At 55.4% G+C, this 136,248-nt stretch overlaps 2 protein-coding genes across 2 annotated transcripts; both read left to right on the top strand.

Annotated features, from left to right (window-relative positions):
* Positions 1-14,696: 14,696 nt before the first annotated feature.
* On the top strand, positions 14,697-39,569 carry LAPTM5 (lysosomal protein transmembrane 5). Its single transcript, XM_028512644.2, has 8 exons — positions 14,697-14,852; positions 29,844-29,937; positions 30,627-30,703; positions 32,002-32,130; positions 32,466-32,588; positions 33,790-33,885; positions 36,807-36,899; positions 38,147-39,569. The coding sequence occupies exons 1-8, from the start codon at positions 14,769-14,771 to the stop codon at positions 38,234-38,236; spliced, it is 786 nt and encodes a 261-aa protein (XP_028368445.1). The 5' UTR covers positions 14,697-14,768; the 3' UTR covers positions 38,237-39,569.
* Positions 39,570-49,041: 9,472 nt separating this feature from the next.
* MATN1 (matrilin 1) lies at positions 49,042-58,790 on the top strand. Its single transcript, XM_036025653.1, has 8 exons — positions 49,042-49,211; positions 50,989-51,335; positions 54,095-54,317; positions 55,222-55,347; positions 55,794-56,210; positions 56,804-56,956; positions 57,540-57,618; positions 58,274-58,790. Exons 1-8 carry the CDS (start codon positions 49,118-49,120, stop codon positions 58,323-58,325), a joined length of 1,491 nt encoding a protein of 496 aa, XP_035881546.1. The 5' UTR covers positions 49,042-49,117; the 3' UTR covers positions 58,326-58,790.
* The last annotated feature ends 77,458 nt before the right edge of the window (positions 58,791-136,248 follow it).

The following is a 136,248-nucleotide window of genomic DNA, read 5'->3' as shown; positions in this document are numbered from 1 at the left end:
AAGTGCCTGTCTCCCCTCTCTCCTCCTTCCTGGGCACAGACAGCATCGGCCGGGTCCCCACGGCCCATCTCCTCTGTTAAGACTCCTTGACCTTCTGGGGGGCCCACATGCTACTCATTCATTCATCCCCCCGCCCCTCCCACCATTCACGCAGTTGCTCTCTTCACGGTTAGTTTGCACTGGGAATGCACGAGGACTGGACATGCCTCACTTCTCTATGGTTTTATTTTTCCTTCCCTGTCCTCAGTTTCCCCACATGTTCAGTGCTGGAAGGGGCGGCCTCCCGAGGGTCTGAGGAGTTGGCAGCCAGGTCATCCTTTTCTTGTCTTTTAAAGATTTTATTTATTTATTTTTTAGAGAGGGGAAGGGAGGGAGAAAGAGAGGGAGAGAAATATCCATGGGCGGTTGCCTCTTGTGTACCCCCTACTGGGGACCTGGCCTGCAAACCAGGCATGTGCCTTAGACTGGGAATCGAACCAGCGACCCTTTGATTCGCAGGCTGGCACTCAGTCCACTGAGCCACACCAGCCAGAGCCACCCTTTTCTTATCATGACCTCTGGCTGCACGGGGGAGCCCAGAGAGAGGGGGCTGGCTTCCCTGGGATTCTGGGACAGTCAGAGCCACAGCAATCAGGTGATCCTGGGTGGCCCATCTGGGGGCCTGGACCTTGCAGCCATGAAGAATTAATTTAAAATTTCCATGGAGGGATTGGCCCTAAGCCCTGGCCACGTGAGTTATTTTGGGACACTCTGGCCTGTGCTGTCTGCTCTCCACCAAATAAACTGATCCCAACCAGCGAGGCCTGGACACCTCCCACCCACTCTCCTTTACGACCCTGCTGCGCTCCGTGGCTGGTTTGCGGCCGGAATCCGGTGTGTGCCTTGGATCCCTTCAGCCCAGGCTAGGTGGAGCGGGGACACAGCACCCCTAGAATGTCCTGACCTATTAATGGCGCTGTGGTCTCTGAGCTGGGCAGGGGCCATCCTGGACCAAAGAGAATTAAAAATAAAAATAAAATAAATATAAACAATCCCAATGTCACCCCTTTGTGAGGCCTCCAGTGTGTGACGGGCATGCAATACAGCCCAGACCAGCAAGAAAACCGTTTTCCTGTCAGCTGATCACAAACACAGACGCAGCCGCGGGACGGGGAGAAACAGCGCTGTAATTTTTCCACTGAGTGCTTCCGCCCTTACAAAGCTGGCTACGGTTGAGTGGGCACCCAGGGGTCCCTGTGCCTCTTCATCACAAATTTTCCCCCCCAACCAGGGGCTTGGACCCTGCTGCTAGCCCAGAGACGGGTGTGCCCGGCTGGCCTGGGAGAGCAGAGCGGTCCCCCTGTCCTCCAAGGAGACCTGGGTCTTTGAAAGTCTTCCAGCTCAGCATCCTCAAGACTAGGCTTTGTTAGGGCCTGTGGTGGGGGAGGAGCCCTTCACAGAGGGCAGCTTTGATGACGCACAGGGCTCAGAGGTCCCCTCCACCCTGCGCAGGCGAGGCCAGGCCTCCTTGTCTTCCTGTTAGAGCAACAGCAGCGGCAGCAGCCGCCACTTACAGAACATCTACTATGTGCCAGGCCGGGTGCCAGGCTCTCTACACAATCTCACTTAATGCCTCTGACAACACTGGAGAGGGGGAGACTCTATTCGGGCGAGTGCTGGTAAATGGGCTCTCTGAAAAACGAAACAAAACAAACGACAGTTATTACTGGCTGGTAGTGCTCGCCAATTTCCATGGTGTAAATACTTCCAGGGTGACCTACTGGTAAGGTCACTGAACACAGTTAGGACACCTGTGCGCAGCTGGCCCTGCAAGCCAGTGGGGAGCCTGCTCCAAGCTTGCCGCTGGCCTGTTCTCACTCCTGGCTAACAGTGGCGAGCGGCAGTCACGATGTGCAAACTCGGGTGTGTGAGGGGAGCTGCTTGTTTTTACTCTCTGAACTGGCCTTACTTTCTGTTGGCTGCCTTCACCCCATCGTCGTCTGGTCATCGTTGATCCTCCGGCCCCTGCCCCGGGTTGTCTGAGGTCTTGGGGGTTAGGCCGTGCTGGGACACTGTGGGGACAGGCACGTTAGACCCTGATGTTGTCGTCCCCAGGCATCTCCCGAGCTGTTCCTGTTCCTGTCCAGTCCTTGCTGGGTCCTCCCTGGTTCCCGGCCACAGCGTCCCTTCAGAGCCGCCAGCCCCCTGGGGCCATGTTGGCGCCGTGGCCACGGGTGCAGGGGAGGCGTTCCGGCGCACCTGCCCCTCTGCGGGGAGAGCGCTCAGGGCACGCGGGGAAGGGCTCCGGCTGCTGCGTCCGCCCACAGGAAGGGCCGTGTCTGTGGCCCCTGTGCCAGGAGGGAACCCGGCTGTCCGCACACGCCGGGGCGTTCCTGTGTCCTGCGCCTCCAGAGCTGGCTAAGAACCCTCGCTCCGGCGGGGCCTCCGGATCCCAGCCTCCCAGCTCTCTCCGCTGCTCCTCAGCTCCCGTCCCTCCTCCCCGAAATCTTCCTGGTCTCCAGAGCCAGGACGACCTCTCTGGTTCACTGTGTGGCCCCCCACACTTCCTATGCCATGAAACCCAGAAGCGCTGCGTTTGGCTCCTCGGTCCCCTGCTCCCTGTGCTGTCCCTCAGGACAGCAGCACGCTCAGCCGTGGGGACAGAGGGCAGGGGTGCTGGGAGGATAGAAGGGGACGGAGGAAATTCTGGAGAAGGCGGCACTGGTGAGTATTTCCACATGTCGCCCTACCAAGTGCTGGCCAGGAAACCAAAGCAGAGAGGTCCCGGGACCTGCCCTGGGGGCCCTGTAGGTCAGAGGCCCCACTGGCTGGACCCACATCTTGGACTCCCACAGAAAGCCGACCGTGAGAACATCAGACACACTGAGCTCGTCGTCCCCTTGGACCGGGTGGCAGACAGAGGCATACAGATGGGGCGAGGCCTGCCTAAGGCAGTGCAGGCACCGGAGCTCTGGCCTCCCATCTCTGTGCTGGCCCCCTGGGACCAGCTGCTGCCTGGAATCCCTGAGAGGCCTGGGAAGGCGGGAGGGAGAGAGAAACATGAGAAGCGGCTGCCGCTGCCTGGCTGCCCCTCACTGAGTGGCCTCAGGCAGGGCCGTGCCCTCTCTGGGTGTCCTTTTCCTGTCTTCTTTGCTGGAGGTGCTTTGAAAGAAGAAGATGAGGGGGCAGGATGAGCCCCTTCAAGGCAGCCCGTGTCTCCTCCTGGCTCCTCCTGGGCATCTTGGCTGGGAACTTAGGGAAAGCAGGACTCTGCCTCGGACTCATCTCTACGACCTTCCTCAAGCACCACCCATGGTCCTCCTGTTGTCCCAGGGAGGTCCCTCCGGTCGTCTTCAGCCCAGAACAGATACTTTCTCATGGCCTCGCCTCTTCCTAACTTTCTCGGCTCTGACGCTGTGGAAGACGGCAGGCCGGCCGCGCTGGAGAGTGTGCTCCTTTGGCGTTTGTCCCCTCTGGTTGGTTTGCGTCGGGTGCCTTTGGCTGAGCTGTCGCAGGAGTGGTGCTGGGCTGTGCCTGCTTCCCACCACGCGGCCCTTGCTTTGGACTTACTGGTGAAGGTCACACGGTCCCTTCTCTGGGGTCTCGGCCTTCAGGCTTCTCTGCTGGAAGGCACTCTTCTCCCCTCGGTGCTGGCACAGCACGTGCTGGGGAGGGGCTTCGAGGTTCCTTATCGAACTTTTGATCCGTTTGCTCATTCACGCACGTCAGTGTGGGCTTAGCGTTTCCCGTTTTAGCCGACGGAGGGTGGTGTGCTGTTATCGCTTTTCATTCTGAGGCTCAAAGGGGGCTGGAGGGGCCCCTCCATGCTGGTGCTCATGTGGCCATTGTACCCTGAGTACTTCCCTAATTTCCAGCACAAAAAGATGTTCTGGGTGTGTCCTGTTCTGCCCCTGGCCTGACCCTGGAACTGGCCATTTCTTAAAGAAAGGCTCTAATTTCAAGTTCCCCATGTGGTTCCCGAATGAGGTAGGGCATACAGTTATTGCATTGTGTGTGTGTGTTATATGTGTGTGAAAAGAGTCTATTTATGAAATACAACGTCAAAAAATACCCCAGACGTTTTATAACTGTGTTTGGGCTGTTCGTGTTTTTAAACAACACACCAGCAGCGCTGGGAGCGGGGTGTGGGTGCCACGGGACCGTGCCCTGGGCGGCCGGCGGTGTGCGCCTCGCCCCCACGCCCGCGGGGCTCGTGGCCTCCACCTGGCGCCTCCTGCCGCAGCCGGCGCAGCTGCCGCCAGAGCAAACACCGCCCTGCACGTGGCCAAAGGAAACAGCCCCAGGTCAATATTAGCTCGTGCGGAACAGGCCCGAGGAATGTGTGGCCAGTCCCCTGCGGCCTCTGGGAGAGGGCGAGTGGCCTCCGGAGCTCGCAGAGCCCCTCGTGTCCTTGGTCCAACCTCCCTCAGTGTGTGTGGGTGGGGAAACTGAGGCCTGGAGGTGGCAGGGACTCGCCTTGGGTCACAGGGTGAGTGGCAGGGCCAGCCATGATTTGTGTTTTCCATTCTTTTCCTTCGGGTGTTTCTGCTTTTCCCCTCGTGGCGTCTGCAAGGCCGCAGAGGGTGGCCGGCGAGCCCTGGCCTGGGAGTCAGGACTCCGGGGTTTCCGTTCTGGTTCTGCCGGCTCTGCTGTGTGACTCTGGGGTCGTTACCGCTTCCTGTGTCTCAGAGGTCCCCCCTCCCTGCAAACTGTGAACCCTGACCTCCAGTGCAGGTGCTGCACTAATTCAGGTCCTCACACTCCAAAGTCGCCAGGGGCCACATAGAGACCGTGCACGGGCAACATGGCCCTGGGGAGATGGCAGGGAGAGGGGAGGCAGTGGAGAGAGGGAAGTGTGCCCCGCAGGACGGCATTCGCAGTAAAACAGCAATGAGACCCATGTGCCACGTGGCCACAGGAAGCGCTGAGAGCTCGCAGGCCCCGCTGGCCTGAGACAGAAAGGCAGGCCGCTCGCTCTTCCTGCTGGTCACACTGTCCCCACTGCAGAGAGGGGAGCCCGGCCGGGGCTGCAGCGCCCAGGCCCAGGGAATCACCCCACGGTGCCGCCAGCCTTGGCTCTGGGATGTGGCCCCGAGAAGCCTTTGTGCTGATCTGGCGAGATTTCATCCCAGTTCCAGCCGCCAGGACGTGCACATGGCCCGCCCACCTCCTGCCTTATCTGTGGCTGCTGGCTTCCTATCTCCCAACTCCAGTTGCTTCCCCCACCCACCCTGTTACCATGAGGGAGAGTCACTGACCACCAACTGCTGCCCACACCCTGACACAGCCTCCCCGACTCCCTTCAGCCATCACAGCAGCTGAGAACCAGCTTCACTCCCCCCAGGCCGGCATTTGAGTCCCAGCTCTGCGGCCAACTGGCTGTCGGATCCTGGGCAAGTCATTCAGCCTCTCCAAGCCTCAGCTGCCTCACCTGTGAAATGGGAGAGTGAGATGATTCCGTCTTAGGGGGTCCCTGGGTTGTCATGAAGGTAAGAGAAGGTGCTGCAAAGCGGGGGCTCAGCACGCACCACTCCTCTCACCTCGGGCTCCCAGCTCCTCCCAGCACGACGCCAGGCTTCCTGGATCTGCACCCTTTCCCCTTCTAGTGACCCAGGCGGCCCGGCCGTGGACAGAGATCTGCGGATTCCCGCTCTGTGCGCGCCCAGCCTCACTGCTGCCTGGCTGAGCCTCCACCCCACCCCCGGCACATGGGCGGCATGAAGAGATGGCATAACCGGGGCACACAGTTACTCAGGAGAGGGAATAGTCCAGCAACAGCAGCATTAAAGTGTTAGTAAAAAACACTGAGAAATATTTTTTAAAGATTTTGTTTCTTTATTTTCAGAGTGAGGGGAAGGGAGGGAGAAAGAGAGGGAGAAGGATCGATGTAAAAGAGAAACATCTATTGGTTGCCTCTCATACACCATACACACTCCGACCAGGGACCGAACCTGCAACCCAGGCCTGTGTCCCAACCAGGAACTGAAACGTTGACTTTTCACTTTGCAGGATGATGCCCAACTAACTGAGCCACACAAAATTGAGGAATATTTTTATAATTTGACATTTTAACAGATACTGTTAAATCTAGTATCTGTTTTAAATGGCAAAAAAACACAACAGCAAATCAAAAGGTAAACTATGTAAGAATACGTACCACTTTTATTACTGACAACAGATCCACTTCCTTAATATGTAAAAAGCACCATAAAATCAATAAGAACTAGATCACCAACCAACAGAAAATTGAGCAAAGGATCTGACTGTTTATAAAAAAGGAAATACAAATGGCTTCTAAACACATGAAAACACTCTTAACGTTGCTGATAAAACGACTTGAACTGCAATGCAAGCCACTTTTCATGTATCACACTGTTACAGATGAAAGAGTTTGATAACTCACTGTGTCAGTGAGGATGTGGGAAACAGGCACTGTGTTACAGGGCTGGTGGGAGTATATATGGGTACAACCTCTATGATGAACGATTTGTCAGTGCTGACTAAAATTGGCACACTTACATTCTCTAACCTAGTAATCCCACTGTTAAGAAATTTAACTTACACAGGTGCTTAAACATGTGGAAATATGCATATACAAAAACATCAATTGCTGTTGTATTTGTAATTGCAAAAGATTGTGGACAATCTAACATCCACGGGTTAAAGCTTAGTTAGTTAAGAGGCAGCCACTCAGAGGAATACTTTGCAGCTGTAATAACTGTGTCGTTAAATGGAACAAGATCCGAACACATTGTTCAGCGAAGAGCACATGGTACAGAAGATGTATGAGGTATGCTACCATTTTTGGTGATGATATGGGCTTGTTTATGCATGGACAACTCTGGAAGGAAATACCAGGAACCAGGTATTAGTGTTGCCCCAGGGGAGGGTGCTGGGGTAGCTGTAGGACAGGGGTGGAATGATACTGATTGCTTACTTTATACCCACACGCATTTGTTATCTATTCAAAAAGAATTGTGAGCCTGGCTGGCGTAGCTCAGTGGATTGAGCGCGGGCTGCGAACCAAAGTGTTGCAGGTTCGATTCCCAGTCAGGGCACATGCCTGGGTTGCAAGCCATGGCCTCCAGCAACCGCACATTGATGTTTCTCTATCTCCCTCCCTTCCCTCTCTAAAAATAAATAAATAAAATCTTAAAAAAAAAGAATTGTGAAATCTTGAATGGCAAGGGCACTACTCTGGCCACACAGAGAAGGGCTAAGGGGAGCATCCCAGGCATGGTTAGAGGATGGTGTGGAGAGAGCAGGGCAGGTCTGCCCCCCGTACACCCCTCTGTGTCCCGGTGCAGTCCGGAGCAGCACCAGCGGGTCCTGTGGTGTGGTGGAAAGTATGAAGGTTTCAAGCCTGAACCCCAACTCTGAGTGTACTCATGGCAAACCAATTTACCACCGGAACCCTCAGTTTCTTAGTCTGTAAAATGGACACAAGCGCAGCACCATCACTGAGTTAAACTGCGACAATGCTTGTGCAAGGCCAACCCTCTGTAGGTGCTCTGAAACCCCCGAGGGGCTCCCCGGGGATGATGGACGTCAGTGACGCCGCCGCTTCTGTTTCCCTGGACATCACCAGGCCCTTCGTCATTCCTGGGGCCCCCCGGGGGGTGGCAGGGCTCAGCCTCCCCTCCTCGAAGGAGCACGGGGCCTCGTTGCTTAACAGAGCCGCCGAGGGGCGGGATGGAAAATGTCAACATCAGATTAGCCTGATGGGAAATAGCACCCTTCTCCAACCACAAACACCCCCACGTTTCCCTACAGCACAAGGGGGTTGTGGGGTGATGGGGTAGGGCTGAGGCTGGTGATACCAGTGACAGCTTCAGGTCTGACACCCCCAAACCCTCTTGGCCAAGGTCTCCTTGCGGGGTGGAGGCCGCCCCTGCAGAGCCCCGGGCCTCTCGGATGCCCCACTCTGTGGGACCCGGAAGAGCCCTGCCTCCGAGAAGGTCGTGGCGTCCCCGGGCAACTGCAGACAGTGGCAGCGGCCCCTGATTAGTGGGGCTGAAGACTGGGTCCCGCAGGCCCCAGGGGACCTCTGAAAGTTCTCGTGCCAGACAGGGCTTCCTCAGAGTCGGCCTTTAAGAGACATGGTTGGCAGGGAGAAAGGTGATGAGTAGGAGGGGAGCAGGTGCCTCAGAGGCCACGTGTCCAGTGCAACATCCTCATTGTCTCCATCTTCACAAAGGCCGACCTATGGACGTGCCCACTTCAGAGATGAGAAAACCGAGAGAGGCAGTGAGACTGGCCCTCAGTCACACAGCTTGCCGGGGGCAAAGGTGAGGTGTGAATGCAGGTCTGTCCCCTGTCAGGGTCTCTGGATTTCCCCCACACCTGATACCCCTCTCACGGAGGGGCCGGCTATTTTTAGATCGCCGGTTTCACATCTATTATTCCTTTTACTAAGAGGTGGTATTGTTACCCCCGGTCCAGTGATGCTATTACTGGTAGTGTTTCTATTACTGGTGCCGGCCTTACCCGGTCGGGTGTTGGAGGGTCACTGGGGCCGCCACCTGTGGATCCAGCCTCACTCAGCCTCCAGGCCTCCCTGGCTGGGCAGGAGGCCCCCGCTCCAGCTGCTCTGAGTGGGGGCTGGGATCCAGCAGGCTCCCTGCTGGAATGGCAGCCCGTCACAGGCAGGGCCTCGGTCTTGCTCACGGCCCTAGCCCCAGTGCCTCACCCAGGGCCTGACACATAGTAGGCAGACAACAGCACTTGTTAAATAAGTAAAAGAATGATGCAGCCACCTGTCAGATGAGTGAGTCCGTCCTCTGCTCCCTGATGAGGACCCTGGGACAGACCCAGGTTCCCGTGAGCAGAAGGCCAGCGGTCGGCCTGGGCATGGGGTTAGTGGCAGCTGGGGTATCCAGAGCAGGGCTGGTGGCCCTGGAGCAGCAGCCTTGGTGGCTGCTGAGTACAGCCTGGCCTCATGGCCCCGGGCTGTGTGCAGGGCTGGCAGGGAGGGGACTTGGCCACAGTTGGGCTCTTCAGCCTGCAGCCGGCTGGGGACAGATCTTTCAGCAGTTGTTGGAGATTTATTGGCAGCCCTGAAAGGGTCGCAGTCAGGAGGCCCGGGCTGGCCGACGGGGCCTCCCCGCTGTTTACCCAGTGCTGAGGAATTTGAGGGCAGCAACACCCCTGGCAGGCTGGGGCGGGGCGCCAGGCACTGGGTATGGCTGCTCAGAATAAGTGACCTGCCGGGCCCCGGGGCTGGGTGGAGGGGGCTGGGGTTCAGAGAGGGTGGCCTTGGACCCCTCCCTGGTGTTATGGATGGAGAGGCAGAGCTCGAACTGGGGAAGAGAGTGTTCCCAAGTCCCACAGCGCGTCTGTTCTCCAGTCCAGCCCAGAAGCCGGGCTGGCGGAGGCCTTGGATCACAGGGACTGGCACTCGGCTCGCCGAAGTGCCCTTGTTTACGTGGGTCCATGTTTACTCTCTCCCCCTCCAGCCAGAGTGTTCAGCCCATGAGAACAGAGACTTGGTCTGTCTTGTCCACTGTTGTGTCCCAAGCGCCGGACACAAGCCTCTTGCTGCATGAATGGATGAAGTCAGAAGACCTTGGTTGGGTTTCTTTTTCTCACATTACATTATGTCCAGAGGAAAGTGGTCCAGAGGCTTCATGATGCCATCGATGCCCCCCCACCCCATGGGCTCTCTGCATGTCCCTGCTCCAGTATCCTTAGGCCGTGGCTTTTGTTCTCATGCCTCCTAAATGGCTGCTGCTGCTCCAGGCATTGTGCCTGCATTCCTGGCAGGAATAGGGAAGTTAGGACAAAGAGTAGAAGGCATACCCTTATTGAGTCTGTCCATTTTTAATCAGGGTAACAATAGATTTCCTATAAGTCCCTTAATAGGCCAAAATGATAAATATATAGTAGTGCTTTGCCTTTTTTTTTTAAAAAACTTCTTCCAGGGATATGGCCCTTAGCAGGGCCTATCACTTTTGTTGTTTGTGGTTGTTGTTGTTATTTTTATTTGATTAAGTAGAAATCCCCTCTCTGAGGGAAATGCCCTAATGAGGTCATTCTTGCTATGGTGTTAATGGCAGGTGTGCTACTACAGCCACCGGCTTGGCTTTTCAAGGACCTGGGTCTGTGAGGTTCTTTCCGAGGGTGGGGTTAACAGCGGGAAGATGGGAGGCTACACAGTAGGCCTGGACACAGTGTGACAGTCCCCACCCCGGAGCTTCTGAGGGGGCGGAGGCTGGGCGGAGGCTGGGACTGGGGGCCGGGGCCGGGAGGGGAGTGGGATCTCCACAGACAGGGCCCGGTCCGGCCGCGGTGCCGTCCCTCCGCAGCCTCCCACCGAGGCGCCTTCTCCCTTCAGAACCACGGCAGCACCGACGCACCAGTACTCGGTGGCACGACTGTGGCCCTGGCTGCGGCTGGCGAGAGGCAGCCTCCCTGATGCGGTGTCTCTGTCTTGGACAGACAGCCCCTGGGCCCCTCCCTGCCTGACCGTGGGACTGACTGCCGGGTGCTGGAGGGCCTGCTATCCCCACGCCCAGGCCCATGGGCGACCCTTGCCAGGCTGGCCCTCTGAGGGACAGGGGAGTAGGGGAGGGACCCGAGGTCTCGAGGTCTCGTGCTCAGGTCCCAGCCCCTGGTGAGCTTGTGGGGTGGGGGGCAGGGCAAAGGGGGGGAGTGCTGGAAGACTGCGTATATTTCCCTGCCACAGCTCTAAACATCAAAGGAAGAGGGAGGTGGTGCGGGCCGCTGGGAGAGAATTACAGGCCAGTGGCCTGCCTGGAAGCTAGACCTTCAGCCTGGGCAGGGGACAGAGGCCACCGAGGAACTCCCCGGGGAAGGAGAGCCCCGGAGCTACCCGTGGACCTGCCAGGCCCAGACCAGCACCTCCTTGCTGCCTCCCTGTCTGGGCCGGGCAGGGGAGGCCCAGGGGAGCTGTGAGCTGGGAAAGGGCTCGGCTCAGGGCAGAGATGATCACGGCAGTGATCGATCGTCACTGGCGTCGTTCCTGGCGTCCCGGCTCTGAGCCAGACCCTCTGTTCGCCGAAAGGACACCAGGCTCTCCCCCTCTTTGTTTAAACACGCAACTCGGCAGAGGCGGGGGTTTCATTTTTACCTCCAGGCATGTGGGTGAGCAGGAAAGCTCTCATGGTGTTCTTCTGGCTTAACACAACAAAACCAAAAAAACTCGTAAGTAACTCCTTGGAGGAAACAGAGATGTCTGCTGACATATTAATATACGACGGCAGCGGATCATTAAACAAGACAGCCAGCCAGAGTTACGGACTGCTTTGGGGTTAAAGGTGACTTTCTGGGATTCACGACTCACCCCTGAAGACAGGGTGTCCTGAAAGGCTCCTGTGTCAGCAGTGACATTGGGGAGGACAGTTTCACAGGCGATTCCGGCTCCGTCTGGCTGTGACTTCGGAGACACGGAGCACCTCCTCCTCCTTGTCTTGAGGAGTTCGGAAGGGCTGAAGTTTTCCAGGGTCCACCAGTTAAGAGAGAGAGTTTAAAAAGGGGTCTGGAGGAGCTTGAAACTTGTCTCTTGTAATGGGAAAGGGCAGAGAGGAGTAAGGGGCTTGTGTGGGGTTGCTTCCCAACCGAATCCCCACAGACCAGGAGATGGCATCATTCCCACCCTGCACAGGCAGGAGCAGAGGCTCAGAGAGGTCCCCAACATGCCCAGGGTCACACATGAGGGGGTCAAGGGCTGTGCTTGTGAGGATGGGGACTGGCTTCTGCAGGGTGTGTGTGGGCTCTGGTGTCAGAGAGACCTGGGTTGCGCTGTGAGCACCGCCGAGGAGATGGATGAGTTTACGGTTGCTGCTGTAACAAATAAGCCCCAAAGTCAGTGGCTGAAAACAGCACCATCACGTTCCCTGAAGCTGTGCGGGTCAGAAGCCCAGGAGGGGATTCGCTGGGCTCATATCGAGGCGCCCACAGGGCTGCGAGGCTTTCGGACGGGAAGATCTGTTCCCTCACCTTTTCCCACTTCTAGAGGCAGGCTGTCTTCCTTGGCCTTGGGGCCCTTTTTCCACCTTCGGAGTCGGTAGGTTAGCCTCTTCCGACCTTTGACTCTGACAGTCCCACCTCCCGCTCACGCTTGTGGGAACGCTTTGACTAGGCCGGGCCTGCCTGGGTAGTGCCAGGTCTCCCCGTCTCAAGTTCCTTCAGTGACTCACGCCTGTAAAATCCCAGGCCGGGTGAGGCAGCGTGCAGTCAGGGACTGGGACGTGGGCAACCCTGGGGGTTCTCTGTTCTGCCTACCACAGTGGTCTTGACCAGGGCCCGACCTTTGGGGTAACAGACACCCTTTCTCGGGAGGTTTGGAGGAGGTGCAAGTACGGAGGATCGGGCTTCCGCCCGCAGAAAGTGCCTGAGGTTGCCGTCCAGAGACAAGCTGTTCTGGAGGCTGGTGACGCAGCGAGGAACACGTGACCTATCAGAACTGTGCTCCTTGGAGGCAGGCAGTGCCTGGGAGATGCCACTTGCTCAGGAGGTGGCTGTCCCCATGGTCACTGGCCCCTCCTGAGGGCGTGACCTGGGACCCAGCATCACACAGCTCGGGGCTTACATCCCCCCTCTGCCTCCCGCCAGCAGCCTGTGGGTGGTTGGGGGTGAGGAGGGGAGCAGGGGAGGGGGAGGGGTGGTGCCAGAAAGGGAGGAAACTAACAAACTGAGTTTGCACGTGACCTCATTTCTTCTGCCTCTGTTCTGCAGAGGTGGAAACAACAGCTCAGAGAGAGCAAGCCCCCTGTCTAAGATCGCACAGCTGCTGGGGGGCCTCCCACCTGCCAGGACGCCTAGGCCGGTGGTGCCTGTCGGCGTGGCCGTTTGCTGCATCTGCCTACCTCCCGGCCTGCAGCCGCCTTGATCATTTTCTTTAAATCAAAACATGCTTTTTCTTACTTTGAATGTGTCTGTTTTAAAATGAGACCTTATACGACTCCCATAAATGGGAAATCACAGAATTTGTGAGTTGGTTGTGTGTATTTTTATAATGCACGTTAAAGTGAATCTATCATCATAAAAATGAAGTGTCCGTCTGCACACCACGTGAAGTGGTTCTTGTGCACCAGCAGTGGGTTTGGTCTTCTCTTTGGGAACTTGCTCCAAACCTGCTCCAGTTTCACCAAACCATCACATTATCAGTGGCTATCATTCATTATGGTATTGCATTTTCAAATGTGTCCCTACCACAATTAAATCCAGACTCCTCAGCGTGGCCTCACGGCCCTCCTGGCCCCTCTTTCCTCATCTCCAGTCCATTTGGTCCTGGTGCTCTTGGGCAAGGTAGAAGTTGTCTTGCTGTGTTGGCTACCCAGCCAGAAGGTGCCAGGATTTAAACCTAGGCTGGGAGCCTTGGAGCCCGAGTGCGTAACCATTATACAGTGCCACCTTTCTACAATGTCTACTCTCAGCAATGCCTGTGATGACAAATAAGCAGGTTTGAAAATGAAGCAGGGAAGGGATTGGCTGGGTCACCCAGGAGCCCTATGCTGGCAGAGCCCCTTGGGCTCACTGGCCAACAGAGAAAGTTTTGATCAAGTCCATCAGACAAGTTTTGTAGGTCCAATAGAGCAACTCCTGTCAAGGAGGAGGAATTTAGAGACTTTATAACCTCTCTGGCGGCAGGAATGATGGGCAGCCACAGGGGCCAATCCCAACACCATGATCTCTTATGTGGGTGGGATTTCACTGCAGTGTTCTCCACTAGACGCTTTACTTTGCAAGTGGACTCAACATCTGGATAGAGCAGACTTCCCATGGGAATTTCTCAAGGGCCTCATATTCCCTTCCCCTATTGCAATATAGATAATTTATCATCTGACAGGGAGTGTGGATCCCAGTGTTGCTTTCCTAATAGTCATGGTTTATTAACTCCAATCTTTCCCAAGAGTGAGGTGAAAAGAATCCTCGATTGCATGTGAGCATTGGAGGACTTGAGGCCCACAAAGCGCGGTTTTGCTGAGGGTTCCCCAGACTGCTGTGAGGCAGTAATGACCCAGCTGCAGGAAGAGCCTAGCTCAGGGCCTGACACACAGTTGATAGATTTGCCTAGTAATTATTCTCCTGTTCTGGTCTGGGCAGTGCTCAGGCAGAACACGGTTCCCTCTGAGGTTAGGGGGAGAGCGAAGGGAACATCAGCTCTGCAGGGCAGTCTCTATTACCAGCCAGCCCTGGTCCAAATCTTCGTTCCCCTCAGGCTAGCTGTGTGACTTTGGAAAAATCGCTCCCCATCTCTGTGCCCCAGGTTCTTTATTTAAAAAAACAGAGATAATAATAGTGCCTCCTTCAAAGGGTTGAGGGGAGGATTAAAGGGTTTCATCCAGGAGTGTGCTTAGAACATGTAGGAATTAGTAGATAGCAGTTATTTTTGCAGCCTGCCGGACCTGGGTTTGAATGCTGCCACCAGCACTAACTACTGTGTGATTTTGGCTGAACACCTTGATCTTTCTGGACCTCTGTTTCTCTGTGTGGAAGTGGGTTTGGTAACAATCCCTGCTCCCAAGGGTGGCGGTGAGCATCCAGGAACTGCTTAGCCCCCAGCCCCGGCACACGGGAGGCAGGTGAGGACGGTGCACGGGTCTGTCTCCCTGGGAAGCCCCTGCTGGCAGTGGCAGAGGGCCAGCTGCGGTGCTCCCAGGCAGGCCGTGGCCCATCCCAGCGGCCCCGCCCCACTTGTGACGGCCTTGCCCCTGTCTGTCTGAGGGGCAGGAAGGAAGTGAGGAGGGCAGCTTCCCCTTTTCTGTCCTGCTCCAGGAGCCGGGCTTCTTCTCCCTCAGTGCCTCGGAGGAGGGGACAGCGGCACCATGGCCCCCAGTACGGCCATCCGCCAGACTTGTTGCTGCTTCAATGTCCGCATCGCCACCACTGCCCTGGCTATCTACCATGTGGTGAGTATGAAGCAGGCCCAGGGAGACTGTGTGTGCCTGTGAGTGTGTGTGAGTGTGCATGAGTGTGCGTGAGTGGCCCCTGATCTCCTGAGCCCCCTCCAACTAGACGGCCACTGCTCGCCACCTTTCTGTGGGATCCTGCGTGTTGGGTCTCAGCCTTCTGCTCCGCTGACTGCGGGGAGGGGACCGGTAGCAGCCTCCATAGGGGAGCAGAGGTGGAAGCAGGGGTTCTTGTTGCAAGAGAACGTAACTCTCATCCTCTCGGAAGCTTAGTTTCTGCCTCTGAAAAATGGGACAAAATAGCAGCTACAAGGTCAACCAGTACAAATGGAAGCCCAGGTGGGAAAGTGCTTTGGGAGCCAGGAATCTCGGGAGACACGGGACCGACCGGGACGCTGCCGGGACAGGGGCCGGGCCGCAGGCACAGCTCCAGCTCTTCCCACTGTGGGGCCAGGCTCACAAGTGGGAATCTCCCTTCGTGCCTCCAGTGGGAGGGAGGAGGGTGGAGGGAGTCCTCTTAGTTGACAGTTCTGGGGAACCACTGCCTCTCCCCACTGGGAAAACCTGAGGCTTTGTGCTAATGAATAGCGGGGCTTGTCTGGTCCAGTCTCTTGTGGGGCAGCCCGAGGGGAGCAGGCCCAGTGGCTCCACTTTGGAGGCTGATGTGCACCCGCTCGGTGTGCAGCCTTGACTCTGGGTGAGTGACAGGCCCCTTCTGCCCCCAGGGCCAGAGGTCACCCTGTCTCAGTGGCTGAAGGCTGGGGTCTCAAACCCCGGGACCCCACCCCACAACTCCAAGCCATACCCAGCTCCCCCAGGCCCAGGCGCCTTCCTCCCAGGGTGACTCATGGGCTGTGGTTAACACTTCTCTCAGGAGCCTGGAAGGGCTTCCTCAAAAAGAGCCTAAATCCGCACGCCGTGGTGGGCTGCTGCAAGTGCCTAGACCTGGCTGCATCTGCTTCCTGCCGCAGGCGGGCAGGCGGGGCTGTGGCAAGAGCTCAGCCTCCAGAGGGGTGTTGCTATTCGGTGCACACAGCCTCGACCCAGACCCCGTGTGCGAATCCTGGCCTCGCCGTTACCAGCTCAGCAGCCTTGGGCTACTTGCTTAGCCTCTTCGAACCTCAGTTTCCTCCTCTAATAAACGGGCCCCACGGCCACCTCTGACAGGCTGGTTGAGGGATCAAGGGCGTTGATATCTACAGACACTGTCCGGCCCACAGCCGAGTGCCTTCTTATCAGCTGTGCATCGGACGTGGAGCTCGCTGCCAGCGCAGGCGGAGTCCAGCTGTCAGACCCCGGAATGCCGGTTTGGGGAGGAGCTCAGAGGTGCCCTGCCTGGCTTGTGCCAATGCAGGAGTGGTTCTGAGGGAAGCGAATGGCTCCTTGGCTGTCCCCACACCGCATCCTTAGGGCCCCTTCAAGCTCTGAGATGATGCAACATTCTCGGGAGGTCAGTGTGGTACGCAGAAGTGGCCCCGTGGGAAGCAGGCCCCTGGACCCTCATGCATGCGTGGCCACGAACTAGCTGTGTGACCTTGGACAGGCTTCTCTCTTGGGCCTCAGTTTCCCTTGATAAGCTGAAGGGTGTGTAGGGGGTGTGGACTGACTTGGACATCTCAAACTGCAGGGCCTCCAGGGCCCAGACGGGTCCTGTGAGTGTGGGTGGTGGGCAGCCGGACCCGCGGTGGCCTGGGGAGTCCGTGTTGGGTCCACTCTGGCGGCTGCTCTCTGTTTCCGCTGATTGTTGCCTTGAAGGAACCTGGGCTCTGGCAGCAGCTCTTCGGACGTTTAGAGAAGCAGGGAACACGGGCTCTGATGTTTCCATGTTGGAGACTGATTCAAGGTTAAAAAAAAATCCCTGTGCAGGCCGAGTAGAACCTGTTTGCAGGCTGCCCGGGCCAGGAAGCTGCCCTGAAAACTCCAGACTCTGTGACTCTCAAGGTTGCCTCTCGGTCATACCATCTAAGGTCCTCACCTGCACATGACATCAGTGACATGACATACATGACACCAGGTGACATCAGTGTCTGCCCACAGAGCTGGAGAATCTGTGGGCAAGTGATCAGGGAAGACTTCTTGGAGGTGGTGCCATTGGCAGAGGCATAGAGCTGGGTTGTGGGCGGTATGGATGGGGGTGGAATAGGCGTGCAGAGCTGCAGAGGCTGAAGGACAGTGGCTTGTGCAGGGGACACCACCCAGACCAACCTGGAGGCTTCAGGTGGGGAGCAGGAGGTGGGAGGGGCTTGGAGTGACACGTGAAAGAGCCCGGACCTCCACCGTTGAGAATTCTTGGTTGTGGGGACCAAACTGTGCACTGTAAGATGTTTGGCAGCATCCGGGCCCACTCTCCACAAGATGCCGGCAGCTCCCTCCCGTTGTGATAACCGAGAGTATTCCCAGACGCTGCCTGATGTCCTCTGGGGGCAAAATCGCCTCCAGCTGAGAAGCGCTCTCTGAGTGAGTGATGGGGCACCGCGGGCGGGCGGGATGTCCTGAGGAGAAGGCCCGGGAGGAGGGGAGAGGCCTGGAAGCCGTGCAGCTGGCTCAGGCAGTCCCTTCGTGGTCGGGCTCCTCAGCTGATTCCTGCGGGGGCCCATCCCCGTCTCTTCTGCGACAGGCCTCTGCTCCTTCCCAGAGAGGGCAGGGGCCCGGGGCTTTCCTGTAGCTCAGAAGTCGAGTGGCAGGTGGACTGTCAGGGCCCCGACATCTGGATGGAAAAAGGGAAGCCACCCTCCAGATGTGCTGATCACCAGCTTCATCTGCAGCCCGTCAAGGGTGACAGCCCTGCACATTGAGAGCTATTTGTGGACTTGGTCCCTCGGGGGGGGGGTTAAGTCAGGCCCTTGGTGTCTCGGGACAGCTCAGACGTTATGGAGTTTTCAGGAGCGTGATTGCTGGGGGACCCTCCAGTGTCGGTGGCTGGAGGGTCTTCCTCCGGATTTTTCTGGGTTTGGGTAGAGGACTCCCCGGGTCACAGATGGCTTCTGACCCGAACTTGCACAGGTAGGGGAGTCAGAAGACTTTCTTAAAGTGGCCACATTGGTCCTGGCTTGTCTGGCAACCCAAAGCATGTCCTTACATTGATGGCAGGACATGGGGGTCCCTAGAAGACCCCCTTGCCTAGAAATATCTTCCTCCCTGGCCTCTGTGCTCCGAGGCGCCGTGCATTCCATCAGAAGGGCACCGCCCGATGAACAGCTTACACCTGCGGTGATTTCGACCACGGAGCAGCGGCAGGGCGGGGTGAGGAGGGGAGGCCCGGGCACTGGCCCTGGTTGTCTCTGGGTTATCGGGTTGTGAGCTCTAATTGTTTTCTCCTTTTCTCTGTTCCCCACATCTGGTACCACGACCACTACTACTTTTTAAAACAAACCTTTTATTTTGGAATGGTTTCGAATTTACAGAACCATGTTTCACAGAGTGCGGAGTTCCTGCACACCCCGCACCAGGCTTCCCGTGTTGCTAACGACTCCCGTGAACAAGGCACGCGGTCAGCTGGCGAGTTGACACAGCACGCGGTTGTTCACAAAGCCCACCCTTGGTCCAGTGCTCCTCCGCTTCCCCCGGCGCCCTTTTTCTGTTTCAGGGCCCCCTCCGGGCTCCCACGCTCCCTTCAGCCCTCGGGTTCCTCTCGGCTGAGACGGTTTCTCAGATGTTCTTGCTTTTGGTGACCTCGATGGCATTGAGGGGCACAGGTGATGCATCTTGTCGAACATTCCTCAAAAGGACTTGTCTGACAGTTTTCGCATGGCTGGACCTGAGTCTAGAGTTTTGGGGGAGGAAACAGCAGAGGTCAAGTGCTGTTCTTAACGCGCCGGGTCGCTGCCGAGGCTGGCCGTGGCCACCTGGCTTCTCCACCGTGAAGGTACTGCCTCCGCCCCGCCCCGCCCCTCGGTCCCCTTTGGGGGAAAGTCACTGCACAGTTCGCACCTGAGGGGCACGGGGAGGTGCGCCTCCCCTCCTTGGGGGCGCAGGAGCTACACCAAGTATTTCACATTCTTCACAGGAGGTGTGTCTGTTCTCCTCATTTATTATAGAAATAAATGGCTGATTTATATTTTTATCAGTGGGAACTCACGGATATTTATTTTATACTTCCGGCTATAATCCAATGCTCTTTTATTTATGTGGTTGCTCAAGTTTGCTACTTTTTAAATTGAAAACAAAACAAAACAAAACAAAACACCAGTAAAGCAACCTCTTTATTGAAAGGAATCTCTAGTGAGTGCAGATACGGTCTCAAACATGCCTTCCTCTTCTGTGCTCAGCCCCAGGCCAGGACCCAGGCCGGACCCAGTCACCGTGGTGCCTGCCAGGGTTCTAGTCGGTCCAGGGACCACTGCGATTATGGCTTTAATGGATGGCAGAGCTGCTGGTTATGGGGCCACGGATGAGGGAGCTTAGCCTATCCCCTGGTGGAGTTTGGGGATTTCAGAAAGGCTTCTTGGAGGAGGCCTGAGTGAGAAAGATGAGCAGGATTTCGCCTGCTATGTTGGGGAAGAAAGGGCATGCGCCAAGGCTCGGAGGAGGGGAGCCCAGGTGGCGATTTGGAAGCCCCGAGCAGCTCAGACAGCTGGGTTGGGGCAGGGGCGGGCGGCTGTGGGGTATGGCAGGAGAAGCTGGGGAGGTCAGTGGGGGTGGGACTGGACAAGTCCCTTGCCTTTTCTGAAATGAGGGACCTCTGCTTGGCCTGATTCCTGTGTTTCACAGGTGAGAGAACAGTGGTCCAGGGGGTCCCTGACTCGCTCTGCGTTGCACAGGGGGGCTGAGCAGGGTGTTGCTCCAGGCTGCGGGTACTGGTGCTCAGGCGTGTGGATTAGCCAGTGAATGAACAAATGAATTCTTGCCTGACCACAGGCCAGGGGTGGTCCAGCTCACAGGAAGCTTCCTTCTCCAGGAAGCCCCCTCCTGATTTGCCCTCCTTAGAATTCTAGGGGCTGCCCTCTCTGCTCTTCTCTGCTCCACTCTGGGATACAGAAGATCACAGACTTTTCTCCATCACTTACTCTTTTTTTCAAGGATTTTATTTTATTTTATTTATTTTTAGACAGAGGGGAAGGGACAGAGAAAGAGAGGGAGAGAAACACCAACATGTGTGGTTGCTTCTTGCATGTCCCCTACTGGGGATCTGGCCCAGGCATGAGCCCTGACTGGGAATTGAACCAGTGACCCTTTGGTTCGCAGGTTGGTGCTCTGTCCACTGAGCCACACAAGCCAGGGCCCATCACTTACTCTTGATGTGACCTTGAGAAGGCAGGCGCCTTTGTGGCCTGGGCCTCAGTTTCCTCCTCCGTGAAATGGGGCTAGTAGGTCCTGTCTCAAGGGTCACTGTTTCAGGGTATTCAGCTGATGCGGCCCCATGGAGGGGTTGCTGGGCAGCTGGCGGGCAAGTGCCCAGAGTAGGCCGTGAGAGAAGACCATGGGGGCCATTCTTTTCTTCAGTTCTCAGCTCTTCGGGGCCTTAAAATAGGCCCCAACTGTCAGATGGGAAAAGCCCCGGATGAGAATCTGTTAGGTTCTTTGTCTTCATGCCCAATGACCCCGTGTGGTGCAGAGAGGCCTTCACGCCTGGTGCCCCCATGTGGTGCAGAGAGGCGTGGCTTTGTGCTGCTGCTGCGGGCCTGGGCCCCTCCTGGAGGGGTGGGGAGGCTGGCTGGGGTACAGTGGGCATCTCTGCCTCTCCCCAGCTCCGTCGCTGTGAGAACTGGGCTGTGCTCCTCATCTCTGGGGCATGCATCCCACCCTCTAGCTTGTAAAACGCTGGAGGCCCACTAGGTCAGAGGACCCACCGGGCTCATGGGGAAAGGCAGGCAGGGCCTCCCGTGGGTGCAGGTGGGCTCTGTGAGCAGCACCAGGTCTGGTGGCCTGGGCGGTGGCGGTCAGTCCCTTGTGGGAAGTGAGCCAGGATGGGCTGGACCCCGGGCTGGGCCTCATCCTCTCTCCCACTTCCTGGTTCTCAGACCCAAAGCAAGGGAAGGAAGAGGCTTCTGGGAACGAGAGGCGGGTGGTGGTCCCAGCCATCGGGGGTCCCCTCGGTTGGAGGGAGTCACTGCTGTCAGTGGGCCAGAGCTGGGGAGGTACCAGCCTGGGAGGGGGTGCTCCCTGGTGTCGGGGCAGGGGCCCCACTCAGGCTGGCCCGGGGATGGAGGGCAGGGCCTGGGCGGTCTGGGGTTCCTGTCACCACCCTGTCTCAAGCTCCCAGGAAGTGAGGCTCTTATTTTCAGCCCAGAGCAGTGGTCTGGAACTAGAACTTTGCTCTGAGGTCACTATGAGGCCTGCATTGGTCCCCCAGGGGACCCTGCCCTGTCAGGGGGAAGAGCAGGGTGCAGAGTGCCTAATGAGGCGTGAGGCTGGCCCAGGAGACGTGCAGAGCGAGGCTGCTGCCCCCCCGCTGCTCCAGCCCTCAGCCCTGCCTCCCTTCCAACCTCGGTTTCCTCCCCTGTCAAATGGGGCCAGTGGCCACGGCCTGCAGGGTCATTCAGAGATTCCAAAGAAACCAGGTGGGAGGCACACCTGGCACCTAGTGAGCCCTCCACAAACGGCAGCTGGCACCAGAGCCCCCACTTGACAGAAGAGGAAACTAAGGCTCAGAGAGGCCAGGCTCTTCTGCTGCTCCGGACTGTGGTCAGGGAGGTGGTTTGGGGGGGAAGGGTGTCAGCTGGAATGTCCGGGAGCCTGGTCCTACTCATTTTTTCTTTAAACATGTTTATTCAAGTGTAGTTGACATGCATGTTACAATGTAGCATGACATTGGCTTCAGGCATTCCACACAGCGATGCTGCATTTACATCCCTTATAATGCGATCACCATGACCGGTCTAGGAACCACCTGTCTGCCCGCGCACACCATCGCCACATCACTGACTGTGTTCCTCGTGGCTGACTCCCTTCAGCACTGGAGGTTGGCACCTCTTCCTCGGGGAGCCTTGCTCCTGTTGACAGAGACCTCCCCAGAAAGACGCAGTCTCAGTTTCCTCTGCAGGGGACAAACGGGACTGAGACCAGCACCCACCTCACAGGGCCGAGGGTGCAATGACGTGTGTGTATCAGTGTTCAGAGGAGGGCCTGGCCTCTCCCAAGTGCTGGTAGCAATCGAAATACTATCAAGGTGGAGGTGTGGTTGCTCTGAATGTAAAAGGGAAGTAATGGTTTACGGGGAGAGTTTTCAGGGTGCAGGCTGCTTCCCAAAGACTCGGGAAGTGGGGGAGGACAGGGCTGAGGCCAAGCCCGAAGGCTGAATCTGAATCTGCACCCCCAAACGGCTGCCTTGCTCTTCACCCCCAAGAGTAGCTGAGGGCCCTGGAATTGATTGGGCAGGAACTTGACCCTCAGCACCCTTTCCTTGCTATCCTGTCCTCTTTCATAGGGCCAGGTCTGGAAGGTCAGAGGGCAAAGGATATGTCTTGCCGGGCTGCCGCAGGCTGAGCTCAGGCAGGGGCGGGGGCCCTGAGGATGGCCCTGGGCCGGAGCTAGCTGCCCTCTGTCCTGGGCTCCTGTCCTGGCGGTGCCTGTGCCGCAGGATGAGCGTCACCTACACCGCGTTCTCTGCGGTCTCCTGGCCTTTGCACGAGCTGCCCTTCTGCTGGCAGTGCTCTTCTCCATCCTTCCAGCCCCACAGTCACCCCCTGGGTAAAACCACGTGCCCCCCAGCGTCTCCCGCACCCTTCCACCAACCCAGCCGCACGGTGCCTACCGCTCCCTGGGGGCCGTTGTGTGCCTGGCACCCGGTCACACCGACTCACACTTCCTTAAGAGAAACTTCTCGCAGTTTCCTGAATGTGCCTCATCCACCTTTGCTCTTGCTCCTGCCATTCCCTCTGCCTGGACACCCTTCCCACTGGCCTTTGGGAGAAATCTTTAGCCACCGTTGGGAAGCGGAAGCCTGCACTCCTGGACCTGAGCTCCCAGCACCTACCCCCGCCCCAGGGCAGCCCCCCCCCCCCCCCGCCACCCACTCCCCAGCCCCCGCAGCTGCAGCCGCCCAGTGCTCATGGTCTGGAGGTTCCTCCAGGGTTTGGCTGGCCTGTTCCGTTCCGTGACCCCCAGGGCCTGGCACGGAGTAGGGACCAGCCAGTCTCTATTCCATTTTACTTTTATTGGTGTGTGATTGACTGCTTGTAAGTACACATCTGGATGAACTCTGCAGAGTGAACATACCTGTGCACGCTGCATCCTGAATAAGAAACAAGACAGGGCCGGCCCCCAGAGGCCCCCAGTGCCTCGCCCCATCACCGCCCTGCCCCCACTCACTTCTGTCTGTGGTCCTAGTGCTGCAGAGGGGTGAGATCACGCAGCACGTGTGCTCTCGCGAGGCTCCTTTCTCCCAACATCATGTCTGTGAGCTTTCCCCCTGCTGCTGAGCGCAGCCCGCTCATCCCCCTGCCCCCCACCCGTACTTGTTTCATGAATATGTGGCAACGTATTTTCCTGTTCTGCTGGGGAGGGAATGTCGGGCCGTCGGCAGCTCGAGGTGGTTATGAACACAGCAGCCACCGCCGCCGGGACCTGCAGTTTGGTTTCCATGCAGAGGCGCTTCTGCTGCTCAGTCCGTCCTTCTGCATCTTCATTTTTGGGAGCAGACATTTGTCGCCTCACTTACTCTTCACAACGGTCCTACTAGTGGGTGGGTCCTGCTCTCTGTTTTACAGATGAGGCAACTGAGGCACAGAGAAGTGCAGTGGCCAGGAAGGGGGCACGGGGATGGGAGGACAGTGGAGCAGCAGCCTGGGGAGAGAGACAGGGCTCTGGGGCAGGTGTGGCACCTGGCTGGGGTTGCAGCTGAGCCCAGGCTCTGGGAGGGGGGACGCTGTGATGCTATCTGAGCTGCTGGGGGTGTGACTGCGGAGACAGTGCTGCTGGGGAATGGCCCCCACCCGGTTGCCCCCTGATAAGCTGCAACAGGAAGTATGGGGTGAGGGTGGAGGAGGGGAGCTTCCTCTTGCCAGTGATGCATCTGGTTCTCTTCTCCTTCCAGAGAACTTGGGCGGGGGTGTGGGGGGGTGCGTGGCGTGGGCAGGGAAGACAAAGTAAGCCTGGGAGGTTGAGCTTTAGGATGAGGTTGTTAATAATAATGATGATGGCCTAAGCGTGCGGGGGCCCTTCAGCCCCTAGGCCCTCTGAGCGGGAGGCCAGGGGGAAAAGGAGGGGGAGACAGGAAAGGGTGTGCACTTGGGACCCAGTCTGCAGCCTGCGTTATCTGTAGCAGGAGGGCCGAGGATAAGCACGGGCCTGATTCCTCGTGCAAACTCTGCAAAGTCACACGCAGGCCCCCTGCTCTCCTCGTGGGCAAACCTGATCTCACAGACTTGTTAGGAGGAGGCCATGAAGTTCATGGGTAGGAACGTGCTCTCGCACCGGCTGGCACATAGTAGGTGCTCACTGAGGGCTGTGTTCTCTGTAATCTCAGAGGGTGGGTCTCTGCCTACTTCTGAAAGGCTGGGTCCTGAGCCCCCAGGAGGGACCTGGTACCTGCACACCAGAGTCTCGAGTTCCAGTGTCACATTGGTTTTCTTCACTACCATCACATCCCGGAGTCCCCACCAGTAGCAGCAGCAGCTGCGGCTTCAAGGCCGTGTGATCTCTGCCGTTACTTGCCACTTCCCAGCATGCGCACCAAGGTCACCACCAGTGCGGCCACATCTACTGTCACCTCCATGATCACCACACACATGATCGTGACTGTCACCACCACGCCAAACCCAGTGACACATAAGCCGGTCCCCAGTTCCCGGCACGGTCACTGCTGTCAGCCTCGCTTGACCCACACTCTCCCCCCGCGTTCAGCCGTATTCAGTGGTGTCCTGTTCCCCCCCAACCCTGATTTTCCTCCCCTCCTCCAACCCACCCCCTTTGTTTCAGCTCAAGCTGTTGGGGGCTCCACAGAGCCACCAGGAATACCAAGAGCGAGTCCCCTGGCGTCCCGGCCCCTGGCTCCTTGCGCCAATGTTCAGTTTAGGGAAGTTGGCTTGTTATTGAGAAAGAAGGAATGGGGTGGGGTGGGGTGGGAGTGGGAACAGAAACCAGGGAGAAGCAGAAAAAGGGGAATGGAGAGTGGGGCTGGTGGGGAGGGCGGCTGGCTGTGGCCGGCGCCGGCACAGTCATGCAGCCTGAGCCCTGCCTTGGCCTCGCGAGGAGTGAGGCCGGTCTGGCTCTGCAGCGGTCGTGCGGTGTGAGCTCGGGCTGCTTACTGCCTCTGTCTGAGCCTCGTTTCCCGGCTGCTCACATCCCCTCTCGGCTGCATGGCTACCCCAGTGTCCCGGGTCTGCACGGCCAGGCCGCAGGCCTTTGCACACGATGTTCCTTCTTCCTGCAATGCTTCTGTCTCGTCTCGGCTGGAAACTTCTCTTTGTCCTTCGAAGAGGTGCTCCAGCTTCTCCCGTTTGTCAAAGCCTCCCCGAGTCATCCAGACAGCCGCGATCGCTCCTTCATCGGGGACTCTGAGCCCCCTGAGTGTCCCCCGTCATGGCTCTGAGCACACTGGTCACCCGTCAGGTGCCCCCCGCCCCGGGGACTTGAACACCTGCAGGCTGGGGTCAGTGCCTGTCCAGCCAGGGCCTGGTGGCCATGTGGGCTCAGAGAGAATTTACTGGACGGACAAATGAGGGAAAGAATGAACATCTGTGATTAACGGACACTGCCCGGCAATGCCCGTTTATGGAGCGCCTGCCGTGCGCCTGGCTCTGTGCCGGCTGCCCTTTGACCTGATAACAACCTTATGAGGCAGGTCGGGTTATTCCCCCATCTCCCAGATGGGCAGACTGAGGCTCAGAGAAGTTAGGGGCTCGCTCAAGGGCAGAGAACTTGGCTTAGGCCCAGGACCATCTGACTGCAGCACCCCAGCTCTTAACCACATGATGTCACCGTGTCGGATCAAGGAACAGTGAGCGGGAGGATGCTATATGGGAGGAACAGGTGGGCAAGGGACTGCCGTCTGCCTGGGCTCGGCAGGAGGAGAGAAGCCCAGTTCCAGGGGGTGGGTGTGGGCCACGGCCCAGCCAGGCCCTCTGGCCTCAGGGCGAGGGCAGCGCTGTGTCCAGGTGGGAACTGAGTCGGGGGGTGGGGTGGAGGGAGATGAGGGGGAAATGAGGGCCTGGGAGATCTGGACTCCTGGGGACTCCAGGCCCCTCCCAGCATACGCTGCAGCTAAGCCAGACACTTCTCCAGAACGGCAGACGGCTCTGGGTTCTGGACCGGGGGCAGTGGTGAGGGCTGTCTGAGGGGCGGGAGGTGGCCCTGGGCTGGGAGCCCGGGAGGGTCCTGCCACAGTTTGCGGCAGTCCCCCTCCCCCGACTCTCCTGTGTTCAGTCATCCCAGTGGCCCTGGGTGACAGTGGGGAGACTCTGCTCATTGACTGGAGGGGGAGACTGAGGCCAGGGAGGAGCCAGGACCTGGCTGAGGTAGGACAGCGGTGAGGCCGTGGGGAGGCCTGCCGTCATGCCGCAGCTGCTGCATCCTGAGCTCTGAGAGTCCGGGGCTGGGGGAGGGTGGGCAGATGGTTGGTGGGACCAGTTGCTGGGCCCCGGAGCAGCCACTTGGCCCTGAGTGGAGCCCTGGACCCTGGGAGCACAGGCACCAGGGTTCAAGTGCCAGCTGGGCCATATGACACAGACAAAGGCACGTGAGTCCTCCTCCCTGAGCCTCCATGTCCTCCTCTGTAACACTGGGAAAATGGTGCATTTCTTGCAGGGCTTGGTTGTTTGTGAGGCAAACCTGTGAGTACAGACCTGAGCATACAGTAGGTACTCAATAAACGTCAGTCTCTCTCCCATCCACCTCCTAGGGAGCTGAGTCGCCTACCTTCCTCCAGGACTGGGGACTGGTGTCTTTGCTGACGGTTAGGGGCCCGGGGAGGGTGTGAGTCTGGCTCTGTGACCTTGGGGCTGGTTCCTACTGTCCTTGAGCCTCGGAGTTTTCGTCTGGTTGTGGGGGGGATCAGCTCCCTCCCCCTGCAGGACTGTGGAGAAGGTGAAAGTGGTGCTAAGGGGGAGGGAGCCCGTGTTTAAACACAGGTGGTTCTCACAGAAGTGGAAATACCAGTGCTTGCTGCTGCTGCTCCTGGCGGCTGCAGGAGGGAGGGGAGACTTCAGAGGGAACAGGGGGTGGGCATCCGTCTCTGACTCCGTCTCTGAGGGGCTGGCGTGGGAGGGGTCAGGGCGCAGGCCTCAGGCAGGGCCAGGGTGCCCACCTGGGAGGTGCTGGGAGGACAGGGGAGCGGGGCGAGAGTCAGATCCAGGGCCCTTTGGCCTGGGTTTGAAATCTGACCCTACAGATGGCAAGCTGGGAAGCCTTGGACCTCTCTGAGCCTCACCTTCCTCATCTTTGAAATGGGGGTGGGGGAATTAAGAACAGTCCCTTCACTGGGCTGTGGGAACGCCATGGGGTGGTGAGGGCGGTGCGCCTGGTCCACGTGGGTCCGGCTGTACCAGTGTCCCTCCCCTTCCCTCCCCTTGCTGGGTCACAGGACATTCAGGAGGGGTGGTGGCAGGCTAACGGCAGATGGCAGGCAGGGTGGCAGGGGCGAGAGAGATGTTTAGGGTCAGAATTGAGAAGCTGGGGGAGGCAGGGAGGTGTGGGAGTTAACAGTGTTCTCCAAAGTGGGGCGATGCTCCAGGTGACCCCTGGGGTCTCAGGGTGACCATATTAAAATTTACAAATGTTTCGATTACATTCTTTGTTAGCTTTTGAAGTTTTTGTATGTATGTTTCACGATGTTCGTGATAAACCAGGATAGTGCATGCATGTAATTTAGAAATAAAGAGGAGTGTGTTCAAAGGGCTCACTGACAGAGGTGCGTGATCAAAATACCTGAGCTGTCTGGGGTCAGGGGTGCAGGGCCCTTGCTGTGCTGGGGGGCAGGGTGTGTGGGGAGGCATGGGGACAGCGCTGGGAGACCTGGACTTCAGTTCCGCTCTGCCTCAATTTGCTCTGTGTCCTTGGGTGAGCCACCTTCCCCCTCTCAGTTCGTAAAACAAGCAGGAGGAGCTTATAAAACAATGGATAAAGGCCCTTTACAGCAGCTGGAGTTTGGGAATGTCCGATTCCAAGCTTCATTCCAGATCTCAAATGATCCCAGAGTCTTGGCACCTCAAAAGTCTTCCTGTGCCACACCTGGGCTGGGGACCGGTGTCTTCTGTGGAAAGTTAGGGGCCTTTCTAAGCCCAGCTGTGACTCATCTGTGCTCTGCCTGCACACTCCCATGGGTGGGGAGCTCACTGTCTCTCAGGGTCCCCTGTTCCGTCCTGGACTGAGCTGTCATCTGCCTCTCTCTCTGTCTCTGTCTCTCTCTGTCTCTTGTTAAAGGGGAAACTGGGAGGAGAGGGGCTGTTTCTTGTGGGTGCCAGCCACCGGCCTCACATCGCATCTGCCTGGCCGCTCTGGGCTGCTCTCGACCTTCCTGGGGAAACAAAGCCTGTTTGGTTACCCTGGTGGAGGGGGCAGCGGGAGCAGGCTCACCGTCAGCCCCCGGGCACCCTGCTCCCGGTACTGCCCGACCACCCCGTGTAAACTCGGGCCGGCCAAAAGCAGATTATGTTTGCTGAGCACCTATCGCCGGGGCCCAAGCTCAGTGCTTTGCAGTTCGTCCCTTACTGAATCCAGGGGTGGCCGTTTTCCACACTGGAGCACCGAGAGGAGAAGTGACTTTGCCCAAGGTCGCCTGGTGACCTGCATTCCAGCTCACCTCTGACTCTGGCGCCCAGCTCTTCACCACTCTTCCGTGTGCTCCCTTTCCGCCCCACTGAACAGGATATGGCCCTGGCAGGAAGAGCAACTCAGACCTGCATCTGAGCTAAAGAAACACAGTCAGCAAGGGGGAAACAGATGGCGGGTGTCGGGTTGCCTCTCCGTTGAGCATGAGTTACCAGGGCAGGGCTTCCTAGAAGCCAATGTAAATGCAGGCCATATTAATAGAGGTCGGGCACCTCCCAGCAGGGAGCAGGTTGTCTTATTCGCAATGTCGATGGGTGGTGCCCAGAGAACTGGGTGTGTGGTGGGGGAACAGCAGACGGCCAGCTGCAAGGACATGAACACACAGGAGAGGATGAGTTCCCCGTGCCTGGAGGCATTTAAGTAGAGGCTACATGGCCCAGATCCCTGCAGTGGAAAGTGGAGGGCCTGGGCAAGGTGACCTCCGAGGTCCTTTTAAACTGTAGTTTTGTAGGCTGGACTTGAGCAGTTGCTGGGGTCACCCCAGTGCTCATGTCCATTGGGGTCACCCCTTCTCCATTATTCTCAGCAGGGCTCCCCTGAGGGGATGGGGTTCATGTGTCCGTATGTCCACTTACTCATCAAATAAAACAGCAAGAGCAGTGACCAGGAGAGATGCAGGAGCTACAGTCCAGTGGGGATAATTGTAGTAACAATAGGAAGCACGGACTAGGTGCTCACGACCTGCCAGGTGCTGCAGGTGAATTACAGCACATCTGGTCCCACTTCGGTGCTCAGAGGCAGCTAGGTTGTTACCCTCATTTTGCAGATGGGAAACTGCGGGGCCACGAGAGGTGGTTTTTGGAGAGCACCCTGGGGCATGCTCGGGCCGGGCGCTCCCAGGCCTGCGCTGATGCCTCCATGAGCCTGAAGCTCGCAGATGCTCAGGTGCCGTGACTGAGACCCCGCGACACCCCCACCTCCTCTCAAGGCTGACCTTCGGCAGTCCCTGGGACGCCTGAATGAGAACCTGGTTCCAAGGGCTCGACTGGGATGTTCTCACTTACTTGTAATAACCTCCTAGGGTAGCTTGTCCTCCTTTTACGGAGGGGAAGCGGAGGTACAGAGAGGTCAGGTAACTTGCCCAAACCCACACAGCTGGGGAGAGAAAGAACCACAGTCATGAGCTTGTACAGGCCGCACTTTCATCCAGGATGCCCGACTGGCCTGTCTTCCCATCTCCCCCAGGGCCCCCCTCCCAGGCCCCTGACCGTAGGCCCTTGAGGAGGGGGTGCTGCTGGGGAGCAGCGTGCAGCCCTGCTCACTGACACTCTGTTTTGCCCCCAGATCATGAGTGTCTTGCTGTTCATCGAGCACTCCGTGGAGGTGGCGCACGGCAAAGCCTCCTGCAGATTCTCGCAGGCGGGCTACCTCCGGATCGGTAGGTCCCGAGGGACAGGAAGGGCGGAGGGAGGGGGAGGGCATCCAGGCTGGGCTGGGCGTAGACTGACTGGGGTTCGAGGCCCTCCCACTGCCTCTCTTTGAGCCTCGGATCTCATATCTGCAAATGGCTGTTCCGCCGGTCCTGACCTGGGTCCACGGTTGGGAGCGGAGAGGATGGAGCTTGGAAAGACAATGGCAGGACTCTCCTGCTCATACCTGTCAACCACTGCCCATCGCCCTAGAAGAGAACCCTGAAACCCAGCCCCTGCTGACCTGCCTGGCCACAGTGGTCACTTGAATGCCCCTCCAGCCTCACCCCCTGATTACCTGCCCTCCAGCTGAACTGACCCACCTTGTCGTAGGCCCCTGCCTGACCGCCTTGCCACCCCCCTGCCCCAAGCTCCCAGGCTGCCTCCCCAGAGCCCTTCCCAGACTCACCCTGGTTAAAGCAGACCCCCAGCCTGCCCCTCCCCCCACCCCAGCCAGGACCCTTTGGTACACCCTCTTGTTCACCCAAAATGTTCTGTTTGCATCTTTGTAGCTTCTATCTCAACAACAGGACAGGGCCTGGGCTTTCTTGTTCATGGGCACAGCCCCTACACCAGTGGTTCCCAAAGTGCGGCCCTTGGAGCCTGGTGGGGTTCCTGGGGGCACCTCTGGTCCTCACGACCTTCCCTTGCCTTTCAGCTGACCTGGTCTCCAGCTTCCTGCTCATCGCCATGCTCTTTGTCATCAGCGTGAGCCTGCTGATGGGTGTGGTCAAGGTGAGTGCCCCGCTGGGGGAGGGGGCAGGGGAGGGGAGGCCAGGACTTGGGTGGCTGCTGAGAAGGTGGGAGTTGGGTGTTTTGGGAGACCCATCCTGTACCCTAGACATTATCACTGTGACCCACATCCTTTTGTACTATAAACGAAGGCAGGGGCTTTTGATAGAGAAAAGAGGAAGGGCCGTTCTGAGGAGTGCGGAGAGGGAGACGCAGTGGGTGCTGTGATCTGGGAGAGGAGCCAAAGCGCAGGGGAGAGTGTGGACGCTTGTGGCTCGGCTCTGTCCACTGAGCAGACGAGAGAGACAGGCTGTGGCTCAGCCTTCTGCAGAGAGGAACCATCTGTCCCTCGGCCCCAGGGGGGCAGGAAGCCAGGGCCGACGTAGGGCCCTTCCTGGGCAGACAGGGACCTGGCACCCTCAGGGCCGGGAGGCAGAGTCAGTGATTCGCTGCTTGCCTGGAATGTTTCCACTTCGCATGAAATGGCACCATCACCCCCGGCGAAGGCCACTCGCCCGGCCCTGCACCCCGGAAATGGATTCCACCTTGTCCAGGGTGGCCCCCAGCTGCTTGCACAGAAACGTACATGGCCCAGCTAGAGACGTGGGCCAGGCCATCCCTGGAGGCTCTGAGGCTCGGTCTGGGTTGTTCTGGCCGCCTCCTGAGTGATTTCAGACGACCACGTGAGAAGCCACGAAACCACCCTTTCTGTGATCGTATCTCCAGCCATGGGGGTTCCTGTGCAGTCACACTGGTCAATTGCTTTCAGTTGTAGGAGAGGGACCCCAGCCTCAGCCTTTCAGGTCCCCTTGCCATGACTGGGTACCGGCACAGAGGAGCGTCTGACTGTTTCAGGCCTGCAGGCTTCCCCACCTCAGGGCCTGTGCTCATGCTGTCTCTCTGCCTCCAGTACCCTCCTGCGTTTTCTCCTGCTTTTCCTCCTGCTTCTTCCTAGATCCACCCCATGTCCCCACCTCCAGGAAGTCCTCTCTGATCCCTTCTCATCTGCAAAATGGCCCATCCTGGTTGAGTTCTTGAAAGGGAACTGAGTCAAGCCTGTTCCTAGGGCCGCTGGAGCAGTTGCCCTGTAGCTGGGGACTGTTCTTGTGTCTCCTGGGACACCGAGGCTCCCTGCACTCAAGGCCCGGGACTTGCCTTCCCTCGTCCCCAGAGCCTCACTCAGAGGAGGGCAGGTGCACCCATGTGGGTTAGGAGAGCATGGGAGGGAAGGGAGCACGGGGATCAGGCTGCATGGGGGAGTGTGCATGGGACGCCCTGACGGCGCCGGGCCTGCCTTTCAGAACCGGGAGAAGTACCTGCTGCCCTTCATGTCCCTGCAAATCATGGACTACCTGCTGTGCCTGTTCACCCTGCTGGGCTCCTACGTGGAGCTGCCGGCCTACCTCAAGTTTGCCTCCCGGAGTCGGGCTGTGAGTACCCAGCCCCGCTCTCCACCCAGCCGGCCCGGGCGGTGGGGGGCAGAGCTCAGGCGGTGATGGGGGGCTCCCGATGGGCCCTTCCTAGTTGGTGACCTTCAGCAAGCCTCTGAGTCACTCCAAAGTACCCCTGAGTCCCTTCCTCTGTCAAACGGGTCTGTGATCCCATCTGTTCCATATGCCCTGGTGGCACTGACCGAGGAAAGTGTGTAGGGCACTCACACCCGTTAAGCACCTGACCACCCCCACGGGCCTGCCCCACAGTGCCAGGGCCTCTGCTTGGGGCTTAACTGCTTGTCTGTCTTCCTCTTTGTCTTTGTCCCCCTAAGCACCCCTCCAAGGTCCCACTGATGACCCTGCAGCTGCTGGACTTCTGCCTGAGCATCCTGACCCTCTGCAGCTCCTACATGGAAGTGCCAACTTATCTCAACTTCAAGTCCATGAACCACATGGTGAGTCTGGGCCAGGGGTCCTTGACCATCACTGGCTGTGCGGCCTTGAGCAAGTTGCTCCGCCTCTCTGTGCTTCAGGGCTTACACTGGGCTGGGCTCCTTAGAAGTGGAGCTTAGGAGGAGGGTGTTTGTATAAATGAATTATTGAGGGAGAATGCTTAGGGAGACCTTGAGAAAAGCAAGGGAAACAGGTTAGACACAGGGGAGAAGCGGAGCGGACACGTGGCTTTAGGGGTAGCCCTGCCCGATCCCACAGGGAGCCCTGGAGTATGAACTGTCCCACAGAAATAATACTAATTTCTTTATTATTGTCTAGCCAATTTTTCCCAATTTCTCCCACTTAAAACAATAAACAATTGTTATGTCACACAGCTTTTCTGGTGTCGAGAATTTGGGAGTGGCTTTGCTGGGCTGTTCAGACTCAGGGTCTCTCATGGGGTCAACCTGCGATGGGGGTGGGGCTGCCAACAACTGGGGCCTGGCTGGGTCTGCGGATCCACCCCCAAGACGGCCCACTCACACGCTGCCGGCTCCTTGCCCCAACTCTGCTCCCTGTGCGCCTCTGATAAGGCTGCTCGAGCATCCTCACGTCACGGCTGCCGGCCCCTCTGAGTGAGCATCTGAGAGGCAGAGCGAGGAGAAAATGGCAATGTCTCAGGGTCACACCCACCTCTGCCACCTTCTGTTATTTGTGAGAAGTGAGTCTCCAGGTCTGGCTCACATTCTAGGGAGGGGAATGAGCTCTGTGTTGAAGGGAAGAGCATCCAAGGTTGTGTGCACGTAGTTGCAAATGCCGTAGAGGCCATCCCACTGTGAGCAGGGACCGGCATCACTGAGCCCCTTAGTCACTGCTTGGGAGCTGCCCCTTGGGGAGGGGGCCATTTCCCAGGTACTTCGGACTGGGTGTTCGGTCAGCCAAGACTGTGCTCTAGGGGAGGGCCTGCCCACCGCCAGTCGGGCGGGCGGGGGCACAGCCAGGTAAGGGCCATCTGGGCGGCCCGCAGCTGCATCTGCTCCCTCAGTCTCCTGCCCTGTCGTGTGGGGCTGGTGGTGAGTAGCACCTGTCTCCAGGGCCCCCGCAGGATCAGCCAAGACGATGGCTGGGCCGCAACAGGCTGCTGCTGGGTGTGTGTAGTAGAGCAGGCTCCTCATTCCCCCACCGCGGCCAAAGGCTCTGACGTGGCCCCCGAATCTGTTGCAGAATTACCTCCCCAGCCAGGAGGGAATGCCTTATAACCAGTTCGTCAAGATGATGATCATCTTCTCCATCGCCTTCATCACCGTCCTCATCCTGAAGGTGAGTGTCCCCGCTCCGTGGCTCTGGGAGGGGCAGTGGGGCTGTGTGGCCCCAGGCCCCCCCTGCTGGACATTTTGGAGGCAGGGAGGTGGGTGTCCCGCTGCCACCCTCCCTGCTCTTGGCCTCTCACTCCAGCCCTTCCCACACCAGCTCCCCCAAACTGGGATCCCTAGGGAATCCCATTCGGAGGCAGTGGGGCTGCAAAGACCACGTGCGTTCAGGTGTCAGGGACTTAACGTGAAGCCCAGAGAGGCCCTGGTCGGGGAAAGGAGGGGCTGTTCTGCCTGGAATTAGACTCAGAAGGACCTGGGCTCGAGTCCCAGCTCTCCCCTCACTAGCTGTGTGATCCCTTTTCCAGTCACTCCTTGCTGGGCCTCAGGCTTCCTCTGTGAAAGGGACATCATTGATGTCTTGCTTTGCCCATGTCACAGTTTTATGTGAGTCAGATGCCAGAATGTATGGGTCCTGAGGTCATGGTACTAGAGGTTTGGTGATGAGAAGGAGGGAGGGAAACGGTTTCATTGTCCTCTGGGGTAGTCAGACCCGGAAGGTAGAGTCCAGCTTCAGGTCCCAGCTCCTAGGGAGATGGTGAGGGACTGGGGAGCGTTAAGAGCAGTGCAAACAGGAGGATGAAGAGGCAAGAAAATCCGGCCACCTGAGAGGGTCAAGGAAACCAGGGCAGTTCCGCTTGGGAAAGAGGTGACCCAAGGGGGACATGATCGCTGTCTCCAAAGGCTCAAAGGACTCTCACGGGGATTGTGGAGTCTGCAACCGGGACCTGAGGCCTGAAGCCACAGAGAGGCTGATGTTGACTTGACAGAAGAAAGGGCTTCTAGAAAGCGTTCCATGAGAGTAACACTGGCTCATGGTAGCGGTGCAGAAACTATGATGAGCAGAAAGGAGACGATCAGAGCCCCCACCCACCACCACTCGGAGACTGGCACTCCAGGGAACCTGGTGCCTTTCTTCCCGGTCTTTTCTCTTTAATTTTGTTTATTGATTTTAGAGGGAGAGGAAAAAGAGAAAGAGACATCAGTTTGTGGTCCCACATAGTTATGCATTCATGGGTTGGCTCTTGCATGTGCCCTGACCAGGAATCAAGCCCCCGGCCTCGGTGCACTGGGAGGATGCTGTACCCGTCGGAGCGTCCCGGCCCGGGCCTCCTCCCAGTCTTCTGTGTGGGCGGCTGTGAGCGGGTGCCACTGCCTCCCTTCATCCCAGGCCCTGATCAGTCTCTGGCCTCACCTCATGCCAACCTGGAAGCAGAACGTCACTCCTCTTAAGCTTTCCTTAATGTCCAAGTGCGTTAGTGATGTGCAATGAGAACTTTTCTGAAGGCTTGGGGGAGACCAGTGTGAAGGTCTACATCACACACTGGACTGGAGAACAGCTTCCCAAACCCCACCACATGGGCCGTCTCCCTGCCCTTCTCCTTGGATGGGGCGGGTGGTCCTCTCTGGGCCCCTCACTCTGCCGCCCTGGCCATTCCCCGCCTACTCGACCCTTCCCTGGCCCTTCACACACTTCACTCTTTCATACTTCATTCCATGTGTGTCTGCCCCCTCTGAGTGCGCACTAGGAGACTCCACAAGAGACCTTCCAGGTGCCAGGACCCGCTCTCCTGCCTTAGGGGGCAGTGTGGGGCACGGAGCACTATCGCCCCTGAGCATGGCCCTGGGACCTCGCTCGCCACTGTGGCAGTTGTCTCCCCGACCCTTGTATCAGCGGCTGAGAGAAAGCAGTTGCTTACAGTGCCTGGCAGATACATACATCTGTACATGTAATTATTTGTGTGTGTTTATAAACACGGGATATTACTGCATATACTGTTTTGTAATCTGCTTTTAAAAACAACCTGGCACCAGCAATTTTTAAGAAAACCTTTCCCGGTCAAGTTAAAGGAGTCCATCGTCACCGAGCCCTTATTATATGAAATGTTAAAGGGACTTATCTAAGAAAAAGAAGATAAAAAACATGCACAGTAAAATGACAGCAAACTCACAATCATTAACAACCACACCTAAAACAAAACCAAAAGCAAACTAAGCAAACAACTAGAACAGGAGCAGAACCACAGAAATGGAGGGCACATGGAGGGTTATCAGCAGGGGAGAGGGAGAGAGGGGGAAAAGGTATAGAGAATAAGTAGCATAGATGGTAGGTAGAAAATAGACAGGGGGAGGGCAAGAATAGTATGGGAAATGTAGAAGCTAAAGAACTTATGACACATGGATATCAACTAAAGGGGAAATGTGGGTGGGAGAGGGGATGCAGGGTGAGGGGAGTGAAGGGGGGGAAATGGGACAACTGCAATAGCATAATCAATAAAATACATTAAAAAAAAAGAAAACCTTTTCCACCCTGACCGGTGCGGCCTGGCTCGTTGGGTGTCATCCCACAAAGCCCAAGGTTGCTGCTTTGATCCCAGGTCAGGGCACATGGCTGTGGCGCATTCGGGGGGCAGCCCGTTGATGGTTCTCTCTCATATCAAAGTTTCTCTCCCTCTCATTCTCACTCCCTTCCCCTCTCTCTAAAAATAAATAACATCTTTAAAAAAAAAGAGAAAGAAAACCTTTCTCACCGTGAGCTCTGTCTCCAGTTGAGCAGGGCCACCGCAGGAGGCAGTGAGCTCCCAGTCCCCAGGGGTGGACGAGCGGGGTCTGCAGGGCTGTTGGCTGGGGGGCTTGAGGATGGCTCAAAAACCTCCAAAAAGCCCTCTCTGCACTGCATCTGCGGTGCAGTAAGAAGGGAAATACCTGAAGAAGTGAGGACAGGCAGGTGAAGCACCCCTCAGCCAGAGCAGGTGCTGCCGTCCGGGGTGAGCTAGGGCTCCCCAGGAAGTGCTCAGCACCTGCCTCAGGTCTGCTGCAGCAGTGAGGAGCGGGGTCGGCAACGCACAGCCTGACCTGGGTCTTTTCCAGGTCTACATGTTCAAGTGTGTGTGGAGATGCTACAGACTCATCAAGCACATGAACTCAGCTGAGGAGAAGAGCAGCTCCAATATTCTGGAGAAGGTGAGCCTGGTGGCGGGGGGAGGGGGGGAGGGGAGCCAGCGTTAGCTCTGCCGCTCACTCTGTCGTTGGGGGGAGGTCTCTCTCCCTTGCTGTGCCTCAGTGTCTCCACTTGTAAGATGAGGTTTGGACCAGAAGAAATGTGAAGATCTCCTTCAGCTCTTACAGTCTAGGGTTCTTTCATTTATGCATGCATTCAACATTTTCAGCCTCTTACGAGGGTTGGCCTTGTATCCAGCCCTGGAGGTACAGAGAAAACTAAGATGCCAGTTTTGGAGGAGTGGATAGTCCAGAGTGAATCTAGACACAGAGATTCAATTACAACTCAGTGTAACACACAGGGGCAGTGGGAGCACAGAGGAGGCAGCTGGTCTCATCTGAGTTGTCAGGGAAGCCTTCCTGGAGGAGGTGACATTTGACCAAGTCTTAGATTGTCAACTGGTACAAGTTAGCTGCGCAAGGGGCAGGGGCCTTCCTGGAGTAGGGGTGAGTTACACTTAGAAACAGCTTATTGGAGAAGTGATGGGAAAAGGGCAGCTGGTTCCAATTACTTGTGGCTTACTTTTCTCATCTGTAAAATGGGGATTGCATTAGTCAGGATGTTTTTGGTTGCAAGTGGCAGAAACCCAACTCAATCTGATTTAAGTTAAAAAGGAGGCTTTATTAGTTCACAGAACCTAAAAGTCCAACATATGTGTGGACACCTCAGTGTGATCTCATCCTCTCCAACCCTTTGCCCTACTTCCCTCGGCGCTGGCTCCATGTGCAGGCAGCCCTTCCCTCGTGATGGCAAAAATCGCTGCCAAAATCCCTAGCAGACTTCCCATGCCCTCAGCAACCCCAGCAGAAAGGAAGTCCCAGGAGCACGTCTGATTGGACCGAGTTGAGTCACAAGCCTATCCCTGAACCATTGACCACAGATAGCTAGGGGGATGCCGTTCTCCTGGCGTGGCCCCGCCCAGGTCACATGTCCACCCTCGGGCTGTGAAGGATGGGGCCCATTCCTCCGAAAGCATGCCGACGGGGGGTGTTTTCCCAGGGAAAATGGTGTGTTGTTATCAAACAAGGTGGTTTGGTGCCGAATGGGCGGAGGCAAGTGTGTTCACTGCGGGAACAGAAGCTGCACCTGTCTGGTGCATGCAATGCCCAGCACGTATCAAGTGCCCAAGGTGTGCTGGTCACCGCCATCCTTTCGTCGGAGGTGTGGTTCCTTCCGGCCAGTGTTCACCTCTCATCTCTGTCCCTCCCAGGTGGTCCTGCCGTCCTATGAGGAGGCTGTGTCTCTGCCACCCAAGACTCCGGAGGGGGGCTCAGAGCCGCCCCCGTACTCCGAGGTGTGATGGTGCCCGGCCCCAGCCCTGGTGCTGGGAGAGGCGGAGCTGCCTCGAGATCCGCTTCTTTGCTTCGGCGGCCCCCGCGGCCTGGGTGGACCACCCGGCTGACTTCCGGACAATCTGCTTGTGTACCCCTCGCTGGCCTGCTTTTCCCGTGGGGCCTGGGAGACGCTCACGATCGGGTCAACGCTTCAGGCTGAATGACTCGTAAGGATTCAGTCCAACAACACTTGGCTTGTTCGATCAGCTCTGGCATTTGTTTCAACAATTGGTTATTCTAAATTCGTTGTGCTTGGTTCGATAATTTTCAGCGTGACCAGTTTAACCGAGTGGCTGGCAAATTTAAGAAAAGCACACCTGTCAGTTCAGTACAGCGATTTGGTCAGACCGCAGTAGCGCGCTGCCCTGGTTTGTAAATAGTCAGTTTGCACCGCACTTTAGTGAAGGGGCCCTCAGTTAGTCCTCCCCACCAGAGCCACAGTTCAAGTTCTGCCAATGGCATGCTTAGATAATGACCGAGTTGGCTAACCCAGTCGATTTAGAATAGGGCTTACATTTGGTAATTAAAAAAAGTCAGATTATCCCCCACACCATACAGTTCACCCCAACACAGTAACTGGCTGCCCACTCTGATCAATTCGGTAGTGCCAAGTGGCTGGATAATTGTTCATTCAAATGAAAATTCGGTCAGACAGCTGCCAGACCATCGTTCAAAAGCTAGCTCCAGGAAATGGCAGTAGTTTTAACCATCAAACAGTCCCTGCGAACACGTGTTGTTTTGCTTAAGAGCTGTCACCGTCAGCACGTGGTGAGAACAGTTGCACGTGGTCAGAGCAGCCACACAGCAGTGGACTGCGTGAAATAGGCCGCCCCCACCACGGCCAGCCGTCTCCGGTCACGCACTGCCAGTCCGCTCCACAGCCCAGTCCACCCGCCGCCAGTCCGGTTGTCAGTGACCCAGTTCTGCCCGAAGCTCGTGGTCACACAGAAACTCAGCCCTGAAATCAAGCGAATCTGTTTGTTGGACTAAATCCACATGTTAGTTCAGCCAAAACAGGCAAACCCTTTGTGGGTGCAGACCTTGCCACTTGGGCCGGTGTTGGAGCTGCCGGGAAAGGTGTGGCCCCAACACCCCCTCTTTTGCTTGCTTCCCGGAGGGCTGGGGTTCCTGAGGGAGCTGACCCAGAGGTGGAGATGGGGCCCCAGAAGAGGGCTCTCCGGGGTCTTTAGTGGGGTACAGAGGGGGAGGTCTGTGCAAGAGGCTCCCTGCCCATACTCGCTCACACAATTGCTTTGTGTGTGACGGGGAAGATGTTTCAATAAAACAGCGACATGCTTCTCTCAGGCTGATGTGGTCCCTCAAATATGGAGTAAGCGGGGCCCTATTACGCCCAACACACACGCATGAACACACACATGCACACCTGCTTGTTCAATCCAGAGACTCACAGGGGCTCATGTCCAGCTGGGGAGGGTCGTGACCTGGCACTGTTTCTGATACAAATCCTAGATCACGTAAGTACCATGATGTCTCCCACATAAGGTATGAACTCCACTCCCCTGGGGAACTCACCTGGACGCTGGCACCGGGCTGGGCCCTAGGGGTGATTGTGATGGGTCAGACTTGCCTCCAGTTACCCTCAGGCTGGGGTTGGCAAGGGCAGATCTGTAACTGAGGACAACAGTGTGAGGAACAGGGCAAGTCTGAGGGACCTCAGACAGCCCGAGAAGGCTTCTCGGAGGAAGTTTCACTAAGCCAAGTCTGAGGAACGAGGGCAGCAGGAAGCAAAGTGGGGAAGGATGTTCTCGGCAGAAGCCACAGGCTATGGGAGGCCTTTGTGGGTGTGGGGGAGGGGAGCTGGGGCAGCCCAGTTTGGCGGCAAGTGGGGGTGGGGGGTGGGCGAGGAGCTGGTGAGGTCCTGGGCCCTGGACTGGGAAGGGCCTCTGCTCACCTTAGGGTCCTTGGGCTGCAAGCCCCCACCTTGGCTACCTTTGGCCAAGGGGCGTCTACAGGAAGGAGATGGTTGCAAGTGAACCTTAGTGAACCAGGTTTATTTAAAAAACAAAAAAGGGGGTCACAGTGCTTCTTGGTTTACATAGATGAAAAGTCCGGGACTTCTGGCCTTAAGTGTGGTTGGACCTAGGAACCAGATTCTCCAGTAATCCTTTCCTTTCTTGCCTTTGTCCTCCCTGGCTGAGCAGCTGCGGGCCTGCCCGAGCAGGAAGCCAGCAGACAGCCCGAGGCAGCCGGAGCTGGGCTCCGTCACGGAGCCCAAGGACAGACCTAAGAGACCCAGGGAGACCTACCTGAGCCTTGCATGTCATGCCCAGGAGTGTGGGCCTTATCCTGGGTGTGGGCAGGGGGTTCTTTGAAGGGTTTTGGGCAGGGGAGTTACAGGGTCAGGCTTCAGGCTGGGCTTTAGGAAGGAAGAGACCAAACCCAGGGGCAAAGTTGGTCTGTGGGGAGGGGAGGGGGTGGATCTGAGAGGTGTCGTCAGTCTTCTGGTCTGGCTTGTCAGCTCCTCCTGGGGATGGCAGGTTTCTTCATGGATTTCATCTGCTCTTCATCTGACCCCCAAGCAACTGGTAAAGAGAGGCTGTGACAGAGACGAACAGCAAGCCCTCCTCCGCACACGAGGGCATTGAGACCCAGAGACATCAGGTGACTTTCCTGAGGCCACACAGCAGTCAGGGATGAGACAGATGACCTTGCTTTTCCTGCTCCAAGTGGAGGCTGTTAGGAGGGGCTGGGGTTCCAGCCTGTGTGAGCTCTTGTCTCTGGTGTATAGGAAGAGGGTGCCCCCCAGAAACCCCCATCAAATGGGGACTAGGGCCACAGGTTACCAGAGGAGGGGACTGGCCTCGTCTCTAGCCTCCTTTTCTCATCAGGAGGACACCGAGGGGCCATGGCAGAGTGACCGGAGGAACAGCTGAGGCGATGCCCCACCCCCACCCCTGGCCTGGAGCCAAGAAATAGGCTGAGCTGTGTAGTGGGATTGTGCCCTGTGGCCAGGCAGCTGGGAGGGGCCGGCCCAAGGAACAGGAAATAGCTGGGTTTGGGGAAGTCGCGTGGAGCAGCCAAGCCAAGCCAGCTCTCGATCCGCTGGGCAGCACTCACCACGGCCCCATCAATGCCCTGTTTGAGGTGCACACAGGGGTCCTTTGACAAGGCCAGGCTGGGACCCACTGAGAGGGCCTGTTGGAGCTAGAGGCCCTGAAAGGATCTGGCCCCAGGACAGAGGGGACTGCACAGGGTGGGCAGGTGAGGGCCACCCTGATGGGCTGCTCCTTGGGGAGAAGGAGAGCCTGCGAAAGCAAACCCAGGCTGCCCAGCAGAAGCACCTCAGCTGTCAGGGCTGTGATGGTAGCAGGCATGGGGCCCCACAACTGAGTGGCCTCTTCAGCGTGTCGTCTCCATGACTGTTCCCCCGGCCCCACGCAGCAGGTGCCGAGTGACGACTGTGCCTTACCCTGATTCCTCCCAGGCTCAGGGTGCGCAAGCCACTTGCCCAGAGTAGTGACTGGTTGAAGGGCAGAACTGGGGTTTGACTCCAGCTGGCCTGACCGGAACCTGCGCTTATCTCTCTGGGCCTTCCTGCCCCGTGCCGTCCGCAAAGGTGAGCAGGGTGACGGCCTGATTTTAGAACCTCAACATGCCCCTTGAAGGCAGGGCTGAGGCACAGTCGTCCTCATGTCTGGCACTGAGGACAGGGGTCTGTTGTGGGTGCAGGGCCCAGATGGAAGAATGACAGGGAGGTGTCCCAGGGGACAAATGGGGGGACGTGAACCGGCCAGCACCCATGGGGCTGGGTAGATGCAAGAGACACTTGGGAAGCCAGACCTGCAGGGCCTGGGCACAGAAGTGAGGAAGAGGGAGGTCAGGCTGGTGCCCAGGTTCGGAGAGCACCTGGGACTATGGTGTCTAGCTCTGAGCTGGGGACACGGGACAGGAAACAAAAGAAGATGTGTTGAGTTTTGTTCATACCTGAGCCACCTCGGGGGACACATGACAGGTGGGCTTGGGAGGCAGCTGTGTCTGTAGTCTGGAGTTCAGGAGACTGAGGAAGGAGGCGGGGGTATGAGTGCCATTTGCGGACACATGAGTGTGATGTCACCAAGGTTCCCAGAGGTGTTAATGCATCAGCCGGACACAGTGTTGGCGTGCCCTCGGGTGAAAGCACGTGCCTCCTCACCCTGTCCAGCCCCTGGCTTCCAGCCTGCTCAGCCACTTGTAGGGCCTGAGACCGAGACAGCACATGTGAGGTGTGACGAACCACATAAGGGACCTCATACACAGGGACTGTGGCCCAAAGGAGCCCCATATGGGATGGGCAGCCCAGGGACCCAGCAGCAGCCTGGGCGGCGGGGTGTGCACCTGCTTTGCAGATGAGGAAACCTCGCCCTGTGCTTAGGAGCGAGTTCTCTGCTGACTTGGGGAGACTAGAGAGATTCATATCTAATCAGGCACCCCGGGCACATCTTCAGTTTGCAATGAAATAATTTTAAGTGTCAAGAAGAGCACTTCCCAGGTTAAAGGAAGTTGGGGGGGACCCACCCTGGGGCCCACCAGGGGTTTCTGGGTGGCATCTAAGAAGCAGCTGCTGCAGGTCTTTGCGGCCATGGGCCCCCACCGCTACCTGCCCAGAGGGGCTCCCTGGCAGCCAGGGCTCGCTCTCCGCCCCTCTCCTGGGACTCCAGAAGGAAGCCTGTCTAATTAGCCACCGAGAGTGTCTGACAGGCAGTGGGCTTGGCAGAGTGTGGCCAGCACAAGGGAGCCACAGACCTAAATAAACAGAGCCCATCTGGTAAACAGTTTTGCTGCCGCCTCAGTGGCCCAGGTGGTCAAGCAGGACCCTGGCCTTGTAGCTTCCTCTGCTCTACCTGCTGGGGGTGCAGTCTGGGCAGGAAGACAGCCTGGGCCAAGGCCTGGAGACGTGACCACAGGTCAGAAGGTGGTATTAGTCTCAGAACCTCACTTCTGATAAGGCACAACTTGCCATACCACAGCGATGTTCAGTCTTGACCTTGACAGGCCCAGGCTGCTGCAAGTTTCCGTGTCGATGGAGCTTTGGGAGAGATGAAGGTGCTTACATGAAAGTACTTCCGGTGGGACAATGGCAGGGAGAAGGAACCTGCCTGGAGCTCGGGAAGGAAAGATCCAAGTGTTTCTGGGGTTGGACACCCTCACATAGGCTGCAGGTGAAGCAGCCTCAACCTGGGGTCACCCCACGAACCAACAGGGCCAGGCCTTGCTCCCAGGTCACCAAACTCCACAGGGAGCCTTCTCGCCCCTCATTGCTGGAGTCACCCCAGAGGGAGGGGCCTGGAGGCTGAACCATGGGAGTAACCCACCGGCTGTAGTTTGGGTGTGTTAGCATCCAGTGCTTTCCATACTGACTTTGAATCAACTTCCCCCAAACTGCAAAATGCTGCATTTCCTTGTCCATTCTCTCCCCCACCCGCTCCCTTGTTCTATGCCCATCCAGACCACCCGAGGAAGGCCAAAATCTAAGATGCCCTCCGATGACCTATGACCTCCTAGAGTTCTCCCTTCTTGAGTGTGGGTGGAGCCTGTGAATCTGACAGCATAGTTACTCTTGGGATTAGGTTGTGTTACATGGCACTGTTCACTTTAAGAAAGGGAGATCACCTGGGTGAGCCTGACCTAATCAGGTGATCCCTTAAAAGGGGTGGGGCTCTTGCTGAAGAGGGGGACTCAGCACAGGAGAGATCTGAAGCATGAGGAGGCTTGGGAGGAGACCCCATGGTGAGGAACTGTGGGTGCTGAGAGCAGAGCTGAGAGTGGCCCAGCCCTGGGTTAATAGCCAGCAGGAGGGCTGGGGGCGGGATTTAGTCTGACACCTGCAAGGTGCCGCTGAATTCTGCCAACCACTGTGGGAGCCTGCAAGAGGATCCTGAGCCCCAGAAAGGAATGCGGCCCAGCAGACACATGGATTTCAGCCTGTGGGGCCCCCCCGAGCAGAGAGCTCGGTGTGGCTGTGCCCAGGCTTCTGACCCGTAGCAGCTGACCCACACTTTTGCTGTTTTAAGCTGCTAAAGTTGCAGCCATTTGTTACATAGCAATAGAAAATGAAAGTACCACCTCTTCCCAATTTGGAGGAAGTTTTATTTTTTCCTCCTTAAATGCATAAGTGACAGCAGCAGCAACAGAACGTCCGAAATCTTGTCAGGGTAGGTCCAGGGCTTTGAAGTTCAAGGATGAAAACAGCAAGCTGAGCACTGTTCACGCATCTTCGTGTGTTCCTCCCAGGTCTCCAGAGGCTGTGTTTGGAGGCTAAGGGGGAGTGATTTCAGGCTGCATGAACACCGGTTAGGTACTCTGGAAAATGGGGAGAAAAATGTATTCCGTTCTGCTGGTTGGAGGATTACATTACATCCAGAGCCCAAATCTTTAGGGAGGGAAAGAGACAAATTGAACTGCTCCTGGGAGCTGGCACCAGGCTGCTAGGGGGCTGAAGTCTATGTGTCTAAAAGGATGTTTGTAAGAAAAGAGGATGTTTTCACTAGGGAAGGATAGCTCGGGGTGGGGGGGCGTGACCCTGATCTTCGGGTCACTGAACGCGGTACGCACGTCATTGGGTGTGCTCACCTAGGAGTGGATGGAGCGCTCTGGGGGAGAGAGAGCAAGCTCCCGATCCCAGAGGTGTTCCAGAGACAGAGAACTGAAGCTTCGTACGGGAGGCTGGATGACAGGGGTGGTTTACTCATATCAGAACCACCCAGGGAGCTGAGAAATGCAGCTTTGCTGGGTCTGGGGTGGAGCCTGACAACCTGCATTCTTCTTTTGAAAAACCTTAACGGAACTGCTGGTTTGGGGGTAACTGAAGGAAATATAAAACGGGGAATAATTTGCAAGTGCATCTAGAGGAGGATGTGTCTTCTGCTCAGAGCCCCGCAGATCCCAGGGGGCCCCGGGGGCCCCCGTACAGGCTCCCTGCTTCCTCGCCCTCACCTGCCCCACCTGTCAGGGCTGTCCTCCCCTAGGAGGACCCCAAAACCAGCTCGTTTTGGGCACCCCCCCATCCTTGAGAAAGCTTTGCCTCAGCTTCGTTTAAATTCCTCCACAGCAGATCCCGAGAGGAAGACTTAGTGCCCGTGGTTTACTGGGGAACTGGTCCCAGCAAGCACAGTGCGAGGGGACGTGAGGTGGGACGGGGTAAAAGCCAATCAAAAGGGCTTTAGCAAACAGTTCACTTCTGTGGGCGGTTGGGGCTCACTGCTGTTGGGGACCCTCTGAGGGACGGTGAGGAGCACATCTCAGGGCAGTCCAGCAAGGAGCAGGGGAAGCGGGGGGACTTTCTCACGGCGCCCACCCCCCGCTACATGAGGCCGCCTTGCTCACTGTCCCTGTGACGGGAAACCGCGTGCTGACTAAGCAGCGGTGAGAACAACACGAGGTGGCGTTCAATACGCTTCCTCCTCAGCCCCCATCACACTGCCACCGATGTCCCAACACGCAGACAGGAAACTCGACAGCAGAAACGTGACGAGGGCCACCTGAGGTCAGCGCAGCCGGTGGACGGCAGAGGCCCACCCAGCACCGTCTGATCCTGGAGTCATTCCACGTCCCGGGACTCCCCCGAGTCCGGTGGCAGAGCACAAGGTCACTTCTGGTGCTCAGTGGATGAAAAAGTGAAATGTAATTTGTTTCAGATTTATTTAAAGGCATAGTGGGGTAAATATATAAACTACATCGAACCAGTGATTTCACAGCTGTTATTTCTTAGGAGGAGGAGACTTTTTTCCCCCCAACAAGTAAGTGGATTGAGAGTTAAAGAGAAAGATGAAATAAACACAATGGGGAAGGTATGTGTGGACGCGGCCGGACCGTGCGGACAGTGAGTGGAGGACACAGGGGACGCGCCGCCCTGGACCAGCCAGGTTGCATCTCTGTGACGGGAGCTCGAGAGACCCCGGTTTGCTCTTCGAGGGACAAACTGAGCCTGGGGGCCGCTGGGGGAGCCCTGCGCACTTTCCACGGAGCCGCAGCTGCATGCACGCCGCCCAGGGCCCTCTCGCTCTATCGCAAACATGCTCTCCCTCTCCCGTGAAACACTACAGGCTTTAAGTTTCTGGAAACCCGAGGTGTGTGAAAACAAGGAGCAGGAACAGCGGGAGCCCTTCTGACTGGGGCGCAGCCTCGAGGAAGGCCCCTCGGCGCATTTTTTTCTCTGGCCCATACCGGACCCACTGTTCCCGATTTTGATTCCTGGGGAAAAATGTTTCACATTTTAAAAACACAAATATTTATTTTCTTTTCTCAATGTATATGCTGAACTTCCAGGTCTCCTTCCCCGCAAGCCCTCGCTCTTGCTGTGGAATGTGAGAGCTGCCCCCTTTTCTGGGGGGGCGGGATCCATCTCCGTTCCTGAAAACGTACCTGTAGCATATTTCTGTGGCTCCGCTAATGAGCAGAGAAGTGACCCAGAAAAGGCGCCTGTGTTCCTCTGAGGAGGCCATAGGACTGCCATTCAGAGCCCGAGCTGAAAGAGCCGTTTCATGGGCCCAGCTGCCGCCCCGGCCAAGGGAGCGTTGTGCCCTCAGCTCTGGACACAGCCCTGTCCACCGGGCAGAGGGGGCGGCTGGCGAGGGGACCCGAGCTCACGTTCTCCTCGTCCGCCTTCAGCAGGGCCACGGGCAGAGCGTTCTGCCTCTGTCACCGTCGGTCACCACGGCTGACTCCGGTCCGACCCGCCTGCACCAGTTCTTTCTTGTAGTTCATTTCTTCATTCGCACACCACACGCCCTGTCCCAGGCAGCATGCCGCGTCCTGGAGACTCAGTGGTGACCGAGGCAGGCGAGACCCCTGCTCGGAGGGAGCTGACCTGCTGGAGGGGAGGCAGGTATCGCACTTATCACACAGTTTGGGGAAGTCTGAAGGACCACAGTCACCACACCTGCAGTCGTCTCTGGGGAAGAGAGTTAGACTTAAGATGTGCAGAGAAAAGAAGCCAGCAGCCTCCTGGTTTGCGGAGCTGGGGAGGGCTGTGAGCTGTCTGAACAAAGGAAACATAAATGGGGAAGTCGGAGGGAAATGCTTTCAATTTCCTTGCTCTTTAAAACTGGGGCAAAGGGGACTGAGACCTGAGTTCCAGGCTTGGTGTAGTCTCAAAACAGGCTGGGTGACTTCAGACAAGTCACCAACTTCTTTGGGCCTCAGTTGCCTCATCTGACAAATGGGCTAAGAGGCTCGGATCTGCTGGCATCACTCAGGTTTGTCGAGAGAACAGAGGAGTATAGTGATAGACCGAGTGACCACCACTATTGATGAAGGCCATGAGAGAGCTGGCTGGGTCAGCTGTGCCCAGCAATCATTTTGCAGAAAATGTCTGTATGTTTCCTTTTATTACGGCACAATTTACATAGAGTGAAGTGCACAGGTCTTAAGTGGTAACGATGCTACCCCCAGGGAAAAGTGTAGTTCGTTGGCCCCCGTCTCTGCTTCTGTCCTGTCACTGCCTCCTTTCACGGTCCCATGAGGCGGGCAGACCAGGTACTGCCACTCCCATTGCATGATAACAAGTCAAGGCTCAGAGAGGTTAAGTCACCTGCTCTAGGACACACAGCTGGTCAACAGCAGAAGTGGATTTGATTCTGGGTCACTCAGGTGGCCAAGCCCTCGCTCCTTTCACTTTATCCTATCGACCACTGGACCTTGCAGCTCCAGGGACCATTCTGGGTTATGTTCCTTTACTGACAAGCCTTTATTTTTATCTCCTTCGTGCAAGACCCTGGGCTGGGCCTGCGTGCAGACATGAATCAACCAAACTCTTACCCACTCATGGATGAGACAGACAATACACAGAAGCGCAGAGAGGCGGCATAACCTGGGGTAGTGGGGAAGAGGTGGGTGTGGAGAAGGTACCGACCTGGGGCCCTATTCTGGCAGTGCCACTTAGCTGTGTGACTTCAGACAAGCTGCTTCACCTCTCTGATTTTCCAGTTCCTCATCTGGGAAATGAGGGCAATAATACTAGCTGCCTCATAGAGTTGTCAAGAGAATTAAATGAGATAGTTCATGCAATTCTGTTCCTCTAATCAACTCTAGGAGGTAGGCGCTGTTAGCACCCCGTTTTCAGATGAGGAATTGGAGGTGAAGTGACTTGCCCGCGGTCACGCAGGTGGTATGTAGCAAATCCAGCTAACCTGGTCCAGGCCTGTGCTCTTAGCTGCCTTCTCTGCTGCCGGGCATGTGCCAAGTGCTAATGTACACGCTACTCCAATTATGATCTTGAAAGATTCGGTTTGGCAGAGTGAGTGCCATGAAAAGCATTCTGGGCAGGCTGCCCTGTACGTGCGAAGACTTGGAAGAGAACTCGGAGAGCCCAGGTGTAGTTGGAGAGCAGGGCTTGCATGGAGGGGCAGGGGACAGCTGAGCTGGAAGAGGGGAAGTGTGTGCAATGAGAAATCGGGGTGGAAACTGCAGGTAAGAGGAGAGTCTGGGTGTGGGATGAGGATGTGGGACAGGGCTGGGGCATGAGGCTGTGGCATTCCGTTTCCCTGGGCCTAGAGTCGCAGCTTCGGGGCAGCGTAGGTTCTGGCCCCTGGGGGAGACGCCCTCCATCCTGCAGCTGCGAGCTCTGGTTGCTTCTGGAGGCAAAGGAGCCCTTGTGGTCGGAGGGGCCTCTCCAGCCCAGGCCAGGCAGCTTACTCCCTTTCCCGGCTTCCTCCCTTCCCTCTCTGGAGGGAGGAACACACACACACACACACAAACACACCTCCATTTAGCCGGGCCCCACCCCCCACACAAGGAGGCAAGGGGCAGGGCAGGGCCTCCTGGCTGGGAGGCTGGGCAGCAAGGTTGATAAGACCAGGAGCCTACTGCCCTCCACAACTGTGCCGGCTGCTGCCCGTGCTGCTGGGACCATGAGGGTCATCTCTGGTGCCAGCCTCGTGCTCTGCGGTCTGCTGCTGCTGCTCCTGGTCCCACGCACACTTGGCCTCGCCCCCCAGCCCAGAGGTGAGGGGGCCTATGTGAGGTGGGGAATGATGGAGGAGCAGCCCCTGGCCAGCAGCCTGGGGGACTGGGCACTGAGATGGGCAGAGATTAAATGGGATCAGAGATGAGGAGAGGGGCAGGGAGGCGGGGTGGCCAGTGGGCTAGCACAGGAGCAGACAGAGATGGTGACACTCCTAAGAGCCAGGGCTGGGGTGGCCCTCAGTCTGTTCTGTCGGGGGACACAAGCGAGCTGCTCTCTGGAGCCCCAGCATCTTTCCTGGGGTTTCTCAGCCACGGGCTGCCCTCAGGGGCCGTGCATGCTGCAGGGACTGCTGTCTCTTGGGTCACTGAGGGCAGGAGCCCCACAGAGAGCAGCTGAGGTCTGGAGCTGCACCAAGCCCAGCGCTGAGCTCATGGTTCTGTGATGATGAGCCTACCGCCGGGGCCGGGATGGGAGGTGGGGGCGGGTGCTCACCACTTCTGCTCACCAGCCCTTGCATACTGAGCCACTCCCAATTTCAGCCTTGGGTACTGAATTCTCAAATGCCCAGCTCTTCCTGTACAGATGGGGAAACTGAGGCTGGAGAGAGGAGGACCTAAGACTACACAGTGAGAGAACTCCAGAGCCTCCTGGCTCTTGATTCACTGCTATTTCCCTCTCCCTCTCTGGGCCTCAGCTTACCCATTTTTTGTGCCCTTATCTAGTGGGGACCAAGGAGAGGCTGCAAGGTCATCTCTAAGGTCCCTTGAGTGACTCTGGTGCCTGGGCGTAGGGCATGGTGTCTGGTGGCTGGGTGAGCTGTGCAGATGTGCCGGTTCCTGCGCCTTCCTGCACCTCCTGTGGGAGAGGGCGGCTCAGTTCAGACTCAGTTCTCTTTGGACTGAGACCTGCTGGCCGTGGGCCCAGGCCCGTGACTGCATCAAGCAGTAGCCTTCCTCCCCACTGAGCAGGTGAAGCAGAAGCTCCTGAAGGTACAGGGACCTGCTCAGGGCCCCTGGGTGCCTGAGCCACGATCTGAAGCCCCCTCTCCCTCACTCAGTTCCAAGCACTTCCCAGCACTCGGTGCTGCCTCCCAGGTGTCTGGGAAGACATCTTTCATTGGGGCTGTGTCTCAGGGGCCTACCTGGACAGCCTGCCAAGGCAGCTACTAGAAATTTCGGCCCCTTCCCCTACCCTTGGGTACCAGCCAGCAGGCACTCGCAGGCCTCGGGAGCCTGGGTCCACTTTGCTGATTTGTTCTGATGTCCAGATGCAAGCGGCCGTGTTGATGGGCACTGTGCTGGGCCTCAGGTGGGTCCACCCTGGAGGGCCACCCTCGGGCCAGCCTCCCAGCCTGGAGAAACAGCCCACCCTTGTTTGAGGAGCGCTCCAGGCTCAGACCTGAGCAGTGGGTTGGAAAGGCCACCCTCACCTTTGCAGCTCCCCAAACACTCACTGCACGCCCCGCCCCAGGCGGGCACCCTGCGTGCGCGTTTTCTCATCCTCAGAGGATCCTGTGAGGACGGGGTAATCAGCTCATGGTACAGATGAGGAAACTGAGGCTCAGAGAGGTGAGGTGAGTTACCCCAGGCCAGAATTTGAGCCTCTCCTTCCCAGGAGCTGAGCTGTGGGGTCTTTAGCAAGTTGCTTGGCCGAGTGCCCACGTGCTGGCAAAGGCTCTAGTCCAGTCTGCTCTGCCTGAGGCCTCAAGTCTGGACCTAAGTAGCCCCGAAGCTCTGCTCCTCTGTCTGAGTGTTTTGGCCCCGCCTCCTGACCTCTGCCCCCTGCTCTTTGTCATCTCCATCCTCCCCCTCCCAGGGCACCTCTGCCGAACCCGGCCCACGGACCTGGTGTTCGTCGTGGATAGCTCGCGCAGTGTGAGGCCGGTGGAGTTTGAGAAGGTGAAGGTGTTCCTGTCGCAGGTCATCGAGTCGCTGAACGTGGGGCCCAACGCCACCCGGGTGGGCGTGGTCAACTACGCCAGCTCCGTGAAGCAGGAGTTCCCGCTGCGGGCCCACGTTTCCAAGGCCGCGCTGCTTCAGGCTGTGCGCCGCATCCGGCCGCTGTCCACGGGCACCATGACTGGTCTGGCCATCCAGTTCGCCATCACCCAGGCCTTGAGTGATGCCGAGGGTGGCCGTGCCAACTCCCCCGACATCAGCAAGGTACGTGCCCCCCATGCTGGGGTCCAGCTGTTTGCAGGCTCCCAGTGGGTGTTGAGAGCTTTGCTGGCGTATGCTGGAGTTCTCCCCATACCCCGAGGAGGTGGCCATTTACAGATGGGGAGCAGACCCAACCAAGAGAGGTGGTGGAGCTGAGCCCCTCTTTCCCCATCCTTCTGATCCCTGGTGAGGACAGGATTATTTCAGTCTAGTTGACCTTGGCTTCCCAGCCAGTCCTTCTCCTTGAAGGCAGAGTGAGAGAGTTCTGATGTTTACATGACGGGTAAGGGCGTGGACCCTGCCACCAGCCTGTACAGGTTCAAGTCCCTGCCCCACCGCACTAGCCTCTGAGTGAGTTACTTCATCTCATGTGCCTCAGTTTCCTCACCTATAAAACGGGAGTAACATAATGCCTTCTCAAGGGGCTCTCAGGAGGGCTAAGTGAATTCATAAGCACAAAGTCCTCAGAAGCCCCAAATAAGTATTAGCTATTAAAAAATATAAGCCTTAGAGCAGGGGTCCCCAACCCCCCAGGCTATGGACTGGTCTGTGGCCTGTTAGGAGCTGGGATGCGCAGCAGGAGGTGAGCAGTGGGCTGGGGAGAGAGGGAAGCTTCTACTGTATCCACAGCCGCCCCCATCGCTCACATCACCGCCTGAGCTCCGCCTCCTGTCAGATCAGCGGCGTTAGATTCTCACAGGAGCGTGAACCCTCCTGTGAACTGCGCGTGTGAGGGATCTAGGGTGCAGGCTCCTCATGAGAATCTAGTGCCTGGTGGTCTGAGGTGGGGCTGCGGCCGTGATGCCCGTGCTGGGGAGCCGCTGCAGATACAGATCGTCATTAGCAGAGAGGTTTGACAGCACCAAGAACACCCCAAAACCATCGCTCCCCATTCCCCCGGTCTGTGGAAAAGTTGTCTTCCATGAAACCAATCCCTGGTGCCAAAAAGTCGGGACAGCTGTCTTAGAGGGGAGGGGCTCAGGCAAATGAGGCGATGTTCCCCAGACGCACAGTCGGCGAGGGCTCCAAGCGGAGCACTGAGCGTTTCCACAGGCCTGCACCCACGTGACATTTTCAGGACTCGGCCCAGGGCCTGTGAGTCCAGCCAGGTGTCCTCTCCCCCAGGGCTCAGGACTCCTGCACGGGCTCTGGCACCTCCCCATCACTGACTGCTCTGATTGGACTGAGGATGCGCCATCTGCCTGCCTGGGGCCCCAGCCCCGAGAAGCACTCTTTCTCACCCCCTTGTGCACCCCCCTCTAGCATGCAGCACAGAACTGAGACATAAGTGTCGGATGAGCACAGTGCTGCTCAGAGGTGGTGTCTCCTCTTTGCAGAGGAGGGATCTGAGGCCCAGGGAGCTGAAGCACGGAGCCCAGCAAATAAGTGGTAGAAGTGCTCCCAGACAGCAGCATATAGCCCCAGTCATCACGGCCCTCGCAGAAATGGCACATTAGGCGGCCTGTGGGTCTTATTGTGTGGGAGTCAGTTACAGGTTTTGACATGAGGTTGACTGGTCGTGGCGACTGGGAGGGTGTGGTGGCCCCGGGCGATCCTAATGGAGAGAGGTGAAGGGGGTGGTGGAGACATCTATAGTTGCCACATCTGCAGAGTTAACCATTTTACCCCAGCTCAGGCCAGTGGCCTGGGGTGGGTGAGTAAGGAGAGTTCCTCCACTAGCTGGAACAGAGACAGAGGTCTGGGGGAGCTGGTGCCGGACATTAGGGGTTTAGCCTAGACTGTACCTGTGGGAAGTCCTTCAAGGTGGATTGAAAGTCCCAAGACTGGGTTGCAGGGGGACTCGAGGAGCCTGGGCCTCAGAGGAAGGCATGTGGCAGTGAGTCGTCTCAACTAGGTTGTCAGTGCAGGAGCCCAGACTCTGGAGGGGAAGAGATCGTGCAAGCTCACTCCCCAGGGGACCAGGGCAATGACACCACAAATAACAGTTCCCCTTCCTGGCTTCTCACTCTGAATCATCTCACTTGAACCTCACCATAAGCTCCTTTCCTAGATGAAGAAATGTAGGGTCGGAGCTGAGCTGTGATTTGTGGGGTTGCATTTCTAACCCGGGCCTTTCTGAACCACCGGGGCCAAGAGTGGGGACCCAGGAATCAGAAGCAGGTCCAGGTCAGAAGCAGAGAAGCAGCCCAGGGGGCTGGATGCCAAGTTCTAGACTCTGGTAGAGCTGTGAGGACGCAGCTTCAGGGCAGGCTCAGGCACGAGGTGATGAGGGCCAGGCTCAGCGCCAGCGTCGCCTCCTGGCTCCCTTTCCAGAGTGCAGAACAGGGGAGCCTTATGGGAGGACAGCAGACAGTCGTTTCCTCTGTGGAAAGGACAAGTAGCATCTGGGAATGGAGAGAGAAAAGGTGGCATCTATGGGGGACTTGCTCCCTTTCTCTGCCGCCCTCTGGTGGCCAAAATGCAGAACTGCACGGTGTTGGGCACATTTGCTTGGCCATCCGTCAGGCGCCTCCGTCTGGGCGGGGGAAGGCATGGCGTTGACCTCTGTCTGCCTGAAGTAGGAGACATCCAGAAGCCCGTCAGATGGAACACCTCAGCCTTGTCTCTTTCAGTCAGAGGAAACCTGTCTTCTCTTCCTCTAGCCTTTTCCTCTTCCCTGGGGCAGAACCCTGGCGGGGAGTTAGATTCACCTGCAACCAACTAGCTTCAGTCACCTCTTCTGCCAGCCGTCCCAGGGCTTACTGGAGGACAAAGAGCCTCGAGGGGGGCCCGTTCCTCACACGTTTCCCCATGTGTGGCAGGTGGTTATCGTGGTGACGGACGGGAGGCCCCAGGACAGCGTGCAGGATGTGTCTGCACGGGCCCGGGCCAGTGGCATCGAGCTTTTCGCTATTGGCGTGGGCCGTGTGGACAAGGCCACGTTGCGCCAGATCGCCAGCGAGCCGCAGGAGGAGCACGTGGACTACGTGGAGAGTTACAGTGTCATCGAGAAACTGTCCAAGAAGTTCCAGGAGGCCTTCTGCTGTGCGCGGGGCGGGTCCAGGACGGGGGCGGGGCTGAGGGGCGGGGCAGGGGCGGTGGCCTATAAGGGCAGGGACTGAGATAGAGCTAGGAGCTGGGGCGGGGCCAGGGCTGACCGGGTAAGGGTTGGCTGATTCAGGAGCGGATCCCCAGTCTGGGCTGAAGGGAGTTGGGGAGAGGCCATGCCAAGACCCCTTTTATGTGGCAGGGTCCTGGTAGGGACCTAGGAGAGGCAGGAATCCAGTAAAGAGAGGGCCTGGAAAAAAACCCTGTGCGTGTTTGGATGTCGGTGGGAGGGGTTAGGTGCTAAAGTGTCCTCTTGATGCAGGAGGGTCTGAGGGGCTTGGGCACTGGGCGGCAGGAGGTTTACAGTCCTTTGAAGAGGCGAGGTGGGCTTGTGGGCCGTCTTTGGGACGTGACCAATCAGAAGGGGCGGGGTCTCGAGTAGGATGGGGCGGGGCCAAGGCAGGGACTTTCCCTTCCATTTGTAAGATGAGTCTAAGCAGACCATGCGTGTTATTGTGAGAATTCTGTGAAGTAACGCATGGCATAGCGCTCTATAGGTGGTATTTAACAAATACTTGTCGAAAGTCTTGTGCATGCTGTGCGCTTCGCTGCATGTGTTGTTCTAGACGCATGGAATACAGTAGTGAACAGAATGGAACACAAAAGCTCCCGCCCCTGTGGTCTTTACCTTTTTAGCAGGAAGTTTTAGTTTTATCATCAGCATTATCACCTTCTTCAGGGATGTCAGCCCTGGTGCAGTGATTCCAGCATTGGGATGAGGCTCTGGGGCTTGGGCCTCACGTAGTTGAGAGCCGCAGTTTCCCTGAGTGTGGGCCCATCCTGCCTGAGATATTCGAGGCCCTGTGGCTGTGAGATTCCGAGTCTCCTCCTGTCCCCACAGTGGTGTCAGACCTGTGTGCCACAGGAGACCATGACTGTGAGCAGGTGTGCATCAGCTCCCCGGGCTCCTACACCTGCGCCTGCCGAGAGGGCTTCACCTTGAACAGTGATGGCAAGACCTGCAATGGTCAGTGGGGCTGGACACAGGCAGCCATGGGGAGGGCGGGTCAGGGAGGGGATGGGGCCTTGGCTACACCCCAGCCCCTCTGAGTCTCCCCACACTTTGCCTTCTGGGCCAGTCTGCAAAGGTGGTAGATCCCTCCTAGAGTTTGATGTTGGCTGAAACTTGTCTTCTGATTTCCCCTTTTTGACACAGAGGGTGGTGGGTTTGGTGTGGTGAAAGGAATCACATAGTCTTGAGTTCAAATCTTGGTGCCACTACCTCTGAGCCTTGTGATCTTTCAGTTTCCAATGCTGTAACACAGGCCAGGAACTTTGGCTTTATAGAGAGAGCTTTGAGGACAAGATGGGATGAACCTCGGCACAGAGCGAGGCGTGTGGGAGGTGCCCAGCCAGGGGCCAGAGGGACGACCGCCTTTCAGCTCTATCTCCTTGCCTTCTCACACTCCCCAGTCTGCAGCGGTGGCGGGGGCAGCTCGGCTACCGACCTGGTCTTCCTCATCGACGGGTCCAAGAGTGTGCGGCCGGAGAATTTTGAGCTGGTGAAGAAGTTCATCAACCAGATCGTGGACACGCTGGATGTGTCAGACAAGCTGGCGCAGGTGGGGCTGGTGCAGTACTCAAGCTCTGTGCGCCAGGAGTTCCCGCTGGGCCGCTTCCACACCAAGAAGGACATCAAGGCGGCCGTGCGGAACATGTCCTACATGGAGAAGGGCACCATGACCGGGGCTGCCCTCAAGTACCTCATCGACAACTCCTTCACTGTGTCCAGTGGGGCTCGGCCTGGCGCCCAGAAGGTGGGCATCGTTTTCACTGACGGCCGGAGCCAGGACTACATCAATGACGCTGCCAAGAAAGCCAAGGACCTTGGTAGGCGGTCCCTCCTGGCCCCTGAGCAGCAGTGATGACCAGGGCTGCGTGGCAAACCCCAACTGTAATTTATCTTAGTGTCTATGCTGATCAGCGCCCGCAACCCAGCTTCAAATCTGAACGAGAAAGGACTCGTTCATCTATGTCTTTCTTATATGGGTGATAAAACTGAGGCCTCAGAAAAAGTACGTGGCTTGTTTTGATGGTCCTTTAGTAAGAGGAACTTTTCCAGTTGAATGTTCCCAAGGACATACCAACTGTTGGAAGGCAACTGTTACCCACTTTGGGATAAACCTGAGCCTTAGTTTAAGTACTGATTAAGTGAGGGTAATAATAACCACTGGATGATGGTTACAAGAGTTAAACGAGATTACAAAGCTCCCAGTGTAAAAAGTTAGTGCAGGCCTGACACAGAGCAGAATCTCAATAAATGTTGATTTCCTTAGTATCTTTGTCCCAGGCGTTGTGCCTGCAATTCCAGCAGCTGCCACCAGGAGGTATCTGGGGTTGATTTCCCCGGGCATCCTGCAAGTGGCTGAGCCATTGCTGCTTGTCTCCATCACCATCCTTGCTTGTCTTGGCTCTCTTGGCAGGCTTTAAGATGTTTGCGGTGGGTGTGGGCAATGCCGTGGAGGACGAGCTGAGGGAGATCGCCTCCGAGCCCGTGGCAGAGCACTACTTCTACACGGCTGACTTCAAGACCATCAACCAGATTGGCATGAAGTTGCAGAAGAAGATCTGTGTGGGTGAGTGAGGCCAGGGCTGGCCTGGGTGGGAGGGGCGGGGGGGGGCCCTGGGGGTGGGGCATGGAGCCATCCTGGAACTGGACCTGGGTGGGGAGAAGCAGGAGCTGGGGTGGCGCCACGAGTTGGCAGAACCAGGAGGGGGCTGGCTAGCCTAACTCTTACTGCCAGCACACGTGTATTTTCCAAATGCTCCTTACATGGATGACACTGTCCTCAGTGGTCTCCAAGGATTAAATCATTCCATTCTATTTGGTAGGAACATTTTTATCCCCACTTCACAGACAGGAACACCAAAGCCTGAGGGGTAGAACAACTGTTAATAACCGGAGAAGCTGGGATTGGAATCCTTGTTACTGGAGTCCTTTATCAGGGCTCTGGGCGATCAGGAAGACGTTCAGGGGTCGCCCTCCATCACTCCCAGGAGCTCTGTCTCAAGAACCTACACACCTCTGCCCCTCAGGTGTTCCAGGCCACACACTCCCCTAGACTCCCTAGTCCTGGCTCTGGGCAGTGGCTGCTCCGCCTCCCTGCCTGGCAACCACTTACCATGACCTTGTCTTTCTCCACTTCCGGTCCACTCCAGAGGAAGACCCGTGTGACTGTGAGTCCATTGTGAAATTCCAGGCCAAAGTGGAGGGGCTGCTGCAGGCCTTGACTAAGAAGCATATCCTTTTCCAGAGGCCGACACAGGGAAGGGGAGGGGCCAGGGGCCGGGGCCAGGGGCTGGGCACTGTGGGGAGAGGAGAGGGGACTGTGCTGCTTTGTGTGGTGGGGTTGGGGCAGGCTCCCTTTCCCTGTTCCCTGCTGAAGACGGGCTGGGTGCTGGCCAGAGAGGCCGACACCGGCTTTGAGACCGACCCTGTCAAAAGTAGTGGCTTCTAGAGGGTAAATGGAGAAACTGAGGTAGAGTTCAGGATCTAGAGATGGACACACAGAGTCCTGGACACATTTAGGAAAACATGGTACCTGTGGACACCTGTCTTCTCAGGCTCTTGGCGACGTGACCAACACCGGCCCCGGCTCAGATGGGCCTGGTCAGGACCAGGTGGGGGCCCAGCAGGCTGACACCCACACCTGGGCAGGCCTGGGCCTTCAGGGCCATCATACTGGCTGGGCTTCGGAGAGCACCATTCTGAGGGCGGTGGACGGGCGAGGCTGGACATCAGGGAAATCACATGCTGTGGTGGGGGCGGGGGCAGTGAGAGAAAGCCCTGAGAGGGGCACTCTGCAAGAAACAGGAAGCGGGGGCCCTGAGTGTGGGTGCCACTCCCTCCCTCCCTTCTCTGTCAGCCTGCGTCACTCCTTAACTCTGGGCCCACTGGAGGCTGTGAGTAAGCGGCTGGCCATCATGGAGAACAGGATCGTCTAAGGCTGCTGGTCCCCACTGTGGCACCTGCACCTCTCGGTCCCAAGCACAGCTCACGGAGTCCTGCGTGTGTCCCCTAGAGCCCTGAGTTTAGTCTAGCTTTGTCCTTTAGTGAAGGGTAGGTGGGGGGCCCCGCCCCTGGGGTGGCACCAGGCCTCACCTTCTCCTGCCTTTGAGCCCTGCTCAGGGGAGTGTGTGTTGAGTGTGTCTGCTGGGAGGGTGTGGTGTCCGCGAGCACGTGTGTGAGTGTGTGTGCACGTGTGTGCCCGGGGGCCAGGGTGTGCCTGGGAGCAGTGCAAGAGCAAGTACACAAGCGTGAGTGTAACTGGGACTGCGTTTGCATTTTTTAACCAAAAGCTTAATATATTCCTCTTTTTAGTTAACCCTTCATGACTGCGAGTGCTGTGAATCTTTTCCGAGTTCTCTCTATTCCTTTCTGAAAAACAATTAAAATGTGATTTGACTGAAGCACTGAATGGGCCGGAGGCAGCGTGGTTATTTTGGGGGGGCAGGGGGAAGGACGGATGAGGGGCACAGCTGGGTGGTGGCACTGGTGGGAACAGCGATGGCAGCGACGGCTCCAAAGCCCCAAACCCGCTGATGTTTGTCCTGCCTTCCAGTGACACATTCATTTCCATGGTCTCATTTCATGTTCCTGGCAGTGCTGCCCAGAGCAGACCCGAGTCCTCCCCGTCTCCACGGGCAGGAGAGCTGAGCGTCCCAGGGAGAAATGACTGGCTCAGCGCTGGGCCAGCTGCAGCAATGGGACGTGTATCCAGGACTCCAGGTCCTGAAAAGAAAAAGGCACAGAGAAGAGGAGCTGTGGCTCCTGATTGAGCTTCATTCATTCATTCATTCATTCAGGCAAAACACAGAGTGTACACCCCATGTCAGACGGTGGGGAGGGGCCACTTCTGAAACAGACACAGTCCCTGCTCTTCAGGGACTGAGAGTGGAGCGGGGTGCCCAGCCACCCCCCTGTAGCTGGAGGACAAGACAGTGGGTTTGGGCTGTATACAAGGAGTGCGTGTGAGAGAGAGGTGGCGGGAAGGGTCCCAGCCCAGGTGCCCACGTTGGAGTCCTCTCTGTCGGTTCCTCGTGTTTCAGAAGCTTCGCCCTACCCCCAACACAGACGGCTACAGCCCCCCAACCCCCGCCCAGGGACAGCACAAGGGAAAGACCGCTCACCCCCGGGTCCCCCCAACCCCACCGGGGTCTGCCGGCCTCCCCCGGGCCCCTCTGGATCAGCCCCCCCTCTGGAATGTCAATCCCTCACCTCCCAGCTGGGGAGCTTAGGTGATTTTCTGAACTCATCCTAGTTTAATGGAGCATTTTTAGTGTTACTACCAGATTCACACTCGAGAGCAGGTAAAAGGCTTTTACAAGAAGCTCAGAGCATCCTGGCAGGTCTTCTTCCTTAGAGGTAGTTCGGGGAGGCAGAACGACACCAGCAGCAGCACTCGGGGGCCACAGTCGCACGGCAGACAACCTCCCAAGGGCAGCGTGGCGTCACCTAACCACCCCGGAACGGGACCCGGCCACCGTCATCTGGGCCAGGGGTTTTCCTGCTGTCTGAGGAGACTCCTTGCCACACACCCCTGTGGCGATTGCTCAGCCCACCCGTCCCTTCTTCTGAGACTGCCCCCCACCCCCACAGGGCCGGCCTCTGGGACTCAGCTGATTGCTTGGGTCAGTGGGTAGACAGGCCGGGCAACTGGTGTCTCTCTTCTGGGAATTTGGACACAAGGACCTTAGCTACCTGGCCGCTGGTCCTGGAGCTGGGGAGGGGGGCGTCTGTGTTATCTTCTGGGCGCACTAAAAGGCGGAGATTGGAGGCCCCCAACCTCAGGAGAGAAGAGAGGAGCACGTGCCGGGCTGCTGATGGCTTTCCAGTTGTCTGTCGCTGTGTGACGAACCTCTGCAAATCAGGCTGGCTCCAAACAAGCCTCATTGTTGCCTCAATCCCGTGGGCTGCCTGGGCTCTGTGCCCACCCACGGTTTGCAATTGTTAGGGTCTCAGCCAGGCTGGGACTTCCAGCATGACCACTCACGTGACTGTGGCCTCCGTAGGGATGGTTGAGAGGCAGGGCCTCTCTCTCTCTCTCTCTCAGTTTCTCTCGATGTAGTCTCAGGGCCTTACCTTCTCTGTGAGGTCCCTCCAGCAGGGGACCTGGACTCCTCACAGGGCAACTCAGGGCTCCCGGAAGCTTTCCAGGTCTGAGGCGCACCCCCACCCCAGTTGGCACTGAATTACTTTCATTGCATTTTATCGGTCGAAGAAGCTGCGGGCCAGCCCAAATTCTAGGAATGGGGAGACCAACTCCTCTTCTCCATGGGGGACAGTAACAAGGACTTTGTGGCCACTCTTCACCCACCGTGTGGGGTCACTGCCCGGCTCCCCTCGTGGGACCACTCAATCAGACACCTGGGAAACCTTCGCAGCGAAGCTCAGCACGGTGGAGTGGGTTTCTGTTTCGTGCCCTGTGACAGCCCCGACCCGGCTGTCCCCTCGCCTCCACTTCCTTCCACCTGTGTTGGTGGCCTTTGGGCCCTGGTTCTTGCCCTTCATTTCTGGGAAGTGACTGGACCAGTCCTGGGTTCCAGAGCACTCCTCAGTGACCGGGCGACATGGCAGGGCCTTTCGCCTTTCTGTGGGAGAGAAACCCCGGTGCCACCCCGTGGGGGGCTGCCGGGTGCAAACAAGATGCTGCGTGGGGAGCGGCAGCACGTTGCACCCACACTCTGCATCCAGGGTGCAGTTGGTGTCACTGCTGCCATCTGGACGGTGGTTTCTGGGCCTCAGGGACACGCCCACACCTGTCAGCTTCTTAACACCTCCCGTGCACCCATCTGGCACTGGTGTTCCTTGAGATGCTATGGCTACCTGGCCTCCAGAGGCTGTGCCACCTGGAGCCCCTGTTGCCTGCTGGGAGACCACCCTGAGTGTGCGCCATGGCTCTCTGTGCATCTTCTGCTCCTCAGCAGGGGCCTTGGCCCACAGGCGTCCTGCTAACGGCACCAACTCCCGGCTCCCTGGGAGCAGCGCCAGCCGGAGGGTGCAAGCAGGGCCTCGATCTGGAAGGGGGTGTGAAACCACTGAGGAGGTGTCAGTAGGAAGTGTGTGACCAGAGTTTCTAATTATAAATGGGACTCGTGTTCTTCCCGCAAACACTCTGGGTGTGAGGCAGGCTGTGCAGAGGCCTTAGCTGGGATGGGCAGGGCCCAACACCCTCATCTCTCACTGCGGGGGGCATGGGGACTCTGAGGCTGGCCTGCTAGGTCCGGGGCAGGATGACCGGCCAGCTGTTGGGGTGAGGTCGAGAGTCCTTGGGCTGGGTGCAAATCCTTCCCTGAGGGTCCTGATGAATCTTTCTAGTGACCTTATGAGTTAGCCATGGTGCCACCATTTTACAAGTGATGGGACTTGTCTCAGTAAGTGGAGGAGCTGGATTCCTAGGTTTACCCAAAGCTAAGGCCTTTCTTAACAGTGGCATGACCCTAGCTTTGCTGCCTGTGAGCGTGCGTGACAAGCTCTGGGCACACCGTAGGTGCTCACATGATCCCAATGGCTTCTCACTTCCCCCATCATCCTCCCGGGCAGTCAGCAGGCTGACAGTTCAGGGGAGGGTGGACCTGGTCCTGTAGGAGCCTGGAGCCGGACCTAGGTGCCTGAGAGCAGAGCGGGCAGGCTGGGCTCCCAAAGGAGGGGCAGGTGGAGGCCAGGCAGGGAGTGCAGGCCCCACCGAGCAAGCTGGAGGGCGGAGAAGGTGTTGGACAGAGAGACTGATCAGAGCCCAGGGCCCGGGAGGGGACCCCAGGGCAAAGGCTGTGGGGGACCACAGCCCAGAGGCTGAGAGCTGGTGGGACCCAGGCTGCTGTGTGTCCTCTGACCACCAGGCGCAGCTCAGTCCCCAGTCCTGGCTGAGCTGACCTGGGTTGGGATCTGGGGCCTGTGGGGCTGAGCTTCAGGCTTTTCCATGAAAGCAGCAAATGGAGGGAGCCTGAGCCCAGGACCCAGCCATTGGTCGGGGGAAGTTTCCAATATTCCTGCTGCAGGACTGAGGAATTCTGTGGCAGGAGAGGGGAGGGCACGGTGCAGCTGGTGGGAGAAGCAGCGAGAGCAGCCACCTGGAGGCTGGACCACAGGCACAGGGGCCAGAACGGGGCGAGTTTGGGCAAGTCCGATTAAAGTGACAGGGAGTTCACAACAACCAGCTTAAGTATGTGGAAGGAGTTGAGGGGTCCCCCGACTGAAGGTGGAGGGGCAGGCGGTGGCTCAGCAGTGTCCTCAGGCCGCGGTCTCTCTGTACTTCTGACGCTGGTCTTCACCTCGATGCCCTCACACCCAGGCACGCCCTTTCCTCCGGACAGCCCGCAGCTCCACATGCGCCCTGGCGGCTCTGAGGAAGGTGGAGCCGCATGTGGGCGTCTTTCATCCCCAGACTCCTGTTGCTAACTCATCACAACTCTCCCGACAGCCACCCTCCACCCCTGGCCCCCACACTTTCTCCATGTCGCTCCCTCCCCTCCCTCTGCTCTCGGTTTGATTCACAGGAGCTTATAAGCAAACCCCACAAAGAAGGAAAGCCAGCATTTCCCCAGGGCAGCCAGTTTATTGGCAGAACACACATTACTTTGTAACCGATTTTTTTTTAATATAGATAAACAGTACTAAACTAATTAGGATTTTTCTTTCTTTCTTTCCTCAGGCCTTGGACGACAATGGGAGTCTCTTGGCCCCCAGCGAACTGGTTACCGGGTTTCAATAAGGGGTTTGTATTTGCGATTACAGTTCATTAATGGATTTACAAGAGAGGGAAGATGGCAAAGTCCGCTAAGGGGATTGTTCCGCATTTCTCCTCTTTTAATTACACGATTTTCTCCTGGACCAATGCGCTGTGAAAAATGGGCGGAGGGGGTAGTCCCAGCATGCCATCTGTTCCAGACGCAAACGCAATTAATGCCGGAGGAGGCGGGAGCGGCTCAGAGGCTCCCTGCGACCCTGGCGTGGGCCTGCCTCCTCTAGGAGCCGCCGTGGGGCGGGTGTCCGAGCCCCCCAGGGCTCAGTGGGCGTCAGGGCACGTGGATGTGGGGACGGAATGTGTCTGCTCCTGGGCATGCAGCAACCTTTGAGCATCTGGGTCAGATTCAGATTTTAGGTCACCCTTTTAGGTGGTCCCGTTTTTTGGTCATCTTTTAGGTGCTAGGGGACAGACCTATGCCATTTCTACTTCAGACTTCTCGGGGAGTCATTTCGTAAGTTTGTTTCACGGAAGGGGACACCCAGGCTGCCAGTCCTGGAGCGTCACACAGCCAGCAGGTGGCAGGGCTGAGATTCAAACCCTGAAACCCTGACTCTAAAGTCAGGGCTCTTTCCAGGAATTGCCTCGCTGAGGTTCAGGTTCATTGTGTTGAAAGGGAGCGCTCGTTCTTTCTCCACAGGCTGGGACCATGGAAGGTTAACCAGCCTCCCTGCCTTGTTCTTAGTCCATTATGTATGTTGGTGCCAGAGTGATGGTCGTACAGTGAACACCCCTGCTCAAGAGCCTTCTCCAGCTCCCTATTGTCTCCAAGATAAAATGGAAATGTAGTCGGACACCCTAGGTCCTGTAAGATCTGGCTGTTGCCCAGGCCTGCTGGCCTCTGATTTCCGACTCTTCTCACTCACCCTTTGTTGCTCCCTGGGTGGCCCAGTGTCCCTGCCTGTGAAGTGAGCCCTTGACGCTGGAGAAGATGATATCAAGGACTTCTTGGACCCTGGAGGGAAAGTTGATCTCAGTGTGGCTGGAGTGGCCAGCCTGGGCTGCTGTGGAGGAATCCAGCCACAGGATGGCACCATTGGCCCAGGAATGGGCTGGCCGGGCGCAGCCTGGGGGATGGGGTTCAGCTGTTTTCACTGAGCTGGGCTAGTTTCCGTCCGCTGTAGCACCTACTCTAACCCCTTTAAATTGTCCCTTCCCTCCCACACACTGAGATTCCCAAGGAGGGCAGCGACCTACCTCCCTGCAGAGGCAGACAGACAGACGGCCGGTGTGTGTCTCCCCAGAGATGGTTGTTTCCTCCCCACCCCAGCTGGATGCTCTCCCGTCCATCATCTGAGGAGCCCTACGGGGGCCTGGGCTGGACGGTCTCTGGTCTCTCAGGGCCTGTCCAGCGGCTGTGCTGGACCAGGGGGTGGCAGCTCAGACCTGAATGTCGGGGAGGGGGTGGCAGGAGTGCCCCAAGGAAGTGTCTTACTGTCTCCTGCCTCTCAGGCAAACGGCGGAGCCCTCTGTCTCCCAGTTAGGATGCAATTGTTTCTGAGTCAAGATAAACGCAGCCCAGGGAGGGAGAGGAGATACTGGAGACTCAGACGCAGGGGTAACGTGGGGGCCCCAGGAAGCCCCCTCAGGGACCCTGGAGAGAACACAGAGTCCACAGTTGGAAGAGCTGGGGTGTGACTGGGTCCGTGGTTGCCCCCCGGGCCTCAGCTTGCTCACCTGGGAAATGGGGAGAACAGTTCCCTCCGCACGGGGTGTGACAGCTGAAAGAGGCTGTAAGTGCCCGTCGGAGCTCAGTCGGGAAGAGCCTCTTCGCCAGGGTTCGGGCCGGCTGTCCCCTCAGCCACAGGTCCCCAAGGCAGAGGGAGCAGCTCCTCCTGATCAGGGACTGTCCTCCCTCACGAAAACCTATGAACAGGTCAGCATGTGTCCCTTCCTGTTGTCACCTTAGGTTCTAGGGGTTCGATGTGGTTCCTTATGAAGTGCAAGCGGCAGCCCTGCTCGGTGACCGTGTGGCGGAGCCTGGGGTCTGCAGGGGGCACTCCGTGCCTGACACTCAGGCCCTGGGCGACCTGGGAAAGTCTTCACCCCTCTGAGCCTCGTTGTGCTGACAGGGCCTTGAGCCATGCCAGGCACGCAGTCTGCACTTCATCCACGTGAACTGAACTTGAACTTCCAGCACTGTAACAGCCACGGTGACACCTTCCTGTCCTTTCCGAGTCAGCCACTCGGAGAGGGTGTGACTGCGCCCCAGGGTCTCGATAAACCCGGGGTGGGCAAATATAGTTGTTCATGTGGAAAATAAAACAATGCTTAATAAATAATACAAGAATAAATTCTGTGTTTTGCCTACTTACAACCGTAAACCTCCTTTTGCCACAACCTGTGTGTGGATTGAATAAACGTGTGAAAAATGAAAACCATTTAGGCCACACGGAACATATGTACCCTCTCTGTGTCCCACAGGCTTGCAGTGGAAATAATGATAGATAACTCGTAAACAGTGATTTATAGTATATACAGTACGCATAATACATTACATATACCTATTAATACATATAATACTTATTTAAGTATCATAAATAAGTATACATATAAGTATACATAATACATATATAATACTTAAGTATACTTATTTCAGTATACTTAGTTAAGTAACAATATAAATAAAATATGATATAATCACATACATAATAAATATAAATATAAAATTGAAACATGTTATATAATAATATATTATAGTATATTATAAGCTGTAAGAAGTTACAGCTTATAATATACTATAATATATTATATTATAGTATAATATAAATATAAATATAAACCTATGACTAGCTAACATATACCAGCAGTTACTATGAGTATAACATCGTCCTGATAGTGCTAACCTCATTCATTCTGCACGCCAAACTGGGGAGAAGACTCTCCCCATTTTAAAGGTCGGGTAGAGTGAGGCTCAGCAGAAGGGCCTTGAAGAGGCAAGTCGAGGCTCTGGGGCTTGCACCCAGGCCTGCCTGCCCCCACTGGCCCCGAGCTTTCCTTCCTCTGGGGAGAATCCCCTTGTGGCTCCGCTGCTCTCTGGCATTCATAAGTCAGGGTCCTGGCCCCACCTCTAGACCCCTCCCCCTGGCCACATCCCTCTGTGTCCCTGCTGCAGTGCAGGCTGGGACACACCCCTTGCGGGGCCCCTGCAGCCCCCACTCCCATCTGGAGGCCTCGCTGCCCGTCTCCCCGCACGGCTGGCATGGCCGCAGCCGAGGAAATGATTCCCTCTTCCCGGTATCAGAGTTTCCCTTGCACTTTCCTGCTTTCATTCCTGGCAGGCGCGCTCGGCCCGGGGACAGCGAGCGCCTCCCAGACTCTCTGCTGTGGGTGGTGCGGAGCTGGGAGTGTGTCCTAAACCCGGGGCTGCCTCCAGGACAGGACTGGTGGGGAGAGCATGCGGGGAGCACTCGACAGGCACCCCACGCTTGGGGGCCACTGGGGCCGTCACGGCCTTCGATCCCTTCCCCGGGGGCTCTCCCTCCCAAAGCCTGTAGCACAGTGTTTCCTTTGCCGAGGCCCAGCCTGGGGCAGCAGGCGAGGGTGGGGCCCCCCCAGGACAAAGAGAACCCCGATGTCCTGGGCCGGGCCATGTCGACCACCCAGATGCCACCTCCTCCCGCTCCTCCCACCCCCACCCCCAGCCCACCCCCCACCTCTCCGCAGCAGGCCTGAGCTCCTCAGTGGAGTGGGGAGTACTCGCTGGAGTCTGAGAGGTGAGTGTGGGTGATGCACGAACAGACACCAATATTAACTGTTTTACCAATCACACCTGTGTTTTAATGGTGTCAGAAACCTCGAAGCAGGTAGAGCGTTGCACCCTTGAGTTTGTGGGTGTCCTCGGCCAGGGCCAGGCCAGCTGGAAAAGGGAGCCCGCTTCGAGTTGTTCCAAAGGGAGGGGCTGAATATCGCTTGGGTGGGGGGTGGTGATGGCGAGAAGCAGGCAAGGATCCCAGGAAGGGCCAGAGTGGGGGACACTGACAGGCCCGTGAGCCCCAGGGGAGGTCCTTGGGGTGCAGCCTGGCTCTGCCTGTGGCTGAGGCACCTGGGCAGGTCAGGGCACCTCTGTGAGCCTTTGCTTCCTCCTCAGACCAGGAAACTGAATGTGAGAAGGGCCCAAGTTCACACACTGGAGAGGTGGCAGGGCCACGATGTGAGCCTCAGCTTCCTCATCTCGGTCCAGGGTCCTCCCGGACGTTGGCCTGTGGCCCTGGGCCCCGGGCCCCGGGCCCTGGGCTGCCTGACGGAGCCTGTGACTGTGGCTGGTTGCCGTCTGTGCTGCCCAGGGCATGAGGACAATCACGTTCTCTGGGCGGGAGTCCTGACCACTACCCAATGGGCGGCTCGGGCACATGTATCACCGACACTCAGTTTTCTGAAAAGTGGAGACATTAACTGAGGCTCATGGGACTGCTGTGAAGATCACAGACACGAGGAGTGTGAAGCACCGGTGAGGCTTGCTGAGGGCAGGGCTCCCTGCACCACCCCCCTCCCAGGCCAGCTCCCCTCCCCTGGTCCAGTAGTCCTGGCGCTGCCCCGGAACCTCACCTGTCTGTGCGGTCACCATAGCAGCCACCTCAGCTCCTGGGCACCAAGTGGAAATCGGGCCAGGGGAGTAATGAAGCCGCAGGGTTCTGCTCTGGCCCTGACGGCTCTGGCTTCCCAGGGCTCTCCCCACGCAGAGGCAGCCGGCCACTGTCTTGTTCTTGAGCCAAAGGCCTGGGCCCAGGCTGGATGTGGGCTCCCCCTGTCCACATGCGGTCCGGGGGTCCTGGGCAGCAGCTGCAGAGATGGTCCAGCCGGCTGGGTCTGAGGCCACAGGAAGCAGATTGCTGAGTGACCTTGGCCGTCCGGCCCTGAGTGACTCCCCCCACCCCCTCACGTGCAGGCCTCTGCTCCAGACTGCCCGGGACTGAAGCCCTGTCACCCCCGTTCCTCTCCTCCACGGCCAAGTCGGCCAGGCTCTGGGGTCCAGGTTGCCTCTCTGCTGCTGGTGCGCTGGGGACCCCACTTCCTGCGGAGGTCGGGGCAGCTGGGGAGGGGCCACCCCGGGACATCCTGGGGGACCCACTGGACGTCCCCAGCCTCCCCCAGAACTCCCGCCCCTCCCTGCCTGGGCTCCACATCTTCCCTCCCCAGGACCCACCTCCTTCCCAGAGAAACCAGACTGAACCCGAAGGAAGCTGCGGCTCTGAGCCCACTGAGAGCCCCCGACTACACGCGGACCGAGGGAGGAGACCGCCGTGATGGGCAGGGCGAGTGGGTCAGGAAAGCCAGACGGGACTGGAGTGAGCGTGGGCCCCGGGTTCCCACTCCTGCTGCTTACACCGAGGGGAGATGCACCAGAAATTTCCACTGCTATTTGATACGATTGTCATAATTAATGCTAAAGGAAAAAATCCCTAAAGTGTCCTGCTGGGACCACATCTCCCCAGGGCTTTTTCTAATAGTTCGTGTTACCTGGGGCTTCAAGACCCAGTCAAGACCCTGGTGCCTCTCAAGACACCGCCCTCACCGAGAAGGTCCCAACGTGAAGGCGAGCAGGGGTGCAGCCCACACTTCCCCACCCAGGGGGCCGGGGGGTGCAGGAGGAGAGCAGGGGTGGCGACCTGACGTTGGTGTGAAGTGGGGGGTGGGGCAGATGGTGCTGGTGTCCCTGTTCTGTTTCTCAAGCTGGGGGACAGTCCCCAGGGGAAGCACGTTTGGGAGATTCCAAAAAGAAAGCAGATTGTAGACTATTTCAAAGCCAAGGGGAGAGTCCCTTTCTGCTGGCAGAGTAACCAGGTTCCAGCAAAGGTGGAAGGTGATGGTGGGAACCTCTGGAGTGTTTGGACCAACCCTCCCGACTCTGGATTTTTGAAGGGAGAGACTGGGGCGAGCCAGGCGGGGATGAGAGAGAAGGGGGACAGGGATGGGCACTCCCTGGAAGTCCACTTTTTAATGCCGAGAGGTCCCTGGAGACAAATGGCTGAATAACCTCTTTCTGAAGATACCAAAAGGTTAAGAAGACCTTTGCTTCCATCCCTCACACAGCTGGGGCGTTTTTGAATACGCCAGCACCATTCACAGCATCTGAGATGCGCAGAGTCTTGGAATGAGAATGTCTTTTGCAGACTCAAGAGTGTGGTATAGAATCTTTGAATTTCAGAGTCTGAGCATCTTGCCTTCAAACAGAATCCCGGAATTGTGGGATCACAGGTGCATTCACGGGCTCACGGGCTCACAGAACCTTAGGATTCAGGAATCTCTGCAGAAGAGTTGAAACAACAAACTCATTCAGAGAAACGAGGTGAAAGAAAAACGTTGGAATCTGGACATGAGCACAGGACATGACCGGAGTCCAGCTTCTTCCTATCATACAGGAAGCCCTCTCTGTGCTGACCTGTAATAATTGAATGCTTCTAGGCACAGTGAGCTCATCACCTCACAGAGCAACTTGTCTCACTGTTGAGCAGATTTGGCTGCTGATGCTGAGCCTAAAACTGTCCCCATGTGCCCCACCCACCCCTCTCTTCCTGGCCCCACTCCCTGCCTTTCCCCATCTGCTTTGAAGAGCTGAGTGGATAGAAAAAGTAACATAGAGACCAAGACAGAAACTAAACTGTCTCCTGGCTAAAACCAGTGACTTTTCAGGGCAGTGGGGCTGCAGAAGGCGTAAGCCATGACAACTGCTGGCAACGACACTGGCCCCTTCCTTCGGGGCCCTGCCCGAGCCAGAGCCAGCCATCTGCAGCCTGCCCAGCCCTCGGGCTGCCTCTCCGGCCCTGCAGAGGCAGAAAGCTGGGTAACCACTGGAAACAATCACAGAAAAGGCAAGCCCTGCTTCCAGCCAAATTGCAGCCCACAACAAGAATGATTTGACGGTGAAACCAAGCACCCTTCTGACTGCGGGACCTGGATTTCATTAAGTTGTTTGCAATGTCAGTAGAAGTGGGGTGGTATGCGATGGGAAGGCCCAGTTCTTCCCATGAGCCGCGGCCACAGTACTAGCCAAGGCAGAGCTGGGAGCAGAGGCCCTGAAGCCAGACTCCGTAGTCGGAGTCCCAGCTCTGCCTCTTGCTAGCTGTGTGACCTTAGGCAAGTTGCTAACCTCTCTGTGCTTTAGTTTTCTCTTCTGTGATGAAAGGCTAATGAGAATACACTACGTATGATCTCTGCCCGTGATCTCTTAGGCAGGCTTGCTTCCTTTTCTCCAGTAATTCATATTGTCATTTGCTCAGTGTATTCATTCATTGTTGCTCTCACCCATTCTCCGTGTTCATTCATTCATTCATTTAGGTATCAGTCCACTTGTTCCTCCACTATTCCTCATGAATGAACCAATACCTCAGTTCATTCATGCATTCTGGGGTGCTCAACCTTGCCGCTGGCCAGCCTTTCTCCAGCCGGTGGGCAGACTACCTGGGCCCCAACAGCAACACAGGTCATGGGGCTGGTAGAAAACCAGTGATTACTCCCAGGTAACTTAAAGTTGTTGGGGATTGTAAGGATCTAGGGTGTGACTTCATCTGGGTCTCGTGACCTCAGGTGCTCCAGGTCTTCTCTCCAGCCCTGCTCAGTTGGGAACCTCCCTCTCGTGGGCAGGCCCTGGAGGGTGGGCTGGAGCAGCCTGGCTGGAGGGGATCCCTGGGCCAGACCGCCTGTCCTCCCTCTGTCCCAGGCAGCCCTTTCACCCCTGGGCAGGGTGTCTGAGCACCCCTGAGCTCTGGGCTGGGAGGAAGTTCCACCTGGAGTGTGTCTGCGGGAACAGAGGCTGTCCCCCCTGCTGATACTCACAGCCCCGGCTGAATTGAGGTGTATTATGGTGTAAGAGCACGAAATAGCAGACTCCTTATTCCAGAAAATTAAACAGGCTTTTCCGTTTGAGTGTCTCACGTTTGACTAGAAGGGGCCATTGTGGGGGACTGGGCTTGCGTCAGGGTGGGCTCTGCTGACTCAGGAGGCACTGATGAGATGGATCCCGTCCAAAATCAATTCTGCGGGTTGCAGTGGTCTACGGGTGTCTGGCAGCTAAAGGCCCACTGGGTGGTTGCACTAATTAATTGATTTTATTGCCTATACTTGAGGTCTCTGGAGCTATGGCATGCAAATATATGCAAATGACCAGAGGAATGGGTTGAACCCAAAGCCTGGTGAGCATCCACCTGGATTGTGCTGATTTCCCTGCTTATCTTTCCTGTTGAAATCTGCTCAGGTTCCCAGGGAGCAGGAGAGTGGGTTGCAGGAGCAGGGGCCTTGGCATCAGCCAGACCTGTGTTCAAATCCCAGCCATACCTCTTACTGCCGTGTGTGACCTTAGGGAGTCCCTTCACCTCTCAGGGCTGCGTGTCCCCTGTCCTGCAGCAGGGATGATAACACTGTGGACTGGGCAGGGCTTGGGGGGCCCGAGGAAGTAGATGCTGCATAAACAGATCTCATAGCATTGCTGGAAGGCAGGGGTCCCGCTTACCGGCCTTTGGCCTGTTTGGAACAGGGCTGCACAGCTGGAGGTGAGCGGCAGGTGAGTGAGTGAACCCGTCCCTGGTGCCGAAAAGTTTGGGGACCACTGCTATAAGGAGCAGTCCCTCTGGAAGCACCTGAATCTCGTGTCTGAGTCGGTGGGGAGGGGAGTGCGTCGCTCTGGGCTCTGCAGCCCCAGCAGAGGGCAGAGCGTGCGCTCCTTGACGGGGGAGCTGCGATGTCCCCTAATCAATGGCAGCTGCTCCTGACTGGAGTCCCTGCCTCCTCTTCCTGTCTGACACCGGGCGTTTTATGTGTGACCTTTGCTGAACGCAGCCATTCCCCGGGGAGGAGGGGGAAATCACAAAAAAGATCAGAATTTAAACATCCTGGAAGATTTATCGTATGTAGTAGATGGAAAAATCCCACAAAACCACTCACGTTACATCAGGAGGAGTGGGCTGAGGTGGGCTCGAGGCCGGGCGGGGGGTTCGGAGGCTGCTGGACAAAGGGTTCATTCAGAGCGTCTTAGAGTCTCAGCTCCGAGTTGGATGCAGCGTGCAGAGTGCGCCTGCCTTTGCAGGGGCGGGGCTGGCATTTACTGAGCACCTACTGTGTGCAGGGCTGAGTTCGTGCTGAACCCCGTCACCCTCACCCTGCCCGCAGGTGGACACCGCTGCTCCCACTCTTCTGGTGGGGGGACACCGGGGCTCTGAGGGATGCACCGACTTGTCCCAGGTCACTCAGCTTGTCTGTGGCAGGAGGGGAGGGGAGCCTGGGTCTGGTGGACCCCCAGTCCCTGCCCTTTCCCTGGGCCTGTGCAGGAGGCCATGGGGACTGATTCGCACATCCGAGGAGCTGGGACTCCAGACAGCAGTTCAGCTAATGAGGAGCATTTTCCTGTGAAGCACAGGCTGGCACTTGGAGGAGGGTCCAAGGGAGGCAGGTCCTGGACCCCATTTTGGGGGCCGGGTTCCAGACCAGCAGCCGGGGGAAGAGGCAGCAGGCGCTCTGGGGAAGCCTGAGGCCTCCCTGAGGAGACGGGCAGCGGAGGGGACTCAGAGGACCGAACCAGGCAGGCAGACTAGGACGGGCGTCCAGGAGGGGGTAATGGTGGGGCAAAGTCTGGGGGTGGGAACCCATAGGCAGATATCAATCAAACCCCATCACTCCCCTCCCCCGGTGACACCACCAGGCCCTGCCCTTGGGTTCTGGGGGTACAGGGAAGACTCAGGAGTGGTTCCTGCCTGGACTGTTCACCTCCCAGCTGGGAGACAACCTGGGACACAGGTGACAGCATGTAGAGAGGCCGGGGCTCCGCGGCCTTTGAACTGCTTGTCCCTCCACCTGGACATGTTCTTCCTCCCCTTGTTCCTCATTCCCCTTTTCCTCCCCTTCCCCCTTGGGGAGCCCCCTTACACCCCAGGCAGGTTAGGGTCCCCCTCTGGCTCCCACGTGGCCTGTGCTTCCCCATCAGATCCCCCTGCATCATCGTCATCTGCCTTCACAGGCCCGGGGGCCCGGAGGGCAGTGACAGCATCTCCGTCCACGTGGCCGGCACAGGGCCAGCCTCCGCCAGCGCCTGTGGAGAGACGGCTCTGCGCCCGCTCTGCCCTCACTAGCTGCGGGGCCTTGGACAAGTCGCCTGACCACTCAGAGCCTCGGTGTCCTCAGCGGTGGAAGGGGGTGACAGCTCGTTTGCCAGGACAGCTGGGGTGTGACGTGAGACGTGTGTGGACAGCCCTGGACACAGTGACGGACACAGGGATGGACATGGTGACGGACACAGTGATGGGAACAGGGACGGACATGGTGACGGACACAGTGATGGGCACAGGGACAGACACAGGGATGGGCACAGGGATGGGCCCACACAGCAGTGCACACTCCTCAGACCCCAGCCTCACCCCTCCCTCCCGCCTCACTGCTCCTCATTCTCACCTCTGCCTCTGAGGGCCCCTTCACATCCCGCCCTCCTGCAGCACTCCCCTCCGCCCCCCTCCTCCCTGCGTCCAGAGGACAGGTAATTAAAAACTTCCTTCCGAACCTGCATTTCCTAAAGTTTCATGCTTAATTAATGGGCCCTGTTCACCAAGCAGATAGGAACACAGCATTCCTAGCCCTGGCGGGATGTGACGTGCCGTGACACCCGGCGGCTCCCAGACAGCGCTTCTGTCTCCTCTTCCCCCCCGGGCTGTGCCCCTCCCTGAGTCGAGTCTGCGTTACTGTGTTTTATATTTGGAACTCAGGGAGCGAGTGGCTCTGCCTTGCAGCAGCACCGACGAGGGAAGTCAGGCAGGCAGGCCCCTAGCGGGGGGTCACAGAGCTAATAACTGTCAGAGCCAAAATGCACGCCCATTAATTAATTAACTCCTTCAACAAGCATTTATCAAAGTCCAACCACGTGCCGCAGTTTGGAAGTCTTCAAGTTCAGTAAGACCCAGCCTTAGCTGAGGGCTGTGAGCGCGGCAACTGAGCCCTTGTGTGAGAAGGGTCGCCCGGCTGGTCCGCTCCGACTGCTTCTGTGTACACCCTGCCTGTGCTTACCACCAAGGTCCTTCTCATAGGAAGAAAAAAAGAAGAAAAGAACAACCTCAACAACTCAACAGAGCGTTTGGTTAACTAAACTGTGAACCATCTGGAATATTCCACAGGCTATGGAAACATTGTTTACACTCATACTGTGTGAGAAATGCTTAATTATATAATATTCAGTTTAAAAAAACCCTAGGATGTGAAATTATACATACAGATCAATAACAGCTGTGCCTGCGAAACTGATTAAAAAATACGGAAAAGCTTGCATGCAAATGTTAAAAATACACCTTCGGGTATTGAGGATGCATATTAACAGGAAAAATCAAAACATTATTTTTGTATTACCAGTGTTCGCTGATTTAATTTAAAAATGAATATTGTTATTGTTGTTTTTTTTTTCTGGCTAGTTAATAAAAGCCTTCAAATGTTTCCTCCTGCGCATTCTAGAACAAGCCCTCACCTCTCACCTCCTCCCTCTTGTTTGAGAGTTGGCAGTTCCCGTTTTCTGACCTCTGGAGGTCTTTCAGAGGGTTGCGATAATAGTTTACATAATGTTTCTCCTCTTGCTTTTGCCCCTTCTAATTTGTCTTGGAAATGTCTCCCTGACAGCATTATAGATTTACTTCATTAAAACAAAAAAAAAACTATTTCATTCTGTCATGTGGACGACTCACGATTTATTAGCGTCCCTGTGATGGACATCTAGGGGTTGCCATTTGCTCCTTGCACAAATGGGGCTCCTGAGAGCAGCCCCGTGTGCGCATCTCCTGGTGTTTTCCTGTCTGTTTCGGCAGGATCAGTTCCTGGATGCGGGCTCGCTGGGTCCAAGGGCGGAAGCATTTCCATCTTGATCAGCGTTGCCCAGCTGCCTTCTAAACTGCCGGCTGCGTTTATACTCCCGCCAGCTCTGCGTGAGGGGGCTGGGGCGTTGCTTCTGTAATGGAGATCAGAACAATCAAATAAACTTTGATACGATTTTAACATTTTTAGAGGGTTGCCCCTCGGCCTCCTCATGGCCGCTCTCTCGAGGCTGCACCCTGCGCTGCAGGGGCGCCCAGGCCCGCGGGTCTCAGGGTGTTTGCTGAGCAGTGAGCACACCGAACAGTTGACCTTAAGACACCGACTTAGAAAGACGTCTGACTTGTAGGGAGATGGTGCACATTTTCGTGCCTATTTTTAACATGGGCCAAAATGACGGGCTTGATTATTTTCTTTGTGTTATCTTGTGCACATACAGTCCGATTTCCTAGCTCTCTCTCATCTGGCCAATGCTTCAACGGAACAGTGCAACCCCGTGGCCTCCTCTTGCCCTGCGAAGGGGAGGGGACTGTGAAGGTGGCCGGGCGGCAGCTTTGAGAAGTCCTGGCACGTCCACCGTTCATGTCTAATTACTCTGGTAACTGTTTACTGCCTCTTTAATTCCCTCGGCTAACATCCCCATTACTGGGAGTAATTTGCCGGCACCGGCTTGGGCTGTGAGGCATAGGCTGTCTGTGACGGCTCCACCTCAGCTCCACACCCTGGGCCAGCTCACCCGGCTGGGACTCTGGGAGGAGCCGAGAGAGCCAAGGACAGAGTGTCTGCCTTCCCGGGTGTCTCGGGACCGGGAGCTCCCAGGCTGGGCTCTGCCTGTCTGTAGCTCCCTCTGACCTCTGGGGGGTCAGACTGCCCGATGGGCTGTGCTACCTGGTGACCGGAGCACAGACTCTGAAACCCGGTGCACTTGGGCTCAGGCAGAGCATGGCCTCAGGCCAGTCCCTTCTGCTCTGGAAGCCTCAGTTTCCTCATCTGCAAAACGGGGCGTGCTGTCTGCCCAGTGGCCCTCCTCTTCCTGGCCTCTGCCCCCCATCTTTTTCTACAAGAGAGTACTGGGGGGTTCCCATAGTCTTACTTGATTCTGTCGCCACCGCTGGCCACGACTCACTGGGTGACAAGGGAGGCACCTGACTGGAGCCAATCCGGGCCCCACACCCTTGGCTGCAGTGATGGACAACTGACCTGTCACTGAGGGTCAGCGAGGAAGTCGATCCCTCTGTGGCGGCTGAAGGTGTGACTTCCAACTACTGTTGGGCCTCGAGTGTTCAGCCCGTGGGAGGAGCCGAGGCAGAGGTGAGAGGCAGAGCTCGGGGGCCCCTGAGCCCCCCCTCTGCTGCACCTCGCTGTCCCCATCCCCCCACGAGGGCCTCCTTTGGTCTCAGCCGGGGCAAGCTGGACTTCTGTCACTCTAGCCAAACCAATCCTGAAAATCCAGGACAGACAGTAGTAGCTTTTCCACAGGGTGTGTGAGGAGATGAGGTGACACTTGGGCTCCCCCCACCCTCACCACCTAGAGGGGGCGGAGCCCTAAGCCACATGGCTTTGCAAACCAGTGGGACTTTGAGGCAAAGTCCTGGCCCATCTTGGAACCGGGTGCTCTCTGGAGCTGCTGCTGGACAGGTGCTGCCCGAGGGTGAAGCTCTGGGGCTGGGGCGGCAGGTAGCTCTCTGGGCCTGTCCCCACTGGGTCCTGCCGCTGCTCGGACCCTGCACAGAAACCGGGTCTGGGGAGACGGAGCTTCCTCCAGCCCAGCACAAGCCCCGAAGAGGCCTTTGATTCATGAACCACTGGATTAGGTGGATTTAACAACTGGGTTTCCATTGATTTCCAGGGGGAGCAGGACATAGCCATAAGCTCCTAAAGCAGCTTGCGGCTTCTCTGTACCAGGCAGTGGGCAGGAAGTTATTGGCGTGACCTGGGACCCTGAGAGGGAAAGATAACGAGGTTAAGAAAAATCCATCCGTGTGGGGTTTGCCCTGGGCCCTTGAAGATGCAGCTTCTTCTGATGCACATGCGCAGCTCTGCAGATGCCTGGGGAGGGCATGGAGGGTGGGGGGCAGAGAGACAGTGGGCTCCTCCTCCCCTCCCCGGCCCTGGGCCCTCTGAGGAGGCTCTGGCTTTGCAAAGGACTGAAGCCTGCGAAGTTCTTGGCAGACAAAGTTCAGAACTTGGGCGATATCCGGAGCCCTGGGGGCTGGCTGTCCTGGCTGCCCTCCCCATAGGCCCCAGCTGCCTTCTGTCCCTGTCCTCCGTCCCCACCCCCCATCCACTGGTGGCCCAATTGTCAGTCACCCTGCAGGGTCAGAACAAGGAAGAGGGGAGAAAACCCCCTTCTCTGTGGGTTTGGGAACAGGGAGTCCTGGGTGTGAATTCTGTGGGATTCTGTCACTTGCTGGTCACCAGCACCCCATAGACCTCATCAGTCGTTAGTGATGACTGTCATGGCCTCAGGAGGCCCAGGAGGGCGGCATCTTTTTTAATTAAGATTTTATTTACTTATTTCTGGAGAGAGAGGAAGGGAGAGAAATATCAATGTGTGGTTGACTCTCTCATGCCCCCAACTGGGGACCTGGTCCACAACCCGGAATGAGCCCTGACTGGGAATCGAACCGGTGGCCCTTTGGTTCGAAGGCCAGCCAGGCAAGTGGTATCCTGACTGCTGGAGGATCTGACTGTGGAAGGCTGGTGGGGGTTGATTCTCTCTGACTTAACAGTGATAATGAGAAGAGTGATGGTAAGCTCCTTAACCTCTCTAGGCCTCGGTTTTCCCCTCTCTAAAATGGGACGTAACACCCACCTCCAACACGGGCATGCAAAGTGCATAGCACGGCACCTGGCACACAGCAGGTGCTCCATAAATGTTAGCTGCTGGCTGCGGTTTGTGGAGGGCTTTAAATATAAGCCCCATGTGAAATGTTTGTGTTTTACTCATTGCTGTCTCAAGTGCCAAGGGCAGACCCTGGCACGTAGTAGGTGCTCAGTAAATATTTTCTGAATGAATACATGAATGGATGTCACTGTGTTTGTTTATTTAAGGGCTGACCTGGCGGGGTGTCTGCCAGGCTGCCGGACCTTCCAGCCCGGGGCTGTGCTTGGTTCAGGACAGTGCCTCCAGAGCTGCTGGGAGCCCCTCTCCTGCTCCGAGCAGCTGGGGAAGCTTCCCTGCTTCCCCCAGGGGTTAGAGTGTGTCCCAGATGCCCCCCACATGTGTTGTTACTGAGGACTGGTGTCTCTCCCTCCACCCTCCCCACCCCCACCCCGCCACATGCACACACAGAGCACACGATGGGTGCCTCTCTAGCTTCTTTGCCCGGTGCACCTTCTTGTGATTTTCCGACTTCTAGGGTCAGTGGAATCAGTGGCCAGGGACCTGGGAGCTCCCAAAGGCCCTTCCCTTTAAGATCTTCTTTCTCTGAAAATGGGGGATGCTGCCCTGGGGGACCGGGCCCCGGTCCCTTCCCTTCCCCTCCACAGTCAATCATGCTGCTGCAGTGAAAGGGGTGTCTAGAATCTCCTCAGAGAGGGGTCTGATGGGAGAGGGGCAGAGAGCTCGGGCTGGGTCTCCAGGGCACAGGGAAGGCGATGGAAGGGGGAGGAGCGGGTGCTTATGCCAGCCCATGCCCCCTTGTCGCTGCCCTCAGCGTGCAGCCTGACTCATTAGGCACCCTCTGGCCCAGATTCATCCTCGGGCCCTGCGAGCAGCCACACGCCCCCCAGAGAGCATCTCTGGGGTCTCTGGCAGTGGGCTGGGGTCCGCTGTGACCCCATAGGAGCTCAGACAGCACCTGGGTTAGGCTTCTCAACCAGGGTAACATTGCTCCCCCGGGGACATTTGGCAAAGTCTGGAGACACTTCTGATTGTCACAACTGGAAGGGTGATGCTGGGTGCCCGTCTAGTGGACAGAGGCCAGGTATGTTGCCGAGCACCTTACAACGCCCAGGACAGCCCCCAGAGCAGAGAAGTATGCAGCCCCAAAAGCCAAGAGTGCTGCTGTGGAGAAGCCCCGCAGGCTCCGGGGGTGAGGTGACAGGCCTGGGCACCCGCTGGTGCCACCTCTGGGCAACTGACACCACAGAGCGTGCAGGTCTCTCAGAGGGGAAGGGGCTGTTCAAGGGCATAATCTTAGCTGAGTGAGTGGAGGGGGTGGGACATTAAAATTGACCTTGGTACAGCTCATGCAAACCTATGTGCCAGCCCATAAAACACCCATTTTGTAGACCTGCAGACACCGGGTCAGGGAGGCTGGGGTGGGACTCAGGTCCAGCCCGGCACCACCTGAGGCTGGGGTGGGTGACGCTGAAGCATTATGTACCGGAGAAGGGGAGGGGACTGACCCTGGACAGCCAGGATGGGGGGAGTGGTGAGAGGTCACTGTCTGGCTCCTGCTCGGGATCAGCTACTGTAGGGTCTGCCAGCCCCAACTGGAAAAGAAAAGAAAGGCCTGGGCCGGGTGGGATGCCTGGGCCAGGCACGTGGGGGAACACATGCACTTTTGCTGTCACTCAGACTGGGTTTGCCGTGGCCTGGATCTGACCCTTTATAGCTCTTCGACTGTCACATAACTCGCCGGGCCTCAGCGTCCTCATCTGTAAAACGGGCCCAGTAGCAGAGCCTATAGCAGACCAGTAAGACAAATGAGGGAGTGGATATGGGGAGCTTAGCACAGGGCCTGTGGGAGGGGGGACTCAGGAGGGCTAGTTACTGTTGCCATAGCGACCGCTGGGCTGGCATCAGGGCAGGTGGGCTGGGCTGGGGTTGGAGAGGGGACTGGAGGGGGACTGGCGTTTTCTGGGCATGGCTCACGGCTCACGGCTCAGCACGGGCTCTGTGGCACGGGCTCTCATTCCCTTCTCTCCACAGCTCTGAGGGAGAGGCAGCAGGCTCAGCCAGCTGCAAAGCCCAAAGACACAGCTAGTAACTGGCTGCAACCAGGCAGGGACTCCGGTTTGCCGGACCCCCAAGTCCCCGTCCTGTGGATGGAACACCCGGACTGGCCAGGTGGCCCGGGGAAAGGGCTGCGTCTGCCGGGCCCCCTGAGAGCGCTGATCCAGCTACATCACACCCAGCGTGACAGGTTCTTCAACAACTAATTACTGCTAATGAGGACGGTAATTGATCAGGGGCAGGCTTTGTCACTGAGCTCCAGTTTCCTCCCCTTGGCTTTTCCCTGGGACTCCCACAGTGCCTGGAGGAGGGGACCAGGGACTCTCAGCTCATTAGTGGCCACTCTGGTGACCAGAAAATGTGGCCCCCTCCCCATGCTCCTATCCCTGGTGATGTCCTCAAAGCCTGTTCTGTCTGCAGCTCTGCTCCTGTTGAGTCTCCTGGCCCTCAGGCTCCAAGACCGCTCACCACTCTCTACCTCCCCCCGCCGCCCCCGCCTTCACTTGTTTGCTCCTGGTCGAGTCCCGGTTGATGCTCAGCAGCCCCCTGGGGACTACCCGCCTTCAGACTCACCCCTGGCCACCCCCTCCCCTCACACGGTCATCTCAGGGCCTGGGGGGCAGAGGCCCAGTGCCTTTCATGGCCTTGCCTCTCACCAGCATGTGCAGGTGAGAAGGGAGGAAAGAGAAGAACGAAGCCAGAAAGGAAAGGGGCCAAACGCTCACCTGACTCTGCATGAAACACGCTTGTGTCAAACGGCTACCAGAGCGCTCATGGTGGGATGTGTTTTGTTTAATGCCTTGATCTCTTGTCTGCTGGAAAAATGAATTCTGTCAAACCTCTTGAAACCAACTGTCAAATAAGTCATTTTGGGGGAGACAGATCTCTTCCTCTGATGGCAAAATTCATTCAAAATGACCCTTTAATCCAGTCTTCCTGCAAAACCTGGAGCTGAAATTTTAGAGCCTGTTCACCCTAAATGGTTTCTTCTCATTCCCCCTGTGGCCTCCTTTCCTGGTGCCCAGTCCTCTGGACAGGATAGTGCAGCAAAGAATGACAGCTGGCAAAATGATAACCATTTGGCTTCTCGAAGCAAATTTTAGGGCATGAATGGCAGAGCCCAAAGCCTGTTGCTTGGTGTCTGTTGGGGGAGGGGGAGAGGCACTGGCTGTCAAGGCTCCAGCAGCCTAGGGGGATGACAGCCCAGGGTGTGGGCGGGATGGACCCACCTAATGTCCGTGCTGCAGGATGGAGAGGCAGGGGGGTGTCAGGGAGCATGGTGGTCCTCACTCCCAGGGGCAAGGGGCTGCTGCTTTTCTCTCTCCCTGCACGCTTTTCTACCCCGTCTGTGCCCGTCCCAGAACCCAACCCTACATCTGAGATCAGCACCTTTCAGTTTACAAAGTGCTTCATTCACTCATTCCTTCCTCCATCCATCCACGTTATTCCCACCATGCAACTGGGGCTCACTAAGGGTCACAGTCTATATGAATCTCTGGAGGCCTACAGGACACGACCTCCGCCAGGATTTGATGGGGCATGGTCAGATGATCATGACTTATGTGAGAGGTGAGCACCTGGCACATAGCAGGTGCTCCCGTCAGTCACCTGTGCTGGGCGGCACGTCCCAGGAAACCCGGCAGCAACGGCTCCAGCCATCAGGACGTGAGATGCACGACCGGAAGTTTGGAGCAGGGGTTGTGAGTGACGGCCTGCGGCCAGTTCGGCCCACCATGTCTCCGCACGACCCAGGAGCTAAGGGTGGTTTTTACAGATGAACATTTGTAGTCAGTTTGATGACACGGAAAACTAACTTTGAATCCCAAGTAAGTAAAATGTTATCCTCCCACCCCCATGAAAAGAATGCCATTATTCTCGTTACTAGATTTGTGTTATAAAGCTTGCATTCGATTATTATGTTTTGAATTTTATCAGTTGAAGTGTGTGGAAATTTATTTTCTCTTTTGTTCAATAAATAGTCACAACATCTTTTATTTTGCCTCGTGGCTCACACAACCTAAAATATTTATCATCTTTCTCTCTATAGAAAGTGTTTGCTGAATCCTGTTCTTAGGGAGGTGGTCCCACCTTGGTCAGACACTCAGAGATGTCAAGAAGGATCTTCTTCCTTTTTATCATCCTTGGCTGTGTTGGTTTTTTGTCCTTAGCTTTTTTGCTTCATGGTTACAAGATGGCTGCCACAGCTCCGGACATCACTTGCTTTCCTGACAGCCTTCAGTTCAGGAAGAAGGGGAGTAAAGTGGAGGCAGACTACTTCTCGGTAGCAGTTTTTTCCTATGGGAAGATTTTCCTCACACCTCAATGACCAGATTTGGTCACGTGCCTACTCCTAAAATAATTTCTGGAGGAGGATGGAGTGCCAGGTGTGGCTTTACCGAGGGGCAGGTCTAAGCCTGTTGCTGCAGAGCAAACCCAGGTTCTGCAAGTGAAGGAAGGGGGACTGGCTGCTGGGTGGGCAGCCACGTGTGTCCACCGCCTTCTCATCAGTGCTTGTGACTCAGTGTCCCGGGCAGTGTGGGGTCTGAGGAGGTGGCCAAGCCAGGGCCCTGGGGACAGAAAGCCCTGCTCTGCTCCTCTGCCCCCGCAGGCTGTGTGATCTGGGAAGTGCCTGACCTGCCCACAGCCCAGCCCCCTCCCCATGGAATGGGGACCACAGCAGCACTTGCCGTGTGGGAGGTTGTGGAGGTAACGTGGGGTCATGTGAGCGGGCACCATGCGGGGGGTGGTTAACAGCCGTGAGCTGTTGCAGCAATGACCCATCTGACAAACGGGCCCGTGGGGCCTCCTCCGTGACAGTCCTGGGCGACAGCGGCAGAGCGTCAGCCCACACGTGTGAGCACGTCCTGCGTGCGCTGGGCGCCCTTCCCTGGCAGCCACTCTCTTCATCCTCACAGCCCTGGGGGGGGGGCTGTTCTCACCCCCACTCTGCACTGAGGATGCTGAGGCTCAAGGAGGTGACCCAGGTTGAGGGAGGGCAGACGGGGCTCCAGGATCCTCGGATTCCAGCCTCCCTGCTGGGACCCACTGCAGGGCCCAGGTGGAGCTGCACAGGCAGGTGCTCAGGTCGCCCCTCCCTGCCCTGCTGACCGCCCCTGGGTCCAGGTGGCGGCTGGGGCCAACCTCTCTCCTGAGCCTGCTCTCTGCCCCTCCTGGAGCTCCAGGAGCCCAGAACCTGCCAAATGCTTGGGAGATTTGCCCATTGTCCCAGCCGCCCCCTCCCCAGGACAATGTATGGACATCCTCTATGTCTTCAGTGGGGGACACACGCCAGGCTGGTGTGTCACTGTGTGTTGGTGGTGAATTGGCAACTTGCATTCTCGGGGAAACAATATACGCTTATGCAGAACATAAGCATGTGCTAGTGATGGATAATTACACCCCATATTTATAGATTTCTCAAACACACAGACCTGTCCCTGACAATGAAACACCTACAGATGCATCACAGTTTAATAACTGCACACGGGGCCCCTGGCCAGCCCTGTGATGTGAGCTTGGGCACCGAGTGTGAAGTGGAACATGCAGCCCAGCCCTGTGGGGGGGGCTGGCTGTTGCTGCTGCCCACCCCCACCCCCCTTCCGCACGACCTGTTCTCATCCCCGCCCATCCCAGCCCTCCTGGTCCTCCCTGATTCCCAGAGAGACGACCTAGTCCATGGGCTCTCAGGCACAGGAGCTGCACCTGTGGGGGTCCTGCAGCTGGAGGGGCTCAGCAACAGAGGACTGGAGACAAACCCACGGGAGGGGCAGTGTGGGGGCCTTGGGGAGAGGGGCTTGGAGAGGCCTGGGCGGGTGGGAAGGGGGCGTGCGGACAGGGGCAGGACCGAGGAGGGGAGAGGTTGGCTGCATCAGCGGGGAGTGAGGAGCAGCTGCTCTGGGCTCCCCCTTCTTCTCCGCGCCCCGGCTCCCAGGCTCTGGGCAGAGGCTGAGGGCTGGGTGCTGGGACAAAGAGGAGGGAAGCGAGCATGGGGTGGGGGTGCCATAGGTTAAGGGTCTTGGGGGTTTCTGTCACTAGACAGGGCCCCCTCAATTCCTGGGGCCGAGGTACTTCTGCCTTTCTCAGTAAATGCAAATGCAGCAGCAGAAATAGACATATTCGGTTAAATCACCACATACAATTGATGATTGTTAACCATTGTGACATATAAAACAGCAATTTCAGATCCAAAATAATACTTTTTTTTTTGCCACTGGCTGTGTCCAGGTCGTTCTCCCTTTGTCAGAACAACACTTGCTGTGACAAGCTGCCCGGACCCCCCTCCAGCCTCTTCTTCTCCTCCCTGCCCCCCCCGCCTCCAGGTGAGGTAATCCCTAACAGAGCTCGGAGAAGTCCTCCGCAGCCACGTTCCCCAAGTTTTGACCTAAGACTTGCTTCATCAGCAGCATCTCAGGAGCTCCAAGAAAGACAGACTCCCAGGTCCTGCTTGCCGAGACCTCAGATAACAGGTATGGAGTGGGCTGCCTGGGGCATCTCCAGCAAGCCCCTCCCAGAGGTTCCGCTGCTGCTGAGCTCTGGGAAGCTCAAATTCCCACACCCTGTCTTGCTCAGAGACACCCTATGGCTCCCTACTGCCTGCTGGAAAAGTCCCAACTCCTTACCCTGGCATTTGGGGCCCCCAGCATCGGGCCTCCCTTCATTCTACCCCTGCCATCAACCCCACTTACCGTTGGGAATTCCTGGCAGGAGGGCTGATTGAATATGGTTTGATTAAGCCCAAGTTCACGGCAGAGCCACTGTATGTCAGTTTCTGCAGCTCTGAGGCTGGCGCTGCTCCCAGTTTTCATAACAGGCGACACAGAAGTGCGAGGGTCCCAGGGCGAGGACTTCAACGCCCATTTCTTCGTTCAAGGCCACAGCTGCCCACTGTTTTCACCTCTAAAGCTTCATTCATTTGTTCATTTGTTCGTCCACTCAAAAAATATGTATTGAGCCCTGGCCGGTGTGGCTCAGTGGATTGAGCACTGGCCTGTGAACCAAAAGGTCACTGGTTTAGTTCCCGGTCAGGGCATGTGCCCTGGTCACCGGCCAGATCCCCAGCTGGGGGCATGAGGGAGGCAACCAACCGATGTTCCTCTTTCACATTGATGTTTCTCACCTTCTCTTTCTCCCTCCCTTTCGTCTCTCTGAAAAATAAATAAGTAAAATCTTTGAAAAAGTATTTATTGAGCATCTGCTATGTGCTCTGGGCACCAGGGAACAGACAAAGCCTGTTAAGGAAGGTCGATAGATTCAGTCGGCAAAGAAGCCAAAAGCAAAACAAAACAAGACAAAACAAAACAGACTCTCTTTAGGTTCAGATGATTTGTTATCTATATAGATATGAAAGCAAGACCCATACGTGTTCCAGCAATGCATGTCCTGTGACCTGTAGGGCGACACAAACGGAAAGGTGCCGGGGGAGATCTGGTCGTGCGGAGCCTGTCCCGTGGCCAGCCTCTAAGTTTCCTCTCCTGCGGCTGTGCCCTAGGGAAGATGCTCTCTCTCGGTCTTCGAGGACCACAGGCACTTTGCCAAGACACATCAGCTGCGTACAGGTCAAGGTGGCTGGGGCCCAGGGCCCTGTGCTCAGGGCCTGGGCATCGAGGCCGTTTGAAAGCCTCCAGGCAGTTCCTGTGTGAGAACCCTGGTCTGGGTTTGCACGATCTCCGAGGGTTCCTTCCAGCCCTGCCTGCCACACACGCCTGCCACGTCCTTTCCCTGAAACATGGCGCGTCCACTCCCCCACCTCTCCACCCCTGCACCGCACAGAGTGCTTGGCTGCTAAACGCCATTCACCCGTCCACGCCGTTTAGGGCTCACCTGGCCCTGAAGGGTGGCCGTTAGTTCCCCCACCTTTTAGACAAGGTAACTGAGTGGTCCCAGAGCTGATAAGTGGCAGAGCAAGCCTTGAATCCAGCCCGTCTCTGAGCCCGAGATGCTGCGTGCTGATTCCAGGCTTCTGCGAGTTCTAAGCATCCACAGCATCCTGCTCTAACCCCCAGCTATTTTACTGTTTTGTGAGCCCTACTTTGTGATTTTTAACCGTTCTGTTTTAATGTTATGCATTTTTATATCCAATGACTACAACAAACTATTTTACTTCAATAGTCTCTGATTATGATATTTGGTGAGTGTAGCATTCTGGGAGTGTGAAATGACTCCCCTTCTCCCTCAAACCAGCAGCCAGTCCCCCCAACCTGAGTCTCCCCAAGGCTTCAAGTCACCCCCTTCTTCCCATTTAAATTCTGTCCAAACCACCCGAGGCCTCTCCCTTCTCCTGGGCCCACTTCAGACTTTCTGAGTTCTCACTGTCACTGAGTGTTGTTAGCCGTGACAATGACATCTAGGGCAGTCATGCTGGATGAGAGATTCAGGGCCCACAGTGAATCATGGCTCTGGAGCCGAGGTGGCCGCCACTCACCCCAGCTGTGCCTGATGGGCCTCCACCCTGAGGACAGTGGTGGCCACAGTCACAGACTGACTGTCACTGGGGACCCCTGCAGGGAGCCCACCCAGGCCAGCATTTCTTGGCTGTTTGGGTTCCCTGTCCCATCCCTCCTCTGAGCCCTGCTCTCTCCCCTCCCTGCTCCCAGGACAGCAGCTCAGCGTTTATCTCTGAGGGTCTCTCCGGGGGGTGGCGTCTCATGCTGGTTCCAAAGCCTGATGGTTCCAGTCCTTGTTAATGGTCCAGAGCCCCAGGCTTGGTAGAGGGAGGCAGTGTAGCCACGTGGTTAGGGCACCACCTTTGGCTGACCCTGGTTTCCAGTCTGGATTCTGCCATTTCCTCACGGTGAGACCTTGGGGAATTGACTTAACCTCTCTGAGCTCAGTCCCTCTCGTGTGTGCTAATGGCATCTGCCTTATTGGGTGGGGGCCACCATCCTGCCTGGGCTTCTCAGCACTGGGGCAGCTAGTGGAGAAGGACCTTGGGTCCCACAGTCCTGGGTTCAGATTCAGCTCCCAGTACTCCCTCGCTGTGTGCAGGGGGCAGGTGGCTTAAGCTCCTCCAGCCTCATCAGTTCCCCACCCCCCCACCCGAAACATGGGTGCGGAAATGCTGACCCCAAAGGGGCATTGTCAGGATTCTAAGAGGAGGGTGTGTCTGCTGGCGGTGCATTCCTGGCCTCAAATTCCTCGAGGGTATGACTGTGAGCGAATTCCTCCACCTCTCAGTGCCTGGCCCCTCTGCAGTCCCTGCTTTTATTTATTATTTCGCCCTGAGGAAGTGTTGGCCTCGAGGAGCCTCTTCTGCCACCCCTGTACTTAAAGATGAAGAAACCAAGGCCAAAAGACACTGCGTTAGACTTCTGAGAACCAGACGGACGGCCGTGCTAAATCGTGCAGGGCTGACGGCTGGAGAACGAAGTGTCCTCCCCGTGTCTGCCGCGCTCTCTCCCGGGGGCGTCCAGCCGTTGGCGTCTCTGGGCCACACTGGAAGAGGAGTTGTCTTGGGCCGCACATTAAATACACAAGTGCTAATGATAGCTGATGAGCAAAGAAAAGGTTTTAAGTAAATTTATGATTTTGTGTTGGGCCGCATTTACAGCCATCCTGGGCCGCATGCGGCCTGTGGGCACCTTGGACACCCCTGCCTGGGATGTCTCCCCTGCGTGACTCCTAAGTGCATGTCACGTTTCAACGCAGAAGTGTCACTTCCTTCAGGAAGCCCACCCGACCCACCCTCACTGTTGGGTAGGTCCCCTGTGGCCCTCATCATATTATAACCGACTCTTTATGTGGTTATTGCTCTCCTGTCAGCCCATCCTTTCAGCTGGAGACCCTGCAGGGCACACCACGTGTCTGCCTTAGTTGCCCCTCCGCCTGGCACCTGGCTCTGTAGTTGGCGCTGAAATATGCCAGGGACCTGTCCAGGGCACTAGAAGATGAGGCCCCTGTGAGGCAAGGGAGGGAACGAGGAACGAGGGACAGGGACCGGTATGGGACACACCTGCCTTTGCTGAAGGATCTACCTGCTGTGCTCACAGCTGCCTGGATGGCCAGGACGGAACGAGAAGCCACCACCCTCCACGACAAGGCCCAATGGACAGGTGCTGGTCAGTGAGCTGTCGTGAGCAACCAGGTTGCTCGCCCTTCGTACTGGACACGTATCGCAGGAGACGGCGAGGCCAGTGCATTAGGAAGTGAACAGACACATCTTTGGTTAAAACGTAATTTAGCTAAATGGCTTGCCCACATCATTTCCCTGTAATCACCCTCCTGCCCCTCAGCTGCCTTTCTTCTCTCTGTCTTTCCTCCTCTTCACGAAGTTTTATCATTTTTCTCATTCTCCTCTTTGCTTAACGCCGAGAATAAGAAGAGCAGAGCTGACTGCATAGCCGCTTTTGCACCAAAGAAACCATTTTGCAAATTGCAGGAAATGATTAGAAATTAGGATAGCATTACATCAATTATAGCTGGAGATGGGGAGAAAGATGGTCGGGGAGGGGGGAGGGTGGAGGAAGAGACTCCTCTTTGTTACCGGGCGCAGTGTGGGCAGTGGAGAGAGCACTTGAGCCAGGGTCCCAGCCGGGCTCCGGGCCTCCGTGAGCCCTTGAGGGCTCCACCTAGAGCCCATCATCACCCTCATCCTCAGTATCTGGTCGGTTCCTCCTCCTCCACCACCCCCTGCCGGTGCCTGGTCTCCCTGGCCTGCCTTCGGCAGGAATCCTGTTGGGCCAGGTTAGCCAGAACCCCCTCGCCCTGATACTCCCAGCCACTGGCCCCCACCCCACTCCTTGTTGTAAATTCCCAGTTTTCTTGTTGGGTCGGAGGTGAGCCCAGTCTTTCTCTCCCTACAACAAAACCCCGTAGAAACAAACCCATTGTCATGTCCACCCCTCCCCCCAGGAGAGTCTGCCTTCCTGTTTTTTTCAAGGAGCGTCATAGAGGAATGTTTTCTTTAACCGTGGCTCCTGGGGCGTTGGCTTCAGGCAGGCAGGCCTCTGTTACTCTCCAAATGGCCCAGTCTGTCTGGGTGTTGAGGTGGCGGTGTGCCTGGCAACCTCAGTTCTCTGGTACATCTGAGGAAAGTTGTTGGTTTTCAGTTTGTCCAGCTTTCTCTTGTTGTAAGGACAGGAGTGGCTGGCAACTTGCATGCTGAAACCAAAAGTCTGTCCAGTTGCTCTTGGGATAGAATTCAGCCTCTTCGAGGAGACTCTACCTGATCTAACCTCTGCCTGCTTCTCTGATCACTCTTGGGGCTTGAGTAGCCAACTCAAACACCAAATGGCATTTCTGCTCCCCATTTGAGTTCGGAACAAATTGAGACTAAGACAGAGGAGTAAGGCTGATTAACCAAAAAGAATCCCCTTTACTGCTGGGGAAGCTGATTGGAGAACCCAGCACAGGCAGCAGTGACAATGTGTTATTAACACCCGGTTGAACTGGGCATCTTCCCCTAAAACTGCAGACCTGCCTCCAGGGCCGTGGCCTGCGCACTAACTGGACCACGTGACTGGAGGTGGGCGAGGAGACCCTGTCAGAGTGAGCTGCCGCGGGAGGCCGCAGTGAGCTCCCAGGAAACCATGAGAAAGGCAGTTACTATCATTTCCCAGAGAGGTGGTGTAGGGTAGGGGTTAAGGGCGTGGGCTCTGGCATTGGAAAACCTGCATTTGAAACCAGCCCCTGACAGTTATTAGCTCTTGGATCTTGAATTCGTTAATGAACCCGTCCAGGCCTCGGAATCAACGCCTGCGGTACAGGGATAACGATGCCCTCCCACGGGCTGGTTCAGATCGGATGGGGCACCGCAAGCCAGGGGCTTAGTTAGAGTCACGACAGGCAGTAGCAGGCAGCCCGCGAATTTCGTTGAGTCTAACACATCGGCTCTACTGTCTTTTCTCTTTTCCTGGGCACGAGAAGCTGATTCCCACCCCAGAGCCCGCACGCGCTCGCCGTTCTTGCCGTGGGAACGCTGCCCCAGGTCTTAGAGTGTTGGCTCTTCCTCCTCGTTCAGGCGTCCGCCCAGACGCCACCTGCTCCCAGAGGCCCTCCCCGGCCACCCCACACGAAGCAGGCTCTTTCCCCAAACACCTGAGTCGTTCTCTATCACATTGCTCTGTTTTATTTTCTTCAAGCACCTGCCACCTTCTGAAGTTGTCTTGCTTACTTACTGATTTTGTTCTGTGTTATGTGTTTCCCTTTTCTCCATTCAGTTTCCAGGGGCGGCGAACCCCTGACCTAGCACATAGTAGGTGCTCAACCTGCTATTCTGGTTGAACGAGTGAATGAATGGATGGATCCTGTGCTGACACCAGACACTAGTCTCTGAGCTTCAGTGCTGAAGGTCTCCTGTGCAGGGACCTGGGGCACTTGCTACTTCCTGCATCTGAGTGTCGTGTGGTCCCAGTGGAACCAGTGAACGGCTGAGTCTCCAGGGAATGAGTTCTTCCTGTTTCAGAAGGATGAGCCAAGAATCGGGTAGCAGAAAACTCAGCAGACACCGGCTTAGACTATCAAGCTACAGGTAGACTGGGTCTCAGGCAAGGACTGATCTAGCATCTCACTGGTGTGACCAAGGGCTGAGAATTTTTGCATCTCCCTGCTCTGCCTCGCAGAGTATCCGCTTTGTCGTCGGCTTGGTTTCTCGTGTGGTTTCAGCATCGACGTGGCCCACCTACGTCCTCTTCCCTTGACTGGAAGACACAGTCTCTCTGAGCCAGCAGCATGCGTCTCGGCTTCTCCCTGACCGGCTCACGTTAAGTAATGTATCTACCTCTGAACCAGTTCTGTGCTGGTGGGCCCTGGTCTGGGCTGTGGATTAGCTGAATCGGGACCAGCCCCAGAGGTGGGGTCAAGGCTGTGACCCAAAGGGGAAGGCCTGGAATGGATGTTGAGGGGACAATCATGGTGTCCCCTCTTTCCAGGGAGCAGAAGCCATTTGGCTAGGGTGAGTGGCAGAGACATCTCTGGAACTGGGTCTGAGGAGGAGGCTGAGCCTGTGAGGCAGAAGGGATGAGGGGCTATGAGTGTCAGCCCCCCGGACCCCCTTCCTTCTGTGGAGGGAGGTGGTGGCCGTGGAGTTGACCGGACTAGAGACCGTGACACCCACAAATCCAGGCTGGGATCGGATTGTGCGCCCAGTACAGATGAGCTCCCTGCCCAGAGCCCCTGCCCATCCCTGCCCTCTCACCGATGGCCCGTGAGACAAGCACCGTCGCTGCCCACTCAGCTGTCTCTCCAGGTCCCCACAGCTCTGCGCTCTGGCTGGAAACACACCTGGCCTGCCACACTCAAAAGAGGCTCAGAGCAGGTCAGGGCTTGGCGGGGGGCTGCAGAGATTGTGCACACAGGGAAACTGAGGCCTGAACGCAGGCTCCTGGTCTCTCTCCACAGAGCTGGGTCCAGATCCTTGTTCTCAGGCCCGGTCTTTCTGCTGTTCTACACAGAGTGGCTCCCTCCCATTAACTCCCCCGATCTGGAGGCCCACCCCCATCTTCCCCAAGCCCTTTCCCTGTTTCCCTCACCTTCCGACAGGGGGGCTGGCCAACCTCTCCAGCTTAGTCTCCCCTGTCCTCACCTTCTCTCCTCTCGTCCACCTTGGGCTCCAGTCACTCTGAACTCTGGAAAGTTAATAGTTGTAATGCATAATGTTTATTGAGAAGTAGGGATGTTCCTTCCAGCTGCTGGGCTGAGTACTTCCCGTGCATTGCCTCATCCATTCATGTATCCCATGCATCCCATACTTGGGATGTTTCCTGGGGGCCACATGCTGTCCAGATGGTTGGGAAAGAACCTTGAACAGGAACTCACTTTCTGGCTTCTGGGAGATTCCGGTTTTGCTGGAGAAACAGACATCAACCAAAAAACACAAAAATAAAATTACAAAATATTTTGGCTCCCGGTCCAGGTCTTCGGAGAGGATTCTAAGCCCAGCTTTGCTGTGGTCTATTATCCCATTAAAAAATTATTGATTTACCTCTTTCCTTCCTCCATTCATGGGAGCTCACTGCTCCTTCCCATGGTCAAGGCCCTGGGTCACACAGCAAAGGAGGGTTTAGGAGAACCGACTGCCTGCCAGACGCTGTCATCTCATTTTGTCCCTATAACCACGCTGCAAGGACGACATTGCTATTCCTGCTTTGCAGGCAAGGAAGCTCAGACCCCTGGCTCAGGGCTGAGGTTGCACAGCCTCTGCTCTGGGGGCTCCTGGAGGGCCAGGGAGGGTCTGACAGACAGCAACATCCTTTCTCCATCTCTGCCTCCCTAGGAAGGGGCTCCCATTCTGCTCAGGAGACTGTGTGGCTCTCATTGTAACGACAATAATAACCTCGGCAGTGGCAGAAGCAGCCGGTCCCCCTTCCTTGTAGAGTCCACCATGTGACCGTCAATGTGCAAAGCACTTTGCTTGTGTGACGTCATTTAATCCATATGCAAATATGCAGGTGGCTCTGTGTGGATGAGGACTGTGGCGGGACTTGGAGCCAGGTCTGCTGGGTACTTGACCAAAAGGGTGTGTCATTCCTTCAAAGAGAAGAGGGACAGCCATTCCTGCAACATGAGAAGAGATGCCAAGAAGCAGAAGGAAGGAGGAAACAGAGACACAGAATTATCTGACACCGGTGCCAGTTCCCCGGGCAGCTCCTGGTTCCAGGCATGCGCCAGGTTCAGGTGCCCCTGGGTTTCCAGAGGCAGGCTTAGAGCCTGGGACCTCCCTTCCCATTTTTCTTTGCTTAAATTACACTGAGTGCTTTCCCATTATTTGCAAAGAGCCCTGACTCAGATGGCAAAGAAATCTGCTTATTAAAAAAAACTGGTTAAAAAAAAAGCAACAATTTTAACAATGAGTGTCTCTTGTTCAGAGAGGCCTCATCAAATAAGAGGAATGAGGCTTTTGTAAACCTATATGGAAATTAAACCCACAATCTGGGTACATACTTGTTTGACAAGTGATAATTAACTGCTGACAATATAATTTCAGTTTGGACTCAAACGTGTTTTTCATTAGGAAGTAATGCAAGAGATCCCTGCATCTGGGAGCCCAGCCTCCCGCAGTGGGAGCTCAGCTGCTCCGCCGAAGGGTTTATGGTTGGCTTTGAGAGCCCACTGTCACTGGCCAGGGGGGCTTGGACCCCCAAAGTGACACTGGGATCGAGTCTTCAGAGAACCTTCCAGAAGGCAGCTCTGTCAATCTCTGTCATGAGGGTCTAACATCCTCCTCTGGGCATCTCTGACCCCCCCCGCAAAGTGCCCAGGGTTGGGTGGCAGTTGGTGGGGGCGCTCTCTTCTCTCCAGCTTCTCCTGTGCCCCAGGTCCTGCAGGGGTCACATCCCACCCCCCATTTTATGGAGGGGGAAACAGAATCAGACAGGAGGGAGTCACTTATTCAGAGCCATAGCTGGTGAGGGGGGCCAGGTGGAGATCTGAACTCTGACCTTCCTGACTTCCAAGTTCATGCCACACACCTGCCCCCTCCCTCTCCTCTAGTCAGATCAACTCCTCAGTTTTCTTGTCTGTAAGATGGGAACAATAGCAGCACTTACCTTATAAGGTAAATGAGGATGAGATAAGATAACACACAGAGCAGTGACTGGTACATAGAAACCCCTAACAGACATTAGTTACGATGTGTGTGTTACATGCCATTGATTTGGCCCTGACTCCTGGTGACCCTGTGAGTGAGTGATGTCCACACTGTCCCGACCCCGGCAGCCCTGCTCAGCTCCTGGAGGCTCAGGCCCTCGGCTTCCTTTGCGGAGTCAGTGCAGCTGGTATTTGGGCTTTCCCTGGCACAACTGTCTTTTGCGAGGACCCCTGCCTTCTCATGGGGTGTTCGAAGTAGGACAGCTTCTCCAGTTTCATCTTTTCTGCCGCCTTCCGAGCGTGGTGTTTTGGGCGCACACCATGAATCAGTTTGTTTCCTACCAGCCTTCTTTACTGTTCAACTTTCACATCTGGACACAGTAACTAGGAAGACAAGGATGTGGATGACTTAGCCTTGGTGTCTAATGATACATCTTTGCTCTTGGTTGTCTGTCTTAATTCGTCTTTTGCTGCCCTTCTGAGTCTCAGCCTTGTCTTGATCTCTTGGCTCCATTTGAATTGATGACTGAACTAAGGTAACCAAAATCTGTAACAATTTCAATGTCTTCACTGTCTATGTTACAGTGGTGAATTTCTCCCATAATTATGATTTTTTGTCTTCTTAGTGTTCAAGCACAGTCCTGCTTTGGCATTTTTTTCTTTCACTTGCATCAGAGGTCGTTTCAAATCATTGCTACTCTCTGCCAGTAAGACGGTGTCATGTGCATATCTTAAGTCACTGATAATTCTTCTACAAACTCTCACTCCTCCTTCCTCTGAGTCTAGCCCAGGTTTTTAAAAATTATTTATTTATTTTTAGAGAGAAGGGAATGGACAGAGAAAGAGAGAAACATCAATGTGTGATTGCCCCTCACATTCCTCCCACCGGGGACCTGGCCCGCAACCCAGACACGTGCCCTGACTGGGAATCAAACCAGCGACCATTTGCTTCGCAGTCCAGTGCTCAATCCACTGAGCCGCACCAGCCAGGGCTAGCCTAGGTTTTTGTACAACATGTTCTGTGTACAGATGAACTGCACAGGGAGAGAGAATGCACCACCATCTGACACCTTTGACTGTAGGAGGAACCATTCCACCTTGACCGTGGCTTCTTGTCCACAACAGACCAGGAAGTTCAAGTGCTGAGGAGTGCCCGTCTCTTTCAGAGCAACCGTGGTTTTTCTTAATCAACACAAAGGCTTTGCTGTAGTCTAGGAAACATAGACTCACCTTTTAAAATTCTTTGGAGCACTCCAGTATCCAACAAACGTTTGCAATTAAATCTCAAGTGCCTCTTCCTTTTCTAAATCCCGCTTGAGCATCGAGTATTTCTTGCTCCATGGAAGGTAGAAGCCTTTGTTGTATCACCTCAAGCGTCACTTTACCTGCGTGGGAAGTTAGAGCACTGGCCCTGTAGACACTGCACCCCTGGGCATCTCCTTTCTTGACAGTTGGGATGTTTATGGGCCATTTCCATCTCTCAGACCATTGTTCTGTTTTCCATGTTTATGGACATATTCTTAATGAGGATTTTGATGGATTCAGTCTCTGTGGATTGAGATAAGTCTGTTGGTATCCCGTCTACCCCTTGGTGATTCATTTCTTCCCAGTACTTTCAGGGTAGCTCCTACTTCTTCGCTCTCTAGAATTTCAAGTTCTTCCTCTAGGAATCACCTTCAAAGGCATCTATCGTCCTTCCGTCTCTTCCGTATAGATTCTCAGTACAAGGTTCCCACCTTCCCTGTATTTTCTCCAGGTCAGGTAATGTGCTTCCACTGATTGGTCATTCAGCGCTCCTAGTCTAGGTCTGAATTTCCCTTTTATGTATTGAATCTTTTGGGAGAGATCTCTCATTTTTCCTTGTTTTGTGGGTGGTTACGATACTTTATGGATTCATTTGGATAATAAATAATATCATTTCTCCCTCCTCGGGAGTCTCTGTCCAGGCTTCCTGTATCCATTTGAAAGGAAGAGCCACATGGGACCCTGCGCTTCGTGAGCACGTGTAGCACCAGGCACAGAGCGAGGGTTTGCTTCTTGGCTCCTGGGGTCCCGCTTCTCAGGGCACAGACATCTCAGTTCCCTGGCGGCTGTTGTTGTGGAAGCTGCGTTTGTCTTACCCAGACTCAGCTGGTGGCCAACTAGGAGCTGTAGAGTCGTTTTTTACCCACATTTTCATCCCTTAAATCTTCCTAGATGTCCATGGAATTTTCATCTCCTCTCACCATGAGCCCACCAGTGACACAGAACCACCTGCTGCTCCTGGAACATTCTATACCCTTCACCACCTCCAGCCTGTGCACATGCTGCGTGCCCCCCTGCAAAGCCTTCCCCTCTCCTTCTCACCTGGTGAGACTTGAGCCTTGAAGGTGCAACTCAAACCTCATTTCTTGGCCACACTTGGAGTCTGGATCTATTTGACCTGACTCTGAACACAGAGCTGGGGCTCCTCACGCACTCACTCAGTTCCTATTCCTCTCACGTGCCTGACTCGGGACACCTGGGTGTGTATCATCCCAGTTAATCCTCACAGCATGCTCTGCTGTATGGAATGCAATCTGTATTGTCTCCATTTGGCAGATGAAGAAGAGGAGGCTTAGAGAGGAGAATGACTTGCTTAAAGTCACATAAGAGGTTTGTTCAGAAAAAGTCCAGCCATCGTTAATATCATGAGAACAGTGGTGTGACATTGATGTGACCTGGCAGCCAAGGAGAGTGGACTGGAATGTGCATGTGCGAACGATGACCCCTTCACTGTACTAGTCAATAGGGGGCAGTAGACACCATTGAGTGAGCATGTGTACTGTGTGGCTGTCACATTCAAAATGACTGAGTGCGAACAGAAAAAATCTACATCAAATTTTGTGTTAAGCTTGAACATTCCTTGATGGAAACTATTTGGATGATTCAGCGGCTGCAGCTATGGGCAACTGGTGATTGGCAGCTTCGCCACAACAATGCACCCACTCATGCATCATGTCTCATGCAGAGTTTTTTTGGCAAAACATCATATCATTCAGGTGACTCAGCCCCACTACAGTCCAGATTGGGTGTCCTGAGACTTTTGGCTTTTCCTAAAACTAAAATCGCACTCGAAAGGGAAGTTTTCAGACTGTTGATGAAATTCAGAAAAATACGACGGGGCAGCTGATGGAGATTGGGAGAACTATGTGAGGTTCCAAGGTGCCTACTTAGAAAGGGACTGTGACATCATTGTCATTTGTAAAATGTTCCTTGTATCTTGTATTGTTTTTAATAAGTGTCTCCATTTTTCATATTACATGGCTGGGTACCTCCTGGCAGACCTCGTACTTAACGCCAGAACCTGGGCTGTTGACACAGCCACAGGCTGCATCCTTTCCCCTTGAGCTCCAGTGCATCCACTCGGTTCCTCCCCTAAAGGCAGCAGGAGGTGCTGCTCCCTAAATTCTCACTTTTATTTGTTATCACTCCAGGCCTCGCACACAAAGGCACATGTTACTACACGCACAAGCCCAGGCACACACAGGCAAAGGAACAAAACCCCTAACACATCCATAAGGACACTTCACTCTCCCGAGGATGTAAGTGAGCATGTCCATTCTCCACACCTGTCCATACCGCAGCCCCATGTGTGGGCATTAGCCCAAACGTCACTCTATGACACTTTATAGGCAGCACCTGACTACGCCGCAGAAGGGGAAAGGAGGGCCGTCCCCAGAAGGCGGAAATGAACTGACAGCCAATACAGAGAAGGGATAGAATGTACAATTTCCAAACCAGGAGAGAGAAAAAGAGAAATTAAAAGAAAGAAACAACTTGATTGATGTGATGTGTCAAGAAATGGGCGGAAAACAACAAGAGGCTGCCGCTGCGGCCATCCTGGTGGGTCGGAAGCAGAAAGCAAGCAGAATCCGGCTCAGCCATTCACAGCTGTGTGTGGTTTGGGGCAAAGGAACCAACAACTTCGCCCCTGCTGAGCCTCAGTTTCCTCATCGGCACAATGAGAGGACGAGGGGTCCTTGCAACTGTTGTGGGGACGCAGTGAGACCCCACCCATTGGGTCCTCAGTGCGGGGCCACACACACACACACACACACGCCGGGGCCAGCGGCTGCCCCAAGCCTCTGTGCAACCAGGGGCCCTGGGTAAGAAATGGGTTTTGTGGACCTCGCAGTATGAGCATCTTCTTTTTTTCTTTTCTTCTCTGGTGATAAAGATGAAGAATAAGAGATTATCGGGCTGGCTCAAGAAATCCATCAAAGAAATTTCCAGAGTCAAAGAGGCAGATTGGCAGCTGGTGATTGTCAGCTTTGCCACAACAATGCACCCACTCAGGCATCACATCTCATGCAGAGTTTTTTTGCAAAACATCATATCACTCAGGTAGCTCACCCCACTACAGTCCAGATTGGGTGTCCTGAGACTTTCAGCTTTTCCTAAAACTAAAATCACACTTGAAAGGGAAGAGATTTCAGACCATTGATGAAATTCAGAAAAATACGACGGGGCAGCTGAAAGGCAGGAAGCCTCTCTCCCAAGACAACCTCGGCTCTATCCACTCTTCGCCGACTTGGTAAGAGCGGCAACAGTGATTTGAATGTTTTCGGTGTCCCGGGAACTGTGCCGTTTCAGCCACAATCTTTCCTTTCAACCGACCTAGCAGCCCCGTGATGAGAGTGGCGCAGCCGTCAGCTTCGGAGGTGAGGAGACAGCGGTTTGGAGGGTGAAGCCGAGATCCCAGCATTCCCTCACTTTCGTTCTTTGAATCGAAGTCCCAAGCACAAGAAGATTATCCTTCCTGCTGCCTCTCCACTTCTTCCTCATTGAACTTTCTTCTTTAACTTACTTGCAACTTTAGAAGTTGGACGAAAGGAATCTTAGAGGTGGAGTAGTCCAACGCCCTTGTTTTACACACTGGGGGCACTGAGGTCCGGGGGGAAGAAGCAGTGGGCTCAGGGTCACCCGGCCTGTGTGGGGCAGAGTCTCGATGTCCAGCTGAGAGGCCCAGCCCCGGGCCCGGGCCCAGCCCCATTCTCTTGCTCTGCTGCACTCCACGTTTCCACTCTCTGAGGTCACCTCTCACGTTGCTTCGGAATTCTCTCCAGCCATTTTCCTCAAAAACAAGCCCCAGCAAACTGGATGGCTGCCTTGGAAGGGCTGAATTGCTCCAGAGCTGTTCTGTTTCTTTGTAAACCAGACACGCACACACGCAGAGCCAACCAGATTTTCTGATCAAAACTGGCTATCGGTTTCACACCCAAAGAAATGCATGTGATCTGTCGCCCAAGAGAACTTAACACGGCTGTTGATGATATTATACCCCGTTAAAATCCCAGTAATGGAATGTGATATAGGGAAGGGTTTCATTTGGGAAAATTCACGTCACTGCACATACGCATCTATCTTATCTCTCAAAAAATTTTTAAATCAAGAAAGAGCAAATCTCTTTTAAAGGTCACCTTACCCTTAAATGTTCTGGACGTGCATCTTTCAAGCACATGTCGAATGTGTGAATGTCACTGTTTTGTCACTTGAATAATCTGGCCATCTCGTCTTTTCCCACTGTCACGAAGACCTTGGCAAGCGACTTACCCCCTCACCAACTCAATGGTGATTTCTCTTTGCAGCCCACAGATTTGTCTTTTTTAATGCCTCCGAGAGAGTGAACACAGTTACTGGGTCACAGAGAGAGGAGGGCAGGCAGCTGGGAGATTTCATTTCCGATTTCTCAGCGTTCTCCGTGTACCGATCATCACAGCCAGCATCTCCGGAGGGCCAGGCGCTGTGCTGGATGTTTTTAAAAATTCCCCATCACTAACTATCATACTGTCACTCTGATTCTGTGCACGGTGACCCATAGCCCGATTATTCCCCCAGTCGTCTCCCTGGGTCTGCTCCCCCCTGAGCCCCAGGAAAGAACTGTCAGAAATGCAGGTGCACTTGACTTATTGGGGAGATCACTTTGTAAGATATATAAATCTCTAATTACTATGTTGTACACCTGAACGAATATAATATTGTATGTCAACCCTAACTGAAAAGTAAAAAATAACATTAAAAATGTTGGCACAAGCCCTGGCTGGTGTGGCTCAGTGGAGTGAGCGCGGTCCTGTGAAGCCAAGGGTCGCCTGTTCGGTTCCCAGTCAGGGCACATGCCTGGGTTGTGGGCCAGTTCCCCACTTGGGGGCATGCTAGAGACAACTACACATTGATGTTTCTCTCCCCGTCTCTCTCCCTTACCCTCTCTCTAAAAGTAAATAAATAAATTAATTTAAAAAATGTCAGCATAACCACTTCTCTCCTCTGCTCATGCCTTCCAAGGCTCCCATCTTTCTTAGGGCAGAACCAGAGTCCTTCACTGAACCTGACGATCCTTGTGACACCCCCACCCCCACTCTGCCCCAGAACCCGGGCCTCCATGCAGACCGTTGAGTGCACCGGGCAGGCTCCCATCTCTGCCCTGTGGTTCCCTCGGGCTGGGGCGCTCTCCCTGGCTGGCTCCCAGCTCACAGCTGCGCGTCCACCCTTCCTGGCGAGGTCCTTCCTGTACGAAATTGCACGTCAACTTCCTGACCCTTCCTACCCCTCCTTTCTGCCTAACTTATTTCCTTGTCAGTTCCCACTATGTGACGTCTTCTATGGATTTTGTTTGCCTTGATTATTGTCTGTCTGTCCCCTCAACTACAGTGCAGGCTCGACGAAGGAAGGGGTGGTAGGCAGTCGCTCACCCCTGAGTCCCCAGCTCCTGGAACATAAATGTTTGCCGTTTGAATGAATGGAAGAGTTGTGTTTGGGCAATAGACAAGTGATGAATAAAATATCATCTCAGAACCATGTGGAAGAGAGTGACTAGGGGCTGCTTTAGGTTTGGATCCAGGAAAGCCTCTGGGAGGAGGTGGCATTGAGCTGAGACCTGGATTTGACAGACCAGGCGCAGGCCCAGGGAGGGGGTGACTCGCCCAAGGCCGTGCAGGTGGTGGGTTGGGGAGCAGGTGGTGGAAGTGTACACAGGCTCCTGGGTCCTGCAGTGCCCTGCACTGACCTTGATCAGTCTTTCTGCCAGGCGGTCATTACCGCACATGGTCCTTCTCCCCGTGGGGAAGAGAGCTACTGGGACATCAAAACGAGCCTTATGAATCTTTGTGCTCCTGGGCCACCCACAGGACCGGCACACCATGTGACCTTTGCAGGTGCGTTTCGAATGAATCCCACGTGTGGCAGGTGAGGGTGTGTTGCAGAATGCAAGCTTCAGGGACTGTCAAGCCCTGAGCATCCTGGAGAAAACTGAGTTACTTTTATTTAAATGGAGGAACTGAGCCCCCGAGTAGGATCTGGACATATCCTAGGCCACTTGGTGAGTACATGTCAGTGTTTAGGACCGAACTCCAGTCTCCTGCTCCTGGCTCCTTCCCATACCACGTCCCTGTAAAAAGAAGGCTCTGGAAGCCTGGTCCCCGAGACAGGAGTCCAGGGGACTCAGAAGGCTAGGACTCCTGTGCCTCTGCAAAGCACGTCTGGGGGAACACTGGCTACAACATTGGGAATACTGGGCTGGCCAGAAAGTTTGTTTCTTTTTTTCCGTATGACGGCTCTAGTGGTGCTGAGTTGTCTTCAACTTCCTTTGAAACAATTTTCTTAGATTGTATCGTGACAGCTCTCATATTAGTGAGCATTTAAAATAACTTAACAAAATTGGTGAATTTTTGTACAGCCATTTAAATATTGAAGACAGAAGAAAATGTGTAACGTTTTTGGCGCATTATGCTGTTATTTCAAGAACAGCAAAAACGCAATTGAAATGTGAAAAAAGGTTTGTGCAGCGTGAGGAGAAGGCGCTGCATCAGTAGTGGTTTGTGAAGTTTCTTGTTACTGTTGACATTGTGGCCAAATGGCCCACAGCTGTGGGGCTGCCTTATGCGCTGGGAGAGGTTCAGCAGCACCCTGGCCTCTACCCACTAGACGCCAATAGCGGGAGATAGCTGACATGCTCAAAGTATCCAAATCAATAAAGTTACGGTGAAGATGAAAAATGTGTCTTTTGTTTCACAGAGAAAACCGTATGGCCCCTTGGGCCAACGCAGTAAAAAGGAGACTCTGCACATGAAGTCCCCAAAGCCCCACAAACGGAAAACCCGTGCCCTGGGGTCGGTGCTGACCAGCGCCCTCCTGAAGGTCAGAGTTGGAGGAGCCCCAAGGGGCTCAGGCCTGGCAGTTTATTATCCAGGCGGGGATCCTCAGGCCAGGAAGGGTGAGTGATTGACCCGAGGCCTCGCAGACCTGACAGCCAGGGCAGAGCTGGGCTGCAGCCAGGCCCTGCAGCCAGGCCCTGCAGCCAGGCCCTGCAGCCCCCCCCGGGTCGTCTCGGGGAGAGGCTCCGAGGGGCCAGAACAGCACACTTCCTCCGGCTGCCCTCTGGCTCCTGACTTCAGTCCCCCCGGTCACCTGGCAGCTGCTCCTTCAAAGCTGCTCACTCTTTGGAGGATTTTTTTTTTCTGGAAAGATTCTTGATAAGGCATGGTGTATGTGGAGCAGAGAGTGAAAGTGTCTTGATTCTGTGTGGAGAGCTGGTTACCCGTGGGGTAAATCCAGAGGCTGCAAGGGAGGGGGTCTGAATTTGTCACCATCACAGGAAGGGCTGGGCTAAGTTTAAAGTGAAGGTTAGCCACCGTCAAGAATTCTTTGACCCCTCGCTGTGTATTAGGTCCTGCCCTGAGCGCCGTGTGTGGATGATTCCATCTGATGTAACCTTGCGGCTCTGTGACCTCTGATGATGAGGTAGGTCATTATCCTCATTTGAAAGATGAGGGAATGGAAACTTAGTGAGGTGACATCCTTTCTTGGCAGCAAAGCTGATCCGCAAACTCATCTGCTTAATGCCAAAGGCTGTTCCTTAGACTCGGAAGTCCAAGGATGGCTTTTGGTTGAGACAGATTAGCACCAGCTCAAGGGGAAAGTCAGGATCAGCCTCGTGGGTAGCAGCGGGGCTAATCTTTGGTTCAGTTTGGTGAGCCGGGGTTAGTGCAGGACAGGGGTCAGGGCTCAGTTGACGGGCAGAGCAAGCGTGAGGTTAGAACCAAGGTGACCTCTGTGAAGAGCCTTCTCGGGGCAGGGCAAATGCTCCTCCGGGGGCCCTGGGGGCACAAACAGATGACTCTCCCCACAAGTAAAACCTTCTAAAGACTGATGATAGCGTGTCTTATCAAGCCCCCTGAATTTTGCAGCCAACTCCATAACACGGCTGTATTTCCTTTAGTAAAAATGTTGCCCTCTAATTACTATAAACTAATCTTCATGCCCTGGGGAGATGTCCCATGCCTGGCACTGTGCCATCTGGGGAAGCAGAGATGTAGGAATGGGTGTCAGTTCGGTTCCATCTGGAGTGGTGCTGGCGCGCCCAACTATCCCGGTGTTCCCAGGGCTGAGGGATTTCCTGGGGTGCAGGACAGACTGTGTTTGAACCAAAAAAGTCTGAGGCAATGCAGGCTGAGTTAGTGTTTGCAGTCAGAGTAAGGGTGAATCTAGAGTTAGCACAACAGACCCCTTGAGAGTGGGTAGAACGCAGCGGTTAAGAACATGAGCTTTCTGCAAACAAGACCCAATATTTTGTTCACCTCTCCTGCTACTTATTCACACGTCTCTTTGAGTCTGAGACTCCTCACCATCATGGCGGAGCCATTGTTGGCTATTGTGAGACTTACATGGCAAATAAATGGTCAGTATGCAGCGATGTTGCTCTTTGTCCCCGTCCTCAGGGGCCTCAGGCCAGTTATGATAAAAATACTTTGGGCCAATTTTCCTACCTCCTGTCATCATGGCTGTTGGCTGGAGGCCAAGAATCCATCCCCCTGCTGGTCCCAGTTCAGCCACTGACACAAGTCCTTTCCTCTCTCTGTTTCCCCTTCTGGGGATTGCAGGAGGCGGATGGAAGGACTGCTAGCGCCTTTCTAGCTGGAATATCTTCTGAGTCTTGGGGCTGCTTTTGCGACTTGGAAGTCTTTTCAATGTTTCATGAGGTCCCTTATGAAGAAGCTTTTCAGGAAACCTCTAATTAGTTTGGAACTGGCGGACAGAGCTACATCGATTAACCATCCATCAGACAGCCGCGGTGCGGGAGAGACGGGGTGAAAATGCTTGCAAGGCGAGAATACCTGTGGTTGTTGGTAGATCCACAAGGCTGCCGGGACACCTCTCTTCACGCTGGGCCGGGGTTAGGGCTGTGAGCTCTTATCTGCCCCTTGTGTGGCAAAGCAGGCATTCTGGGATCGTGAGATTTAGGGGTGCCGGGGCTCATGGAGAGGAAGTGTTTTGCTTAAGGTCACACAGCAGACTCAAGGGTTGAGTTTTCTGGTCCAGTGACCTTTCCTACCCCCATATCCTCAAACTAAGTCACTACTCAATTCAATGCTTCTAGGACTTGTTCTTTTGCAAAATGTAGGAACTCCAAGGTTCCTTTGTACCGTGTTAGTCTCTGTAGTAAGAGTTTAGGACTGAAAATGTAACAGGGTGCAGCCAAGGGGGGCCCCAAATGGGGATTTGTAATGGGGTCCAGAACTCAAGGTGTCCAAGAACTACTAGAAAAAAATATATACATAGGATGGTCTCACCCCCACCAGTCAGAGCTGGGGGATGGGACATGTGGAGCAGGGCCATTGAGAGCTGTTTTGCATAGCAACAGTTTGGCAGATAACCTCTGGAATGGTTATTTACCATATCTATAACCTTTAACTGGTTTCATAGCTATGTTAAATAGCTGAGGCTAAGCTTTGAGGCAGGGGGATGGGAGTTACTTCAACCCATGATGCAACTGGGAGGCAACTCCCCCTGGTTACAGCGCCTTTGTGACGCCATAGGGTCACACCTGCCTGGACTTACTATGGCAGCCCAGTAAAGCTGGAAGGTTGCAGGAATGCTGGTGGGTGTAACTGACTGTGGGAGGAGTCGGAAATGGTGCTGCAGAGGAAGATTGGCACTGGGATTTAAACCCAGGCATGGCAGCCATGCTGGGGCTTTTTGGGGCCATGCAGCTTTAGGGTGCACCCTTTTTGCCATGTGGCTTAGGCAGCAGGAGAGACTTTGCCTGGAAGAAAAGAAGTAAAAGGATTCCTGTTAGTGGGCCATGAGAAGATGCCACATGGTTTTGGATTAACTGGAGATCATGGCGGCGACACAGCAGATGGTGCCAGAACCGAGGGGCTGCCTGAACCACGGACTTCTACTTCTTTTCTTGAGATATGGTACCCCAGACTGGGCAAAGGGGAGAAGGAAGGACTGTGTGCACCTATAGGTGTTCTAAAGGACTTTAGCATTTTTAATGAAGACATTAAGTCATTACTCTAAGTCTGTATAACTTTTAAAATAAATAATCCCTTTCCTTTTCACCAATCAGTGGCATTGAGAGACACCTTTCCCTGGCAGCGGGCAAGGTGAACCTAGCATGGGGGGTGGACCCCTGGAGCACAAGGCTGGGTCCATTCAGTAATAGTATATTGTTCACAAGCCACCCCCCCCACCCCGGGTCTGTTCTGTAAAAATAGGGGTCGGTGCCTTTGGAAACAGGACCAAACTCCATGATGCACTGCGGTTCCCGAATATAGAGGCCTTGGGGACTCCGTTTCCCTGGCGGTGTCTGTCCTCGGTCGGGGGTAGTGTTGCATTATGGACGCCAAAGCCAAGCTCTCTGTCATTTGACTCAACACCCCTACGTGAACTCTGTCTGGCCTGGGAGAGGAGCTGACCTCCCCGGAGGGCGGTGGGAGCTGGGTGTGACCTTCCCTTGGTAGGTGCTGTGTATGTTAGAAAGAAACGGCATCCAGGGGTCATGGTCAGGCTGGCATCCCAGATCCTAGATGGGCTGTCAGAACCATGGGGAGCATCCTGGGAGATGGGGCGTCTGGGTCAGGGAGGGCAGGGAGAACCCCACCGATCGGACTCAAAGTTTAGAATCGGGCTGAGTCAGAGAACAGGCCGGCAGCGGGGGAGACAGATTCAAAGAGAATGAAGGTAAAATACCAGCTGTGCTTGGTGACATCGGGTCCTCCTCTTTTCAAAGCCACTCTGCACAGTCACAGGGCATTTGCTGTGCTAGCCGGCTTATACACGTGGTGTTACAGAATCGTTTCAGCAGCCTAAGAAAGGAAATGTCATCACCATTTCATATTTAGGTGTGGAAGCTCAGAGGAGAAGGGACTTGCCGGAGCCCCTCAGCCGGCAGAGCCCCTGGGCCTGAGACTGGAGATCAGCGGCCCCTGCCTGTGGGGCCCACTTTCGTTAACCACATCCCTCCCCCGCCTGCCGGCACGATGGCATCAGGGCGGGCACGGAAGCGCACAGAACCCCCCTGTGCCGCCAGACTCGGCCGGGGGCAGGCAGTGCATTGGCGTGGCCTGGCGGCCTGCTCCTGGGGGGAAGGCTGGCATCTCAGGGCTCTCAGCGGCTCAGAGGGGCTGCAGGGAGAGAGACGCAGTGTCGCCGCCGGGCGCGCCAGCAAAGAAAACCGGCCTTCGGGTTGTCCTTGGTTTGGGGCCAGGAGTCATGAACCCTGGCTCACCCACTGGGATGTGTTTGGGGCACCGGTCATGTGATTCCTCGAACAAATAAGAGCCTTTTGTTGAGCCGCTGACTGCTCGGTTTCAGGCATTTTTTTTCTCCCTCCCCTCCAAATTATATGTTGATACTGGTTTTTTATTTCCTCAGAGCTGATAGGGGGAAAAAAAAACCAGGTGAACAGAGGATACATCACAGAGCCAGGCAGTGAATTTCTTGTTTACTCCCATAAGAAATAACCAGCTTAATTCAAATTAATTCAAGGCTCCCCCTAACTGAAAAAAAAAAAAAGCTAGACTCATTTTCTTAGTCTAGGACTAATCTATTAATCAGTTTAGCTCATAGAAAGAAAACACGCTTCTCCAATAATTTTCAAACTGAAAATAAATGCCTCATTAAGTTAAACGTATTAACCCGAGAACAGTATTGATGTCAGACAGACTAACGAATACCATTGTAGGGACGCGCAGAGATTCCCAGAGGGACGCGAGCCGCCATTAGGAATTCTCTGCAAACGCTCCCAGCTGCTGTGCAAGGGACAGCATCATCCTGGGAGCGAGGGAGATGGGGGACAGGGGACGAGGGGAGACAGAGGGAACCGGGGACACTCCTGTAGCCTGGGCTATCCCCATGACTGACATTGCCTGACTAATTGGGCTGTTTGGGGCCACTTAAGAAAGGGCCTGTGAGAGAAGGAGGACCCTCCTGTGATGTCACTCCCTGTTGTTTCCAAGATGGTGGAAGCTGGCGTTAACCTCTGGACAATGGGCAGCGCTGCAAGGGCGGGGGCCAGAAACCCAGTTCCAGGCTCACCCAGCCCTTCCCGAGTCAAACAACATGTTAGTACATATGTCATGCAACACACAGATTGAGCAACATACACATGGAAGCCTCATGGACAGCCAGTCAGGTATTTTTTGCCTGGTATTGAATACGAGAAAACAGAAGGGCGTTAAGAGACATGTACAAGGTCACCCAGTTTTAAGTGGGCCAACTGAGTTTGAGCCCAGGTTGGCGTGACTTGGGGTAAAGAGACCCCCTCACAGCCCACAGTGAGCCCTCTCTTGGGTGAGCTGTCTTTAGAGCCCCTCCCAGCTCTCTCTCTCTAAGAGTCTGTAGAGCCACGATGATCCCCGGGTGCTGCAGAGTCTCCACGTGGCTGCACGAGAAGCAACAGGGTGTGGAGGAAACCGTGTGCACCCAGGAGCCAGCCCGATCTGGGCGCAGACCCCGGCTCGGGAGCTGAGGCGCTGTGAGCCTCGGCCAAGTTATTGACTCAGTTTCCTCAGCGGTTAGATGGGAATGGGGCCTAAATGATCTGATGAGCAAAGGCGCTTGACACACAGTGGGTGCTCAGGGAGCACTGCCCCTCCTGCTCTGCACCGGGCTCCTGGGCCACCTGGTCGGGGTTTGGTGCTTGGCCAAGGACCCTGGTGGGTGACCTGCAGAGAAGTAGGGCTGCCCTCCTGACGTCCACCCCCATCTCCTGAGGGCCAGCCGTGACCCAGGTGCAGGGTCTCGTGCCCTCTGATGCCTGGGTGTTCACGGCCTAGTGGCGAAGATGGAAAAATGGCACCAAAGAATCCAGGTTCAAGGGCGGGGCAGGAAAGAGAGGGAAGCGACTGGACAGAAGGGTAGAACCCCTGGGAATGGCACAGGAGGGAAACGGGGCTTGAGCAGGTGCTTCTCTGCGCGCACTGGGCGAGCGCGCCTCCCCCTGAGCACTCTGCACGAAGGAGACTGGGAGCTAGAGGCCCAGGCTGAGGTGAGAGAAGCAATGGACAGGCAGGGTTGCAGTCTCCAACACCCCAGCCTCTCCGGCGTCAGCCTGTGCTGTCTTGAATTTATAATGAAGGAGTGGACATTTGCTAAGAATGTCTCAGGACCCATGTATGTGCCTTTACATTTATGATGCATTGCATTCTCATGCAAAACGCTCTCCCGAACCCTGAGCACTTGTGACTATTATCTCCCTGTATCCCGTGAGGGATGGAAGCCACAGGTGCCAAGTAACTGGACTAGGGTCATGTGGCTCATAAGTGGCAGAGCCACCCTTGCTCCCTGGGGTCCGGCTCTGTTGGCTACAGTTTCCCACTCATCATGGTGCCTCTTATACCCTCAGGTTCTGCAGGCAGAGTTGGTTCTTCCCATGGCTGCCCCTGCCCCTCCTTGCTCCCTCCCTAGGCTGGCTCCCAGTCCGGATGTGTCCTGTGGGACAGATGTGAGTTGTTGCTCAGCTCTTCCTGTCTCACCGTGTGTTGGCACTACCCCGAAATCCTTGGCAAGGCCCACGACCTCCCCTTGTGATGGCGAAGCTGGTGATCTCACCACGCAGGGCAAGCCAGCTGCTGATTGCCGGCGTGAGGCCCGCTCGCAGGGAACACCTGCTCTTCCGTCAAGGACTCTCTGAGTTCTGTCGTCGTAACTTAATTTCAGTCTGGGTCCCTTCATGCCAGCTCACTGAAATGCAACTTCTGTTCAATGCTATTAGGTCTGCAAGTATTTCTTTCGTGCCCGTGTCCCCTGTGTGTTCTAGGATGACAGGGGCCCTGGACCATGCACACATGGTGAGCACACAATAAATATTTGTTGAGTGGCTGAAAGAAGGCATGGCCGAGGGAGATGTGGGTTCTACAACCGAGTGTCTATGGTCTCCGAACCTGAACATGGGAGAAATTCCTCTGGCTTTTCAGGAGGAAAGATGGTGGTTGAGGGCGTTCGGAAGAGACAAGGTACCGGAGGCAGGGTGGGAGGGCGGCTGAGTGCGGCTGCTCTGGAATCAGGTGCGTGTGTCAGAGAGCTGTCGCTGCATAACAAGGTATCTCAGAACTCCGCTGCTTCACACACATAACAAGGGTTTATTCGGTGTAGGAGTCTGTGGGTCTGCTGGGAGGTTTTGCTGCTGTTGGCTGCGCTTGGCTGGCCTTAGACGGGATTGTTAGATTTTAGGGCAGCTGCTGTGTTGGCTGGGGGCTGGGTGGTCTAGGATGGCCTCACTGGGATGGCTTATCCCTGCTCCTGATGTTCTCTGATTCTCCGGGGATGAGAGCTGTTCTCACAGTGAAGGAAGGTTATAAAACACAGAGCCGAAGTACATGAGGCCTTTTGAGGTTTAGGCTCAGAAATAGCACCGTGTCGCTTCCGAGGCATTGTATTGGCCAAAGCATGTTGAGAAGCCAGCTCAGATTAAACAGAGGAGAACTGTATTTTCCCTCTTGATGGGGAGAATTGCAGTCATATGGCAAAGGGCCTGCATCCGTGGGGTGTGCAAGCAGCAGTTAGAGGGAGGCATAACCGTAAAGTGGGGTGCTTACGCTTCGGTATCAGACAGACCTGGTTTTGACTTGCATCTTGGGTGTTTTAGTGAAAACGACTCAGACTCTGTGAGCCACAGTTTGCTCATCTGAACAATGAGGATAATACTGTTCTGTGTGGCATCGGGTTATTGGGAGAGTTAAGTGATGTAATGAATGCAGGGTGTGGAAGGGCCAGGCACATAGGAGCTCCCAGTGGCTGAGGGTTGACGGCCATACCACAGTCCCTGCTGTATTTGTTATTGAGAGCATGCTAGCATCTAACAGAGCCCTGGGCCTTTTTCCACTCCCAGAATTCAGAGTCTTAGGGTGCAAGACCTCTATTAATGTGTTAGAGCTCAGAGACTGTCTCCCATGCTCCTCCCTCCTCGCCCCCAGGCCTCTCTTGGCCTCTAGAAATGGTCTCTGTTGGTTCAGAATCCCTGCCTGGACTCCCTTTCCTGATGGACTGTTCCCCGAATGGTGCTCAGGGGGCATTTCAGGCGTCTTCCCTCCTCGCCGCCCCTGCAATCGTGAGGATGACTGATGCCCAGGCTGCGGGGTGGGTTGGGGGACTATGGGAACCAGAGGCTATTCCTGGACATGTGTATTCACTGGATTTGAGGAAGGGAGGGAGACCCCTTTGGGGGTGATCCGACAGGGGTTCCTCCATCTGCAATGTGGTGCTGATTTGCTCTCGCATGAGTCTCTCCCTTAATCTTCCTCTCAGGACTCAGAATGAAGTTCAATTTCAGCTGGAGGAAACATAATTAAGACTTGTAAAGCCTTGTTGTCCGTGGTGCTCCAGGGCTCCCAGCGGAGTGCCCCAGCCGGAGTTTTTATCATTTCTTGGTCTTAGTGAAAGACCCCCTTGGAGATTGGCCACTTAGCACTTGTTAATGGCTGTACCTTCCACGGAGTCTTCGGTGAAAAGCAGGCTCTGGAGACAGGCGATAACCATCGAGAACCTGAAGGGAGCTACACTTCATCAAGAGGCGAAAACAGTGTGCTTGAAACACGCTGCAGGGGAAATGGAGGCTTCCCCATTGGCCGGGCCAGGGTCGGGGTGGTTCGTGTTCAGGCTGCTCACCGGAGGAAGAAGAGGAGAAATCAGAATTTATGAAGCACCTGAGTTGTATGGACACATTTCATAAGGGACTTCATTTCACGCTCACCGTTGCCCACGAGGTTGTGTGTCCATTAGGGCTGCTTGCTTGCATTCCTCAGCCATTTATCAGCAGCGTCAACTTTTCTGTGGCTCATCCCTTTCTCCACTTTCAGTCCACGGGGGAGGCAGAGCCCACAGCTTAGAGGGGGGCCACATGACCTCGGGTTAAACCTGTGAATTCAGATCATCCCTCTGGCTCAGGGATGGGCCTGGGGCCCAACCAGAACTGTTTTACAATGAGTCTTTTACTGGGACCTCTGAGAAACAAGACTCTTGTTCTTCCCACTGAACTTGAACCAGGTTCTTCCCACTGAACTTGAACCTGGAAGTTTATGGTCTGGAGCAGTTGCTACCATCTCAGGTGCAGCCTGAGGATGGAGACAACATATGAAGGAGAAACAGAGAGCATTGTGGTCGTCATGACATCATTGGAGGCCCCATCAACTCGTTTCTGACCTAACCCCACCCCCGCAGGTTCCCACCACCCCAGTCATCGCACTGATTCTCTTTTGGCTTGAGCCGCAATGAGACTGAAGTGGATTGCAACCCAGGCTAAGAGGCTCAGGTAGAAAGCGAATGCAGGATAAGAGTGCGGGGATGCCTCAGATCCCAACTGTAGAAGCCCGCCACACCCACAGGGGCCTGGAAGTCAGCTGGCAGGGGAGCTCTCGTACCCTCTGTGCCTCTCCCTGCCTTTGTCCCCGCCTTTGTCCCCAACTGGGTCTGCAGTACGACTCACCTCCATATCCCTTCGCTCATCTTCTTCGTTTCCCTTGCAGACTGGCTCTCTGCGCGCTCGTGACCAGGCATGGCCATACCTGGTGGCTGTTTGACTTTGTCCCCCTGCTCCAAACTGAGCTTCCCAGGAGAGGGTCTGGTTTTTCCAGGCTGGATGAAATGTCCACTCCGGGCCTGTTTAGCTGCAGGGGTTGAGGGAGACACTTACCAGATTTGTGGGCTGACAAGGAGAGGTGTACGAGGGAAAAACAATTGGCATTTCGACACAGACAGGAGTTATAGTCCCTTTTTGCAGACAGGAAAACAGATTCAAAGACGTACGTGGACCTGCCCAGGCCTCGCAGCGGGCAAGTTGTGGGTGCGGGACCCATGTCTGTCCTGCTGGACACGGAACTCCATGGCCATTCCCCAGTGACCCTCCCAGAGCTCCGCTGTGGCTTGCCGCCCGCTCACATCTGCCAGGATGACCGCAGCAGGAGACAGGAGCTGACTTCCCCTGGGTGGGGGGGGGCGGTGACCACGGGGCCGGCATGGAGCCCATTCCCCACCGGAGCAGCCAGGCCCTGCTTCCCTTCCAGAGACAGGCCGGGGCCCACAGTGCTCCATTATTTAACACAGGTAAGAATTCAATGAAAATTTCACGGCAGTCATTTTGTGTCACCCACACAGCTCACCGATGACCTTGCGGCTGTGCCCGGGTCGGGCAGCCCCACTGAGGAGCTCTTCCTCGGGGCCTTTCAGCCTCCACGGGGCAGTTCTAATAACAGTTTCCCTTGTGGTGGCTATGAGGTCCAGCGAGGGCCAGGCCTCCCTCGGACACAGCAGAGCAGTGACGGCCGGCTGAACGGGCCCTCTCAGGACCAGGGCTGGGCACCTGCCAGCCACACGGCCCCAGCCTCCAGTTCCAGGAGACAATCTCTGGATCTCTGACGTTAACATTCCAGGAAGGACGTAGAAAGGGGGTACAGTGCAGGTTGGACCTGGAAGTCACCAGAAACCACGTCCCCGCAGATAGGCGATGGGGGGGGTGCATGTGCAGCCCTTTCACGGTGTCGTAGGGTCAGAAGGGTGGCCTTGGGGCAGTGACTTAACCTCCCAGGCCCTCAGTTTACCCATGTGAAGGCAGGCCCGATGAACCTTCTCTCAGGCATTTGTGAGGGTCAGGGGCCATGGAAAGCTGTCAGCCCCGGGCCTGGCACACAGTAGGTGCTCAGATAAGTATGTGGCCGTTGACTTGAACTGATGTCCAGATGACTTGCTGAGCTGGGTGGGGTGGTGACGCAGAGCTCTGGCTTCCAGCTGCCACCGGTCCCATCACGATCGTCTGAGATGACTCTGCGTACCACTTGACATGGAGATGGGTCATATCGGGAAGAATAAGGGTCTGGACAGCATGACTCCCTGTCACCAAGGTAGGCAGGAAGGTGACAGGTGATGAAGGACAGGATCTGACCTTCAGAGAATCTGGTGACAAGGGAGAGACGGCTGCATGGGCCAGGCCAGGTACCCCAGCATTGGGTGGTATGCAGGTGCGCCCTGCAGACAGGAGCAGCCCCTACACCCACCTTCAGAGCTGGGGCAAGGGTGCGGTGGTGGGAGACACGGTGGGAAAAGACCTGGAGGGCTTGATGGGTGCCTGGGGGTGGTCAGTGTGGCGTGGATTCGTACATTTCAAGGCACACAGGGGTGAGGATGCTGCTTAGGACCAGCTCCGGAGAGAATCAAGGATCTAAAGGGAAAGAGAGAGGCGGGGGGATCTGGGCAGGAAGCAGATCTAGGCTTGGAGGAGGAACGACTGGATGCAGAGCCGGGGGCCCAGGCTCTGGGCAGGACTGCCTCTGAGTCACTGCGAGGCCTGGGCCTCGGACTTCACGTCTGCAGAACGAGAGGCTTTAACTAAATGCCCTTTAAGTCCTCTCCCAGCTCAGGTCTCAGGTCTATGTGGCTGTTTTCCTGGCTCCCAAAGGGGCCGGTGCTTCCCCAGCCGAAATCAGCCTCCTGTCAAAGGAGGGATGTGCAGCCGTGTTGGGAAACCCTGGGGGATGATCTGCCACGGGTCGGGGACTCTCTGAAAGAAGTTCTTCTCGACCCATCAAGGCCACTTCTGCACAAGGCTCAGCCCTCTTGACTGCTCAAGGACACGGCTCTAGAAACACTTCCCTTCCCGGGTCCTCACACTTCCTTTCTCTGTGGGGTCACTCCCACCCGTGTACAAGCACGCCACTAGTTCCCCAGTCACGAGGAAACCCAGTCCTGGGACACGCCCCCTCACTCTTCATTTTACAGCCACATTGCCTGGGAGAATCTCTGCATGGCCCCCTCCCCTCCTCCTGCCCTGGGGACCCCGCACTCACTGAGCTGTCCCCAGGGGCTCATCCGCACCTGGGCCTGCCTGAGATGCCGAGACCCGCGGCCTTGGGCCTGATGATGCCCATCATGAGCCGTTGGGAGGCTGAGGTAGGAGGTGAGGATGTCCTGCCTGCGTCTGGTTGTAGGTCAGTTGCTCAAGCTCAGCCCAGACCCGGGGGAGGAGCATAGGACCCACCACTTCTCCATGGGAGGGGTGTCAGGGAACTTGCAGACATTTTAAACCTGCCAAAGACCACACTTGTAATTCTCACGCAAAGTTCTGTAGAGTTCTGAGTGTCTTCCTGCTTCTTAACATTTCTATCAAGGGTCGAAGATGAGATAATTCTTGCTCCTCTGTGTCCTGAAGGAGGTAAGAGAGATGTGAGTAGATGTGGACCCTGACCTTATTTCTGTCTGTGGTCAGAACCCCTGCTTCCGGAGCAGTTGTCCAGACTTGCAGGTCGAGGTTCAGTTGAAGAGAGCTGCCTCCCCAGTTACCTGCCCCCCACCCCACGCCACGCCGCCCGGAGCCCTGGGCTTCAGACCAGCCTGGTAGAGGGCGACCCCCTGCTGACAGAGGGCAGGCGCAGTGGGGCAGCAGCTGCATCCTTGGGGCACTGCCTTTCCCAGGAAATAGAGGGACAGAGAAACCCTTTGGGTCAGGTTCTGTTTTTTGGTTTCCTGAATTTTTTGTCTCATGATAAAAAATTATCAAATTTTATCTAATCCTCTTGAGAGGATGAAATATTTCTAATCTGAGCAAACTCTCAAAAATACCCCAAACAGAGTGTGAGTGTCCTGGAGGGGTGGGCCTGGAGAGGCACGAGGTAGAAGCCTCCTATTTTACTGAATACTTTATGGATTGTTTAACTATTTAATATTAATTTGTGCATTAATATTCTATGTTCAATATTAATATATGCACACATATACCTATGCATACATATATGCACTCACAGGGTCACGAGTGAAGGGTATTTACTGTACAAAAGAATTCTGCACTTCTGCTCTTTACAAAAGGATTTGCTGAAGGCTTCCCTGAAGTTCTGGCTCTCCAGGGAGCAACAGAAAAGGATTCTGGTTTTCAAACATTTTCTTTTTATGCTCCGATGTCACCTTAAAAGCGTGTTCAATTTCTGTTTCAAGTTCTATTTGATTCAGCCAGCGTTTCTCCAAGTTCCTATTAAATGCTGGGCCCTGTGCAGGGTACGGTGGGGGATGAAGATGAAAGAGATCCATGATCCAAGGGAGATGGACTCTGTCGTGCCCTCACACAGGCGGTTCTTACAGAAGACGGCGCCCGGGAAGCTGACGTCAGGGGCGACCCTGAAAAACCCTCAGCACCGCCCACAGATCCAACCAGCAGCCCGGAGAGGTGCCCCCGGTGTCCCAGGCTGGATGCGAGGCCGGGAGGTCTGTGCTTGGGGGAGGGGAGGAGCAACAGCCCTTCTCTCTTCTCCCTTCATGCTGTTACATGTACTTTGTGTTATGTCTTGAAATACAGAAGCATGGAACCTCCAACTTTCTTCTTTTCATGGCTGTTTTGGTTATTTGGGGTCCCTTGAAATTCCATATGAAGTTTAGGGTGGGTTTTCCTATTTCCACAAACCATGTCCCTGAGATTTTGGTAGAGATGGCTTTGAGTGTATGGATTGCTTTGGGTAGGGTGGACATTTTAACAATATTAAGTCTTTTAATCCATGCACACAGGATGTTTCTCCATTTATTTGTGTCTTACTTAATTGTTTTCAATAATGTTTTGTAGTTTTCAGCATGCAAGCCTTTCACTTCCTGGGCTAAATCCATCCCTAGGTATCGTATTAATTTCGGTGCTGTTGTAAATGGAATTGTTTTCTTAATTTCCCTTTCAGATTGTTCATTCTTACTGTATAGAAACACCATTGATTTTCTGCACGTGGATTTTGTATCATGCAACTTTGATTAATTTATTTACTATTTCTCATAGGTTTTCTTTTTCAGTAGCATCTCTGGGGTTTTCTGAATATAAGATCATGGCATCTGGGAGCAGAGATATTTTCACTTCTTTTCCAATCTGGAACTCAGGCACAGACGGGGGCCCCTTGTCCCAGAACAAGAAGCGGCCTCCCTGGAGTGCCAGCTCAGGCAGAGGGCCGCACACCCTTCGCCAGAGTGCAGAGGAACGACTGCGTGGTGACAATGGTTCCTGGGCATTGGTTGGTCCTCGCAGCTCTTTGTCTATGTCCATTGGGGGTGGGGGGGCATGGCCAAGCAGCAGCACACCCACTCACTCATTCATTCATAAGCCTGCACTGAGTGCCTGCTACAAGTCTGGCTCTGGGGAGGCACTGGTGGGCCTGATGTAAAGACAAGAATTCTGCCTGTATGGAGTTCTGAATCAAGCAAGAAAGGTGTTGACACTGGAAAAGTCATAATAGTAAAATGCAGAGTTTTACAAGAGGAGCTGTGCAAGAACTCTGAGAACATCGACTGGATTAGATTCTGGAAGGCTGCCCCAGGAGGTGTATGGCTCCTCCCATCAAGAGGTGGAGTCTCTTTTTCATCCCAGGATGCAGTGCAAATAGTGACGTCAGCACACTGCCCTTGTGCGAGCTTTCCCTCTTGAAATGCTGCCTCTTTGCCTGCTTTGAGAACGAGTTTGGGCTCGCCTGCTGGAGGCTGAGAGACTGTGGCACCCAGTTGTGCCAGCGCCCCCCACCCCCCAATCTGCAGGAGAGAACCGCCCAGCTGAGCCCCACCTAAACTGCTTTTCAGAAAGGCGAACTAAATAAAAGACTGTTGTTTCAACCACTACGTTTTGAGTGTGCTGCAATCGTGACTGACACACAGGACCTTGGCACAGGTGTTCCTGAGACAGCTTGGCTACTGTGCAAAGCAGCCAAGTGCCTTGCTCAGTATATCATTAAGGTGTGGCTAATGAGATTCACAACGTCGGTGGCTTAGACAGGGTAGAACTGTATTTCTTTTCTAGGGAAATCCCTCGTGTTAGCTGGGTAGGGCTCATGGAGTGGCTCCGCTGTTCGGAGGACCAGGCTCCTTCCATTTTGTCGCTTTGCCTTCCCGAGGTGTTGATCCCGTTCACCTGAGCAGGTCTGTCTCACCTCCTCACCTGCATTTCAGCTAGAAGGAAGGGGGAATAGAGGACATCCCCGTTTCACCTGTGAGAGGTCACGGAGGGCCCTTGCCTGCCAGGAGACAGCGAGAGGGTTTCACGTGTACACATGCACACACATGCACACATACTTGTGCGCACAATACTCCTTCCCACATGCCCTTGGCAGATCTTAGTTATATGACCTTGCCTTGCTGCAGGGGGCGCTGCTGCGGAACGCAGTGTATTATCATGTGGAGCAGGGTCACCGGCTGAGACCGGAGGTTCTGTTATCAACGGAAGAGGAGCATGTACCCAGGGGTAACAGGTGGGTTCTGCCATAGTGTTTCTGGTAATTGAGGCGTGGGCTGGTAGTGGGAGGGGGAAGGAGAGGCATCCATTTGTCTTATTTTTCTTGCCTCCTTCCTCAGGGCCTCATTTTTGCTCTTGTGAACTGTCTCAGCCTTGACACTGATGTGATTCTTTTCCTGTCTTAATTTGGCTTTCTGCTTATAAAGCGTGAGCTCAGGGGTATTTCCTGCTGGTGGAACCCCCCTGCGAGTCTGGAGAGTTTGGTTTCTGAGGGTGCTGCATCCGCACGGTGGGATCTCCTCCATCTCTGATGGTGGGGCCTGAGAACCCTCGATCATTCTCTCAGGAGCCAGTGGAATCTAGACACGCAAGTCCCCTAACTCAGCCCGGGGGTCTGGAAAGGCTCCTCAGAGGGACTGACGCCTGAGCTGAGAGTGGAACCGGCATGAAGCAGGGAAAATCCGCCAGGCAGCGGGCCCGATGCACTGGGGAACCTCAAGAGGTTCAGTGGGGTTCAGGGATTCTCGTCACAGGAGGGGGCAAAAGCAGGTCTGCAGCAGGGAGTGGAAGCTGAATCTTAAGTGGCCCTTGGGCCAAGCGGTGGAGTTTGTGAATTATCTTTCATAAAACCCTTTCAAAGTGTTTTAACCATATGGTCAAATTTTGAATGAAAATGAACCCTCTGGCTCTGGGGAGGGAGAGGTGGGAGGCAGGAGACCAGGAGGGGACTGGCCCAGCTCTCCGTGAGACGGTGGGGAACAGAGCTAGGGCAGGGGGAGGTGGCTCTGAGGGGAATTTAAGACTAGAGTCAATAGCCTGCATGACTGATTTCAAAGGAGAGGGAGGAGTGAGGGTGAGCCCCAGGGTTTGGGTCTGGGGGTCTGCGCAGGCGGGTGAGTGGCGGGGCCATCACTGAGATGGGGACACAGGAAGGAGGAGAAGCGGGTTCAGAAGGGGAGGAGAGGAGCTGAGTGCTTCATGAGCAAGGCTGGACCATGAGCCATGTGAGAACAGCCTTGGCGTGTCTAGTTCACCGTGCTCCCCAGGGCTCAGCACAGCATGGGGGCTCCCCCAGTGTTTGCTGGAAAAGGAAGGAAGAGAGGGAGGGAAGGAGTCTGGTCTCACTGAGTCAGTGGCGGAGAGGCTCTTGGTTGGGACAGGGCAGGGGCAGACCTGGTGCTGGGCAGGGGCAGTGGGCATGCAGGGCAGGCACGTCTGCCTTCCCTCCCTAGTTTCAGTGGTGAAGCTGAGCACGTGGGCGCTGTGAACCTGGCCCTGGTCCCTAGCAGCCAGGTCTGAGCTGCTGAAGGTGGCAGTGAGGGGTGGGGTGTTGATCTCAGGGGATGGGGTAGAGACAGCTGAGTCCAGCAGTGAGCCTGAGCCGGGCATCCCAGAGCCTCTCTGGGGTGAAGGAAAGGGGTGTCATTGGCCAGTGGCCCTTATTGATCCCCAGGGATCTCGACCTCCAGGAGTTTCCGGGACAGAATTCCTGCTGGACAGTAATGAGGAGAGATGGCAGGCTGCTGCTCCCCGAATGCATCAGGGAAAAGAACCACGGCTGCCCTCCCTGCCACCAGGCCCTGTCCCCTTCCCCCTGCCCTCCAGGCAGCAGGAGATGGATGACTTACATGTCGAGTTTCCATCTGTCAGAGTGCGGGGGGTGAGCTGGAAAATGATGCAAACCCAGGGGCACCTTCAGAGCTGGGCTATCCGTCATCCACAAAACCTCACCCTGTACCCACCACTTATTCTACCAGCACAGGCCAAGTGGCCTAGGAATTTTACTGAGCGTCTCTCATGGGTGCCACCCACCCTCCTGCCTGGACACTGCCCATCCTTCTCTCCCATCCCCCGGGACTGCCACCACACTGCCTCTGAGTGTGTTCTCAAAGCGCAGGCCGATGGTGTCACGCCCTCATTTCCTACCAGAATAAGCCACTGTGATCAGGCCTGTGACAGCAGGAGGGTGGGACAGTATAGTGGTTAGGACCCAAAGTCTGGAGCCAAGTCCATACCTGGTCTCTGCCACCTGCTACTAGCTCTGGGACCCCGGGCATGGTACTTAACCTCTCTGAGCCTTAGTTTCCTTGGGTGTAAGCTGCCAATAATAATCCCCACCTCACAGGATTGCTGTGAGCAGACATGAGACGATACAGGTAGAATGCTCAGAGCAGGGTCTGATGCACGTAAGTTCTCAGTAGGGGCTCACTGTTGTATCATTTTTCTTTTTGCATAGCCAGCATTCTTCCTTTGGATGGATCCTCCTCCTCCTCCTCCAATGTATTTCCTTTTAAAATTTGGGCAGGTTGAGCTGGGTTTTCCGTCATTTGCAATCCCAGAGCCCTGACCTGCTCAGGCCAGGTCTGCCTCTGCAGCTGCGGTTGTCCCTTCCTGCTCCTGGACCTGAACTTCCTAGACCCAGACCCACTGACTAGCCCCTCAGCGTGCCCTATTCTTTACTCTGTGCCTGTTCTTGTTAGGGTCTCTGTCTCAAATGGCCACTAACAAATTCTTCATTCCAATGCCGCATGCCCTTCGGTGCACCTGTAAGCTCCCAGACCTTGGAGCTGAGATCAGGGTTGCTCAGACTCAGCACCATTAGCATTTTGGGCCGTTAATGGGCTGCTCTGTGCATTGTGGAACGTTTTGCAGCATCCCTGCACTCGTTCCCCTCGATACCAGTAGCACCCTTGGGTCATGACCATTGACACTATCTCCAGGAATTGTTTAATGTCTCCTGGGGGAGGGGCCAAGTCCCCCCTGGCTGGGAATTACTGGCACAGGAGAAAAAACAGACTTGGCATCAGAGGTAGGAGTTTTTGTGTCTTTGGCCCACCCCTTACTTGCTGTGTGACCACGGACTTGCTTCTGAAAGGCTCTGGGCCTGGGTTTGTCCCTCCGGCACGTGCAGATGGTGATGCCAACCTCGCAGGGCTCTTGAATGTCAGAGTGAGGGGGACATGTCAGATGTCTGTGTGGTTGAGACGGACCATTCACGAGAGGGGGCCTGGGGCACACTAGGTGCTCAGTGAACAGGGGAGGTTCTAACGGGCTCACAGAAGCCACTGGTGGCCGCCCCGGGCCTTTGCTCCATAAGGGCAGGCATGGATCCCAGGGAAATCTCACCCAGCAGCCTTGCTCTGGGGAAAAGAAATGGAAAATATTCTAATTTCAAAGCTTAAATGTCAGAGGCTCAGGAAGATGTATGAAAATAAACATCCTGCGTGGAAGGGAAGCGAGGACAGTGGGAGAGAAAGCAAGGGGTGGAGGTGGGGGCCTGAGGTTTATGAATCGGGCTATTGCACATAAAAAATCTGATTCCCTTTTCTCCTGAATAATTGGGAGGTCTGACCACACTGGGCGTGGCCTGGGCAGTTGCTGGAACTGGGCAGATTTCGCCCCAGAAGGGCCTCACTTAGGCTGCCTGCTTCATTTGGTCCCCACCATTCCCGGTGGCCCCCTCAGCTCCAAGGCTAAGTCCCAGCCAGCACCATGCTTGCCCTGCTGTGTTTCTGTCACCCGAACACATCACCCTCTGGCCTTGGGAGGGTTCTAAGTGGGAACCCTGGGCTGGAGGATCAGCCGTAAGATTCTATGACTCAGCTTAAAAAGTCACCTCCGCCAAGAGGCCTTCCTTGACCACCTGAGACAAAATAGTCCCCACCCAGCCCCTTCGTGCCTCATCCCACTGCTTCACCAGGAGACAACCCCAGTGGATGGGCTGGGGGGCCCTGGACCGGGCTTCACAGTGGTTGGGAGGGAATGTCCCACACGTATGTCAGAAAGGGATTCAGCCCCAGCCAAAGGCTGGACAGTGGCACCAAAGGCAGGATGCTGCTTCCGGCCTCTGTACAAGCTGGCCTTGCAAAAATCCTGACGCCGACATGTGGTCCTCCCCTTATCCTTAAACACAAAATAGGACGGGCCCAATATACAGCAGGTCCTTTATCATCACTTCATCACTATGGCAACGAAGGAAGAGGGGTCGGAGGTCTGGTTCTGTCTCTGTGCTGACGGTCTGCCCATCTGCGTGTCTGTCTGTCTGAATCTCCCTTCCCCCGTCGCTATCCATAAGGGTGAATCAGGCGCAGCGCTAACTGTTCCTACATGTCACCTCATCACATCCTCCCCAGACTCCTATCAGGCAGGCTCCCAGAGTAGCCTGTTGTCCAGGGAGGGACTGAGGCTTCAAGAACTTCAGATGACGCAGCCAGGAGGTGGCAGTGCTGGGATTTGAACCCAGGCCCAGTGACTCAGAAGGCCTTGAGATCACAACACGGCAGGGTCTCTGTGTGACTGGGGGCAAGATGCAGATGAAAGATAATAAGAAAAAACGTGGAAGAAGAGGAAAAGGTGGAGAAGCGAGAAGAGGAGAGGAAAGGAGATGTCTCCCAATTGTGAGACATTGGGAAAAGCACTTCTCCCTGCTCCTGGTTTCACCTCTGAAAAATGGCGGGAGTGGACTAGAGGCCCCCTCCCCAGCCCAGAAACGGCACCCTCTCCGCTGTCAGCCTGCCACTCAAGGGGCTGTCTGTCTCCCAGTCCAGCCCAGGACGAGCAGCAGCGGCAGTAGCAGAGAGCATTTCCGCAAGCTCCTCCTGCAAGGCCCTGTGGGGTAAGGAACAGGGTGCCCTCTGAGAATTCGTAAGGGACCAGATGACCTGTCCCACCCTGGACCTTGGGTCCATGGACAGCGAGCTGTCTTCAAAGCTCCGGGGAGAGTTAATGCTGTTAGCCTCTGAATGTCCCCTGTGGTCCTGAGTGGTCCCTGCTCACCCGTGGCAGCTCCTTGGAGTCCTTCCTCAGCACCCCTGCTTTGCACAGCCCCCCAACCTGGCCCTATGTGATCTGGCCCCCAGGCCCCTCACCACCCCTGTCCCCTTCTCTGGATTCCCTGGTGACATCCCCAGTTCCCTGTGCAACCAGGAGCAGAAAGCCCTCGGTGCCCCCAGCCAGGCCCCCATTCCTCTGCCGCTGAGATGGACACTTGCCCCTCCCTGGGATCTGGGTCCCGGGTTGGGATGGAGCCCACCCTGGCTCCTGCCGTCAGGGGTCTCAGAGCACACCTGGGCGTTGGGAGCCTGTGGAGCACCGCCCAGCTGTGAGTGAGAGAGAGGCTCTGATCACACCTTGGGCAGACAGGGGGTCTGGCAGGGTCGGGGTCACAGAGCTGGGGGGACTGGCTGCCTCGGGCACTGTGCATCCCCAGTCCAGTTGCCTCCCGATGGTGCTTGAAGGGTGCTCACCAGAACTCAGTGACAGTGGCCAGGGAGAGGCCAGGGAAGAAAGAGGAAACCCTGGCTATTGAACCTCAGATACATGATGGATCCCCCACACAAAAGGTTTTGCCAGAGATATTTCATTTAATTGTTTTATTAGGGCAGTTCTCTTTGGGCAAGCTATACCCTTCTCTGAACCTCCGTTTCTCCTTCTGTAAAATGGGGTGGTTAACAACATCCTCCCTCCCAGGCTGTGAGGACAAAGTGAGATGTGTGTTGGGGCTGGTGGGACATGGGTCCAGAGCCACTGCTGAGTTTCACTCCCCCCACCCCCTTCCCCTTGACATTTGCTGACATTTGCTGCTGTTTCCTGGAATGCAGCTGAGCCATCACTGGTCTAAGCTTTTCAGCAGCATTTTATCTTTGTGTCTCCATAACCCACAGGGGGGCTGAGATAAAGGTCCTGATGCATTTGAAATGCAAAACCTCCTGTCCACCAGCTGGTTAAAGCTCATCAGAGCCCCCCCTGCTCCTACAGCAAAGACTCATCCTTGAGCCTGGTTGTGGAGGCCTCCTGGGGCCCAGCTCCTGCCTGGCCCACTCCAGCCCCTCCCACGGGACTCAGGTTGGAAGCTGAGGCTCAGTGAGGCCACCGGAGGAGCCCAAGGCAGCCCAGCTTGGAGATGGCAGAACCAGATTCGAACCCAGGCCTGTTGGGATCAGTTCCAGAGCCACCTCTGGTCCAGGTGGTGCGTTCCCACCAGTGGGCCTTGTCACAGCTGGAAAGGATGCTTCTTCCCCGAGTCTGTGTTTCTTGGTCACGTGCTACTCCTGGTGGTCAAATCCTGCCTGGCCCAGAGCACTCATGGACCGGAGGCCCCTTTGCTCCCTGCCCTGGGCCCTCCCCAAAGCCTCTGGCTCACCGCAATTTGCTTCCCCGCAACCTCTCCCCATCCTTCCGTGAAGACAGGAGCTGTGGGAGGCGTGGGAGGCTCTGATCTGTGGCACCGTGTTTGACGAGGACCCAGGAGCCTTCGAGGGGGATGAGAGTGATAACAGAAAATAGCCACAGCAATTTGAGTCCAGCCTGAGGGCTGTGTGGACACTCCCCGGGCTCCTCATTAAAGAGCTAATTGGTCTGGTTTTGGAGGAGCCGAGGACAGCGCAGCTGATGTGTCCCCTTGCCCTCTGTGGGGTCTTTAGAAGCATCTAGATGTAGACACAGAGAGCTCAGTGAAGGGGCCTCTACCATCGTTCGGCCGCAGATGGGAGCAGGGCAGCCACCCTGGAGATGGTAGGAGTCCATCCATGGACATGAGGGGCCTCAGGGGTTACTGAGAGGATTGGGGGCCAGCAAAGGGCCTGGCATTGTGTGTGGCCTCAGGGCGCGGGTGCAGTGGAGAAGGGGACTCCTCAGGTGGAGTGCTCCGTGGGCCACCAGCAGGAAACCCAGACTTGTCCCTGAAGAGCTGATTTGCAGGGGATGAGTCACATGATGTGACGAACACCTCAGCACTTCGCAGGCCAAGGGGCCACAAGTGACAGTGGTGATGTGAATGTGTAGGCGGCTAGATGTGAAGGAAGGAAGGGAGCAAAGGAAATCAGGCATTATTAAGCATAATCAACTGGGGAGCATAAGCCTGCTTTACCAGGAAGCTACAGTTTCACACACTGCAGGGGGTCACAGCACTGCTCCCCTAAAAGGGGATTCACACCCCTCCCTCCCCTGAATAGGGAGGAGGGACCAGCTCTTCAGTGTCCCCTGTCCACGTGCCCGGACTGTGGGGGGAGGTAAGCACATGTGCAGCAGGAGCCAAGATGGTGGCCACAGAGGCCTGTCGGACTAGCCTGAGAAAGGATCAGACTGGATAAGAGACACAACCGCAGAACATCTAGGGAATGAATTGGTAGGGGGAGAAGAAGCCTGTGAAAGCTTGGGAAGTTGATTGGTTACTTTGAAAAAGCTCCTGGTCCTTCCCACGCCTGAGATAATATAACCCCAGCTTAAGAAAGCAGCTCTCTTTCTCTCGCCTGGTTAACATGTATTTGCCCCTTGTGTCTGTGCTTGTCTCTTCATTGTAGCCGCGTGGCTTTAGCAGCTGTGCAGCAGGCAGCCACGTGGACTTGAAGCAGGCTCCCAGCTGAGCCTGGGTACTAGGCACAGCAGTGCCAGCCCCCTGGGCATAGCCAGGGACAGACTAAGCTAGCCAGATCGGGACAGAGACATGGACTGAGCCGATGGTGCAGCACGTCTGGACACTGGCCCTAATACGATCCCAGCTAAAAAGAACACCCCATCCTGGTAACGTGTGCTTGCCCTGTGCATTTGCACGATTTATAGCGACCACAAAGATCTGGCAGCCCCCTGGGGCCCATGGCAGGCCGTGCGGGCTCCCAAGGACTGAGCTTTAATGTGGCACAGACTCTCTGGAACTTGGTCCTATTTCTGGCCCTGATGAAGACAGACTTGGATTTTTTCCATGGCAGGACGGACAGAGAGGGGGCACTGGAAACCTGGGGACAGCCTTCTGTTTCCACTCAGATAAATCTTACCATGCTATACCCTGCCGTATGTGGGTCCCTGGGTTGCCATCCTTGTGATCCCATGAAAGAACATGATTTCTACCGGCAAGAAATGGAGGTGATAAGAACACCTGCGTGCTGTTTATGACGAGCCAGGCACTGTCTTCAGAGCTTTCCATGGGCACGTGTAATAATAATCCTCACTACAGCCCCGTGAGGTATGTGCTGTTTTCACCCCATTTTGCAGAAGAGACAAAGACAAAGAGTGGTTTAATAACCTGCCCAAGGCCACACAGCAAGCTAGTGGCTAAGCTGGGGGGGCTTACACCTGGGCAATAGTTCTATGCTCTTAACCATTATTCTAGGGGATAACTATGAAGTTAGTGCCCTAATGGAGCTTCAAGGCCATGAAGTAAAACCCACAGGCGCACTGGGTGAAGGGAGAAATCATTTCTGGCTCTAGGCATCAGGGAAGGCTTCCTTGAGGAGGCAGCATTTTGACTAAGTCTTAAAAGTGGAGAATTTGGGTTGTTGTTTCACACAACACAAACTCACTCTGGCCAAGTTAGCAGAGAAGTTGTCAGGAACTTACTCTACAAAGCGTGGGCTGGTGTGCCTGTGATTGGAGGAATCTTGCCACATGACTACGTCCAATCAGCGAAGGAGATTGGAAAAGAAAGCCGCTGGCAGTATTCAGGTTCTGTCTCTCAGAACAGAGGATTCCGTGAGCTACTCTGTTGCTGGGTGACCGGCAACAATGCTAGATGCTTACTTCACATTGTGAGGGAGGACATTCGAGCAGAGAGGTCCCGAACGCCTGGGTGAGGGAAGAAAACTACGGATATGTTGGGGGAGCCCCTCTGTTTCGCTGGAGCAGAAAGACCACACAAGGTTCTATCTTATACACATTTATTAATAAAGGGAAACCTCACTAAGATGGAGTCAGGAGGCCAGCAGGGGGCGCTCTCACACAGTGACCACTCCACGCCGATTATAGGAAGAATTGTCCATTAGAGGCCCAACAGAAGAACCCTCAGCAGGAAAGGATTCACAATTATAGGCCCCCACAGGAAAAGGTGTACATTGCATCTCCCGCCACAGAGGTGGCCAACACAAGGCCTGCAGGCCGAATCCGGCCCTCCACTTCATTTTTTTCAGGCCGGCATTTTGTTTTTACCTGGCGGTGGCACCAAGCTCCCACTTAACAGTTAAGGAGTAGTTACATTTATACAGTCCTGAGATTACATTTGGCTCTTTGAAGGCAACCTTGATGCTGATATGGCCCCCGGTAAAAATGAGTTTGACACCCCTGTCCTACAAGACATCGACGACTCCGGCAGCTCAGCCAATAAGAAACTGCCATCTCCCTGAACTCTGACTTTTCTCCAATGAACTCTCATTTGAAACAACCCCTCCCAACTTCTTCCTTTTTCTCTATAAAATAACCTTCCTCTCTCTTGTTTGTCGGACTTGCCTGTAGCTTTTGCTATAGCTTGCTTGTCCTGAGTTACAATTCTTTGCTTTTCCCAAATAAACTCAGTTTGCTGGTAAAAATAAGTGATTGTTTTATTTTTAAGGGCAATAACCCTCACCAATGCCCCTAACCAAAACCTGCATCATGGTTCCCATGGAATCGTTAGAGAAACCAAGGAGGCTGGGGCTGGGCGGGTGGATTCCATGTGTTTGTTAAAAAAAATAGTCAAAACAAGCCGGGAAAAAAGATCTACCTATGAGGGTCCTTGTGTCTGAAACACCCTTTCACGGCTATTATCCTCTGACGTTTTGACGATGGCGTGGCCTGAAGTGTGCACAGACACCCACCTAAATGTGGAAGGTTCCCGCCTTCTCCACGTCCGCCACTGCCTCTTCTGCAAAAATTAGTGAGAAGAGGGAATCCGGTTTGTGTGGGCTCAACTCCCAAAGGGCAAAAAGGAATGAGAGAATTCTTCAGGCTGTCCCCTAAAGATTCAGAAAGCAAAGAAAATAGGTGTTCATTTTCTAGACTATGAGGGGTTTGCCTTCTTGAAAATCAGGGACGAACAACATGATGCTGAATGAAGTTCCTTTATAAGGTGGTAAGACAATTCAAGCCGAAGGTTTTTCAATCTTCTATTAAACTGTTTCGAACACTAGTAAATGCATGTTTTTTACCCGTCTCAGCCCTTTGGAAAGAATCAGTTCCCATGTAGGATGTAAGTGCTCCGTCACTTACCATGGGTTTCCTGTCGTCATTCTTTCATTTTTACTGTCAGCGGTCTGTAGTCTTTTTAAGAAGTGACTTCCACTTTGGTTTATTCTGGCTGGAATTCCACCAACTCCACTCAAAAAATAGAAAAACAACAACAACAATGCTAAACTTCAAAACTATTAGTTCGACCTCTGTAGATAGAACCAGGGTAGAAAAAACCTTATTCCCTAGAAACCACCAAGATGGACACCTTGGTCTTTTCTCTCTTTCTAGAAATCCAGAAGACTAGAAACAGAACAAGATGAGGATGAGACTCTACACATACAGTTTGGTGCTTGATCTTTTAAAGAAACTAAATCGTGTTCTTTAATAAAAAGGATTTTAATGACAGGAAAGTGCTTATGATAAACGTTAAGCAAAAATCCGTGGTACAAAACCTCTATTGAGTGAAAGAGGTGTGTGGAGTGAAGAAAAACATACCAAATACCAGCAGCGATTATCTCTGCTTATAAACCACTTGGGATACCCCATACTACCAACTTTGGACAACAAACGCGCATCCCTTTCAAGGATCGGGAGGAAAGACAAGGGGATCTTTACATTTCTAAGTAATGGAGCCCAGGCACTCTAAACAACTCATCAATGTTTTGTTTCCAAAGCCAAGCGTGGGGCAGGCGGGCAGGTGGGTGGGCAGATGAGGGTCATGACATGCATTGTGATGCTCTGGTGGGCAAGCGCCGTGTCACTGCATTGTGACACTCTGGTATATAAGGCCCTTGAGGGGATCACACTTGTTACTTCACCGGCAGTTTCCCGGGGCTCTCCATCCTTCAGCTTCCAGAGCTCCGATCACAGAGAGACCGGACATGGGAAGGCGGATGTTAATCACGCTGCAGCTGGGACTGCTCCTGCTGGCACTGCTCATGCAGGTGTTGAGTGCTACAACCCCTGCCACCCCCGCCCGCCCCGCCGCCCCGTCTGGGGGCATCAGAACCGTGCAGTCTACCGTCAGTATCCTTGCGATTCCTCTCTCTTCCCTTCTTCTCCATCTCTGCTTCTGAGAGACACAGGCCGAGGAACATTTTCATTTTCCCAACTCATCTTTTAAAACTCAATCCAAATGGCTCCAGATGTCCAGTGTTATAAAGAAAATATCAAGTCTACTAATTCTATTGCGTCTTTTCCTGATACAACGTTGAGAACATCATCAAATTGGACGGGATTGAAGAGCGTACGAAGGATTTGACCTGATAGGAAATCAGCCGGAATCTTATATAAAATGATGAAAGAAGAGCTAATAGCCAAAATTAGCGAGTAAATCTGGGTTTAAGGAGCATGGACTCTTAAAACTTTGCCTTGAAAATAAGAATCAATTTCACCCTCATTTAGAGAAGAGAAAAGGGTTGGGCTGTGGGATGGAAATGTTTCGTTTTGATTCACCAAACCTTGAAGGCCATTAAAGCGGTTTGGTAATGCCACTGGCATCCGTGATTCTGTCTGTGTCCATGGGAAGGGCCTCGGGGGTTAATGCTAATCAGTACTGACTTAATGCTGACAGAGTCTAAAGGGTTACGTTGTTAGGCTTTCGCTGTGTTCTTGAGATGTAACTTTCTGGTAAGTAATTGATGTGTGTCTATGTGTCGGTGCAGTGATGGACTGAAATCTACCCGGATGCAAGCTGCGAGTACACCCTGCTCACGCCCTCATAAAGGCAAGGAGTAGGTAGGCACTTCCCGCCACACATTCCCCGCTAACAGGTGCGACAGTCTGGCGATTTACTTGGCCGCCACACATAACCTGGTCCCAAAGCATGGAAGTGCCTTGACTTCAGCTAATCTTAAAATGCTGTCTAGGGACCAGGTAGATGGGGCTCTGGTGTCTCGGAGCCACGCCAAAGAGACTCGTTCCCCCATGGAGGTAGGTGGTGGTGGTTTTTATTTCTCAGGAGGTGGTATTTGGATACAATGCTCCAAATACCATCTCTACCCACAAGGTTGGTTTGACCTCCTGCATTTGTTCTGCTGGCCAAAGGTCTGGGTGGGAGTCAGAGGGGTCCCAAAGCCGTCGCTGGGCAGTTATTGCTTTGTCCAGGTGGGCTCCCAGGTCTCAGACACAGGGGCAGCCAAGCGGCCCAGAATTCTCCCTAAGCAACAAAACACAATCGTCATTATCCACCCCCTCAACACACACACAGTTCATGAGGCTGTGACCTCAAACGCTGCTCACAAGCCTCCTTTGTCGCCATCATCAAACCCACTAGGCCTTGGGTGGGGGCTTTGCTGAGTTCGGGCCTTGGGTTTCATTCCCACACTTATTTCCTCCCAGAGGAGTAAGTGGTGGAATCCCGGGCCCTGGGCGCAGGCTGAGAGAGGGAGCCGAGTGGGGGAGCTCCGGCCACAGGCTCACGGCTCTGCAGATCTAGGTTCAAATTCCGGCTGCACGGAGGGTCCAGAGCTGACCCTGGGGAAGTCCCTTTATGTCTGTGGGCCCCAGTCCCAGCCTGTGCTGGATCACAATGATAGAACCTGCTCCGTGGGACTCTTGGGAAGATGGAATGAGAGAGTACCGGCTACGTGCTCATCACCTTCCCGACACAACGCTGGTGCCCAGATAGGCCGGTGAATCCGAGTTGCTCCTTAACTTCCGTCTCTCGCAGTCTGTCTGAACTCATCAGCCCCATTGCAGGATCCCCGAGGCCTTGTGCCCGCCTAATCCAACCCAGGGCCAGCCCCCACCGGGCCCCGCCTTCTGGACCCGGGAAGGAGCAGTCACGGAGAGTCGCTCACATCCCTGACCCTACTCGAAGCTTTTCAAGCAAGTTCTCTCAGTCATGACAGAGCAAGGACACTTTTCTTACCCCATTTTTTTTCAGGGATGGAGGAGAAGGCTCTGGGAGCCTAAGAGACTTCTGCCCACGAAACTCCCCTAGGTGACCAGATCCAGTACCGGGGCTGAAACTTGGGTCTCTCGGACACCAAAGCGCACGTGGTGCTTATCAGGGCTCAGCATTTCCATGGGACCTTAGAACTGGAAGGATCAGCTGGGGATGGGGCCTGTGTGCCACGGTTGTGCACTTGCTTGATGTGAAGGCAGGTAGGAGGCGTGTGGAGAAGAGTAAGCCACCAGGAGCCAGCCAGGCAGACTGGGCTCAAGCCTGTGGGGCTTTGTGTGTGTGTGTGTGTGTGTGTGTGTGTGTGGCCCCAGGCCCATGGCTGTCATGGAACCTCGAGTTAGGTGACTTTACCTAAATCTTCTGTGCCTGTTCCCTCACCTGTAAAGTGGAGATAGCAGCAATTTCTCCATCGTAGGGTGGTCGTGCATATTAAATTAGAGCCATTGGCCCTGTGCCTGGCTCCAGGTAGGTGCAGATTGCGAGTTATTGTTGCAGCAGAAGGTGGCGAGTTGGTGGGCTGAGCGTGGCTTTTCCTGCCAGCCTCAGTCCTGAGGCAGAGCCAGCTGCCCGGTGGGGACATCACTCATCACAGAGAGGCCCCAGATCTTGCTTTGCATATTTTATTTTTTAAGAAGGCTGTTGGTCAGATGTCCTGGTCACATTCTCCTACCAATAATGACTGTACTTCTTCCCCTGTGGAAGTTTCAGGACCAGAGTAACAGTGTGGGCAGAGAGGGACAGGCCCAGCTCTGCCTAAAGGAAGCCAGGTTCAAATCTCAGGACTAAGAATTTTCCCACCACCTTCTGAGCCCCTTCTTGGCATGCAGCCCGGCATTAGCAGGTGCTGTTGTCCCCGGGTGCAGATGAGGGAATTGAGACGCACAGCAATGAGCTGATCTGCCCATTGACACCCTGCAGTTAAACAGGGGAGCCGGGATCAGGCTCTGGCAGGGTGACCCGGGAGTTGGAGACACTTCGATTACAGGCTTTGGCTGAACCAACAATTGCTCTGAACCTCAGTTTTCTTGTCTGTAAAATGGGGTTCGCTCTGCAGCAGATATTTGTGAAGCAGGCAGAGAGCTGGGCTTTGGGACAAATAATCCCTGCTCCACATGTTAAAGGTGGTTCCAGCTGTGGGCAAGCTCCCTCCCTGGACTCGCAGGGAGGGTGAGTCCTGGAGCGTTCTGCCCATCTGAGCGGCCAAGGCAGTGGCAGGAGAGGCCCCAGGGAAGGAAGACACTGATACTGGGCCTACCCCATGGGAGCCGAGCTCCCCGTGAGTGGGGGGCCGAACCCCATCCGAAGCCGCACCCAGGTGTTCCGATTCCTGTGTCTATCGAATCTACTCTGTCCCAGAGGGTGCTGGGTTCTGGAAGGGATACCACCCACCTCTGAGGGCAGTCTCCCAACTCCAGGGCTCTCCACACAGAGGGCTGCATCTTTGTGCTCAGGGCGTTGGGTAAAGGACACTGGTCACCCCCACCCTGCCTCTTGTGGGCCAACACTCCGGACTCTTGCCAGAAGGGACTCTAGATACAATTTGTCAAACAGCTTTATGTATATTTTTATAGTAATACTGAGGATCACTTCCTTTTTTTCAAATGGGATATAAGAAAGATCCCTCAGACTCAAAATTAATAGCAGCAGAGCTTCCCAGCTTGAAGAGGGGAGGGGCTGACTCGGCCCAGTTCTTGCCCGCCCCACTGTTCTGTCTCCTCGGGCAGCTCAAGGCCAAGGCCAGCACCTCAGTGCAAATCTCTCGCCTCTGGAATACATTTAATCTCTTTACCCTGGAGTTTAAAGTGTACCCTTTGTTAGCCTGCTCCTCCTTGCCCTCCCTGCCTTTCCATCTCCGGCCCATACCTCGGAGGCCCTCCGATCTCCTTCCCTGCCGCGGCTTCCACGCCTCCAAGCCTTTGCCGATGCTGTTCCCCTTGCCTAGACTGCCTCCCCCACCCCCACCTGGACACACGCCCTGACCTCCCACCCTCAGCTTTTTGGCCTGGCAAAGGCAGAGAGTAGCAGCCCGCAGAGGATCTGGTTCTGAAGTTGTCAGATGCAGCTAAGACTGAGTTGAAGAAACCCAAACCTCCTTGGGCGGACCCTGTCAGTCTCTCCCCCGGGCAGAAGCGTGGTGGGCAAGTTCACGAGCGCGCCTGATGTTGCTGCTGCTTCTCTCTCTTTCTTGCCCAGTCCTCTCCCCTGCCCCCAACCCAAGGAGACACCTGCTTGTTTTTCAAGGTCTAAATCAAATGTCTCCTCCTCCAGGGCCGCCTTGGGTGAATGACTTCCTCCCCAATGAAGGACTTCCTTCTCTGTACTCTGTTCTCACCGCTCTCTTCTTTCATACACTTTCTTTTTAAAATATATTTATTTTTTAATTACAGATGACACACAGTGTTATGTCAGTTTTAGGCGTACAACATAGTGATTAGGCATTTGTGTGACTTATGAAGTGCTGGCCCAGGTGGGGCTAGTGCCCGCCTGACACCATGCAGTGTTACTGACTGTATTCCCTCTGCTGTGCGTGCCATTCCCCTGACCGTTTCATACACTCTCTTACACCCGTGCCCTGTGTCCGCACAGCCTGACACGGTGCTCAAGGGGAACCTCGGCAGCTTATCTAGTCCCTGCTTCTATGACCCGATATGCTCACAGCCCGCTGCAGGGGCTCCGGGCATGCCTGCAGGATGAATGAGAGGAATGGGAGGGGGCTCATCACTCATTGTGAGCACGGGGACTGAGGTGACAATGGGCACAGCTGGCTGGGGGAACTGGCTCCATGCAACCCTGCATTTCTGGGATAAACGCCCCATGGACATGATGCCTTTTTTACATATTTGTGAATTTGATTTGCTAATGTGTTGAAAAGGGGTTTTGCATCAACATTTGTGAGGAATATTAGCCCGTAGTTGGTTTCTCTTGAAACGTCTCTGGCTTTGTTATCAAGGCAACACCGCCTTCAAGGTGTGTGTTGAGAAGGGTCCCCTCCTCCACTTCCCAAGGGAATTTGCGTGTGATGGCTGTCATCTCTCATCTAATGGGGTTGGAGGTCATCCGTGAGTCAATCTGGGCCTGGAGTTTTCTTTGTGGGAAAGTTTTTGGCTAGAAATTCAGTTTGTTTAACAGATACAGGATCATTAAGATTTTCTGTGTCTCCCTGTGTTCCTTTTGGTGATCTGTGTCTTCAAAAGAATTTGATCATTTCATCTAAGGTGTCAAATTTATTGGCATGTCATTATTAACAATATTCTCTTATCCTTTTGATTTGGATAAATCTGTAGTAATGTCTCTCATTTCATTCTTGACCCTTGTGGTTTGAGACTTCTCTTCCTTTGTCTCCATCAGCCTATGTAAACATTTATCAGTTTCATTAATGTCGGTTTTTGGTTTTATTAACTTTTCTCTATCATTTATTATCAAAAGATGATTTCTACTCATATTTATCCTTTCTCTTTATTTTGAATTTATTTTGCTTTTTTTTCCCTTTTGAGCTTTTGTTGTAAAAACCTTGGTCATTAATTGTATTCATTTACTTTTTCCTAAGAAGTGAATGGTGTGAATTTCCCTCTAAGTAGTGCTTTGTCACTCACCTCAGGCAGGTCCCTCAGCCTCTCTGCACCTGTGTTTGCTCATGTAAGAAACGGTTAACACAGTCTCTGCTTCTCAGACTTACCGTGGAGATGACATGATGTTGTGTGTGTACATTTTACCACATAGTGCCTGGGACATAGTAGGTGTTCAACAAATAAAAAGTACTATTTTGAATGAGCGTTTGGTGCAAGATGGCTGAAACCCTGGTAATGAAGACCCCAGAAGACTGGTATCTCGCCACGGCTCCAACTGGCCTTTCAAGTGATTAACTGTCCTTCTAAATATTTAAGCCTTGGCTGCTCTGTATTACAAGCTAATGAGTTCTACTGAGCTCCTGTCGGCTGATCTAACATCCTGCTACTGACCCATTCAAAGTGCGGCGTCTTTCCAGGTGGCTCCAAGGGGCCTGCCTGCAGGTGATTTCCAAGGTGTGGCTACAGAGAAAGTATTGCTGGAATCCCCTTCCAAGGCACGAGGGCCTCCCCGTTCTGCCCATGAGGCCCCTCTTAATTCCCCAGAAAATCAGAAGCTTCCATGGCTGCTGAGTTCTGATCAGGGTGAAAGTGGGGACTGGACTTCTGGAAGGCGGGCCCTGGAGTATGCACTGACCCTCAGGGATCAGGAGGCCCCGGGCACCTTTGAGGGGTAGAAAGGGGAGCGGGACGGCGGAAGCCAGGAGGGAGAAGTGAAATGAGGTGAAACCGCCAGGTGGGTCTGTGTACTCCTGTGCGATCCAGGCAATCTTTAAATGGGATAAAAATATCTCCTAATCCCTTTCTCAGCTCAGTGCTTCTAGAGAAGAGATACTCGACATTTAAGGTGGTGGGAGAAGGGGGAAAATACAAACATGAGAGATACATTAGAGTCAGCGGAAGCCAGAGGATGGAGGAACTTCGGAGAACTCACAGTAGGAGCCTCCTTTATGTCTTGGAAAGTAAAGCAGGTGGAGAGAGAAGGTGAGACCGACACTCAGCCCCCCTGCGGGGGAACACGCTCAGGCTTCCGGCCCACTTCTCTGCTCCGGGAGGAGGAGGCAGGAGTTTTGCCTGCGTGTCCTCACGCCTGGCCTCCCCAGCCAGCCACGGCGCTGCCACATCCCCTTATAAGTCCTTTCGGCATTTCGGCTCTGCCAGCCTGTGCCCGTGCCTTCCTCTGCCAGTCTTCGAGATGGATCCGCTGGGCTGAATAATGCGCCTCCTCTCACCCCCACCCCCCACCCCGTGCCCCTTTCTCCCCTGTGCTTGTGTCAGTTTCCCACAAATGGGGAGTGGCGAGCGATGAATGAGAGATTCAGGGTGGCAGCGGGCTGGAGCAGGACACGTGCTCAGCGAGGTGCATCACCCTGAGGCTGACCCCAGTGGGGCTGGCAGCACTGGGACAGCCCGGACCCTGAGGAAGACAAGGCTCTCAGGGCCTTCAAAAGCTCCTCCTCAGAGCACGAGGCAAACCGCACCTGCCACGTGGGCAACACCCACATTGGCGGACCGGGCGCGGTACCTGTGGACTGGCAGAGAGATACCGCGTGCCTGGTCTGCATCAGAGGGGTAGGCCTGTGTTCTTAGGAACAGGGTCACTTATTTTAAATGTGCTCTTCCCCCACCATGATGAATTCAGGAAGTTGATTACGATGTGACTTGGGATAGTTTTCTTCATGTTTCTTGTGCTTCGCTTTGTTGAGGCTCTTGGGTTGGTAGGTTTAGTTATTTTGTAATCAACTTTGGAACAGTTTTGCTCAATGTTCATTCACATATCTTTTCTTCCCAACCCCCCTTTTTGGGGGACCCTACTGAGGCTGCTTACGCTGTCTCAGAGAATACTGATGCACACTGTTCGTAGTTCTTTCTGTCTTTTTTCTCTGTTTTTCGTTTTGAATGATTTCTATTGCTCCTTCTTCAAATTCACTAGTCTTTCTTCTGAAGGTAATCCCACCCGGTGTGGAATTCACGTTGTCACTGAACAGGCCTGGGCCTGGGGTGGGTCTGCCCCAGGCCGGCCGGTCGTGTGTGGGGGCTTGACTTCACGTAGGAAGGATTTCACAGCATGAGCCCAGGCGACTTTGAGAGCATGCTTGCTAAAGCTGGGGGCCGTGAAACAAAGGCAGGGCTCAGGGCAGAAGAAGCAGCGGGAGAGAGCCTTGGCGGTGCTCTGCTTTGGCTCCTCAGAGATGTTGTAGGAAAGCAGTGAGCCAAGGAGGGGCTGCTGTCGGCTCACTGGCGAGTCAGAGAAAAGGGGGGCCAGGCCCCTCCTGGAGACAGGGTCAGGACGAACTGCTGTCGCCCTCTGCTCCCTTGGTGGCAAGTCTCGTGAGGACCCCTGGAGTGGAGGAGGAAGAGAGTGAAAGGTTCCGTGCTCGGAAACGGGCACAGGCGTGCTCTAGAGAGAGCCCTCGCTGTGTTCTTTGTCTTGAGAGCTTTTATTTTTCCCTCTGCGGGTGAGCCTCTTAGGGGAGGCTGTGGGCAGGACACTCATCAGCTCTCAGGTGTGTTTTCAGTGGGCCGATGCACCCCCATGAGCACGCAGAGAGCTCTGGGAACGTCCCTTGGTCTGCGTCACTGTTTCACTTTTGTCTCGGGTCCGTCTGGCTCTCATCGGGCTTCTGCTATCGGTCCCCCTGACTTCACCCGTCCTTGGGTTTGGCTGGCACGAATCGCATTAATTGGGTCTCTGTCCTCTAGCTCCCTGGCCAGGGTGGTTTCAGCTGCGTATTTTCAGGGCAGGGAGGAGGGTGTAAACCATTCGCTCTCAAGTGTCCTTGGCTAGGGAAAATGAGGTCTGGCAATTCACTAGGTGGCTGTAAATTGGTCAAATTGTTTGGGCTTTTAAAATTATGTCGTCTCCATTTCCCTGTCCTACCTGCCCAGGGGTTTTCCTAGCTTCTTACTGCCCTGCCTCAATGTCAGACGAAGTATTTCTCCTTTCTAGAACTTTCATTTGGGCACTTAAAAATATCTCCCATGGCATATGTTTTCCAACGCCTCCTGAATAGATGGAATATAATTAGAATATTGGCTTTAATCTCTCTACTAATCCTA

The sequence above is a fragment of the Phyllostomus discolor genome, chromosome 5, assembly GCF_004126475.2.
Source record: "Phyllostomus discolor isolate MPI-MPIP mPhyDis1 chromosome 5, mPhyDis1.pri.v3, whole genome shotgun sequence".
Taxonomy (NCBI): Eukaryota; Metazoa; Chordata; class Mammalia; order Chiroptera; family Phyllostomidae; genus Phyllostomus; species Phyllostomus discolor.
Note: the sequence above shows the minus strand (reverse complement) of the source record. Positions and strands in the feature narration are given on the sequence as shown.

Excerpts from the sequence above, each read along its gene's own strand:
- MATN1 (XM_036025653.1), top strand. The coding sequence starts at position 49,118 with ATGAGGGTCATCTCTGGTGCCAGCCTCGTGCTCTGCGGTCTGCTGCTG. Across the intron at positions 49,212-50,988 it reads CCTCGCCCCCCAGCCCAGAG|GGCACCTCTGCCGAACCCGG; the intron begins GTGAGGGGGCCT and ends TCCCCCTCCCAG. Across the intron at positions 56,957-57,539 it reads GCAGAAGAAGATCTGTGTGG|AGGAAGACCCGTGTGACTGT; the intron begins GTGAGTGAGGCC and ends GGTCCACTCCAG.
- LAPTM5 (XM_028512644.2), top strand. The coding sequence starts at position 14,769 with ATGGCCCCCAGTACGGCCATCCGCCAGACTTGTTGCTGCTTCAATGTC. Across the intron at positions 32,131-32,465 it reads TTGCCTCCCGGAGTCGGGCT|CACCCCTCCAAGGTCCCACT; the intron begins GTGAGTACCCAG and ends TGTCCCCCTAAG. Across the intron at positions 36,900-38,146 it reads GCTCCAATATTCTGGAGAAG|GTGGTCCTGCCGTCCTATGA; the intron begins GTGAGCCTGGTG and ends TGTCCCTCCCAG.